This window comes from Engystomops pustulosus, chromosome 1 (genome assembly GCF_040894005.1).
Source record: "Engystomops pustulosus chromosome 1, aEngPut4.maternal, whole genome shotgun sequence".
NCBI lineage: Eukaryota > Metazoa > Chordata > Amphibia > Anura > Leptodactylidae > Engystomops > Engystomops pustulosus.
In genome coordinates, this window is record NC_092411.1 from 281,904,568 (window position 1) to 282,048,746 (window position 144,179).

General features: G+C 47.8%; 1 protein-coding gene across 1 annotated transcript; it reads right to left on the minus strand.

Moving 5' to 3' along the window:
- Positions 1–19,127: 19,127 nt before the first annotated feature.
- ATRN (attractin) lies at positions 19,128–101,107 on the minus strand. The gene is made up of 29 exons (XM_072126344.1): positions 100,818–101,107; positions 79,435–79,518; positions 75,919–76,032; positions 65,180–65,308; positions 64,637–64,839; positions 63,443–63,611; positions 62,870–62,960; positions 62,548–62,791; positions 61,540–61,723; positions 61,268–61,422; positions 60,124–60,208; positions 59,759–59,979; positions 59,566–59,684; positions 59,344–59,482; positions 58,457–58,641; positions 58,126–58,345; positions 57,018–57,203; positions 56,640–56,873; positions 55,458–55,595; positions 55,278–55,371; positions 55,110–55,162; positions 53,074–53,168; positions 52,041–52,119; positions 51,706–51,863; positions 43,758–43,819; positions 43,253–43,331; positions 27,512–27,619; positions 21,769–21,883; positions 19,128–20,437 (listed from the first exon to the last, which is right to left on the minus strand). The coding sequence occupies exons 1-29, from the start codon at positions 100,991–100,993 to the stop codon at positions 20,313–20,315; spliced, it is 4,044 nt and encodes a 1,347-aa protein (XP_071982445.1). The 5' UTR covers positions 100,994–101,107; the 3' UTR covers positions 19,128–20,312.
- Positions 101,108–144,179: the final 43,072 nt, after the last annotated feature.

Sequence of the window (144,179 nt, forward strand, 5' to 3'; positions counted from 1 at the left end):
CTGTGACAACTTTACCATTCACTGACATCTTGCAGTTTCTGTAAGGGTCGGGCGAGCGGTATTTCCCGTAATCCCTCTCAAAAACCAAAGATGCGTGTCTATCGTACTGACACCTCTTCAGCAAGGACTTCACTCTGGAGATGTCCTCACGACTACCTCCAGTCGAGACGAGATGCTCGAGTTTCCTCCTCAGGCCCTGATACAGGCGGTACCTGTCCAGGCTCCTGAGGCTCGAGAGCTGGCGGAAGAATCTCACCACCCTTTTCTTGAGCATCTCCCACCACTCTGACTTACTGCTACAAAGGCCCAGCAATGGTACCTGGCTCTGAAGAAAGTCCTCAAAGGATTGTCTGATCTCCGCTTCTTCCAGGAGAGACGAATTGAGCTTCCAGTAGCCTCTTCCCATCCGGGGGGTCTCTGTAACATTCAGAGAAAACAAAATTAGACAGTGGTCGGAGAACTCCACCTCAACAACGGACACTGCTGAAGAAATGGCTTCCTCCTTTAAATAAAACCTGTCTATTCTAGACCTACAGCTACCCCTATAATAGGTGAACCCCGCGTGGCCTGGGGTGTGCCGGATGTGGACATCCACCAGGCGAGCCTCACTGGCTATGCTATTAAGAGCGACGCTATCATAAGTCAGCTTGTCTCTGGAACCTCCCCTATCCTGGGACCTCGTGACAGCATTGAAGTCCCCTCCAAAGACCACCTGCCGACTAGTAAAAAGGTAGGGCTTGATCCTCATAAAGAGACACTTCCTGTCCCACTTGGACTGGGGACCATAGATATTAATTAGGCGAAGTTCTTGTCCCTTCATGAGGACATCCAGGATCAGGCACCTCCCCATTTCTAACTCAATAACTCGTCGGCATTCTACCGGTGCGGTAAAGAGGACCGCCACTCCGCTATACGGCTCGGCCGCAAGAGACCAATAGGAAGGCCCGTGTCTCCATTCCCTCTTAGCTTTAAACACGGCCGCCAAATCTGGCAACCTGGTCTCCTGCAAAAATAAAATGTCGGCTTCAACACGGCCGAGAAAATCAAAGGCTGCAAATCTAGCCGCATCAGACTTAATGCTGGCGACATTAATGGACGCCAGCGTCAACGGAGTGGGTGCCGCCATCATGAGTGATTGAGTTAAACGGCTTTTTTCTTATTGCTTCCCCTCCCCCGACTCTCCTCTGACGATGATCCCCTTTCTTTTTTCCCATCAGATTTAGGGCAACTTCTTTTTAATGAAATTGTGGTGTCCATGTTATTATTGGACCCCAAGGACCCACCCGGACCACCCTCTCCTTCGTCCTTGTCTCCTGACTCTGAGTCAGTCTCCCACTCTGAGGACCCAGCTTCCCCAGAGGATAGAGACTCGGCGCCCCCTACAGGCTGCTCCGCCGCCACCTCCAGAACCCCACCCTCAGCCTCTCCTTCCGAGGAGGCGATCTCATCGAGGGTGAGGAACCGGTTGGAAAGCTCAACCAGAGGGGAGGAAGTTTTCCCTTCCTTAGGTACCTTAGATGCGCCGCGCTTTTTCTTTTTCTGCTTGCGCTTATTTTCTAGCCAAATCCTGTTATCCTCATCCATACTTTCATAATGGGAGGACGTGGAGGACATGGCACCTTTCTCGCGCTCCATCCTCCTGACCTCCTCATCCAACTCATCATCCCTCAGGGCCTCAGTAGCAAGACCAGCCTCTGAGGAAGGACCCAGGGTCACCCCAGCAACCTGAGGCTTCCCCAGTTCTCTCCCTTTTTGTCTGGCTTCAAGCCGCCTCAACTGAGAAGGTGACTTATTCTTGCTTTTCTTCACAGGCCCCTCAGCTCCTCCACCTCTGCTGGTACCTTCCCCAGCAGAAGCAACCTCATGGCTCTCCTCCACTGGGGTCACAACCGCATTGGCAAAGGAGCGAGGACAACGGCTGAAAGGGTGACCGAGCTCACCACACAGGTTACACCTAATGTCCTTACAGGATGCAGCGAGATGACCTAGCCCACCACACAAAGCGCACTTCTGCACTTGGCAGCTGGCGCTAAAGTGTGTGGGGTCACCGCACCTGTGACAGACCTTCGGCTGCCCCTGGTAGAAAATCAGGATTCTGTCCGTCCAAGAAAGGCTGAAGAAGGAATGTGGGCGACTGTGCCGCCTGAACACTTCAACTTCATCATGAAGGTCCAGGCTCCAGACCAAATGCCAAATTCATCGCGGTTTTTCTGAGGTACCTGTACAACCTCACCATAACGACTGAGCCAAGTCATGATGTCCATGCAAGAAAGTGACTCGTTACGGGTCAAAACGGTCACCTTCTTGACTGCGTTTTGGCGAGACACTGCTTGCACAGCAAAGTCTCGCCATGCGGGCTCGTTCTTTGCCAGCTCATAATTTGACCAGAAGAGCTCTAAGCCCTCCGGCCGAACAAAGCTGACATCGAACTCCGGAGTACCATAAGGATGTATCAGGGCAAAGATGTCACTAGCCCTGAAGTTCATCTTCAGGAGGAGCTCCACCACCCTTGACCTGGGTGGGCATGCGTCACTGCCCCTCCAGCGAAGACGAACCACATTCCTACGGGAAGCTCCGGGCCCAGTTGTGGGTAAAGACCATACAGTCTCTCCCCCCCTTTTCTCTTGGAAGGCTGCCAGGCCATGCCTGTCTGTCCAGAAGGACAGATCAACATCTCTCCCCTCTACAGTGATTGACTTTTCCCCTCTCCTGAGAGCCTCCAGAAGACGCCTTTGCAAAACGCTGTTCCCAGAGCCAGGAGACAAGGAGTTAACCCCACTTGCCCCAGCAGTGACACTCGCATAGCTCCTTATGGGAGCGGCCACCACTGGGGGTGCAGAAGGTCCAGCACGCACAACAGGATCACCCCCCTCAGCACCATTCACCACTCCCACATTCACCACACTATGTGCATTACTGCCTCGCTTCCTTGCATCACTCACACCAGCTGGGCCAGGAGGACCTGGGGTTGCCTCGGCGTCACTGGGCACTGGGGGTAGAGCCACCTCCATAGCTGATACAGCCTGAGAAGAGGCAGCTCCAACCCCGATCTTAAAGGTGCCCTCTGCCTCATTGGCATTAACCCCTTGTTGTCCAGTAGTTTTTTTAATATTTCTGCTCTGCTGCTCGCTGGATGCAAGAGGCCACTTGCCCTTGCAGACTCCGGACAGTCTTTTTGTGCCCTCTCCAGGGTCTGATGATCCAATGCAAAACAACACTTTTCCTGCGCCTTTCTCTGCAGGCTGTTCGGGATGCTTGGGAGGCGCCGCACCACAAGCCCCAGCAGCCCCATCACACTGCCGCTGCTCACCGGAGCTAGATGCAGCCACAGTGCTAGGGGCCACAGGAGCCACCGCCACTGCCCCTGGCACTGGGCCACCCCCCCCTCCCACTGGGGGGCAGCGCACAGTACCAGGACCTGCTGGATCGCCCTTACTGTCCGGCCTTTCGGTCGATGCCTTCCCTGCACCATCCTTGCTACTGCAAACAAGGCTGGTGCTCTGCGCCATGATGGAACGTGGCTTTGCACTCTCCCCGCACCCTGGCACCGAGTCCACTGCAGGATTCGTGCTGGGCTGGGTTACGGGGCCTACACGACAGGCTGACACTGCTGCCCGCCCGGAGGAAACAGGGAGGGGACGAAACACCAGATTCACCTCCTGAGACGCCTTGGTCTTCTTGGGTCTCGTCTTCTTCCTCTTTTGGTCGTCACTCGGGATATCATCACCAAAGGAAAAGTTCTGGAGGTGAACTGGAGACTCAAGCTGACGTATCTGAGCCATTAGCGCCCCCCCCCTGGCCGCTGTCATCACTTTCCTCCTCCAGGTTGGCAGAGCCGCAGCCTGATGGTAATGGCGCTTGCTCCGCAGGCAGCCTGTCGTGCGAGGCCTGCTGGTGTTGGTGCAGGCCACCAGACGGACACGGCAGGTCTTCCTCATCCTCCTCATCATCGCCATCATCCGCCTGGATCTGAAGCCCCTTCAGTTTTCTTAACTGCTCCTGGCGCATGTCATCAAACCGGGCATCATTCTCCAACTTTTCACGGAACGGACCGCTGTGCTCGCGGATAAGATGTCGCTTCTCCTGCAGAGCGGTGACCTCGGCTTTTAGTCTGTCTATGGTGGTAAGTAGATCAGACTTTTTCTTTCTCTGCGTAGCCACCCCCGCTAGGGCCAAGGTCTCCCTTATCTCCTCCTGGAGCCTCCTCAGCGCTTTTCCAGCTTCCTCGTACTCACGGAGGTGCTCAGCAATCCGGGAGCCATAGATGGTAGCAGACTCCCGGGCCTTAAGATCACCCCATGCTTTTTGCACACCTCCGTGAGCACCCAGCTTTCCAGCTGAACCACCCAGCTTTCCCGCACATACATCCAGCTTTCCAGGAGGAGCACTCAGGCTGATGTCACTTGCCTTGATCTTCTGTGTTCCGGAGACCTTGCGGCTTCCCTGGGTCTTGGGGGTGGCAGCCGAGGTCACATCGCTGCGTCCTTGGCTCCGGGCAGATCTTCTTACACCCTCCGATTTGGCCGGTAACTGGCTTCTCCTGCCCCCCGCCGGCCTGGTCCGGGAGACAGGAGCCTGGGATTTTCCTGCAGGATTCATCCCACAGAACCCACTCCCTCCCTGGGGAGGAGAGAGCAGGCCTGGGTGGATTGGTCTTCCACCAGGTGGTGCAGGAGCTCAGCAGCACACAGCCACACCCTTCAGTAGCACACAGCAGAATGAGATTGCACGCACTATTCTGCTGGTGGTGCAGTCACTGTGTACATACATGACATTACTTATCCTGTACTGATCCTGAGTTACATCCTGTATTATACCCCAGAGCTGCAGTCACTATTCTGCTGCTGGTGCAGTCACTGTGTACATACATGACATTACTTATCCTGTACTGATCCTGAGTTACATCCTGTATTATACTCCAGAGCTGCAGTCACTATTCTGCTGCTGGTGCAGTCACTGTGTACATACATGACATTACTTATCCTGTACTGATCCTGAGTAACATCCTTCCCCGGCGTCTACAAGATTTTTGTCTAATCTCAGACAAACCCTTAAAATATGGTACAGAAAAACTGCAGAGCGCTCTGCGCTGGTACAAATATTCAGTATTATCTAAGATGAGTATTTCTATTCAGTCCCATGAATGGAGCCGGCACATTTAATTACTCAGCGTTTTTTTTTTTCTTCTTGTAGCAGGAATCTAAGAGAAAAATATCTTGGGGCAGAGGAAAGTTTTATTATTTATGATGGCGCAGAGGGAAACTTGGAGACGATTACAACTGATAGCAGTGTTCATAGAGCCTCCTATGGAGATACTGCCCCTGCAGGAGGGGGGAGGCATCACAGATAATATACATAACATCACTTTGTATCAAAGAAGAGCGGTAACTATCGGGAGGGGGTCGTGGAGCACAGCTGGGGGTACAACGCATTGTATTCTACCCCTCACTGCAGTCTAATATTTGGCCTTGCAACTGGACTTAAACCTTAACATTTCAGTTTCAGTATTTTATCCAAAAATTGGCCATGCTGGAAGCATCTGGGGTGGTCAATGGGATGCAGGCTCCTATCATACCATGGTGATCTGTATCTATGCAGGCTTGCAATAGCTTTAGCCTTTGGTTGATTGGACAGGGCTGTGCCCTTTTTATGACTAACTATATAGGGTCTATGTAATACCGTAGCCAAGAAGATTGCACATTCAATGGACCAAGGGAATTGTAGTAGCTCCTGGTGCTCAGATCTCGAAAGGCCAAGGGGCCCTCTACAGGAGTGATGTGTCCTGTGTTTCTGCATTGTCTCATAGCGGAAATAAGACTGTGGGTTACAAAGTCCATTGTGGATTTATAGGAAGATTTCACTTTGCCGCATGAAGAATTGGCAGATGTTCCACCAACCTTGACAATCGATGAGTCAAGACAACATCTCCAAGACTCCAGCACATCGACTATACCGCTAAATGTTTAGAGCCCATATTCTTTTTAAAAATAAAAGGAGGTCACGATCTTCTCCCCTTTAAACTTTTTGTTGCCCATAAGGTCCCATAATCGATCTTCCAGAATGACCACACAGAAAGACAACCTCCCTAACCTCATCGCTGTGTGCGATCTCTCGGCTGCCGACGCCGAGCTGGAGAGAAGGGAGAGCGAGGAGGATGAATCCACCTGGGCCTCTGAAAGAACTCGAAATAAAAGCAGATGTCTAATCCAATTGAAACGGGATGAAAGGGAAATTTGGTTTCCTGAGAGACGTTGAATTGATGCTCTTGAAGCCAGACGGGAGCATTTGCTGAGCTTAGACAAACTGTGCACATCTGGAATTGTAGTGTTTGTGAAGAGGAGGAAGACAGATGCCTGAGAAGGGCTTTCTTCTCCAGCATATCAGTCGTTACTTTGTGTTCTGAGCTCGTAACACAAGGTACAATATATCAGTGAAAGCAGAACATAGCAGCTTCAGAAAGAAACCTTCCCAGTGGGACGTCAGCAAGGAAGAGAAAGATGGAAGGAAGTCATAGCGACATGTTCCACTACAATCATTTCCTTCAATGGGAACGGAGGCGAGCGGCTGGGGAGGAACCCTACATCTGCTCTTCTGTGTAAAGGGATCAATGGTGTCTCGATTAGATCTTGTTTTTCTGAGAACCATACTGAAAACTTCTGTCCCTCTTCAGACGCCGTTGGCATCAGCAACACATTGGAGGATCCAAAAAATTACTTAGGTCTCATGTGCACAATCGCGAATAGACCTATTGTATAATGCTCAGTATCAAAATGTATACAGTGCCAGCTGCAAAGTTCTACGCAGGGTGCACTAGCTGAAAGTATCGCAAACTTAGTAGGGCTTTCCAGAAACCCTGGATAGCTTTCTGGATAACCCTGACGGGGCTGAACTATGAGTGTCAAAAAAAAAAAAAAAAAAAAAAAAAGAGTACATAGGACTGAAGTTCCATAAAGGGGATCATGGGAACTGCTTTGGGCAATAAATGGCCTCCTTGTATTATAGGCCCGACTCCCATGAGGTTTTCCACCCAGTAACAAATCAGGTTGATTTAAGAGGGGTAAACAAGGCAACACCTAGCCAACCCCATGGAGCATACCGCTGGTACATGAGGACTGAAGAGGAGGTAGAATCTGATCAATGAGACCTTCACAGTATCCATGTAATCACAACTGGATAAAGAACTCCTTAAATCCTATTGGCTGCCTGTTGGGAAGTTTAGATATGGGGTCTTCAAGGTCAGACCATGCCCCATTGAGAGCACCATCAGAGTAACGCTTATACCCTACTTTTTCGACAGAGTGCTCCATATTTATAGTCTATAAATGCTCATTTAGAATTTAGAGATCTAGTGGTGTCTGCTGGTAGGCTTGAGGTTTACTTGCTTGCTGGAAGCCCAAAAGATGCCTCCACAGCTGAGGAAACTTTGCGTCTTCTGAGGACTTGTTGCCCCATCCCTAAGGTTCAGCACCAGGGCCCATGTCCAGCATGTCCTACCAGCTGAAGCCCGGCCAAGGTCAGGAGATAAAGCATTCATGTCACAAGTAAGAAGATATATTTCTCAGTCTTGACAGATTTTCCTTTAGGTTTTTTTCTTACCGGCTGCATCTATAACTTGTTCCATTTTCGAGGACGACGCAGAAGCTATCATTCCCAGGCCGTGTTTTTAATTCTGTCCCACCGGACACACAACCCGAAATTACAATTTTCTGTCACAGTAAATGAAACATTTCAAGACAGGAAGGCGACACTTATTTCTCTGAAGAAAGCCTCTTATTGCTTTTTGGTGGCCTGTAAATGATAGCAGCCTGGGACACGGCGGCAGAGGTCACCTCCTGTTTTGGTTTTTGTTCAGGATTCACATCTCGCCATACATTTATCTTGTCTGGAGACTCGGGAACATGTCACGCTGCTCGTGTAAAAGCGCCACTTCTCCTTTCCTGTCATTCTCGCTTCAGCCTGGTGAGAAAGAAGCTAAGTGTAGCTAAGTAAACACTCATTAAGGCGGCTTCGTAAGGATATACATGGAAATGAATTCCGAGTTAATGCAGCGTATTATCTCCTCTAACAGGGGTGAAGCTTATAGGCGAGACTGCGTGAGAACAGAGCAAACATGAGGCGTGCAAGAAGCCGGCGCACAGGAGACAGGACCGCCACCAGATGACTGCTCCTGACCCATTACCTATGGGGTAATTCGGAAACAGTGGGAGCCGGAGAAAAATTCTGGAATCAGTGTAGCAAAGACAATGGGGCTGATATACTAAGGGTCCGTTGGACGCATTTTCGTCGGGTTTTCCGACGATTCCCGCGATCAGATTTTGGCCCATCGGCGCCGGCTTGCACACGTCAGAAATCGAGGGTCGGGACGTCCGACAACCCGACGGATCCGGAAGAACCAAGGAATTTAAAAAAGGATCTGTGTTGCAAGATCAAGCACTCACATGCACCAGGAAGAAGAAGGTGAACTCCGGCGGACCTCGGCGCAGCAGCGACACGTGCAGGATCTTAGTGAATCACACCGGACTCGAATCCTCGTCAGACAACGCACCGCAGGATCGCGACAGGACTGGGTAAGTAAATCTGCCCCATTAAGTGAGAGGAGATGATGAAAGGTTCTCTTTATGAACATTGGTGAAAGAGGTAAAGGATTCTGTCTTTGGCTGAGAGGTGGCTCACTGGAACAGAAACCTTCCCCATTTCAATGAAGTAAAGAGGACCTGTCACCAATCCAAACTGTTGGCCAATCCTTTGACATTGACCTAGGTAGGGGCAATTAGACAAACCATCCCCTACAATCTTCAGGGTAGGATCCACCATTTTGACCATTTCACAAGAGCAAACACAAGGGTGAGATGTACCGTGCACTGAGCCAGCCCATCAGTATGACCCAGTAATAAACCAGGTTGATATAGGAGGGGTAGCAAAACGCCACCACCCAAATAAGTGTCCATGTACTTCAGAGAAGGTAGTACCTAAAAAGAAAGCTCCAACAATGACCATCCGATCACAACTGGCCCAAGAATGCCTCGGATCTACGAAAGAGTGCTAGATATGAGGTCTGTAAGGCCATATCATGTCCCACGTAAGGGCACCACCACAGTAACCCATATACCCAATTCTGCAAGCAGACTGGTTTATATTGACAATGCCAGTGTAGAGCCAGTACATTACCCTAAAATGTTAAGATTTGGTGGTGTCAGTGGTGCCAGGCAGTAACTCAATACAGGCTAGCAGAAGAAAATCACGTTAGGGCGAGTAGAGATTTGTGGGCGATAACGATGGAACACAAGGAACCTCAGTCCGAAACTGCTCCCGTCTGACAGAGAACCAAATTGGCAGAGTTTCAGTACCCAAAATGATAATTTAGTTCTCTGTCAGATGGGAGGTGCTAGTTTAAAGCTTGGATCCACCCATCTGACAGTAAAGACTCAGACTTGGGAACTAGAAGCTAGAGAAGAACTTCCAACTACATCAGAATTAGTGGGGCACCACTTAAAGGATGTAACGAGTTGAAGTTGATGGAAGTGGCATCGTTAATGATGTCTCACATCCTAGAAGGTGGTAATTAAGCAAAAGCTTGAGGTCATATCCGTTCTATTCGGGATTGTTTTTCCATAGGGAATAAAGGAATTCCTGCCTTTTGATTTTGTTCCTTGTTGGATTGTACAGACATTGTTTGATGGTTGGGTCTCGATGTTTCATGTGAGGGATCAGTGGCTTCATACTTCATCTGATGAGTCAGCACTAGAGCGAGCGGCATTATGCAGAGTCGTTAGAATGTAATGCAAATTAATAAGTTCATTACAAACAAATCATGTAAAATTTACTAAAAATACAAGAAGAAATATTGGGCCGGTAATAAACAAAAGAAAGCGGGTGCATCGGCGTGCACAGTAAATAAAGGCGCAGTATGTTATCTGATCAGAGCTTTCATCTGCCGCCTTTCATTATTTCTTTACTCTGTAATTAACATTAAATCTCATTGGAACATTACAGAAGATCTATAAGAAGAGCAGAGATTTCACAGCATTATCATTACCATTCACTATACAAAGGCTGCAGCGACTTCCCCCGACTAAGAAACTGCAGATCCATATCCAAGAGTAGAAAGTCAAAGTGGAAGCAATTTACTTGATCTGGAGGTTATTTTTGTTAAAAAAAGAAAAAAAAGAAAAAAACTGTATTTTTCTGTAGTAATTTCTTTATGTACAAAAGGATTCACCGTCGCTGCTGCATAGTGTGGTATATTAGGGGGCATGGACTCTCCTGAGTAGCATGGTATACAGAGGAGGCATAGTCTCTCCTGCAAAGCATAGTATACGGAGTGTGTGTATACTCTCCTGTGCAGGGTGGTATACGGAGTGTGCATTGTCTCCTGTGAGGCGTGGTATACAGAGTGTGCGGCGTCTCTCCCGAAAGGCGTGGTATACAGAGTGTGCGGCGTCTCTCCCGAAAGGCAGGGTATGTGGAGTGTGCGCCGTCTCTCCTGAGAGTCGTGGTATGAGGATGTGGTATATGGAGGTTGTGTCATCTCTCCTGCACAGCATAGTAGATGGAGTTTGCTGCGGCACTTCTGTGCAGAGTAGTATCCAGAGGTTGTGCCAACTCTCCTGTGCGGCATAGTATACAGAGATTGCATTGTATGTGCTCTATAGTATGTTGGTCCCAAAAACTCAATTTCTAGAGGTTTTGACTGCTCTAAATGGAATCACTAATGAAATGAATATACATTGTGATTTGTGAAGTTTCTCACCTCCCAGGTATCAGCAGACTGGAGACTGCACTGAATACATTCTGGAGGGGAGCATTTACTATTCCCAAAATTTTGACATACTGTAAATAGGTTAAAAGGTAACAAAAAGTTACGAGTTACCAGCAAGACTTCAACACGTCTTACGTGCATCGAGCAGTAGCCACCCTCAGGAGGGGGAGAGGATTGGCCACTTTTAGTGGTTGCTTTTCCATTGTGCAGTATTGGGTCAGTTCAGTTTCAGAACTATTCCGATCACGTAAGATGTGGCTCCTTTTCCACTGTAGAAAGTACTTATCTCTCCACCAGAGGACACACACTGGTGAGGACCAATTAAGAGATGAGCAGTTTCACCATGTAATACGGAAGTACCACTAGCCTAAAGTACCACCAGAAACAGAGGCCTCTGGATGTATGATGATACACGCTGGTGCCATATTATACACCCTTGGAGGGAGATTTATTGTGCGTCGGCGTATGATTAAATCCCTGCCCCTCTGGCACTGACGGATGCCTCAAGAGGCTTCTGCCTCTCAATGTATCTGGGGTGCGGGCAGCTAAAGGTCATCAGATGCTTCCACCAAGGTCAACCAAGTTATAATCAAAACGGAAACTCTTCCTTATTCCCTGGCACTGACTTCGAGAAGAAATCCAAGTTCCTTGGGCGAGCTCAGTGGTAAATACTCAGCAGTTATCATATGATACTTGGCACATCTTAATTACAGTGCACAGAGGGGTGCGCTGCCGGGGCTCTTGGTTTTAAGCATGAGAAGACACTAGAAGAGCGAGAGGTCGGGGAAGAGGCTGGACCTCATTCTTCAGCTCAGTAATGTGGAAGGGGATTGTAATCCCCCGACCTCTGGTGTCACAATATCATGGCTGGAGATTGGCGGTTGTCAGGCCGATGATACAAAGGGACAGGAAGACGCATGGCGTGGAAGCCACAATGTGACAAACAAGTCTCGTCTTCTTGGTTTTAATCATAGGACGGTTTATAAAAGCAAATGGCAAATCATAAATCATGTGCAAATCTTGACATATAAAGCGGCTCCCGGGGAAAGGCGGCCGAGGAATTAAATAGAAAAGTCCCTGGCATTCGGAAAGGCTTTCCAGACGTGGAGCTATGATTAGAGGCGCTCCAGTGGGGAAGGGGGAGGGGGCAAGATATACACTCGACGGAGGAAAACTTTCTAGAAGTTCATTGGCCGTGTCAGGATGGGAGCAGGCGCTTCAAACACAAATAAGACATTTACAGATAACTACACGGAGAAAGTGCGGAGAGAATTCAGGACAGAAGACAGAGGAACGTGAGTAGGCGGCCATTGTGTAGTAGACCCTGGATGAACGACGAAGACGTAAGAATCAGCCCATGTTAATTTGCCCTATTAGGAACCACCCTTGACTTTCGACAGATCATCTCTCAAAATGTCCTACCAGTTTGCCTCTGCAGGAAGGTGATACTTTACAGGGGTAAATGTATGAATCTGGCCACAATACCCAAGCACCTGGAAGAGGCAGATACACGATCTTCCATCTGTGTGTTTGAGGATCATCCTCCATTTTCAGGAAAAGCCACATTGCAGACCCATGTGTGATATTGTTGGTCATACAAATAGGAAGAGGCTGCGGCGGCACTTTCTACACAAGGTTACTAATAGAGAGCCGAAAGGCAGGATGGCTGTATACCAGTCTTGTGGTGGACAGTCTCTATAGAGTAGGGCAGTCTATAGGGTAACATATCGTAGAAAGAAACATGGTACTTACCCATATGAAGACTTCACAAACCTTTGTTGGTGCACAGAGGGTGGGTAACAGGACGCTGGGCATGTCACAGAGGGATGAGCCGTTTCGTAGAGCCTGTGATCACTTGTTGGTCGTACAATTGAAACAAGTAGTGTAAATACACTATATTTATCTGATATAAAATGTGGGTAACAAATTGATTTATATTTGCCAAATTCCGGGTGTTAAGGTGTTTTAATGACAAGTCAAAAGTTTACATGCACTAAGAATACTATGCCTTTACACAATTTGGATAGGCTCATATGATGATGTCATGTCTTTGGAAGCTTCTGATGTGTTTATTGGCAACATCTGAGTTAATAAGAGACACACACAATGGATGTATTTGAAGGCACCCCTGAAACGCACTGGTGCTTTGTGTAGTCGTAGGAAAGATTAAAGTAAAAGGAGAAAAGATATCAGGAAAAGAATATTGGTCTTGCACAAATCTGGTTTATCCTTGGGTGCAATTTCCAAAAACCCAAAGGTGTTTTGTTCATCTGTACAAACAATTATATACAACTGCAAACAGGATGGGAAACAGAATAGATGCAAATGGATCTTCCAATGGACCCGAAGCTACAAAAAAACAAAGTCAAACTTTTTGATTGTCCATCATAAAGTCCTGATCTCAGTCCTAGTTAGAATTCATGGGCAAAGATGAAAAGGCGAGTGCCGGCAGGACAGCTACAAACAAGGCACAGATACACCAATTCTATCAGAGGAAGGGGCCCAAATTCTTAGCAACTATTGTGAGAAGCTTCTGCAAGGAGTCATAAAGTGTAACGATACCAAATACTAATGCAATGTATGGAAACCTACGACTGCACAAAGTAATAAAAATGCCTCATGAAATTCTCTCTCTCATTATTCTGGAATTTGGCAAATATAAATATCTTTGGTTCTTATTATCCTAAAACGGGAAAAATTTATTCTGATTTCATGTCAAATAGTGAGAAAAACATCATGCGTGTTATTTTATATAGTGTATAGAAACTACTGGTTTCAACTGTACATACAATTCCAGAATACAGTAGATATAAAGGGGATTCATTCCTCTTCTTTAGACCTAGTAGGGTGTATTCCCGTACCCCAGGGCGGGATGATAGTACAGTCATGGTGTCAGTGATGTCTCCAGTAACACAGGTGCGGGTGCTGATGAGGACAGGACTGGAGATCAATCTGTCATGATTAAGTAAGAATCACACCACTGGACACTTTACAAGGAGGCTGGTGCTTGGCATCATTGTTTCTCTTCTGTTAACCATGGTTATCTCTAAAGAAACATGTGCAGTCATCATTGCACTGCACAAAACTGGCCAGGGAAGAGTATCGCAGCTAGAAAGATGGCACCTCAGTCACCAATCTATCGCATCATCAAGGAATTCAAGGAGAGAGGTTCCATTGCTGCCAAAAAGGCTCCAGGGCTCCCAAGAAGGACCAGAAAGTGCCAGGACCATCTCTTAAAAGTGTTTCAGCTTCGGGATTGGGCTACCAGCAGTGCAGAGCTTGCTCAGGAATGGCAGCAGGCAGGTGTGAGGCATCTGCACGCACTGTGACACTGCGGAGACTCCTGGAGCAAGGCCTGGTGTCCAGGAGGGCAGCACAGAAGCCGCTTCTCTCCAGAAAACCATCAGGGACAGACTGATATTCTGCAGAAGGTACAGGGAGTGGACTGCTGAGGACTGGGGGAAAGTCATTCTATCTGATGAATCCCCTTTCCGATTGTTGGGAGAAGACAAGATGAGAGATACCACCAGTCTTGTCTCCTGCACCTGTAAAGCCTCCTGCAGCAATTCATGTGTGGGGGGCGGCTTCTCAGCCAAGGGAATCGGCCTAAAAACACCTCCATGAATAAAGAATGGGACCAGAATGTCCTCCAAGAACAACTTCTCCCAACCCTCCAGGAGCAGATGGTGATGAGCAATGCCTTCTCCAGCATGATGGAGCACCTGCCATAAAGCAAAGGTGATAACTAAATGGCTCAGGGAACAAAACATAGAGATTTTGGGTCCATGGTATGGAAACTCCCCAGATCTTAATCCCATTGAGAACTTGTGGTCAATCATCAAGAGACGGGTGGACAAACAAAAACCAACAAATTGTGACACAATGCAGCAGTGATTGTGCAGGAATGGACGGCGATCAGTCAGGATTAGCTCCAGAAGGTGAGTGAGAGCTGCCAGGGAGCATTGCAGAGGTCCTGAAGAAGAAGGAGAGGTCCTGCAGATACTGACTCGCTGCAGTAACTCCTCCTCACTGCCAATAAAAGCTTCTGTTCCCCATAATATGATTGCACTTGTATTTCTGTATGTGATAAAAACATCTGACAAACCAGAGGGCAAGAGATCACGTGAAGATATAATATTTGTGTCATTCTCAAAACTTATGGCCATGACTGTAGGTGTTTTCTCGTACCCCGGGGGCGGAGTTATAGTAGGTGTATTCTCCTATCCCAGGGTGGGATTATAGTAGGTGTATTCTCATGCCCAGGGGGCGGGTTTATAGTAGGTTTTTTCTCCTATCCTGGGGAGGGGTTATAGTAGTTATAATTTTGTACCCCGGGGGCGGGATTATAGTAGGTGTATTCTTGTTCCCTTGGGGGCGGGATTATAGTAGATGTATTCTTGTTCCCTTGGGGGCGGGATTATAGTAGATGTATTCTTGTTCCCTTGGGGGCGGGATTATAGTAGATGTATTCTTGTACCCAGGGGGCAGTATTATAATAATCACACTGAATAGGATTACAATAACCAGTAAGGACGCATCTTCCATAGTAAACATTCAGAGTACAGTACTGTAAATAAGAAGTATCAGTCTATACATAATACTTCGGTATTGTATGTCAGACAATTAGCGAATCCATCAGCTGATAAGGAACTAAAAGTCTCAGCATTCGCCATCTTCTAGGATGAAACAGTCTTGCCTATTTCTTTAATGTGTTCTGGAGGAAGAGACAGAACTGGCAGCTAAGAGAAAAAAAACTACACAAAGAAACTGAACTCAAATACAAGGAAAATGCTAAAACCTTCCCATTTACACTTCAAAACTCCCCGTGTGAGAAGTCACAGCGGGATGGATGTGGCGGCTGAAACCTGCGGCTAAGCGGCCGCGCTGCCTCCGCTCAGGACGTGAAGTTCACCAGAGGGAAAGGCACTTACAGAATTAGAAGTCATAAAGTGGACGGAACAGAAGAGCAAAAATTGTTAGAAGTTATTTGAAGATAACGTACGGGGGGGAGACGGGTTCTCATAGAGGGGACACAGAGGCTTATTATACAGGAAATAATCCATAGGAAATATGGAAATTATCTGTCCTCTAGTACATGGGTCTCTCTATCAAAGAGTACGTTTTGGGGTTCATGGCCCATATCAGTCCAGATAGGACTTAATAATCCTTGGCCAGTTTTAGCTGTGCAGTATAACACTCACATGTATAAATAGTATATGATCAGTCATGGATGGATGGATTAGATTACCAGACTATAAGACGCACTAAAAATCCTTTGATTTTCTCAGAAATCAAAAGGTGCGCCTTATAGTCCAGTGCGCCTTATATATGAACTATACTTACAGACAACAGCTGCCTTGCACTGTGCACAGGTCTGCCACCTGCTGGTCATTCATCCTTATAATCTGGTGCGCCTTATATATAAACCTAGATGTTTTAGCCGGCATTTATTGATGGTGCGCCTTATACTCCTGTGCACCTTATAGTCCGAAAAATACTGTACACCACCGCACCATGCCCACATGTAAGTATAACTACCATAGGTTTACCTTACAGTTGTTGGGCCCAATGTAAAATCCATATCACCAAACCCCCTAATCAATGCTTAAAAAAACCTGTTAAATTTGGTGACTTTCTCCGATTGATTTACCGTAATTTTCCCTTTATCTTCCATCTGGCCCAGACCACAATGGCAGCTTCTTCCAGCCAGAACACTTCCCATATAAAATATCTAAAGTATCTACTCCCCTAACGCTTCCTATTAACAATCTCTTCCATCCTAATTTATCAAGATCTGCTTACAAACTCTGTGTCTTCTGCTACTCCCCATAGTGCTGTGCACGGCTGCTGCAGCAGATTCTCCTGTAGCAATCTCTACAGTAGACCGAAAACATTGGTTCAACCCCCTGTGGTGAAAGAAGAATGTTATGGATGCAATTTAAAAAAACAGATTGCATTATTACTTATCTGTGAGTATGACAGATAACCGACAACGTTAACACCATGTTAATTAATCTTGTAGGGTCAACTATAACCAATTGTAGAAGGTCTTGGAAAGCTGGGTGTCCAGAGTGGTGCTTAGTAGGTGTAAAAGGGGCAAACATGACAAGATTCAGTATATCAGTGAATTTCGGTTAAAGGCCAGGACAATGCACTTCGACATCAGAACGAGCTCTTCTTCAGATCAGGAGGGTAAATCGTATAACGAAGACTGGATAGTTGTTCTTCGTCAACCAGGAGAAGGTCCATCAGCTCATAATCAAATCTGGAAAGATGTTCTTCAAAAAGGAAAAGTTCCTGGCTCTTCACAAGGTTATTTGAAGTTTCAAGGACAAATGTGTTGTCTCAATCTTTTCACAACTAATCGTTCCGTAACCGGACTATTCCACCAAGCAGCATCACTATGAACATTCAGCTTTACCAGATCTCCGATAATTGACCGTGATGACCAATATAAGAAGGGATCACAATGTAGATTGTGAGTGAGTGATCAATATTTACAGTGGCAGCACCTTATCTGCAGGGGATTCCTGTATACTGCAGACATTGTCAACTTTTAGGCCTAGAAATAATCGGATATCTTTGTTGCAGATCCCTCACGTAATGTCACAGAAGGTCGAGATATGATGCTACTTGTATCTCAGTTACCACAAACAGCTAGACGCAAAAACACACAGGGAGCGCGGGCCGGGGGGCGAGAGCAACCAGAGGTGCGCGGGCCGGGGGGGCGAGAGCAACCAGAGGAGCACGGGCCGGGGGGGGCGAGAGCAACCAGAGGAGCACGGGCCGGGGGGGGCGAGAGCAACCAGAGGAGCACGGGCCGGGGGGGCGAGAGCAACCAGAGGAGCACGGGCCGGGGGGGCGAGAGCAACCAGAGGAGCACGGGCCGGGGGGGCGAGAGCAACCAGAGGAGCACGGGCCGGGGGGCGAGAGCAACCAGAGGAGCACGGGCCGGGGGGGCGAGAGCAACCAGAGGGGCGCGGGCCGGGGGGGCGAGAGCAACCAGAGGGGCGCGGGCCGGGGGGGCGAGAGCAACCAGAGGGGCGCGGGCCGGGGGGGCGAGAGCAACCAGAGGAGCGCGGGCCAGGGGGGGCGAGAGCAACCAGGGGAGCGCGGGCCGGGGGGGGCGAGAGCAACCAGAGGAGCACGGGCCGGGGGGGCGAGAGCAACCAGAGGAGCACGGGCCGGGGGGGGCGAGAGCAACCAGAGGAGCACGGGCCGGGGGGGCGAGAGCAACCAGAGGAGCACGGGCCGGGGGGGCGAGAGCAACCAGAGGAGCACGGGCCGGAGGGCGAGAGCAACCAGAGGAGCACGGGCCGGGTGGGCGAGAGCAACCAGAGGAGCACGGGCCGGGGGGGGCGAGAGCAACCAGAGGAGCACGGGCCGGGGGGGCGAGAACAACCAGAGGAGCACGGGCCGGGGGGGGCGAGAGCAACCAGAGGAGCACGGGCCGGGGGGGGCGAGAGCAACCAGAGGAGCACGGGCCGGGTGGGCGAGAGCAACCAGAGGAGCACGGGCCGGGGGGGCGAGAGCAACCAGAGGAGCACGGGCCGGGTGGGCGAGAGCAACCAGAGGAGCACGGGCCGGGTGGGCGAGAGCAACCAGAGGAGCACGGGCCGGGTGGGCGAGAGCAACCAGAGGAGCACGGGCCGGGGGGGGGCGAGAGCAACCAGAGGAGCACGGGCCGGGGGGGCCAGAGCAACCAGAGGAGCACGGGCCGGGGGGGCGAGAGCAACCAGAGGAGCACGGGCCGGGGGGGCGAGAGCAACCAGAGGAGCACGGGCCGGGGGGGGCGAGAGCAACCAGAGGAGCACGGGCCGGGGGGGGCGAGAGCAACCAGAGGAGCACGGGCCGGGTGGGCGAGAGCAACCAGAGGAGCACGGGCCGGGGGGCGAGAGCAACCAGAGGAGCACGGGCCGGGGGGGCGAGAGCAACCAGAGGAGCACGGGCCGGGGGGGCGAGAGCAACCAGAGGAGCACGGGCCGGGGGGGCGAGAGCAACCAGAGGAGCACGGGCCGGGTGGGCGAGAGCAACCAGAGGAGCACGGGCCGGGGGGGCGAGAGCAACCAGAGGAGCACGGGCCGGGGGGGCGAGAGCAACCAGAGGAGCACGGGCCGGGGGGCGAGAGCAACCAGAGGAGCACGGGCCGGGGGGCGAGAGCAACCAGAGGAGCGCGGGCCGGGGGGGCGAGAGCAACCAGAGGAGCACGGGCCGGGGGGGCGAGAGCAACCAGAGGAGCACGGCCCTTCTCACCCCATTATAACTTCACAAGACTTTGTAACATTCGGACACTCTCATCACGTATCAAGTAGTAATTTTGTCTTTGAGGCGATAAAACATGTACAAAATAATTAATTTTAATGACTACGTGCGATACAACGGTGACATTTTTAAAAGGATTTGGACATGTTATTTAGAAGCTTTTGTTTTCCAGCCTAAAAGGGGAATTTTTTTTTTTTTTAAATGCATCAAAACACAGTCCCCGCCTCCTCCTGAGCCCCTGATCTCAAAACCAGACCAGGGAGGGGGGGGGGGGTGGCGGTGCGGCTTTACCGATTCAGACAAGCACAAAAATAAATATATTTGAGGGAAAGCAAAGTGTCTTTGAAGTTAGCACCTTGTCATCAACACCCTTAATTTCTTGTGTTTTCCTTTGTACAGATATACAGGTATCCTCTGGGGGGAGCTATTGCTTTCGGTAGCATGTCCATTATTGGTAGGTTGTGTACAAGTATGAAATGAAGGTGCGGCTGTAACCATTACAAAGTTCCCAGTGAATACTAGCTCCGCCTCCATCATCGCGCACCAACAAGTTCCCCGGGGTTGGCGGAAATCCCTTGTCCCCGGGAGGAAGAACGTGTGCTTGTAAGTCCGTCCATGTTGACCTGCACATCCAAAACGTGGAGGGGTCACAAACATCTCCTACGCAGTCACATCCTCTCTGTCAAGAATTCCCACAAATCCGGCACGTAAAAAAAGTCTTATTAAATAAATCAAAATTCCAAGCCACGCCCAGAGACTGAAGGAACCTATGAGTCTTCTGAGACCTAGACCACCACTGATCGGTGTCTGTAGACCATAGATGGACCTCTGAAGGTCCTCAACATGTTGGCTCCACGTGAAACACTTGTGTCTGGAGTCCCCCCCCCCCCCCCCCTACATTTTTATGGGAATGTCTCTGTAAAAGTTGCTGGGAGTCACAAAACGTTTCCTCCAAAGTCGGTAAATAAAACCTTAAAAAAAAAAAAAAAATTACAAAATATGGAGAAGAAACTTGTGGAAATGATGGACCAGGACCCTGAGCGCAGGCAGCAACTAGTCTCATGTGTGAAAATAAGTTAAGGTTTTGTCTTCCAGTCCTCAGGATGAAAAATAAAATTAAAAAAAAAAAAAAATCCTCCATGAAAAGTGAACAGAACCCATGCACATGTGGGGAGAGGAGGCGAGATCCCCAGGGAACCGGCAAAACCCCTGACGAGTCTCTCCATGGTAGAAGCCGCCATTCCTCCAGCATTATTAGTGTTCACATCTCCTAAACTGGGCGAGTCCAACGTCAAATACAAGTACCGGGCTGTGCGGGGGGCTGGTGCTTCCGGTTTCGCACTTGTCCAGATTTCTCTTTATATGCTAATGGAAACTGTTGTGAGATGTCCACCAAAGCGCTGGCCACCGCTAGACCTACACAAGAGACAGGAAGCAGAATAGTGAGTGCAGCTCTGAGGTATAATACAGGATGTAACTCAGATTAAGTACAGGATAAGTAATGTCATGTATGTACACAGTGACTGCACCAGCAGCAGAATAGTGAGTGCAGCTCTGGAGTATAATACAGGATGTAACTCAGGATCAGTACAGGATAAGTAATGTCATGTATGTACACAGTGACTGCACCAGCAGCAGAATAGTGAGTGCAGCTCTGGGGTATAATACAGGATGTAACTCAGGATCAGTACAGGATAAGTAATGTCATGTATGTACACAGTGACTGCACCAGCAGCAGAATAGTGAGTGCAGCTCTGGGGTATAATACAGGATGTAACTCAGGATCAGTACAGGATAAGTAATGTCATGTATGTACACAGTGACTGCACCAGCAGCAGAATAGTGAGTGCAGCTCTGGGGTATAATACAGGATGTAACTCAGGATCAGTACAGGATAAGTAATGTCATGTATGTACACAGTGACTGCACCAGCAGCAGAATAGTGAGTGCAGCTCTGGGGTATAATACAGGATGTAACTCAGGATCAGTACAGGATAAGTAATGTCATGCATGTACACAGTGACTGCACCAGCAGCAGAATAGTGAGTGCAGCTCTGGAGTATAATACAGGATGTAACTCAGGATCAGTACAGGATAAGTAATGTCATGTATGTGCAGAGTGACTGCACCAGCAGCAGAATAGTGAGTGCAGCTCTGGGATATAATACAGGATGTAACTCAGGATCAGTACAGTATAAGTAATGTCATGTATGTACACAGTGACTGCACCAGCAGCAGAATAGTGAGTGCAGCTCTGGTGTATAATACAGGATGTAACTCAGGATCAGTACAGGATAAGTAATGTCATGTATGTACACAGTGACTGCACCAGCAGCAGAATAGTGAGTGCAGCTCTGGAGTATAATACAGGATGTAACTCAGGATCAGTACAGGATAAGTAATGTCATGTATGTACACAGTGACTGCACCAGCAGCAGAATAGTGAGTGCAGCTCTGGGATATAATACAGGATGTAACTCAGGATCAGTACAGGATAAGTAATGTCATGTATGTACACAGTGACTGCACCAGCAGCAGAATAGTGAGTGCAGCTCTGGGGTATAATACATGATGTAACTCAGGATCAGTACAGGATAAGTAATGTCATGTATGTACACAGTGACTGCACCAGCAGCAGAATAGTGAGTGCAGCTCTGGGATATAATACAGGATGTAACTCAGGATCAGTACAGGATAAGTAATATATAATATATGGAGCAGGGGGAACACTACAACCTACCACTTACCAGATTGTCCTGGAGGTGGGATCCCTCCTAAACCACGTGGCAGTCGCACAAATATGGAGAGCACGGCTGCTTTGTTACCACAACACGGCTCCAGGGCGATCGGCTTGGGAACAGTCTAAAGAGAAACAGGGGAAAAGAAGAAGAGTCTAGATAATTGGAACTAATAAAATCTTTACACTTCTCTCCAGACTTCTGCTTGCTGTCAGTGACTAGGGAATATTCTGGTTTACAGTCGGGGTGCACTGAGTGGATGGAAGCCATGAAGCCTACGGTAACTGATCCATAAAGACTGAATCAATACAAACCTGGTTTGCTACAATGTATCAGCGCAGGTGAAGTAAAATCAGTCACAATTGTGACCAACATTCCGATGGAGAAATTCCAAATGTTATTGTAGACCCCCCCTGGATTATTCCTGGATACAATGTATCAGTATTTACATGGTAGTGTTGGACAGGAGACCCGGTGGTAATTAATAGCGGATAAATAGCGTCCCCGGCGTGTGGGGGCGGATCCTACAGGCGCCATTATACGATTTAAAGTCTTAATGGAAAAAGCAAATGTCAGTGGGATAAATCACGGGCGGCGCTATTTATGTCCTCCATTACTCCGCCATCGCTCTATTAATGAATTAACATCCAGCGTCATGCAAATTAGTGTTTTATGACCCAGCGGCATAAAAAAGGAGTCTGCACCCCCCCCCCCCCCCTCCGCCCGGTTTTATTTTCAATAACAGCGATCACATTGCGGCTAATTTGTCTCCAGTTTTTTTTTATTTTTTATAACACAGCAGAAGCTTCGTTACTGTGACGGCTTTATAGGGCTCTCAATCTTCCCCCATCGTATAGATTTACACGTTACGGGCCGCCATTCCCCGCGCTTATGGCACAGATGTGCCGTCATTCGTCAGCGTTTGCCTTTTAAAGGGACGCGAAACCCAGAAGTGAATTAAGGGGGGGGGGGGGGGGGACAATTTTTACAAAATTTTTCTTTTTCCATGTTCTCAAAAGTAATTGCCATATATACTCGAGTATAAGCCTAGTTTTTCAGCACAAAAAAATGTGCCGAAAACACAAACTCGGCTTATACTCGAGTTAAAAAATATAGATTTTTACAGGTTTTGGGGGTAAGATTAGGGGTCTCGGCTTATACTCGAGTATATACGGTAATATGGAGATCGATCTATAAATGTATCTATTATAGAGGTCCGTCACCCATGTCTCCAGTAGGCCGGGTGACGTTGTGGATTGTTATGCAGAAAAATCTGCATGAAATTCTGCACCCAGTGCAAGGAGACACCTGCCGAATTTGTGTTGCGTTACTTTCATGCAGATTTTCACATCTGGTGAATCCCGCAGATTTTACGCGTGGAAATCCGTAGGGTAATACTGCAACATTAAAGTGAATGCGATTTGGAAAAAAAAAAGTCATGTAGACTAAGCATTTTTTTTTTCCCTATGTGGAATTTGTTGCTCGGAATATAAAATTACGATCATGTTCCTTATATTGTGCAATCTCTCAGGTTTTTCATAGGTGGCTCAGAGGTTTGAACTACAGTCTTGCAGCGCTGGGGACCTGGGTTTAAGTCCCAAGGTCAACATCTGCAAAGAGTTTGTATATTCTCTCCGTGTTTGCGTGGGTTTCCTCCAGGTCCTCCGGTTTCCTCCCTCGCTCCAAAAACATACCGGTAGGGTGAATAGATTGTGAGCCCCATTGGGGACAGGGACTGATTTGGCAAGTTCTGTGCAGCGCTGCGTAAAAGGCAAAACAAGATCAGTAGCTACAACCCATTTAAAGGGGCTTTCCAGAACTAGGATCTTCATGACCAATCCTCAGAATAGATAGGAGTCTGGTGGGAGTCCGACATCTGTTATCCCCACCAAGGCTGCAGTGTCTGGACAGTCTTTTAAATACATGCCAAGCATAGTGCCCTGCACTGTACAGTGGTAGCGCTCGGTATTGCAGCCCAGCTCTGTAAAGGACTGGAGCTGTAAACGAAACATGTGACCGAAGAACAGCCACAGGTCCAGGACGCTCACTGCATCCCAATAATTATTGGTGAGGCTTCCAGGTATTAGGAGAAGTTATCATTGTTAGATCTATACATCAATAGTGAAAGAAAACTCCCTTTAACTTGTTGTGCAGGAGTTGAAACTTTTAACAAAAACTTTTTAAACTCTTGTGCCCCTATTTGGCCCCTTTGACCAGTAATTGGCCACGGTACTGCTGATATTGCCCCTTCATGCAGCACAGCTCCACACATCCTGTAGTGGTTGTGAAGGGTATTGCAGGTCAGTCTCAATCACTGGAATGGGACAAAAGTAGCAGATCGAATAAACTATAAAGTTGCCACCTACATAACCTCCACTAATGATAGCAAATCATTGCTTTCCAAGTAGAGGACTCCTTAAAGGGGTTGTCCGGGGAGATAAAGAGAATAATATCCTCATGTTCCTCCTGTCACCGCTGATGTCTGTTTGCAGGATGGATGGGAATGATCGGCTATATTCTTATATTCCTATAGGTTCATTTGTACCTGCACAATTCATCCCGGACAACCCCTTTAAAGATATTTTACGAATTATCCTTAACAGGTTTTCCTTCTGCCCCTTAAGAATGAACAAAAGAACAATAAAATAAACTATAAAAAGTGGGGGGAAAAAACCTGAATCAGAAGACAAAACCGCATGGAGCGAGTCGCCTGGAGAGGCCCCGCTCTGAGGAGGTGAGGATATAGATTGTATATAAATTGCTTTATGGCAGGAGAGAGGTTTTTGCTGCTGCGGGTTTTGTTGATGGGGCAGAATTCTGTATTTGATTATCAGCCAATCAGACGGCTCCGCAGCAGCGATATTAGAGGAGCGCAGCCTACAATTCAGAGTCTCGGCCTTAATGACAAATATGAGAGGTAGGAAGGAAGAAAACAAGGTAGAGGGGAGAACATTTTTCTTTTTCAGCTGTTTTTTCGCTTTTCCCGGAGATTGAACCGGAGTCAGCAAATTTATAAGAAGCGGCAGAGAAATTGTGAGGAGCGCGGCCGGCGACAGAGAGGCCTCCGCACGTACACAACGCCAACAACTGCGCCAATTATTATACATATACTGGAGGACACCGCTCAGGACTGCAGAACTATGGACCCTCCTGCTACCCGTACTGGGCAATGGCAGGGGGGAGGAGAGGGGGGAGGAGAGGGGGCAATGTCAGGGGAGAGGAGAGGGGGGAGGAGAGGGGGCAATGTCGGGGGAGAGGAGAGGGGGAGGGAGAGGGGGCAATGTCAGGGGAGGAGAGGGGGGAGGAGAGGGGGCAATGTCAGGGGAGAGGAGAGGGGGGAGGAGAGGGGGCAATGTCGGGGGAGAGGAGAGGGGGCAATGTCAGGGGAGGAGAGGGGGCAATGTCAGGGGAGGAGAGGGGGCAATGTCAGGGGAGGAGAGGGGGCAATGTCAGGGGAGGAGAGGGGGAGGGAGAGGGCAATGTCGGGAGGAGAGGGGGCAATGTCAGGGGAGGAGAGGGGGAGGAGAGGGGGAGGGAGAGGGCAATGTCAGGGGAGGAGAGGGCAATGTCAGGGGAGGAGAGGGGGAGGGAGAGGGCAATGTCAGGGGAGGAGAGGGCAATGTCAGGGGAGGAGAGGGGGAGGGAGAGGGCAATGTCAGGGGAGGAGAGGGGGAGGAGAGGGGGAGGGAGAGGGCAATGTCAGGGGAGGAGAGGGCAATGTCAGGGGAGGAGAGGGGGAGGGAGAGGGCAATGTCAGGGGAGGAGAGGGGGAGGGAGAGGGCAATGTCAGGGGAGGAGAGGGGGAGGAGAGGGGGAGGGAGAGGGCAATGTCAGGGGAGGAGAGGGGGAGGAGAGGGCAATGTCAGGGGAGGAGAGGGCAATGTCAGGGGAGGAGAGGGCAATGTCAGGGGAGGAGAGGGGGAGGGAGAGGGCAATGTCGGGAGGAGAGGGGGCAATGTCAGGGGAGGAGAGGGGGAGGAGAGGGGGAGGAGAGGGGGAGGGAGAGGGGGAGGGAGAGGGCAATGTCAGGGGAGGAGAGGGCAATGTCAGGGGAGGAGAGGGGGAGGAGAGGGGGAGGGAGAGGGCAATGTCAGGGGAGGAGAGGGCAATGTCAGGGGAGGAGAGGGGGAGGGAGAGGGCAATGTCAGGGGAGGAGAGGGGGAGGGAGAGGGCAATGTCAGGGGAGGAGAGGGGGAGGGAGAGGGCAATGTCAGGGGAGGAGAGGGGGAGGGAGAGGGCAATGTCAGGGGAGGAGAGGGCAATGTCAGGGGAGAAGAGGGGGAGGGAGAGGGCAATGTCAGGGGAGAAGAGGGGGAGGGAGAGGGCAATGTCAGGGGAGGAGAGGGGGCAATGTCAGGGGAGGAGAGGGGGAGGGAGAGGGCAATGTCAGGGGAGGAGAGGGCAATGTCAGGGGAGGAGAGGGGGAGGGAGAGGGCAATGTCAGGGGAGGAGAGGGCAATGTCGGGGGAGGAGAGGGCAATGTCAGGGGAGGAGAGGGGGAGGGAGAGGGCAATGTCAGGGGAGGAGAGGGCAATGTCGGGGGAGGAGAGGGCAATGTCGGGGGAGGAGAGGGCAATGTCGGGGGAGGAGAGGGCAATGTCGGGGGAGGAGAGGGCAATGTCGGGGGAGGAGAGGGCAATGTCGGGGGAGGAGAGGGCAATGTCGGGGGAGGAGAGGGCAATGTCAGGGGAGGAGAGGGGGAGGAGAGGGCAATGTCAGGGGAGGAGAGGGCAATGTCAGGGGAGGAGAGGGCAATGTCAGGGGAGGAGAGGCCAATGTCAGGGGAGGAGAGGGCAATGTCAGGGGAGGAGAGGCCAATGTCAGGGGAGGAGAGGGCAATGTCAGGGGAGGAGAGGGCAATGTCAGGGGAGGAGAGGGCAATGTCAGGGGAGGAGAGGGCAATGTCAGGGGAGGAGAGGGCAATGTCAGGGGAGGAGAGGGCAATGTCAGGGGAGGAGAGGGCAATGTCAGGGGAGGAGAGGGCAATGTCAGGGGAGGAGAGGGCAATGTCAGGGGAGGAGAGGGCAATGTGGAGGGAGGGGTCGGTCAGTAGAGGAGAGATGGGAGAAGTGACTGTAGACACAGTGGTCCTGCTCCTGTCTAATGATAATGGCAGGAAGGCGTCTGACTCCTCTCACCATTACTCAGGACGTGCTGCAGAAGAGGTGATGTAAGCAGGAAGAGCAGGTAAGTGGCAGCGGACACCACAGAATATATTTGAAAAACTCATAATTGTAATTCAGTCCAGAAGAGAAGGAACTTTATAAGATTCCTGAAGACTAGATAGCCCGAGGACCACCACATGAAGCCCCTATATAGGCAGCGGCACCAGGGCATATATAACGGTGGACTATGAGGTGGATTGGCCTGTAGACCCCCAGCGCGGGTGCAGTGGCAGGTACACAGCATAATGGGCACATGGTGAGCTCCTCTCGCATAGTGCAGGTGCTGTAAGGTTTGCTGTATGATGCTGCCCCCCTGAGGCCGCACCACAATGATGAGGCACAGGATTCATCCTCTGATATCCATTACAGGACTGGTCCCGCTGCAGATTATCCTGCTGCGGGGATCTCTGGTCCTGCCGCTGAGCAGTGTTGAAGTAAATGCTGTAATACCGCACACAGCCTCTACACAGTGGTGGCGCTGTCACTTTCCCCCACAATCCTGAGCTCCAGGGGTCCATCTAGTGTCCGTGTGTTGGGAAGAGGTATTGATGAGGTGTCTGATTTCCATGAAAAAGCACAGCGCTCACCTTTACGCTCCCACCGATCAGATCCGGCGGCTCCTCGTCTGTTTCCAAGGCGACATTGACAGAAGCGAAGGGTCGGCTCGCCATCTGCTGCATCTCCCGGATCAGTTGCTGATGAATAAACAAGACACAGGTTACACAGCGCCAGCAGCATCCTGAAACACTCTGTGCTGCTGCTAGATACATTCCTATGGGAAACCTGCAGGATGATACAAACACTAGAAATAAATCATTCAGGATTGGCGCAGGAGGCGGCGGCCATGACACTATACAGGGCATCCTCTCTATATGGGGCCCCATATATCGCCTCCCGTACCCCAATACATCCCATGTACCTAGAACCCGTCCTTTAACCCCTGCACGCCAGGGCAGGACACATCCGCCACACAATTCACAGGGGATTGAAGCGTCACATTGGATAAGAGCCTGGCTGGCGCCCCGATACATTGTATCCGGCCAGAGAATCATCACAAAGAATTGTTTGGTCTTGGGATAAATGTTCATCCTGATCCCCCTGATGCACAGCAGATAGTGGGGACTGCGCCAGTTCTTTTATCAGTCTACACTACAGTCCCGGTGTTCTGTTCATGCTTACAACCTCCTGGAAACTAATGCAAGAGTAACAAAGCCTCAGCTCTGAGAAGAAACCCTGTGACATTCATGGTACGATACTGCCATCTGGTGGCCGGCAGGGGAATCGCAGCTCGTTTTTTTCTGTACAGGTTAGACTAAAGTTATTTCAATGCGACTTCTAAAACAATGACACACTGTACAGGAAACTCTGCTGTGTAGTAGACAGAGCAGCTGAAGCACATCACAATGAAGCTATCAATGTAGTTGTTGAGACATTTCTGACTGCTGGAGACATGAGCAGGCACTGCAGCTGGTGTCGTATCCATGAGCTGCTGGGACTTGTAGTTCTCCCTTCTGGCAGCAGGAGGTGAAGGAAGGGACAGACGATTAACCCCCGATGTCCCAGCAGACGTGGGAGAAGCTTCTTGAGGACGTGACGCCGCTGCTCTCCGTGTGCCGGGGGAGACAGAGCACAAGTGACATTTTACTTGTAACTTGCTAAATGTCTTGACTTTGCTGCAGGCAACATGTGGCATTTGTGCTCCATCACAGGGGTCAGGATCCGCCCTGCGGGAAGATTCTGGGGAACGTGAACTGATTATCCACATGAGGTGCTGGGAGAAGAGCGGGAGGAGAGGAGGGGGCACAGCTCTGGAGTCATCCCCAGATCTAGTACTGCCAGGTATCTGATCACACACTGTGCAAGGGAGATGGTGACCTGCACACACTGCCACCACCGGAGGGAGCCCCACTATGCACACTGCCACCAACGGGGGGAGCCCCAGTGAGCGCACACTACTTTCACAGTGGCGTGCCATGTATATTGCCACCATTAGGGGGCACCACATCACTCATAATACCAGCGCAGCGTGCATTCTCGCTGCTCCGTGACATCACTGTGTGCGTTATCCCTGTACTGTGACATCACTGTGTGCGTTATCCCTGTACTGTGACATCACTGTGTGCGTTATCCCTGTACTGTGACATCACTGTGTGCGTTATCCCTGTACTGTGACATCGCTGTTTGCCTTATCCCTGTACTGTGACATCACTGTGTGTATTATCCCTGTACTGTGACATCGCTGTGTGTATTATCCCTGTACTGTGACATCACTGTGTGTATTATCTCTGTACTGTGACATCACTGTGTGTATTATCCCTGTACTGTGACATCGCTGTTTGCCTTATCCCTGTACTGTGACATCACTGTGTGTATTATCTCTGTACTGTGACATCACTGTGTGTATTATCCCTGTACTGTGACATCACTGTGTGTATTATCCCTGTGCTGTGACATCACTGTGTGTATTATCCCAGTACTGTGACATCACTGTGTGTATTATCCCTGTGCTGTGACATCGCTGTGTGTATTATCCCTGTACTGTGACATCACTGTGTGTATTATCCCTGTACTGTGACCTCACTGTGTGTATTATCCTGTACTGTGACATCACTGTGTGTATTATCCCTGCACTGTGACATCACTGTGTGTATTATCCCTGCACTGTGACATCACTGTGTGTATTATCCCTGCACTGTGACATCACTGTGTGCATTATCCCTGCACTGTGACATCACTGTGTGTATTATCCCTGTACTGTGACATCACTGTGTGTATTATCCCTGCACTGTGACATCACTGTGTGTATTATCCTGTACTGTGACATCACTGTGTGTATTATCCCTGCACTGTGACATCACTGTGTGTATTATCCCTGCACTGTGACATCACTGTGTGTATTATCCCTGCACTTTGACATCACTGTGTGTATTATCCCTGTACTGTGACATCACTGTGTGTATTATCCCTGCACTGTGACATCTCTGTGTGTATTATCTCTGTACTGTGACATCCCTGTGTGTATTATCCCTGCACTGTGACATCACTGTGTGTATTATCCCGTACTGTGACATCACTGTGTGTATTATCCCTGTACTGTGACATCACTGTGTGTGTTATCCCTGTACTGTGACATCACTGTGTGCGTTATCCCTGTACTGTGACATCACTGTGTGTATTATCTCTGTACTGTGACATCGCTGTGTGTATTATCCCTGTACTGTGACACCGCTGTGTGTATTATCCCTGTACTGTGACATCACTGTGTATTATCCCTGTACTGTGACATCACTGTGTGTATTATCTCTGTACTGTGACATCACTGTGTGTATTATCCCCTGTACTGTGACATCGCTGTGTGTATTATCCCTGTACTGTGACATCACTGTGTGTATTATCCCTGTACTGTGACATCACTGTGTGTATTATCTCTGTACTGTGACATCACTGTGTGTATTATCTCTGTACTGTGACATCACTGTGTGTATTATCCCTGTACTGTGACATCACTGTGTGTATTATCCCTGTACTGTGACATCACTGTGTGTATTATCCCTGTACTGTGACATCACTGTGTGTATTATCCCTGTACTGTGACATCACTGTGTGTATTATCCCTGTACTGTGACATCACTGTGTGTATTATCCCTGTACTGTGACATCACTGTGTGTATTATCCCCTGTACTGTGACATCACTGTGTGTATTATCCCCTGTACTGTGACATCACTGTGTGTATTATCCCCTGTACTGTGACATCACTGTGTGTATTATCCCTGTACTGTGACATCACTGTGTGTATTATCCCTATACTGTGACATCGCTGTGTGTATTATCCCTGTACTGTGACATCACTGTGTGTATTATCCCTGTACTGTGACATCACTGTGTGTATTATCCCTGTACTGTGACATCACTGTGTGTATTATCCCCTGTACTGTGACATCACTGTGTGTATTATCCCCTGTACTGTGACATCACTGTGTGTATTATCCCTGTACTGTGACATCACTGTGTGTATTATCCCTATACTGTGACATCGCTGTGTGTATTATCCCTGTACTGTGACATCACTGTGTGTATTATCCCTGTACTGTGACATCACTGTGTGTATTATCCCTGTACTGTGACATCACTGTGTGTATTATCCCTGTACTGTGACATCACTGTGTGTATTATCCCTGTACTGTGACATCACTGTGTGTATTATCCCTGTACTGTGACATCACTGTGTGTATTATCCCTGTACTGTGACATCACTGTGTGTATTATCCCCTGTACTGTGACATCACTGTGTGTATTATCCCCTGTACTGTGACATCACTGTGTGTATTATCCCCTGTACTGTGACATCACTGTGTGTATTATCCCTGTACTGTGACATCACTGTGTGTATTATCCCTATACTGTGACATCGCTGTGTGTATTATCCCTGTACTGTGACATCACTGTGTGTATTATCCCTGTACTGTGACATCACTGTGTGTATTATCCCTGTACTGTGACATCACTGTGTGTATTATCCCTGTACTGTGACATCACTGTGTGTATTATCCCTGTACTGTGACATCACTGTGTGTATTATCCCTGTACTGTGACATCACTGTGTGTATTATCCCTGTACTGTGACATCACTGTGTGTATTATCCCTGTACTGTGACATCACTGTGTGTATTATCCCCTGTACTGTGACATCACTGTGTGTATTATCTCTGTACTGTGACATCACTGTGTGTATTATCCCTGTACTGTGACATCACTGTGTGTATTATCTCTGTACTGTGACATCACTGTGTGTATTATCCCTGTACCGTGACATCACTGTGTGTATTATCCCTGTACCGTGACATCACTGTGTGTATTATCCCTGTACCGTGACATCGCTGTGTGTATTACCTCTGTACTGTGACATCACTGTGTGTATTATCCCGTACTGTGACATCACTGTGTGTATTATCCCCTGTACTGTGACATCGCTGTGTGTATTATCCCTGTACTGTGACATCTCTGTGTGTATTATCCCTGTACTGTGACATCACTGTGTGTATTATCCCTGTACTCTGACATCACAGTGTGTATTATCCCTGTACTCTGACATCACTGTGTGTATTATCCCTGTACTCTGACATCACAGTGTGTATTATCCCTGTACTGTGACATCTCTGTGTGTATTATCCCTGTACTGTGACATCACTGTGTGTATTATCCCTGTACTGTGACATCACTGTGTGTATTATCCCTGTACTCTGACATCACAGTGTGTATTATCCCTGTACTGTGACATCACTGTGTGTATTATCCCTGTGCTGTGACATCGCTGTGTGTATTATCCCTGTGCTGTGACATCGCTGTGTGTATTATCCCTGTACTGTGACATCACTGTGTGTATTATCCCTGTACTGTGACATCACTGTGTGTATTATCCCTGTACTGTGACATCACTGTGTGTATTATCCCTGTACTGTGACATCACTGTGTGTATTATCCCTGTACTCTGACATCACAGTGTGTATTATCCCTGTACTGTGACATCACAGTGTGTATTATCCCTGTACTGTGACATCTCTGTGTGTATTATCCCTGTACTGTGGCATCACTGTGTGTATTATCCCTGTACTGTGACATCACTGTGTGTATTCTCTCTGTTCTGTGACATCACTGTGTGTAGTATCCCTGTACTGTGACATCAATGTGTATATTATCCCTGTACTGTGACATCACTGTGTGTATTATCCCTGTACTGTGACATCACTGTGTGTATTATCCCTGTACTCTGACATCACAGTGTGTATTATCCCTGTACTCTGACATCACTGTGTGTATTCTCTCTGTTCTGTGACATCACTGTGTGTAGTATCCCTGTACTGTGACATCAATGTGTATATTATCCCTGTACTGTGACATCACTGTGTGTATTATCCCTGTACTGTGACATCACTGTGTGTATGATCTCTGTACTGTGACATCACTGTGTGTATTATCCCTGTACTGTGACATCTCTGTGTGTATTATCCCTGTACTGTGACATCACTGTGTGTATTCTCTCTGTTCTGTGACATCACTGTGTGTAGTATCCCTGTACTGTGACATCACTGTGTGTATTATCCCTGTACTGTGACATCACTGTGTGTATTATCCCTGTACTGTGACATCACTGTGTGTATTATCCCTGTACTCTGACATCACAGTGTGTATTATCCCTGTACTGTGACATCACAGTGTGTATTATCCCTGTACTGTGACATCACTGTGTGTATTATCCCTGTACAGTGACATCATTGTGTGTATTATCTCTGTACTGTGACATCACTGTGTGTAGTATCCCTGTACTGTGACATCACTGTGTGTATTATCCCTGTACAGTGACATCATTGTGTGTATTATCTCTGTACTGTGACATCACTGTGTGTATTATCCCTGTACTGTGACATCAATGTGTATATTATCCCTGTACTGTGACATCACTGTGTGTATTATCCCTGTACTGTGACATCACTGTGTGTATGATCTCTGTACTGTGACATCACTGTGTGTATTATCCCTGTACTGTGACATCACTGTGTGTATTCTCTCTGTACTGTAACATCACTGTGTGTATTATCCCTGTACTGTGACATCACTGTGTGTATTATCCCTGTACTGTGACATCACTGTGTGTATTCTCTCTGTTCTGTGACATCACTGTGTGTATTCTCTCTGTTCTGTGACATCACTGTGTGCATTCTCCCTGTACTGTGACAGTAACCCCTTGTAGCCAGTCAGTGACAGGTTATTAGGAGGAGTATTGACCGGTCTCTGTGTATAATTCATGGCGTCTCTGTAACCCGGTGCCGGCCGCTCTCACCCAGAGGAACATCCTGAATTATTTATTGATAATTAAGTCGGCAAAACATTTGTAAGTCGTTAAGAGACGCAATTAAGTGGCTTCTGGTTACGTTGAGTTATAGGAAAGGAAATGGGGAAACTTTATTAAATGCGGCTCTTAATGCGACCGTCATAAAAGCTGCAGAATGGGAAAAGTAACTTCCCATAAATCTGCAGGAGAGGCAGAGACCGGGGCGAAGGAGAAACGGCAGTAACCGGGCCGGCCCAACAACGTATGAGGTCATCCAACAGAACTCGCCTTATTGTAAGCCACCACCAGGGGGAGCTGCGTGTAGACTGGTTTCTTATTAAAACCAATGAGTGTCCAGACCACATTGCAAAACCCTGTGATGTCACACAGTGATAGGAGGGGATATCTGGGGAGGGGGCGGTGATGTCACACAGTGATAGGAGGGGATATCTGGGGAGAGGGCGGTGATGTCACACAGTGATAGGAGGAGATATCTGGGGAGGGGGCGGTGATGTCACACAGTGATAGGAGGAGATATCTGGGGAGAGGGCGGTGATGTCACACAGTGATAGGAGGAGATATCTGGGGAGGGGGCGGTGATGTCACACAGTGATAGGAGGGGTTATCTGGGGAGGGGGCGGTGATGTCACACAGTGATAGGAGGAGATATCTGGGGAGGGGGCGGTGATGTCACACAGTGATAGGAGGGGATATCTGGGGAGGGGGCAGTGATGTCACACAGTGATAGGAGGGGATATCTGGGGAGGGGGCGGTGATGTCACACAGTGATAGGAGGAGATATCTGGGGAGGGGCGGTGATGTCACACAGTGATAGGAGGGGATATCTGGGGAGGGGGCAGTGATGTCACACAGTGATAGGAGGGGATATCTGGGGAGGGGGCGGTGATGTCACACAGTGATAGGAGGAGATATCTAGGGAGGGGGCGGTGATGTCACACAGTGATAGGAGGGGTTATCTGGGGAGGGGGCGGTGATGTCACACAGTGATAGGAGGGGATATCTGGGGAGGGGGCAGTGATGTCACACAGTGATAGGAGGGGATATCTGGGGAGAGGGCGGTGATGTCACACAGTGATAGGAGGGGATATCTGGGGAGGGGGCGGTGATGTCACACAGTGATAGGAGGAGATATCTGGGGAGAGGGCGGTGATGTCACACAGTGATAGGAGGGGTTATCTGGGGAGGGGGCGGTGATGTCACACAGTGATAGGAGGGGATATCTGGGGAGGGGGCAGTGATGTCACACAGTGATAGGAGGGGATATCTGGGGAGGGGGCGGTGATGTCACACAGTGATAGGAGGAGATATCTAGGGAGGGGGCGGTGATGTCACACAGTGATAGGAGGAGATATCTGGGGAGGGGCGGTGATGTCACACAGTGATAGGAGGAGATATCTGGGGAGGGGGCGGTGATGTCACACAGTGATAGGAGAGGATATCTGGGGAGGGGCGGTGATGTCACACAGTGATAGGAGGGGATATCTGGGGAGGGGCGGTGATGTCACACAGTGATAGGAGAGGATATCTGGGGAGGGGCGGTGATGTCACACAGTGATAGGAGGGGCTATCTGGGGAGGGGGCGGTGATGTCACACAGTGATAGGAGGAGATATCTGGGGAGGGGCGGTGATGTCACACAGTGATAGGAGGAGATATCTGGGGAGGGGGCGGTGATGTCACACAGTGATAGGAGGGGTTATCTGGGGAAAGGGCGGTGATGTCACAGTGATAGGAGGAGATATCTGGGGAGGGACGGTAATGTCACACAGTGATAGGAGGGGATATCTGGGGAGGGGCGGTGATGTCACACAGTGATAGGAGGGGTGATGTGGGGAGGGGGCGGTGATGTCACACAGTGATAGGAGGGGTTATCTGGGGAGGGGGGGGTGATGTCACACAGTGATAGGAGGGGATATCTGGGGAGGGGGCGGTGATGTCACACAGTGATAGGAGGGGTTATCTGGGGAGGGGGAGGTGATGTCACACAGTGATAGGAGGGGATATCTGGGGAGGGGGCGGTGATGTCACACAGTGATAGGAGGGGATATCTGGGGAGGGGGCGGTGATGTCACACAGTGATAGGAGGGAATATCTGGGGAGGGGAGCGGTGATGTCACACAGTGATAGGAGGGGATATCTGGGGAGGGGGCGGTGATGTCACACAGTGATAGGAGGAGATATCTGGGGAGAGGGCGGTGATGTCACACAGTGATAGGAGGGGTTATCTGGGGAGGGGGAGGTGATGTCACACAGTGATAGGAGGAGATATCTGGGGAGGGGGCGGTGATGTCACACAGTGATAGGAGGGGATATCTGGGGAGGGGGCGGTGATGTCACACAGTGATAGGAGGAGATATCTGGGGAGGGGGCGGTGATGTCACACAGTGATAGGAGGAGATATCTGGGGAGAGGGCGGTGATGTCACACAGCGATAGGAGGAGATATCTGGGGGGGGGCGGTGATGTCACACAGCGATAGGAGGAGATATCTAGGGAGGGGGCGGTGATGTCACACAGTGATAGGAGGAGATATCTGGGGAGGGGGCGGTGATGTCACACAGTGATAGGAGGAGATATCTGGGGAGGGGCGGTGATGTCACACAGTGATAGGAGGAGATATCTGGGGAGGGGCGGTGATGTCACACAGTGATAGGAGGGGATATCTGGGGAGAGGGCGGTGATGTCACACAGTGATAGGAGGGGATATCTGGGGAGGGGCGGTGATGTCACACAGTGATAGGAGGGGTTATCTGGGGAGGGGCGGTGATGTCACACAGTGATAGGAGGGGATATCTGGGGAGGGGGCGGTGATGTCACACACTGATAGGAGGGGTTATCTGGGGAGGGGGGGTGATGTCACACAGTGATAGGAGGGGTTATCTGGGGAGGGGGCGGTGATGTCACACAGTGATAGTAGGGGTTATCTGGGGAGGGGGCGGTGATGTCACACAGTGATAGGAGGGGTTATCTGGGGAGGGGGCGGTGATGTCACACAGTGATAGGAGGGGATATCTGGGGAGGGGGCGGTGATGTCACACAGTGATAGGAGGGGTTATCTGGGGAGGGGGCGGTGATGTCACACAGTGATAGGAGGGGATATCTGGGAAGAGGGCGGTGATGTCACACACTGATAGGAGGGGTTATCTGGGGAGGGGGCGGTGATGTCACACAGTGATAGGAGGGGATATCTGGGGAGGGGGCGGTGATGTCACACAGTGATAGGAGGGGTTATCTGGGGAGGGGGCGGTGATGTCACACACTGATAGGAGGAGATATCTGGGGAGGGGGCGGTGATGTCACACAGTGATAGGAGGGGTTATCTGGGGAGGGGGCGGTGATGTCACACACTGATAGGAGGAGATATCTGGGGAGAGGGCGGTGATGTCACACACTGATAGGAGGAGTTATCTGGGGAGAGGGCGGTGATGTCACACAGTGATAGGAGGAGATATCTGGGGAGGGGGCGGTGATGTCACACAGTGATAGGAGGAGATATCTGGGGAGGGGGCGGTGATGTCACACAGTGATAGGAAGGGATATCTGGGGAGGGGGCGGTGATGTCACACAGTGATAGGAGGGAATATCTGGGGAGGGGGCGGTGATGTCACACAGTGATAGGAGGAGATATCTGGGGAGGGGGCGGTGATGTCACACAGTGATAGGAGAGGATATCTGGGGAGGGGGCGGTGATGTCACACAGTGATAGGAGGGGATATCTGGGGAGGGGGCGGTGATGTCACACAGTGATAGGAGGGGATATCTGGGGAGGGGGCGGTGATGTCACACAGTGATAGGAGGGGATATCTGGGGAAAGGGCGGTGATGTCACACAGTGATAGGAGGGGTTATCTGGGGAAAGGGCGGTGATGTCACACAGTGATAGGAGGGGATATCTGGGGAGGGGGCGGTGATGTCACACAGTGATAGGAGGGGATATCTGGGGAGGGGGCGGTGATGTCACACAGTGATAGGAGGAGATATCTGGGGAGGGGGCGGTGATGTCACACAGTGATAGGAGGGGATATCTGGGGAAAGGGCGGTGATGTCACACAGTGATAGGAGGGGTTATCTGGGGAAAGGGCGGTGATGTCACACAGTGATAGGAGGGGATATCTGGGGAGGGGGCGGTGATGTCACACAGTGATAGGAGGAGATATCTGGGGAGGGGCGGTAATGTCACACAGTGATAGGAGGGGATATCTGGGGAGGGGGCGGTGATGTCACACAGTGATAGGAGGGGATATCTAGGGAGGGGGCGGTGATGTCCCACAGTGATAGAAGGAGATATCTGGGGAGGGGCGGTGATGTCACACAGTGATAGGAGGGGATATCTGGGGAAAGGGCGGTGATGTCACACAGTGATAGGAGGGGTTATCTGGGGAAAGGGCGGTGATGTCACACAGTGATAGGAGGGGATATCTGGGGAGGGGGCGGTGATGTCACACAGTGATAGGAGGAGATATCTGGGGAGGGGCGGTAATGTCACACAGTGATAGGAGGGGATATCTGGGGAGGGGGCGGTGATGTCACACAGTGATAGGAGGGGATATCTAGGGAGGGGGCGGTGATGTCCCACAGTGATAGAAGGAGATATCTGGGGAGGGGCGGTGATGTCACACAGTGATAGGAGGGGATATCTAGGGAGGGGGCGGTGATGTCACACAGTGATAGGAGGGGATATCTAGGGAGGGGGCGGTGATGTCACACAGTGAAAGGAGGGGATATCTGGGGAGGAGGAGGTGATGTCACACAGTGATAGGAGGGGATATCTAGGGAGGAGGCGGTGATGTCACACAGTGATAGGAGGAGATATCTGGGGAGGGGGCGGTGATGTCACACAGTGATAGGAGGGGATATCTGGGGAGAGGGCGGTGATGTCACACAGTGATAGGAGGGGATATCTGGGGAGGGGGCGGTGATGTCACACAGTGATAGGAGGGGTTATCTGGGGAGGGGGCGGTGATGTCACACACTGATAGGAGGAGATATCTGGGGAGGGGGCGGTGATGTCACACAGTGATAGGAGGGGTTATCTGGGGAGGGGGCGGTGATGTCACACACTGATAGGAGGAGATATCTGGGGAGAGGGCGGTGATGTCACACAGTGATAGGAAGGGATATCTGGGGAGGGGGCGGTGATGTCACACAGTGATAGGAGGGAATATCTGGGGAGGGGGCGGTGATGTCACACAGTGATAGGAGGGGATATCTGGGGAAAGGGCGGTGATGTCACACAGTGATAGGAGGGGTTATCTGGGGAAAGGGCGGTGATGTCACACAGTGATAGGAGGGGATATCTGGGGAGGGGGCGGTGATGTCACACAGTGATAGGAGGAGATATCTGGGGAGGGGGCGGTGATGTCACACAGTGATAGGAGGGGATATCTAGGGAGGGGGCGGTGATGTCACACAGTGATAGGAGGGGATATCTGGGGAGGGGGCGGTGATGTCACACAGTGATAGGAGGGGATATCTAGGGAGGGGGCGGTGATGTCACACAGTGATAGGAGGAGATATCTGGGGAGGGGCGGTGATGTCACACAGTGATAGGAGGGGATATCTAGGGAGGGGGCGGTGATGTCACACAGTGATAGGAGGAGATATCTGGGGAGGGGGCGGTGATGTCACACAGTGATAGGAGGGGATATCTGGGGAGGGGGCGGTGATGTCACACACTGATAGGAGGGGATATCTAGGGAGGGGGCGGTGATGTCACACAGTGATAGGAGGAGATATCTGGGGAGGGGCGGTGATGTCACACAGTGATAGGAGGGGATATCTGGGGAGGGGCGGTGATGTCACACAGTGATAGGAGGGGATATCTGGGGAGGGGGCGGTGATGTCACACAGTGATAGGAGGGGATATCTGGGGAGGGGGCGGTGATGTCACACAGTGATAGGAGGAGATATCTGGGGAGGGGGCGGTGATGTCACACAGTGATAGGAGGGGTTATCTGGGGAGGGGGAGGTGATGTCACACAGTGATAGGAGGAGATATCTGGGGAGGGGGCGGTGATGTCACACAGTGATAGGAGGAGATATCTGGGGAGGGGGCGGTGATGTCACACAGTGATAGGAGGGGATATCTGGGGAAAGGGCGGTGATGTCACACAGTGATAGGAGGGGTTATCTGGGGAAAGGGCGGTGATGTCACACAGTGATAGGAGGGGATATCTGGGGAGGGGGCGGTGATGTCACACAGTGATAGGAGGGGATATCTAGGGAGGGGGCGGTGATGTCACACAGTGATAGGAGGGGATATCTGGGGAGGGGGCGGTGATGTCACACAGTGATAGGAGGGGATATCTGGGGAAAGGGTGGTGATGTCACACAGTGATAGGAGGGGTTATCTGGGGAAAGGGCGGTGATGTCACACAGTGATAGGAGGGGATATCTGGGGAGGGGGCGGTGATGTCACACAGTGATAGGAGGGGATATCTGGGGAGGGGGCGGTGATGTCACACAGTGATAGGAGGAGATATCTGGGGAGGGGCGGTGATGTCACACACTGATAGGAGGGGATATCTGGGGAGGGGGCGGTGATGTCACACAGTGATAGGAGGGGATATCTAGGGAGGGGGCGGTGATGTCACACAGTGATAGGAGGAGATATCTGGGGAGGGGCGGTGATGTCACACAGTGATAGGAGGGGATATCTAGGGAGGGGGCGGTGATGTCACACAGTGATAGGAGGGGATATCTAGGGAGGGGGCGGTGATGTCACACAGTGATAGGAGGGGATATCTGGGGAGGGGGAGGTGATGTCACACAGTGATAGGAGGGGATATCTAGGGAGGGGGCGGTGATGTCACACAGTGATAGGAGGGGATATCTGGGGAGAGGGCGGTGATGTCACACACTGATAGGAGGGGTTATCTGGGGAGGGGGCGGTGATGTCACACAGTGATAGGAGGGGATATCTGGGGAGGGGGCGGTGATGTCACACACTGATAGGAGGAGATATCTGGGGAGGGGGCGGTGATGTCACACAGTGATAGGAGGGGTTATCTGGGGAGGGGGCGGTGATGTCACACACTGATAGGAGGAGATATCTGGGGAGGGGGCGGTGATGTCACACAGTGATAGGAGGGGATATCTGGGGAGGGGGCGGTGATGTCACACAGTGATAGGAGGGGTTATCTGGGGAGGGGGCGGTGATGTCACACACTGATAGGAGGAGATATCTGGGGAGAGGGCGGTGATGTCACACAGTGATAGGAAGGGATATCTGGGGAGGGGGCGGTGATGTCACACAGTGATAGGAGGGAATATCTGGGGAGGGGGCGGTGATGTCACACAGTGATAGGAGGGGATATCTGGGGAAAGGGCGGTGATGTCACACAGTGATAGGAGGGGATATCTGGGGAGGGGGCGGTGATGTCACACAGTGATAGGAGGGGTTATCTGGGGAAAGGGCGGTGATGTCACACAGTGATAGGAGGGGATATCTGGGGAGGGGGCAGTGATGTCACACAGTGATAGGAGGAGATATCTGGGGAGGGGCGGTGATGTCACACAGTGATAGGAGGAGATATCTGGGGAAAGGGCGGTGATGTCACACAGTGATAGGAGGGGTTATCTGGGGAAAGGGCGGTGATGTCACACAGTGATAGGAGGGGATATCTGGGGAGGGGGCGGTGATGTCACACAGTGATAGGAGGAGATATCTGGGGAGGGGCGGTGATGTCACACAGTGATAGGAGGGGATATCTATGGAGGGGGCGGTGATGTCACACAGTGATAGGAGGGGATATCTAGGGAGGGGGCGGTGATGTCACACAGTGATAGGAGGGGATATCTAGGGAGGGGGCGGTGATGTCACACAGTGATAGGAGGAGATATCTGGGGAGGGGGCGGTGATGTCACACAGTGATAGGAGGGGATATCTAGGGAGGGGCGGTGATGTCACACAGTGATAGGAGGGGATATCTGGGGAGGGGGCGGTGATGTCACACAGTGATAGGAGGGGATATCTAGGGAGGGGGCGGTGATGTCACACAGTGATAGGAGGGGATATCTGGGGAGGGGGCGGTGATGTCACACAGTGATAGGAGGGGATATCTAGGGAGGGGGCGGTGATGTCACACAGTGATAGGAGGGGATATCTGGGGAGGGGGCGGTGATGTCACACAGTGATAGGAGGAGATATCTGGGGAGGGGCGGTGATGTCACACAGTGATAGGAGGAGATATCTGGGGAGGGGCGGTGATGTCACACAGTGATAGGAGGAGATATCTGGGGAGGGGGCGGTGATGTCACACAGTGATAGGAGGGGATATCTAGGGAGGGGGCGGTGATGTCACACAGTGATAGGAGGGGATATCTGGGGAGGGGGCGGTGATGTCACACAGTGATAGGAGGGGATATCTGGGGAGGGGGAGGTGATGTCACACAGTGATAGGAGGGGATATCTAGGGAGGGGGCGGTGATGTCACACAGTGATAGGAGGGGATATCTAGGGAGGGGGCGGTGATGTCACACAGTGATAGGAGGAGATATATGGGGAGGGGCGGTGATGTCACACAGTGATAGGAGGGGATATCTAGGGAGGGGGCGGTGATGTCACACAGTGATAGGAGGGGATATCTGGGGAGGGGCGGTGATGTCACACAGTGATAGGAGGAGATATCTGGGGAGGGGCGGTGATGTCACACAGTGATAGGAGAGGATATCTGGGGAGAGGGCGGTGATGTCACACAGTGATAGGAGGAGATATCTGGGGAGGGGGCGGTGATGTCACACAGTGATAGGAGAGGATATCTGGGGAGAGGGCGGTGATGTCACACAGTGATAGGAGGAGATATCTGGGGAGGGGGCGGTGATGTCACACAGTGATAGGAGGGGATATCTGGGGAGGGGGCGGTGATGTCACACAGTGATAGGAGGAGATATCTGGGGAGAGGGCGGTGATGTCACACAGTGATAGGAGGAGATATCTGGGGAGGGGCGGTGATGTCACACAGTGATAGGAGGGGATATCTGGGGAGGGGGCGGTGATGTCACACAGTGATAGGAGGAGATATCTGGGGAGGGGGCGGTGATGTCACACAGTGATAGGAGGGGATATCTGGGGAGAGGGCGGTGATGTCACACAGTGATAAGAGGGGTTATCTGGGGAGGGGGCGGTGATGTCACACAGTGATAGGAGGGGTTATCTGGGGAGAGGGCGGTGATGTCACACAGTGATAGGAGGGGTTATCTGGGGAGGGGCGGTGATGTCACACAGTGATAGGAGGGGTTATCTGGGGAGGTGCGGTGATGTCACACAGTGATAGGAGGGGTTATCTGGGGAGGTGCGGTGATGTCACATTGAACATCTGGACCAGAAGAGACTTATTCTCCAATTCCAAGAAAAGTCCAAACTCCATGTAATCAGGAGAACAGCCCCAAAATTCTAGTAACCCTATATGATCAAGCTGCTTATTACATGACTATTATCAGGGAGCAGGGGAAGGTACGAGGAGGATGAAGTCACTTACCTCTCGTCTCCTTGAAGCCCAACAACTCTGCTTAATCTTCCAGACTACAGCGGCCACCAGCAACAAGGAGAGGAAACAGCTGCGAGAAGGAAGGAAGACGAGGGATGAAGAACAGGATCCGATCAGCAGTGTAACATCATTATACACCACTAGGTGGCAGCAAATCACCAACAAACTTTTTTCCATGTTTGCGGTAAAGTTTCCTGTTACACTTTTCAGGAAACTCCGATATGTGCCGGTCCGTCTGGTCTAGAACCGGGTCACTGCGACTTAGGCCTGGTACCAGCTCCAGGGGGACCTACATGTAACCAATCTAAGCAAATTCTGATACCAGATGACCACAGAAGTCTCAGAATATACTCAAAAAAGGCATCACTACGCAGGAGTCACACACAAGTATATAGACCCTGGCATTAGTGTAGGGCGCCCCCTAGCTGTAAAGGTCCTTACTGAACCCAGACGTGACAAAACATAACACATAGACTGACACCTGGGAACGACCTACCTGAAAAACGTGACAAAGAACTGTACCAAGTCCATAAAGTTACTGTGCTGGGAGAAGGCGATCTGCAAGAGAGGAGAGACATGATGTCAGCCAAGGACACAGACGCTGATCCTCACACTGCTGTGCTCTGTGCTCTCTGTATTGAGCAGCTGCGGAGATAAGACCGCCCCTAGTATAGTGTCTCCTCTGTCACCCCTGCTATACCCCAGCTGACCTGGTGCAGGTTGGGGGCATCGCTCCGGCTCCTCTCAGTGGTTGGCAGGTGCATTCTCGGAGGACGCGGCTGATGTGAGTGTATGAGATGTTTATGTAGTAGTAGTATGTAAGGATAAGGGAGGCCCGGCCCTCGTGTGACGCTCATCACATTATTCTCATAGTCATCACATAAAACCTCATTCACATTCCATCATGTAGCATCACTATCACATCAAGCGTCTAACACAGCGCCCCCTGTGGAGACTATGCATCACTGCACCACAGTCCCCAGGGATCAGTCATCCTCCAAGTCCTGGCTGCTCCTGTGTGATAGTAACACTGATAACCAGGGGCTACACTAAGTATTCACACCCCTTACATCTTACACTTTGTTTCATTGCAGCCAATTAGTAAGATTGTAGAATGTTATTCCTCATAGTCCGGGATCCTGCATGTGGCTTTCATACGTCTTGTACTGAGAAGAAGAGTCTGCAGACTCTAGTGTCCATCAACAATATGCACCGATATGTCCAATCCCTCATTTCCATGCAGCTCTGGATGTGACTAGAGCTTAAACCCCTACAATAAGGACGCAATAGCGACACACAACCTGCTGTGATATCTATGATAGGAGAGGTCATCCAGCTTTTCCAGAATCCGGAACAGAAAGTTTGAAAGTAGCGATAATTGCTGGCGATTCTTCCAGGAGGACTGGCAGCCATACTGGACGGCACCCAGCTTTCCCAGACACTTGGACGGGCAGACACCACAGCTCAGTATGGAGGGGGAGTGCAGCCTGAGTTGCCAGGGGATCACTAATCCCTGTACCAGCAATGGTTCCTGGTGCTGCCAGCACCACAAAGACCCTTTTGTGCCTCTCCGAGACGAGGGTGCGGGCCGGCTGGCATACTAATGGCTGGCATCACCTCTGCTTACTGCCCAGGAGGGGAGTCTGTGTATAATGTATTATAATGGTAGGAAATACAATGATGTGTGTGATAGCGCCATCCCCTGCCTGTCCCAGGTATTACAGGAAGGGCATGCTGTATACATATACTGCACATCCCACCGCTGCTGTGATATTCACCAGCTTCTTACACTTTCTAATGTACGTCATTATCCACAGCTCTGCTTGCTGTCAGTAAAATGGAACACCATCTATAATATGTTACATTCATCCTGATCTGATACTTCTCAGAGGTTTTCTACAAACATCTCCAGGCAGAAAGGATTGTAGCTGGACTTAGAGCAAGGGGGAATGTCTTCAGCACCACTGTCCCACCCCTTCTGCTGTTATATCTAACCAGAAGGGAGGCAGGGCCTGTGCTATGCTCAGTGCAGAGATTTACCTCACCAGTGCACATGGAGAAGCTACAAGCATGGAATATAAGATACATGTTTCACAGTCCTGCTGCTACATTCCCTTTCGAGGGGTTGTACAAATATTATGGATATTCCCTGTGCACAGAAGATGCCAAAAAGGGGAAAAAGCATTGTCAGAAGAGCCCGGCAGCATTTACATATAAATGGGGCAACATGTGATGTTACCGGACACAGATATACCGCAATTACATCACTGGGCCAGTACCTTCAAATAATCCTAAATCCCTTTGTACCTGCTCTCAATAAATAAAAGCCCCAGACGTCCCCCCACCCGAAACACCTAGCGGCACCCAATGCACCAGGGTCGGGAACCTAGCGGCACCCGATGCACCAGGGTCGGGAACCTAGAGGCACCCGATGCACCAGGGTCGGGAACCTAGCGGCACCCGATGCACCAGGGTCGGGAACCTAGAGGCACCCGATGCACCAGGGTCGGGAACCTAGCGGCACCCGATGCACCAGGGTCGGGAACCTAGCGGCACGCGATGCACCAGAGGCGGGAAACTAGCGGCACCCGATGCACCAGAGGCGGGAACCTAGCGGCACCCGATGCACCAGAGGCGGGAACCTAGCGGCACCCGATGCACCAGAGGCGGGAACCTAGCGGCACCCGATGCACCAGAGGCGGGAACCTAGCGGCACCCGATGCACCAGAGGCGGGAACCTAGCGGCACCCGATGCACCAGAGGCGGGAACCTAGCGGCACCCGATGCACCAGAGGCGGGAACCTAGCGGCACCCGATGCACCAGAGGCGGGAACCTAGCGGCACCCGATGCACCAGAGGCGGGAACCTAGCGGCACCCGATGCACCAGAGCCGTGAATCTAGCGGCACCTGATACACCAGGGGCGGGAACCTAGCGGCACCCGATGCACCAGAGTCCAGAATCTACCGGCACCTGATACAAAACATAAACAAGAACCAGGAATGCCCCTGCAACCGATATATCAGAATCAGGGACTTCCCTGCACCCCATACAGCAGAATCAGGGATGCCATAAGGCACATACCATGTCACTAATTGCTCCTGTACCTCTGCATTTCTCACCAACAATGCACATGCGAATAAATTGACACCTCCGAGTCCTGAGACCTGCGAATCCTCTAACACTTCAGGAACATTTTGTAAGAAGTTCTTCCCCTTTGTGCGAAGAGATAAACCCCACTGCATACAGAGAGGAAAGCTCCTGAGGATATGGGGACTGTACCAGACGAGGATACAGCAAACATGATTACGCAGACCACATAACACTGCTGCCATAAGTGCCAAAACACCAATGTAAGCATAAAACACATCACAAGTGGAAAATAATACAAAAAACTTCCTCTAACTCTGGAAGGTGATGGATTAAAAAGTTTAGCTTAAAAGTTCTCCGATTCATAGATGTGGTGATAGGACAGGACACCTCTGGGGGTGCAGCAGGTCCTTTGTGCACCGTCCTCCCGCTCCTCTCCTGCTCCAGAGTTGAGCAGAACACAAAAAAAGTTATAAACCAGGGAGAGGCGTCGGTGAGAAGAAAGGAAGGAATAAAGAAAAAAAAACCTGCGTATTCCTTGTTACCTCGAGTGAGAAATCCCAGCGCCCGACTCCTGCAAAACCGATGAAGATGACACGAGAAAAAAAAATTCTTCTCAAGTCACGGGCGTCCGGGACGGAGCTTTCCAAATCCCCAACATTGTGAGAGCAGGAAACACTTTAGAAAAAAAATAAAAAAAACCTCCCTGCTCCCTGCCAGAAGTCAGTCAGGAATAGCTGGAGAGGAAGCATCTGCTTGAGAGCCTCCCCTCCTCCTCCTCCCTCCTGCGCCGCCCGTCCTGGAAAGCCGCCTCCTCGTGTAATTGCACAAATCTGGGAGTAATTATTTACACTAATAAACGTCACTGATTGAAAACAAATCCGCTCCCTGCGATTCTTTATGCGCAGAGCGACGGCTCCTGCCAACCCGGTAGACCTCAGCGCGCCAAGATTCGTCTTTTTGGTGATTATTTCACCCCCCACCAAGCACAATGTGTTTTCCAGTGTTGCATCCGATTTGTCTTTGGAATCCAGGTGTGAAGGTTTCAAAAAGTAGCAAATTTTTGCACCAAAAACTATAAGAACGGGGTTGCGCAACAAATAAGCGTGCGACTTTTAAAAACCCAACGGAATCAGCAAAACCTAAAGTTCCTATGAATAAAAGTTTGGAAAAATATACAAGATCTCTGTTTGCTGCTGGTGAATGCATCTCGTATAGACCTTATTATTCTCACAGCTGGGGGTCACCAACAGCGGAGAACTGACTGCAAAATACAATAGCAGTCAGTCTAAATCATCCAGAATTTTGTCTTAAAGGGGATGTCCAAGGTTTCCGATGCGATGACAACGTCCTCTCCCGTCTTTAATCCCTTCCCCATGCTCTTCACCTTCTAACCCAGAGGTGCCGATCACTTACCTGGAGAGAGCAATCATTCAGTGACTGGAGATAATGAACCAGGAGATCCAGTAGGGTGAGATGATGGCTTATGGGTCACGTAGGTTGGAGTCATCCACACGTGAGGTCACAGCTCTAGTAAAACCTATTAGTGAGGTGTGGACCTTCATCTAGGGAGCAGCTAACAAAGAGCGCCTCTAGAGGGCGTATGAGGAATTACACGGACAGAGCACTTTTTTCTTTAGATTGTAATACCTCGTTTACCCTCTGGGAGCGCTGTGGGAGGATTAAACACTTGATACAGAAGGACAAACCCAATGAAATACGTTGGATAAGTTGTCTTCTTATTGATGTCACATCAGAGGCCGGGGGTGGCGGTTGACCTAGGTGGTGGCATCATAATACAACCCCCTGAGCACAGACGTGCCGCTCATACAGCGCTCTTTGCAGCACTGGAACCTGATGTTCTACTTCTCTTGGCGGCTTTTTGTTACAGAAAGGCAATATTGTATTTGCCTAAACGTCACAAAAAGATTTCTTCTCACTTGAAGGGCGTCTAGATTTGCTTTTATTATAACACTCCATCCAAAGCAGTGATTGGCTCTGCCAGGGTCAGGACACGCCCATGAGGAGCAGTCCAGCCAGGATAGGAAGTAGCTTTAGATATCCTGTTACTGGCCCTCTGTAGGACACCCCCTTTAAGTCTGGGGCACAATCTGACAACCTTGTGACTTGCGTGACAGTTGTGACCCCCACAATCAGACATGGTTGCCCCCCCCAATCTATCAGTGCACCCCCACAGAGCAAGTTATGTGCGGGGTCCCTCGGGGAGGCAGGGTTGGCGGCTGTTTGTATTGATGTTTGGTCAGGATATAGCAGCGGGTGTGTGTGAGCAGAGACACATCATAAACAAGGTATTTACTCCGCTCCGTCCCTCAAAGTATGCGGTCGAGCACAGAGACCCCATTCACCGGCGCACAGGACCCTCTGTGTGGACGCCTTGGAAGTAGGAATTTGTGGGAGCAGAAAAAACATCCTAAAGCGACAGGCGGCCTCAGACCACTTCACGGATATTTATAGAGGTGCAAAAACATGGGAAGCTGCAAGGCCCTGAACTCCCAGACAGGAGCCCATTCATAGGGCAGCACAAGGAGGCACAGAGCCGCACCTCACATCACAGACGTGTAGCAGAGCCAGCGCCTCATCTGGGACAGCTTACTGCATACACTAGGACCTCATGCTGTCCCACTGGAGGGTACAGGAGAAGATTGGTGTAAAACCGGGCGCAGACCCCTAAGAGATGACCCCAACAGCTCAGAATCTAGGACAGATTTTTCATGACAAACTCAGCTCTGCTACATGTATATTCACTATAACATGGAAACCTTAACTTATTAAAGGAACTAAAGTTTTCTCCACAGTTTAAGGTTGGGACACACGGGGGATGCTCTCCACTCTTCTGGCCGGGACCCCACTGACTGACCGAAACTGGGGAGTGATGGGAGGGCAACTCCTCCCTGCACAGCGCCGCAGCCGCTTCTCTCCTCCCTGCACAGCGCCGCAGCTGCTTCTCTCCTCCCTGCACAGCGCCGCAGCTGCTTCTCTCCTCCCTGCACAGCGCCGCAGCTGCTTCTCTCCTCCCTGCACAGCGCCGCAGCTGCTTCTCTCCTCCCTGCACAGCGCCGCCGCCTCTTCTCTCCTCCCTGCACAGCGCCGCAGCTGCTTCTCTCCTCCCTGCACAGCGCCGCCGCTGCTTCTCTCCTCCCTGCACAGCGCCGCCGCCTCTTCTCTCCTCCCTGCACAGCGCCGCCGCCGCTTCTCTCCTCCCTGCACAGCGCCGCAGCTGCTTCTCTCCTCCCTGCACAGCGCCGCCGCTGCTTCTCTCCTCCCTGCACAGCGCCGCCGCCGCTTCTCTCCTCCCTGCACAGCGCCGCAGCTGCTTCTCTCCTCCCTGCACAGCGCCGCAGCTGCTTCTCTCCTCCCTGCACAGCGCCGCAGCTGCTTCTCTCCTCCCTGCACAGCGCCGCAGCTGCTTCTCTCCTCCCTGCACAGCGCCGCAGCTGCTTCTCTCCTCCCTGCACAGCGCCGCAGCTGCTTCTCTCCTCCCTGCACAGCGCCGCAGCTGCTTCTCTCCTCCCTGCACAGCGCCGCAGCTGCTTCTCTCCTCCCTGCACAGCGCCGCAGCTTCTTCTCTCCTCCCTGCACAGCGCCGCAGCTTCTTCTCTCCTCCCTGCACAGCGCCGCAGCTTCTTCTCTCCTCCCTGCACAGCGCCGCAGCTTCTTCTCTCCTCTCTGCACAGCGCCGCAGCTTCTTCTCTCCTTCCTGCACAGCGCCGCAGCTTCTTCTCTCCTCCCTGCACAGCGCCGCAGCTTCTTCTATCCTCTCTGCACAGCGCCGCAGCTTCTTATCTCCTTCCTGCATATCGCCGCAGCTTCTTCTCTCCTCCCTGCACAGCGGCGCAGCTTCTTCTCTCCTCCCTGCACAGCGGCGCAGCTTCTTCTGACCTTAATGTCTGGTTGTATGTGGCGGCATCAGAATCCGGAGCAGAACTGCACAATTACTTACCACTCCTAGGTCCTGTCCTGCGGGCACAAAGCAGAGCATCAGGAGAGGAACCGGGGGAAAACTTCCCAGCTGCACTCACGGCTCACGCCTCCTGCACCAATGACCGCTCCCATCAGTTATGTTACTTCAGTTATGGAGGTCCTCATTGGATCTGATAGTCAGTGGGGTGCGGACTGCACTACTACTATTACTGCACTACTTGCAGAGTGTCCTATGCAATCTATAAAACAAAGAAACTAAAAAGTAGCAAAATGCATTGTAAAAAAACAATTATAAAACACAATGTCCATGAGACTGAACAATCTCTGCTGCCTCTCTATGTGTAGATTACCAGAGCGCTGCAGGACGTATGACTGAGATCATGTTTCTAAAAACAGAGTCTTACAACAGCGAGAACCCACGTCAGGCTGTGCAGCCACAGAAAAGGTGCAATGCCGAGGAGCGCCACGTCCAGGAGACGCCGAGGAGCGCCACGTCCAGGAGACGCCGAGGAGCGCCACGTCCAGGAGACGCCGAGGAGCGCCACGTCCAGGAGACGCCGAGGACCGCCACGTCCTTGTCAAGGGAAGGAGGGATACAGGGGGCCACCATGTAAGGGGTATGGGGAATACTGGGGGCTTCCATGTCAGGGGATGCAGGTATGTGACAAAAGGAGAAGTCTAAAGTTTCCTTCAACCACATAAAGTCTGAGTAAGACTATGACAGCACGCCATGGCAGGACACAAGAAAATAACTGCCTGGAGAGGTTGTTGCCCATTTTACAGCGTTAATAGATTATAAAGTTGTCACGACTCCACCTACATCATAATAACAACAACACAGTCTGAAACCCAAAAATAAATGAAACATTTCGGGACTTTTTGATCAGGCCTTGGTCTGTGCACAACTAACTTCTATAGGACCTCTAAGACTAACCTCTACGTCCTTAGTAAATATAATACAGCTAAGGAGAACAGGTAACCCCCCTGTTCGGCAGGTGGGGGAGTCCCCTGTGCTCACACTCCCAACAAAACTTGTGTATAAAGAATTAATGCCTGTAATAAGAAAACCCTTTTAGGGCGCATTCACACTGTACCGTACCGTAGCATGCTGCTCACCCCCGCCCCTCTCCACAGGGATATATGGCGCATCTGCTGACATGTCCTATCTATTCACGACTACGGAACGGTACGGTACCGCTCCCATACAGCGCCACACACCCATTACCAGCCTATGAGGGACGTATACGTGACGTATATAGGTCACTGTATATACATCCCCTGAGCGGCCGCGTGAATTCAGCCTTGAATGATTACTACAACTTTACCTTCCATAGGGATGGAGAGCCTCACCCTACAAAGTGACTACACGGTGGGGAGCGAGGAGCGAGGAGCTGGGGGTCCGGGGACACCTACCTGTATCTTTATGGGCCAGGTGAAGTTACTGACGTAGACGAAGAAGGTGATGTTGGGGTTATTGTGGAAGTCAAACTTCTCATTGGAGAAGGTGTCTTTACATTCCTTGATGTTGGTCCTGGAGATGATGGGGATCTCTTCTCCGGCCTGGGTGCCCGCTGTAAGAAGAGCACAAACCTTCAACACCAGAACAATCCTGACCCTGTAACATCCCACATACACAGAGTGGATAATATCTGCATGTTGGGTGGATTATGCAGCAGGACTTGTATGTACGGTAGAATATAAGTGACCTGAGCTCAGCACGATGTAGCAGAGTCCTATCTGTTATTTACCTGCAAAGCTGGGGGCCCACGTGATGTTCAGGTTGAAGTTCTTGGATGCGTTGATGAACATGTCCAGGTCTCTGTTTTGCTGCAAGAAGATAAAATACATGAAGAGTTCAGCTATAAAACCTCCTGAGTTATGCTGGGGGTTGTAGTGCCAGACCAGGGGCCGCATACATGGTGAGGTGGTCCTATATAGCTACACGACGCTTCCTCCATATATGTAAAACCCTCTCCTTCCTACACTCAGAGAGACAATACAGCAGGCGGGGAAAGGGGAGCACATAAAGTTGTGCTTTGAAAACTTTGGTGTAACGTCCCTTTAAGAGGGTCCTGACCATAAAAGTGCAGGTGACACCCTCTACCTCTTGTTTGTAGCTTTGGGGGTCACTATTATGTGATTGTACACAGTAGAAGACGACTCCACATCAGCAGAATCTGCACTTTAAGATTTCGGGGCTCTGATCCGCCTCACATAATGACCTCATGAGAACGGAGGACACCGCTATCCCTTAATGATGAGGGCTTTTTGCTGAAGTCCTCTGCACTGCTGTGGCTGGCAGAATGATGGCCGTATCTGTCACACCAGACTGTGATTTGTATCAGATCTCTTCTATCTAGCGGAGCGTCTTCAAGATTTATTTCTGGCACAGACAGTGGAAGATATTTTAAGCCTCAGATTTAGATGTGTAAATTTAGAAGGAGAGGGAAGAAAGGAAGAAGGAGATACAGAGAAAACAGAGACGTGTCAGACGGCTCTCAGCTACAGGACGAGTCTGGTGATACAGGGGTCCTGGACCCATCTACCACCTGCTATTTATAGAGTAGGGGCTTTATGTGGCAGAGAAGATTTGGGATCCCTCAAGCACCTTGCCCCGGGTTGTGCCTCTACCATTATAGATGTAACACTGACTCCTCTCTGACCAGTTGTGGACCCTACAGGCCCAGGTAATGGGACCCCTGCATGAGATAGACAATATCCAGTCTCTACAACAACCATCTATAGTTAACAAGACCCAAAACCTAGCAAAGAGTCACTCACCTCCTCTGGAGTGGCCACAAAGTTGATGGCGGTGTAGTATCTGTCGTCCTCCTGGGACAGGCTGAAGGTGAACTGGTAGTCTATGAGCAGGGTGTCTGCGGGGAACAAGACGTGTACAGGGTGAGACTCCCGCACCTCCTAATACAGCAATCGCTACTTCATGTATCAAGCAGAATGTGACACATAGAATAGAAACATAATATTGTATATGTGTAGAGTGTAAGCTCTTATGACCAGGGCCCTCACTCCTATTGTTTCGTCTGACAATGTTATTGTGCTTTTGTATTTTTATTGTATCCCCCACCCCCCATCATCTGCACAGCGCTGTGGAATATAATGGCGACATAGAAAGATTTATTTACCGCTCGTGTTCAACCTATCAATCACATTTCTTAGTATCGTTTTCACCCTTAGGCCTGTAGGTGGCGCTGTGCACCCAGCAAGGAACATACAACTAAAAACATCAGATTATACAGCCTGCCCCCTCCTACAGTGCACCCCCACATCATACAGCCCGCCCCCTCCTACAGTGCACCCCCACATCATACAGCCCGCCCCCTCCTACAGTGTCCCCCCACATCATACAGCCCGCCCCCTCCTACAGTGCACCCCCACATCATACAGCCCGCCCCCTCCTACAGTGTACCCCACATCATACAGCCCGCCCCCTCCTACAGTGTACCCCACATCATACAGCCCGCCCCCTCCTACAGTGTACCCCACATCATACAGCCCACCCCTCCTACAGTGCACCCCCACATCATACAGCCCGCCCCCTCCCACAGTGCACCCCCACATCATACAGCCCGCCCCCTCCTACAGTGCACCCCCACATCATACAGCCCGCCCCCTCCTACAGTGTACCCCCACATCATACAGCCCGCCCCCTCCTACAGTGTACCCCCACATCATACAGCCCGCCCCCTCCTACAGTGTACCCCCACATCATACAGCCCGCCCCCTCCTACAGTGTACCCCCACATCATACAGCCTGCCCCCTCCTACAGTGCACCCCCACATCATACAGCCCGCCCCCTCCTACAGTGTACCCCACATCATACAGCCTGCCCCCTCCTACAGTGTACCCCACATCATACAGCCCGCCCTCTCCTACAGTGTCCCCCCACATCATACAGCCTGCCCCCTCCTGCAGTGTACCCCCACATCATACTACCTATCCCTTCCTACAGTGTACCCCCACATCATACAGCCTGCCCCCTCCTACAGTGCACCCCCACATCATACAGCCCGCCCCCTCCTACAGTGCACCCCACATCATACAGCCTGCCCCCTCCTACAGTGTACCCCACATCATACAGCCCGCCCTCTCCTACAGTGCACCCCCACATCATACAGCCTGCCCCCTCCTATGTACTGTACCCACACATCATACAGCCTGCCCCCTCCTACAGTGTACTCCCACATCACACAGCCTGCCCCCTCTTTCAGCAGTGTACTCCCACATCACACAGCCTGTCCCCTCCTATGTACTGTACCCCCAAGATCATACTGCCTATCCCCTCCTACAGTGTACTCCCACATCATACAGCCCGCCCCCTTCTACAGTGTACCCCGACATCATACAGCCCGCCCCCTTCTACAGTGTACCCCGACATCATACAGCCTGCCCCCTTCTACAGTGTACCCCGACATCATACAGCCTGCCCCCTTCTACAGTGTACCCCCACATCATACAGCCCGCCCCCTTCTACAGTGTACCCCCACATCATACAGCCCGCCCCCTCCTACAGTGTACCCCCACATGATACAGTCTGCCCCCTCCTATGTACTGTACCCCCACATCACACACCCTGCCCCCTATGTACTGTACCCCCACATCACACAGCCCGCCCCCTCCTATGTACTGTACCCCCACATCATACAGCCTGTCCCCTCCTATGTACTGTACCCCCACATCACACAGCCCGCCCCCTCCTATGTACTGTACCCCCACATCATACAGCCTGCCCCCTCCTATGTACTGTACCCCCACATCTATCCCTTTCTATGTATTACTCAGGATTTGCAGTACTTACAGTAACACGTTCCTTTCAGGGGGTTCCCTTGATATCGATTTTCGACTTCACACCTACAGATAACAAGATATAAGTTATTGTTGTCCTGGGATATCCAGGTCTTCTCCTCCGGCAGGACTGAGCATTGCTATCAGTGTCACTAGCTCTGCTTGCTGTCCTGGTACTTACAGCTGGCACTCCTCGCCCTTGATCCCCTTGGTGGTACAGAAGCACTTGCCGCTGTTGGTGTTGCACATGGACGCGTGGCCGTTACATTTGCAGGCTGTAGATAAACATCACATATTGTTAGGAATCCTCCTGTATAAGAAGGACAGCGCCCCCAGCAGGACAGTATGAGGTAGTACATACGCTGGCAGGACCCCCCGTTGGTGGGGTCCCCGTAGTAGCCGGAGATACAGGTGTCACAGTTCTTGCCGGTGGTCAGGTCCTGACACTTCTCGCAGATACTTTCATTGATGCATTTGCTGTGTCCGTTGCACTGGCAGGCTACAAACAATGACAAGGGCATGATGGGAGTTGTAGTACTGGGGGAACTTGGAGGGTCACAGGTTAGGGGGACAATGCTTTTGACCACAACATGACCAACAACTACTATGAAACCAATAGCACTGGAGCTTTACGAAGTGTGTTGGAAGGAGTCCTCACACAGCTGTGATCTGAGCGCTCTGCATTGTGTGCTCTACAGTCACTCCCCTTTGCTCAAAGTAAAAGCTGCAGCAAGCTTCTGGTGGGACACTACATCCTTAAGCGCGTAAAGAAAAATTCAAAGCAGAGAGCAAAGAGCACAGCAGTGTGAGGACACAACCCATGCATATACATCCTTAAAGGGAACCTGTCACCATAAATTACCAATTAAACTACTAACTCTCTACCTGGGGAAGGAGATGAAATGTCCTTTCTATAATTCCCTCTTTTTTACCTGTAAGTATCCTCCCCGGCCATGTGAAACTGAACAGGGAAGAGTCAGATTTTTTCCCTGGGATGAGTCAAACTTCAGATGCCGGTTTAGTAGCACCTAGATGCTTACGGTTTAGTAGCACCTAGATGCTTACGGTTTAGTAGCACCTAGATGCTTTTTGTGTCATATTAAAGAGAAGAATCTCATCCTCCAGATCACACGAGGCTTGTGGTTGTGTGATGTACAGAACTGGAGATACAGACATTAAGGCCTCATGCACACTACCCAGCCATGCTCACCCAGACGCCATAGACCTCTATTGTGGCGTTTGTGGCTGCGATTTTTTTTTATCTCTTCTTCTGTAGCTCACACAACCACAATCCTGCTGTTATTGAAAAGATGAAATTCTTATCTTTAATATGACACCAGCAACATTTTTCTAGGTGATATAGAACAGAGGATAGGGCAATCTTATATGACTATCCCCCTGCTGCCTCTTAACTTGACTCTTAACTTACCTTACATTATCAACAATTATTACAATTTATTTGTAGAAGGTCAAACCTGCTGACAGGTTCCCTTTAAGTGCAAGTAGTGTCGGAGGTAGGTGAGGGGTTAGTCTCCTTCTGTACCTGGGCACTGGATGAAGGACCAGCTGTAGTTGTTATTGGCATTGCACAGGGTAGGATCCAGGACCGGCTCCGAATTATCCTTTGCAATTGCGGAAATGTTGGGCAGTTTCATGGGTCCCCGGAAAGAAGCCTCTATGCACTGCCCCTTCCCGGTGTTACTGGGGTCAGTACACCACCCGCACCCCGGCTGGTCCAGGCACTGGCCACACGTACGGTATCCAGAGCAGTTCTCAGCTGTGAGCGACAAATACAAAAATTAGAAAGTGAAGCATAACCCCCCCCCCCCCCTGTGTATGTATAGTATAGGTGTATAGGCGTGCTAACACCAGAGACACCCAGCCACCCCCATCATATAGACAATCAGCGTGGCGTACGTACGTGGACAGTTGCTCATGGTGTACCACTCCATACACTGCCCGTATGGGAAGGAGGCCACGTAGGCGTTGGAGTCCACGCACTGCTTCATGTTGCTGCACCACATGCACTCGGAGCTGGCGCTGGTGCACTCCGAACACTGCGCCCGTGAGGCACACGGGGTGCGGCACTGCTTGGCGCTGTGATTGGCTGTGATCGAGAGACAAGTAATAGCACAATAAATGGAAAAAAGCCAAAAAACGTATGAGATGTACACAAACCTCCAAATCCCTGCTATTATGTACCCTGTACCATGGAAATAATGTGATGCTGCTTCCTGCTCACTGTGGAGGGAGGAGGGGGGAGGTTGTGTCATGCTGCTTTCTGCTCACTCTGCAGGGAGGAGGAGGAGGGGGGGGTTGTGTCATGCTGCTTCCTGCTCACTCTGCAGGGAGGAGGGGGGAGGTTGTGTCATGCTGCTTCCTGCTCACTCTGCAGGGGGAAGGTTGTGTCATGCTGCTTCCTGCTCACCCTGGAGGAAGGAGGGGAAGGTCATGTGATGCTGCTTCCTGCTCGCTCACTCTGCATGGAGGAGGGGGGAGGTTGTGTCATGCTGCTTTCTCCTCACTCTGGAGGGAGGAGGGGGAGGTCATGTTATGCCGCTTCCTGCTCACTATGGAGGTAGGAGAAGGTCATGTGATGCTGCTTCCTGCTCACTCTGGAGAGAGGAGGTAATCTGATGCTGCTTCCTACTCTGGAGGAAGAAGTGTGAGGTCATGTGATGCTCACTATAGAGGGAGAAGGGGGAGATCATGTGATGTTTCTTCTCACTCTGGAGGGAGGAGGGGGAGGACATGTGATACTAGGGAAGTTAGGGCAGCTCATCATTTTCTCAGCCTTAGGGCAAAGACAGGAAGAGATCAGTCTCCTGCTACTTCACCGCTGCGGAGGATCATTCCTGACAAGTAGCTTCAGAACTGAGAAATTTTTGGAAAAACTTTGTAAAGAAAAGGGGCGAGCAGCACAATATGGGGTTCATTCTGTCTGTTTTGTAAGGAGGAATCACACACATTTCTGTAAAAATTATTTTGGAATTGGAGTTACACTTTAAGTCATTAAAGCAGGGGCTCACCAGGTCTTTCACAGATGCTGCCATTTATCTGGTTGATGCAGGTTGCCGCTTTTAAACCAGAGGTAGAAGGTTCGGCCAGATATCCGCAGAATCCGGCACCGCTGGGCTCCCCCGGCTGCCACTGCAGGGTGGTGTTAGTGAAGGGCGACATGTCTTCCCAACACCAGTAGGATACATTGATCTTCCGGAGGCCAACCCAAGGGGTGAGTTCACTCTTTGCCTTTAAGAAAATATGTTAATTAAAAGGGTTTTCAGGAAAATGCAGAACATTCTCATTATGAATAATTCCGCTTGCTGTCACTGAATGCAAACAGTGAAGCAGTCCCCTTACCTGCATGTTCTGCAGCTGCTTCAACACAAACTCCACCTTCTTGGGGGTGGTGAGAGATGCTAGCATTGCGTTGTGCTGGTGACACGACAGCTTCGAGTTGTCATAATTATCATAATTATCCTTGTTGTTCATGATTTTCAGGCAGGAGCTTTCCACTAGTTGCCAGTTGGCTCCACAGATGTTTTCTGGGGGGAATTTTGGGGAATTGTAGGGTTATGCAAAGCAATGAAGACCTATACGCTTTTATATGTAAACCATCACAAACGGTTTGCCTAAATCACCAAAAATTGTCATCTGGGCACAGCCATTTAATTGAATTAATTTGCCAATATACATACACTTCTTCAATTGGATGTCATTAAAAAAAAATTTGTGTGTGTATTTATGTCCTTGGATACGACCACCACTGCTGGATTGCACATAGAAATAAATAGTTTTTGTATATGAAATGTCCGGAAGTTACTGCATGTCCCACAGCCGTCCTGTGGTAATGAACGCTGAAACACCTCAATAATGCATGCCTGGCCACTGCTCTAAGGGGGTAGGGGGGTCGTATCCAAGGACAGCTTTCTCATTTGTGTAAGACAATATGGCTATATTTAATGGAAATTATATTGACACAGGCATATTTTGTTAATATCATGCTATTGAACAAATGTGTGCATACAGCAGCAAAATTAAATGAAAAGTGAATGCCCAGATTAGAATACCCATTTAAGTTACCAAAAAACAAATTGTTTATGCATTTATGTTTAAAGACTACAGAGGAAACCCTGTGTAGTCTGATCCTACACATTCTTATCTCTCTTATTTCTACTTTTTGTAAGATGACTGAGGGATCCGACTTCACAGGGTTTATCTGTAGTCTGGTGCAGCTGATGCATTACCTGGCAGCCCAATGCACTCCTGGTTGCGAGGTTCCCACTGGCAGTTCTGGTCCATGGCACAGCTCTTACAGCTCGTCTTCTTGGTGCAGTAAAAGCCGTAGTTACTCTTGGGACATTGCTCATATAATAAGACCGCTCCCTGTAGATGGAACATGCATTCAGTACATAGAAGGTAACACTGCAGAGATACGGAAGGGAGTAGCGCCTCCGGTGGTCACTGACCTGGCTGCAGTTTTGGGTGAGGGACATGCACTGGTCGTTACACCAGCGACAACCGTTTGAGTTGACTGTGCAGCTGAAGCAGTCCGTGTACTGATCACAGCGGCTGTCGCTCTCCGAATCTGCGGGGGCACAATCACTCAATGTAACAAAGAATAATGACTGTAAGTGAGGAGGGAGGAGGTAAGTAACTTACATATGACTGCAGGACAGGAGAGGAGTGTCTCGTTTTGTAGCTTGGGGGAGGCCTGTTCCCAGGACAAGCACTGGGCGGCTGCGCTGTCCCAGACACATCGCACTCCGGGTCCTGCGGCCAGACAAGACGCGTTGGTGGTAAAAGCCTGACAGCTCTTGGAGGTGTACGTCAGGAGGTCGCCGAGCAGGAGGCTATTGAAACCCCCAAACACGAACATGGTGCTGGAAAAGAGGACAAAACACTATTACCAGATGTGACTGCTAATTCCCATGATATCTAGACTCCTATGACAGCTGTATGATATGATATCGAGGGGCGGGGCAGATAGAAGGGGACAGGTCCAATAAGGTTTCTATAGTTTTTACCCATTTTCCATGACAGCGGTGTGGCCGAAGCGATTGACGTCATGATCCAGCGTAGGATGCGGCAGAACGTGCCAGGTATCACAAGCTAAGACAGAATATGAAAAGGTTTAGTCATAGTGGAGGAAATGAGAGCCCCAAGCTTCTGAATACAGACCCAACGTGTCTAGCAGAACATATATATGATATGTTATCCAGGAGGATGTATCTAACTGGCAATATACATTCTAGGGACTGAGCGCTCCGGATGATAGGTCCTTGTAGGTGACATCATAAGCATGTCTTTCTACAAGTGCACTATGGGAGTGGCCACAAGGTCCAGTGCACCCCTCTGCCACTACCAGGGACTACCAGGGTCCACTAAAATTAGCACCAATGCTCCATTTGTATAGAGAATTTCAGGGGGACTTAGGAGTAGGACCCTCAGAGATCAGACACTTATCCTCTCTCTTTGATCACATGAAAAGAGGCAAAATCTGCACGGAATGATCTGCATATGAACAAGTGATATCTTGAATCCCATGAGAAGCCACCGGACCTCCCGGATGTGCTAAACTATGCAAAAACAAAAGAACGAAAGAGATGTGTATGAATGACAAGAAATAAACTTTATTATGTTTAACATAATAAAGTTTATTTCTTGTCATTCATACACATCTCTTTCGTTCTTTTGTTTTTGCATTATTATATCTATGGATGTGTGACTTAAATTCTTGATGAGATATATTTACCCCATCTTTTCCAATACACAAAGGATGTGCTAAACTATCCTTAGAAGAACTTTGTCCTGAAGCTTCACAATTACTGGTGAGCACTTTTAGGACACGTTAAAGGGGTGGGTCAGATAAAACATCCATATTCGTCCATGTAATCCTGCTCCTTGGTGCTTTGTGGGACTTTTAGTCCCTTATTACTTGATAATTACAGGGTCCGGTGGTTGGATGCTAACCCTCAGTTAAAGATACCTATTCATGGGGCAGAAAAGCAAGTACCCGCATGAGGTTTCCTGCCAGTCATCCTGGAAGTCCTATCAATGGAGCCGCAGATCAGACCCCCAGGAATGAAGTGAATATGTAAATGTCATTTGTTCTGTAAGATTGATGGCACAAAATTAAAAACAATGGGTTGGATTGTTCCGTGCACTCACCGATATCATACGCCATGAAGTCCTTGGAGAAACACTTAGCCCCGTAGCTCATGGACGTGTCGTTGTGGGTGTTCCCGCCAAACACCAGCATGGTGCCGCTGACTATCACCGCCGTGTGCAGATAGCGGAAGAACTTACTGTCTTTCAGGATCGTCCTGGAAACAATCGGACACAATCAGATTCTGCTGCACTACCCTCCTCCAGCCACTAGAGGGGGCCATCACACCAGCCAAATCCCACAGATCCATGGTGATAGACGCTGCAGGACTTACCACTTGCTCTTGTCCACCTCGTACTTGTACAGGTCATCGGCCAGGCGGTATTTGTTCGCAGTGAAGGCCTTGTATCCCCCGTGGATGTAGATGGATCGAGTGTTTTCATCATAGGCGCTGCTATGGCCGTATCCTCCCTGGACTAAAGCCCCAGAGGTCCCAGCGATGTCCCAAACATTGGTATCTAAACATACAAGTAGGAAAATAAATCAACAGGTTGTGACGGACACCCACACGCCATAAGTCCGGGATACGTCTGTTTAACCCTTTCTACACACTGCTGCTGACAATTTATTAGACGCAGAAAAAACTTTAAAAGGGAACCCGTCACCAGTACTGACCATACAAACTGCTTCCAGTGTTAAGTACTGTCTCTGCAGAGATGTGTCATCATATGTGTATGTTGTTAGTAGCTGGAGGACTGTGAACTATAGATTTAGATTCTGGGATTGTACTTTCACCTTTGTGTACTTACACTGCTGAGCACCTCATTCCCTGAATTTAAACTGCTCCAAAGCCCTATCATCCCCTTTGCTCTGAGTAAATGCTGCAGCAGACACCTTGGTGAATAGTACAGAAGTCACTTAGAGCAGATGGGAAGGGCTGTGCAGGGATTTCAATTCACAGTGCAAAGAGAACAGCGATGTAAGGACCCGCCACGGTGCAATTGGAGACACCAGAATCCTGGAAAATGAAACGATTTTCACAGTCCTGCTGCCACTAACATACACAAAGGTCTGATAAGGAAAATACCTAACACTGGTTGAAGCTCCACCAAGAACCTAAAAATGTCCCAAAAGGGGTTCAGTAGTGCTTCTGGGTTACATTTGCTAAAAAAATAATAATCTTTACATAGCATCCTGATCCATTAGCTTCCAAAGCATAATGAAGACTGCATACAACTGAAACAAACCCCCAGCTTTGAGCAGTATTGGGTCAGACATGTTTTTGAGCCCTGACTAGTAAACATTTGAGCATAGAGGGAAATAACGGAGGCTCCTTACTCACCCAGGTTATATGTCTGGATGCTGCTGATATAACCATAGAGGGGACAGTGCCCGAAAAACACCAGCATGACCGTACTGCCGTCCCTGAGGGTGACGATGTGTGCCGAGTGCCCCACCACCGCGTACTGCTCCTTGGCATTAGGAAAGAGCTGGGCCCACGACTGGTTCTGAACGTGGAACACCCACAGCTGGCTGGAGACGTTCCCCGTGGAGTCTATCTTACCGCCAAACATGTAAATCTTATCCTAAAGGGACGGGGAGAAAGTCGTACAACCTTCATGTGGTCACATAAGTGTGAGCGTAGCATGAGCACGAGAGGTTACCTTATACAGCGCCAGGGAGTGTCCATATCGCACGCTGACCGAGTTCACGGAGCTGGGCAGCTGGAGCCACTCGTGGGAGACCAGGTTATACCTGCACAAGACACGACCCAGTTACTGCAGAACCCCATAAATCATCCCCAATGAGCCCCCCCATGTCTCAAGTAAACTGTATCAAAACCAAAAAATGTTACATGAAAACTTCCGAAACTTTGTGCGAGTTAATTTGCTTTAGATTTCTAAGATCTTTGCTTGTGGCCGTTGATCACATTTCAGTCCACAACCCCGAAGCAGAGTCTGCTTAAAGGAACACCCCAGACAAAGCAAATTCATTGAATAACACATAGTGCAGGCTCTGAAGGGAGGAGCATGGACATCATTGAGTACTGCTCCTTCCTTCAGGCCACGAACCATGTATAATTCAGTGGATAAGATGTGACTGGAATGTTCCTTCAACAATGTAACAGCGCCGGGCCACAGCTTAACAATTCACATTCACTGACTGGCAACAGAGATCTTGAGAATCCGGTGGCCTCAAGGTACTGCACGAATAATGATAAAAACGGAGGTTCTCACGCTATAACCATCTCAGTATTGGAGCGGTTGAACATGTAGCCGCCAACGATCCACATGACGTCGTCCAGGACCAAAGCTTTGTGAGAGGCTCGGCCCAGGGAGGGGATGGAGAACTCCTCGCGGGTCCAGAATGACTGGTTGGCAGGGACTGGGATGGAACATCCAGGACCTGAAAATACAAAAAAAACTGAAAAGTAAGAAAAAAAACAAAGCTACATATACAAAAAGATATAATATTTCTACACTACAATGGAGCTACACAGCGATTATTCCCCACTTATCACAGCCACTTGCTGCTGCATGTTCCTGGGATGTACAGCGGAGGTCGCCCTATCTTTGACATCACTTCCTGCTGTGCAGCTATTGGCTGAGGATGTACCTCACACACTTCCTGCTCTGCAGCTATTGGCTGGGGATTTACCTCACACACTTCCTGCTCTGCAGCTATTGGCTGGGGATTTACCTCACACACTCCTTGCTCTGCAGCTATTGGCTGAGGATACCCCTCACACACTCCTTGCTCTGCAGCTATTGGCTGAGGATGTACCTCACACACTTCCTGCTCTGCAGCTATTGGCTGGGGATTTACCTCACACACTTCCTTGCTCTGCAGCTATTGGCTGAGGATTTACCTCACACACTCCTTGCTCTGCAGCTATTGGCTGAGGATACCCCTCACACACTTCCTGCTCTGCAGCTATTGGCTGAGGATACCCCTCACACACTTCCTGCTCTGCAGCTATTGGCTGAGGATACCCCTCACACACTCCCTGCTCTGCAGCTATTGGCTAAGGGCTTCCTGCTCTCCTGCCTGGCTATGACAACACTGGTAGAATAGGAGAGGCGCCTTGTTGGTTTCTGATAATCTGCCCTCCTACACCAGAACATCTGCTCAGTGTCCATCATCTGCGCGCAGTTATGTTCCCACACAGTTTTCCTTGTCCCACACTCCACGTGTGGCTTGTAATCTCTTAGCGGCAGATATTGGTGGCATCGTGCAGATAAGCCTCGCGCACAGATATCCAGCATCTGTGCGGCCAGATTTAATACCCCAGGGAAATGTGTGGCCAGACAGCGACCTGACGCTGACACCTCTAATCCTTAAACATAGTAATGTAACAAGAGATTATCCGCTCCTGGAAGTTCAGCTCGGATTACCTTGTGTGTGTGTAAATTATCCATGGCAGCACTCACCCTGCCAGCCGCCGTTACAGGTGCAGCTCTTGGTGCCGTTCACATTGCAGCTGCCGCGCTGGGGGAAGCCGCAGTTGTCCCTGCAGTAGGGGATGTCGCAGGACTCGCCCTTCCATTGCTCAAAGCAGTCGCAGTAGACGCCACCGTCCTCCGCCTGCACGCAGATCCCACGTCCTGAGCAGTTGTTAGGACACGTGTCTATGCTGTCATAGGAGAAAATAACGCAACGTTACACGGGACTCAACAGTGACCAAGCGATCCCTACACTACTGCGGCCGCAGTAATACTCCATACACAGGGCCACCCAGCAACCCTGGGGCCACTACAGACACTTTAAAAGGGTTAAACACATGAATTACGTTTCTATAAAAAATATATAAAGTTTTGCTCTGATTTGGCACAAGAGTCACATGACTCCATCTGTGACCCTACATTAAAGGGGTTGTTAAGAGGTTAAGAATTACTGCTTGTCAATCTCCTTCCCCCCCTGGCAGCTATAACAAATACAGTCCCCTGAGTTTCCTTAGTTTTCTCCCCCGTTACCTGTAGCTGATATTGAAGCCGGTCAGATTGTAGGCCGCATCACTAAAGAAGTGTAACAGGGCAAATCCAGATGTAACAGAGACCTCTGGGACCGTCTCATTGCCGTCTGCCTCCGGTACAATAAGACCACTGAAAGGAAACAAATCAATAATAGAAAATAGCAACAAAATTATCTTTGTACTGGGTGACAAATGTAACTGCAACGAAAACTCCGTGTGGAATGTTCTATGACTGCAGGATGTAACCACTACCACTACCACTACTACTACTGGGCAGAAGTACAATAACTAAATGCATATTTCCCAGAATCCCCCAGAGGAGCACCAATGGATGTAAGTTATCACACCCCTGCAAGGCCTTTATTGGCAAAGTCTCCATAAGTATAGATCTTATCTTAATCAACTGGATGCAAGATAGACAGGACTACAGGACACACCTGTCCTGTCCGGACCCCTACTGTCACTCAGGACCCCCAAAGCTAATCCAGGAGCTTCACAGTCACCCGGGACCCCAAGACCGTAAGCACAGAACCGCACAAGTCAGCCAGGACCTACACAGTCACTAAGAGAGAGAACGTGGACCTCTACAGCCACTCATGACCCCTGTGGCTCGGCCACGACCTTGGCAGTAAGTTAGGACCCCTAGTGGACAGCTGTTCCCAGACAGCCCAACCCCCACTATTGTTGAAATCCTAGAAGCGGCACTAATCCCTACTATTTATAGGACTGATAGGTAAGAGGACGGAGAGACAAAGTGCGTAAGATTGTTAGATCCGCTCTAGTGCAGAACAGACAACATCAATATATAAGACAGAGAACATAGGAATAAATGTATGTATGCCTGCCGCCGCTCAGCCATGTGCCCCTACCCCTGCCAGTCCTGTGCCACGCTGCAATACAGAGTATAAAGATTATTATTATAATACGTCCTGACCAAAGACCTAAGACCAGCAGAAAAATGTGCAAAAGTACCACAAAACAGAAAAATGTAGAAAATCCAGAAGAACGACATCACACAACAAGACAGAGGCTTTCTAACCCCAAATTATTACTCCCTTACATCAGGGCAACCGATAGACAGCACCTGTATGAAATACCCGATGTCTAGAGACCCCCAGTACTCCACATTATAGTCCAGAGACCCCGCACTGATCGTACAAGCCGAGGCCCCGCTATCCCCACATGTGTGTGACCCTACCCGCATCCATGTAATACAACCCGATTACTGACTAATGAGCCCTCAGAGACTGATGTGGCACCGAAAGCCTGGCGATGCTGGCACCTAGTGGGCGACATTACTATACCTGGCACCTGTCCAGTGCAAATGAGGAAACAACCACTTAGCTGCGTAAACACAGGTAGGTGACAGCCCAGGGTAACACACAAGTACAGAAGACACGAGCCAAGTACCACAAGAGACATGTTTACATACAGCATGGGAACATGCGTCACTACAAGCAGCCACATCATGCCCAGCTACTATAATACTGCCCCCTATACACAGGAATATATCTACTATAATACTGCCCCCTATGTACAGGAATATAACGACTATAATACTGCCCTCTATGTACAAGAATATAACTACTACAATACTGCCCCCTATGTACAAGAATATAACTACTATAATACTGTCCCCTATGTACAAGAATATAACTACTATAATACTGCCCCCTATGTACAGGAATATAACTACTATAATACTGCCCCCTATGTACAAGAATATAACTACTATAATACTGCCCCCTATGTACAAGAATATAACTACTATAATACTGCCCCCTATGTACAAGAATATAACTACTATAATACTGTCCCCTATGTACAAGAATATAACTACTATAATACTGCCCCTATGTACAGGAATATAACTACTATAATACTGCCCCTATGTACAAGAATATAACTACTATAATACTGCCCCATACGTACAGGAATATAACTACTATAATACTGCCCCCTATGTACAAGAATATAACTACTATAATACTGCCCCCTATGTACAGGAATATAACTACTATAATACTGCTCCCTATGTACAAGAATATAACTACTATAATACTGCTCCCTATGTACAAGAATATAACTACTATAATACTGCCCCCTATGTACAGGAATATAACTACTATAATACTGCCCCCTATGTACAAGAATATAACTACTATAATACTGCCCCCTAGGTGAAACTTTGTGAGTTCTTCGTCTGTGGTTACTCATGCGCCGGAAGCGGCTGCACGTCACTCTGCTCTGTCTCTGGTGCCGCAGTCCGGACGCTGTTGCTGCCCGGACGCTGCCCCCCCCTCCTCCCCCCCCGCTTCTCCTCCTTGCTCCCGGTGTGGTTGTCCTGCGGGGTGCCACGTGTGGTGCGGCCGGCGCGGTGCTCGTGCTCCGCGGTCTGTGAAGTTTGCTCGGGGCTGTTTGCGGCTGCGGTGTACGTGCTGCAGGTGCAGCGGCCCTGTCTCCGGCTGGGGAGTGAGGGGTTTTGTCTGCCAGTCCCCCTGTTTGCCTGTCTGTCCGTCCCCCTGTTTGCCGTTCCTGTCAATTGTCCTGTCCTGTACCTTGCTTGCGCACTTGGATCGCTGGAGATTCTTCTTTCACACCGATTGTATCGTGGACTGTTGGGGATCCAGGATCCTGTGTCGCCGCTGCCTGAGTCGGCTGGGGATCTTCGCTGTCTGGACTGCCTGGATTGCCAGGGTGCCTCCGTCCTCGCTGTTGTTGCCGGGATCTTCTGTGTCCGCTGCCATTGCCTGGGTGATTGGAGGTCCTCCGTGCCCACCGCTTTTTTGTCCGTGCCCCCACCCCCCCATCTGGACTATCTGGGATTGTCTGTGATCTTTCACCCCCCTCCCCTCCCTTCACAACCTGGGACTGCTTGACCCTATTTATTCTTGGACTACCTCCAAGAGCTGGACTACTTCGAGACCTGCTGTATCTCGTATTGGACTGATCCCGAGTGCAGACATCAGACATGAAATTGGACTGTGACCGCCAACGTCTAGACCTAAGGTATGGGGTACCGGGTGGGGGGAGGATGAGCCGATGCCTAGGGATGGGAGGAGAGGATCCCTGTGTCTTAGATTGTCTCCAATTGCGGCCAAACGAATTGGGGAGGGAAATCTCCCAGGTTGAATTGATAGTACCAATTGCTGGTGCAGTCAGCCCTGTAATGGGGTCCGGGGGCGTCCGGGAATATGAGGTCTGGCAGGCACTCAGAGTGTGGAGTCTTGTTCTGCCTCTGTATTTTGTACTGGGGGTGGGCGGAATCATCCCGCTCTGTCTGTGGTCTTTGCTACTGGACTCAGCCCGTGGTTGCCTAGGTCTACCTGGTGAGTTATCTCTGAAGGCTGTGGAGAGTCTGGGCTACCTCGATCAGAGGATGGGGGTCCTCTTGGGCTCCATCCATGGCGGGTGCTTGTTCTGCCCCCCTATGGCCCCGTACCGCGGTCTGAATCAGGAGGTCCAGGTGCAAACCAGCGCTGCAACTGCTGTTTATTGTCAGTCAAGGACTGGATCGGAAAATGCAGATATAGTTGTGACTAGTGGGGAGACCAACTTCCCCCCCCTTTGCCTGTATCCATTTACGGTTAATGGAAGTATGAAATCTGGAGGAGTGAATAAAAATATGGGCCTGAGATTAGGGAATCTCAACCCCGGGGTTTACAGTTATGGGGAGGAAAGGAAAAATGTGTATATGCAATCTATAGAGAACAGTAGAATTAGGTTTACGCGTTACGTGCTCTTAGAGATTAGGAAATCTATACCTAGGAGGAATATGAAGTGTAAAGATATACCAAAAGAAATTAGGAGACCGTTTCGGGGAACAAGGGCAGGCTTTAAGTGTAAACAGAAAAAGAGGGGGATGAGACCGTTTGTCCCGTCGGTGTTAACTGGAAATGTAAGATCTCTAAGTAACAAAATGGACGAGTTACATTCTATGGTCATGAATGATAATGAATTGCTGAAGTGCTGTATTATGTGTTTCACTGAGTCATGGCTGCACGATATGATCCCGGATAGCCTGATTAGTGTACCAGGTTTCTCCCAGATCAGGGGAGATAGGGATTGTAGAAGTAGTGGGAAGAAAAAAGGTGGAGGTATTATTATTTATGTAAATCAGGGATGGTGTCTAGCCGAACATATTACAGTGAGAACTAAACATTGCTGTGGAGATGTGGAGATCTTAGCACTGGTGATGAGGCCCTTCTATCTGCCGAGGGAGTTCTCGGCTGTAATTTTGGTTGGTATATATATTCCACCCTCAGCCAATTACGATGCGGCACTTACAGTAATTCAGGATGTGGTTGGTGAACTACAAGGTAGATACAGTGATACTTTATTGATCATAACTGGTGATTTCAACCACGTTAGGAAAGCGGGTGTATGGTCAAAGTTAACACAGTATGTGACTAGGCCGACTAGAGGAGAACATATACTTGATCTATTCTATGCGAACATTACTGATGCTTACAAATCTGTGACACTGTCACCCTTGGGAAATTCTGACCATAACTTGATCTTTCTTAAACCACGATATCGTCCGGTCCTAAAAAGACTCCCTTCTAAGGAGATAGTGGTACGTAAATGGTCGGGGTCAGTGGAAGAGGAATTGCAATGCTGCTTTGCAACTACGAACTGGGAGTTGCTATGTGGTGAAGCTCAGGGTGATGTAAATCTAAGCGTTACCCTGGTCACTGACTATATCAAGTTTTGCGTAGACAGTATAGTGCCAGTAAAAAGGGTCAAAATATTTGCAAATAACAAACCATGGATGACCGGAGAACTTAAGAAATTGTTGGGGTTGAAGAGGCGGGCATTCCTGGCTGGGGATGAGGACTCCTATAGAAGCCTATTGAAGGATGTTAAACAGAAAATCCGAGAGTGTAAAGCTGCATATAAAAAGAGATTAGAAAATAAGCTGTCTGAGCAGAAAACAAAGGAGGTCTGGAAGGGTTTAAAACTAATCACCGGTATACCAACACGAACTGAGGGGGCAGAAGGGGATATAGAGAAGGCCAACGAATTGAATAACTTCTTTAATCGTTTTGATGATATGAGTGATTCCATAGTGCTGGGAAGTAATGTAAGGGATGGTGTAAATTTAAATACGGTGGGGGAAGACTACGAGGAAGGAAAACAGGAGATGATGCCACCGATTAAAGTTGAGGATGTGGTACTGGAATTAGGACGGATAAAATCTAGTAAAGCTGGAGGCCCAGACATGTTGGATAATCGGGTTCTGAAATCGTGCTGTAGGGAGCTGGGGGAGGTTTTTACACATTTATTTAATATGAGCTTACAATGTGGAATAGTGCCGACCTTATGGAAAACTTCGGTCATAGTTCCTGTGAATAAAGTTCCTCGACCGAAAACATTAAACGATTATAGACCAATAGCGCTGACCCCGGTGGTCATGAAAATCTTAGAAAGACTGGTTATGCGGCATTTATCCAGTGTAGTGAAGGATTTTGTAGACCCACTACAATATGCATATCGGCGTGGGCTGGGAGTTGATGATGCATTAATTAATCTGTTACATAGAGTATGTGCTCATCTAGAATCCCCCAAAACAGAGGTACGTTTGACTTTTTTTGACTTTAGCAGTGCATTTAATACGATCATTCCAGCATTGCTAGAATCGAAGCTGCAGCTTATGCAGATAGAACCGACTATGATTAAATGGCTGATGAGTTATCTGCGCTGCAGACCACAGAGGGTTAGGTTGGGTGACACATGGTCTGATGAGGTGGTGTGCAGTACGGGGGCCCCCCAGGGTACTGTGTTAGCTCCCTTCTTGTTTATTCTATACACCTCTGATTTTAGGAAAAATGATCCGGCCTGTTTTCTACAGAAATACTCGGATGATTCGGTACTGGTGGGCTGTATCACAGAGGGGGATGATAGTGAATATCGAGAGTCAGTGAATACTTTTACTGAATGGTGCAGCTTAAATGGTCTCGTATTAAATGTAAATAAGACGAAAGAATTGGTTATAGATTTTTCAAGGAAAAGGGGCGTTATGCCCAAACCGCTCATTATAGCAGGGACAGAAGTGGAGCAGGTTGGTAGCTATAAATATTTGGGCGTAATCATTGATAATAAATTAAGTTGGCATGAGCATATTGATAAGGTCTCTAGACGTGCTAATAGTAATCTATTCTTTTTACGTAGACTAAGAGCATTTGACATCCAGAGGACTATGTTGGTCAGTTTTTATAATACGGTTATGGTGAGCGCATTTGCATTTGCCCTAGTGGCTTGGGGCAACTGCATTTCTAGTAGGGACTGTCAAAAGATGAATAAAATAATTAAGAAAGCCTCCTCGATAGTGGGTTTACAATTTGATCGATGGGAAAAACTCGTACAGTGCGGGATATTAAGGAAATTGGAAAAAATTAGAAATAATAGAGACCACCCAATGCATGGTGTGCTGCAGGCACAGGTCAGTGGTTTTAGCTCCCGTTTTATTCTCTTGCGCTGCAGGTCGGAGAGATTTAAAAAGTCGTTTATACCGGCCGCTCTCGAGCTATCAAATACCGCAATTAGGGGTAACATAGGAATGCTTTAGAAATTAAGATTATTGGAAATATGGGTTCCATTTTATTACTTTTATAATCTATTTAACTAATTATTTACCTTGTGTATTGGTGTTTTTACTCTGTCTTATTGTATATGTGTTCTTTTTATGTGAGTTTTTTTATATATGTGCTGTCTGTCAATTTTATGTATTGCTGAGGTGACACTTTAAATGCCCTTCTGGGATAATAAAGTATTATTATTATTATTATGTACAAGAATATAACTACTATAATACTGCCCCCTATGTACAAGAATATAACTACTATAATACTGCCCCCTATGTACAAGAATATAACTACTATAATACTGCCCCCTATGTACAAGAATATAACTACTATAATACTGCCCCGTATGTACAAGAATATAACTACAATAATACTGCCCCTATGTACAAGAATATAACTACTATAATACTGCCCCCTATATACAGGAATATAACTACTATAATACTGCCCCTATGTACAAGAATATAACTACTATAATACTGCCCCCTATATACAGGAATATAACTACTATAATACTGCGCCCTATGTACAAGAATATAACTACTATAATACTGCCCCCTATGTATAAGAATATAACTACTATAATACTGCCCTCTATGTACAAGAATATAACTACTATAATACTGCCCCTATGTACAAGAATATAACTACTATAATACTGCCCCCTATGTACAAGAATATAACTACTATAATACTGCCCCCTATGTACAAGAATATAACTACTATAATACTGCCCCTATGTACAAGAATATAACTACTATAATACTACCCCCTATGTACAGGAATATAACTACTATAATTCTGCCCCCTATGTACAAGAATATAACTACTATAATACTGCCTGCTATGTACAGGAATATAACTACTATAATACTGCCCCCTATGTATAAGAATATAACTACTATAATACTGCCCCCTATGTACAAGAATATATCTACTATAATACTGCCGCCTATGTACAGGGATATAACTACTATAATACTGCCCCCTATGTATAAGAATATAACTACTATAATACTGCCCCCTATGTACAAGAATATATCTACTATAATACTGCCGCCTATGTACAGGAATATAACTACTATTATACTGTCCCCCATGTACAAAAATATAACCACTATAATACTGCCCCCTATGTACAAGAATATAACTACTATAATACTGCCCCCTATGTACAGGAATATAACTACTATAATACTGCCCCCTATGTACAAGAATATAACTACTATAATACTGCCCCTATGTACAAGAATATAACTACTATAATACTGCCCCCTATGTACAAGAATATAACTACTATAATACTGCCCCTATGTACAAGAATATAACTACTATAATACTGCCCCCTATGTACAAGAATATATCTACTATATACTGCCCCTATGTACAAGAATATAACTACTATAATACTGCCCCCTATGTACAGGAATATAACTACTATAATTCTGCCCCCTATGTACAAGAATACAACTACTATAATACTGCCTGCTATGTACAGGAATATAACTACTATAATACTGCCCCCTATGTACAGGGATATAACTACTATAATACTGCCCCCTATGTATAAGAATATAACTACTATAATACTGCCCCCTATGTACAAGAATATATCTACTATAATACTGCCCCCTATGTACAAGAATATATCTACTATAATACTGCCCCCTATGTACAAGAATATAACTACTATAATACTGCCCCCTATGTACAAGTATATAACTACTATAATACTGCCCCCTATGTACAAGAATATAACTACTATAATACTGCCCCCTATGTACAAGAATATATCTACTATAATACTGCCCCCTATGTACAAGAATATAACTACTATAATACTGCCCCCTATGTACAGGAATATAACTACTATAATACTGCCCCCTATGTACAAGAATATATCTACTATAATACTGCCCCCTATGTACAAGTATATAACTACTATAATACTGCCCCCTATGTACAAGTATATAACTACTATAATACTGCCCCCTATGTACAAGAATATAACTACTATAATACTGCCCCCTATGTACAAGAATTTAACTACTATAATACTGCCCCCTATGTACAAGTATATAAGTACTATAATACTGCCCCCTATGTACAAGAATATAACTACTATAATACTGCCCCCTATGTACAAGAATATAACTACTATAATACTGCCCCCTATGTACAAGAATATAACTACTATAATACTGCCCCCTATGTACAAGAATATAACTACTATAATACTATCCCCCTATGTACAAGAATATAACTACTATAATACCGCCCCCTATGTACAGGAATATAACTACTATAATACTGCCCCCTATGTACAAGAATATTTCTACTATAATACTGCCCCCTATGTACAAGAATATAACTACTATAATACTGCCCCCTATGTACAAGAATATAACTACTATAATACTGCCCCCTATGTACAAGAATATAACTACTATAATACTATCCCCCTATGTACAAGAATATAACTACTATAATACCGCCCCCTATGTACAGGAATATAACTACTATAATATTGCCCCCTATGTACAAGAATATATCTACTATAATACTGCCCCCTATGTACAACTACTATAATACTGCCCCCTATGTACAAGAATATAACTACTATAATATTGCCCCCTATGTACAAGAATATAACTACAGGCGGTCCCCTACTTAAGGACACCCGACTTACAGACAACCCATAGTTACAGACGGACCCCTCTGCCCACTGTGACCTCTGGTGAAGCTCTCTGGATACTTTAAAATAGTCCCAGATTGCAATAATCAGCTTAAAATTGTCTGCAATGAAGCTTTATTGATAATTCTTGGTCCTATTACAGCAAAAAAATTTGAAACTCCAATTGTCACTGGGGCAAAAAAAAAAATTGTCGGGAACTACAATGATAAAATATACAGTTTCGACTTACATACAAATTCAACTTAAGAACAAACCTACAGTCCCTATCTTGTATGTAACCCGGGGACTGCCTGTACTATAATACTGTCCCCTATGTACAGGAATATAACTACTATAATACTGCTCCCTATGTACAAGAATATAACTACTATAATACTGCCCCCTATGTACAAGAATATAACTACTATAATACTGCCCTCTATGTACAAGAATATAACTACTATAATACTGACCCCTATGTACAAGAATATAACTACTATAATACTGCCCTCTATGTACAAGAATATAACTACTATAATACTGACCCCTATGTACAAGAATATAACTACTATAATACTGCCCTCTATGTACAAGAATATAACTACTATAATACTGCCCTATGTACAGGAATATAACTACTATAATACTGCCCTCTATGTACAAGAATATAACTACTATAATACTGCCCTCTATGTACAAGAATATAACTACTATAATACTGCCCCCTATGTACAAGAATATAACTACTATAATATTGCCCCCTATGTACAAGAATATAACTACTATAATACTGCTCCCTATGTACAAGAATATAACTACTATAATACTGCCCTCTATGTACAAGAATGTAACTACTATAATACTGCCCTATGTACAGGAATATAACTACTATAATACTGCCCTCTATGTACAAGAATATAACTACTATAATACTGCCCTCTATGTACAAGAATATAACTACTATAATACTGCCCCCTATGTACAAGAATATAACTACTATAATATTGCCCCCTATGTACAAGAATATAACTACAATAATACTGCTCCCTATGTACAAGAATATAACTACTATAATACTGCCCTCTATGTACAAGAATATAACTACTATAATACTGCCCCCTATGTACAAGAATATAACTACTATAATACTGCCCCCTATGTACAAGAATATAACTACTATAATACTGCCTCCTATGTACAAGAATATAACTACTATAGTACTGCCCCCTATGTACAGGAATATAACTACTATAATACTGCCCCCTATATAAAGGAATATAACTACTATAATACTGCCCCCTATGTACAAGAATATAACTACTATAATACTGCCCCCTCCCATTGTGTAGGTCTTGTGTGATGCCAGTGATGGTGAGTATAATGCTCCTTCTGTCCTATAGAAGTGAATGAAGTGATGGTCACACGTGCTGTATTACTTCACACACATAGGGGGCAGTATAGTATATACGCAGCTTTACCTACCTGAATGCAGCAACCAGTGGGGCGTATATGGAGTCTCCATCATACACGTAGAGATGATCCCAGCTGCACTCTGTGGCGAAGTGATCAAAGCGCAGACGTAGCACAGTGTTGGGTCTGGAGAGTGAAGAAGAATAATAATACCGCCATTACTACACACATCACTTGTATACATTATGCTCTAATACTCACTTCTCATCTGACAGCTCCCTTTAAACTTTGATATTTACCAGCACTTTATGAGAGAATAATACAGGGAAGATCTCCCGCAGCAGGTGTTTTTCCTCTAACTTATCTCAGAGGCAGCTATAGCTCTATAGTAAGTTTTCTATCTCGCCCCAAATGCTTTATTCAGACCAGTAGAAAACATTACTCTTCTATATTGCCCTATATGATCCTGCTGAAGTCTTTGTGTGAGGCTAGACACAGGTATAGCCAGAGACTGCTGGAGAGAATAGTAAGTTTTCTATCTCACCCCAAAAGCCTTAACCACATCAGTACAGGCAAGTTTTTCTCAACTTATCTGTGTTCATGTTTCTGTGTGAATATCATGGCAGAGACCAGTGGGAATTACAGAAGCCTGCAGAGGGGAAAACTGATAAACACTGCAGAACAGACATGTAATGGCCAGAAATGGTGCAACTCCTCATGTGTATATAGGGTTACTCAAGTCCTAAAGGGAACCGGCCACCTTTAGGACTTTCTAGAATTCTCACCTTTTTACAGACATTAAATCTCCTCCAAATACATGTGACAATGAGCTGAGAAGAGTCATATTTTGAGAGGAGTCAGCCTGAGAGGCTGCAGGGGAAGCATTGCTTTAGAGGACTGTATCTTGGGTTCTATATCAGTTAGAACCAAAGTTCTGGCATCATATTCAAGAAGAGAATTTTATCTTCCAACCCACAACAGAATAGCGTGTCCGGACGCTTCAGAGCAAGGAAATATGAATGTTAAGATTCTTTTCTTAAATCCAATCCTAGTACCAGGGTGCTAGCTGCTACAGTACACAAGATATAGGCGTCCAAAGTGACCCTCCCTTTCAGCCTCTCAGCCTGACTCTTCTCAAGCAAAATATGGCTCTTCTCTGCTCATTTTCACATGACTTTGGAGGAGAGGTGATTTATAGGCAGATGACACCAAACTGTGTAGTGTAATACAGTCTATGGAGGATGGGGGGAGTAGTACAAGCTGTGTAGTGTAATACAGTCTATGGAGGATGTTCATAGGCTGCAGGGTGACTTGGACACACTGAATGTTTGGTCATCCACTTGGCAAATGAGGTTTAATGTGGATAAATGTAAGGTTATGCACCTGGGGGCCAATAATCCAAAGGCAAAATATGTCCTTGGGGGAGTAAATCTGGGAGAGTCCCTTGTTGAGAAGGACCTGGGGGTACTAGTAGATCATAAATTGAATAACAGCATGCAATGTCAATCAGCTGCCTCTAAAGCCAGTAGGATCTTGTCATGTATCAAAAGTGGTCTGGACTCTCGTGATAGGGATGTAATATTACCACTATACAAGGCATTGGTTCGGCCTCACCTGGAATATGCTGTCCAGTTCTGGGCACCGGTCCATAAAAAGGATGCCCTGGAGCTGGAAAGGGTTCAACGTAGAGCCACAAAAATGATAAGGGGTATGGAGGGTCTTAGTTATGAGGAAAGATTAAAACAACTAGATTTATTTAGTCTGGAAAAGAGACGACTACGAGGAGACATGATTAATTTATTTAAATATATGAATGGTCCATACAAAAAATATGGTGGTAAGTTGTTTCAGATTAGATCAAATCAAAAGACGAGGGGGCACTGTCTCCGTTTGGAGAAAACAAGGTTTAATCACCGGAGGCGACAGGGCTTTTTTACTATGAGAACGGTCAATCTGTGGAATAGCCTGCCTCAGGCGCTGGTCACAGCAGGGACAGCGGATAGCTTCAAGAAGGGTCTAGATGCCTTTTTACACCTAAATAACATTGGTGGTTATGTTATATAGAATTGTTTCCCCTAAATCCCTTCCTCATCCAATCCCTTCCCTTCCTTGGTTGAACTTGATGGACAAGTGTCTTTTTTCAACCGTAGAAACTATGAAACTATAGGCAGACAAGAGATTTCACATAAAAGATAAATTCTGGAAAGGACATTTCATCCCTGACCTGAGCGGGCTGGTAGTATAATGAAGTAAAAGCTGGTGACAGGTTCCCTTTAAGCAACGAACTGGAGACAAATAGATCTGAGATCACAACCCAAAAGTTTTCTTTACATAATAATGAGGTGGAGAACGTCTATACATATAATGCAGTGGGCGATGTGACTAATTATACACAGCTCTGTCCCTTACTTAGGGACTAAGGGAATCCCCGGAGGGGGGCGGTGAACCTGTGGGGCTGCCGGGGATTCCCTATGCAGGAAAAGCCAAGGAAAGCCTCAGAGGGATTCCCATCATTTCATCATACAAGGTAAATACCCATCTTGTGTCTGGGGCATATTTAACGCCTGATGGGATTTAATCCACTCCTGGAGTCCATCGGAGGTAAGAACCTCCCCAGCGAGACACAGACTCATCCGCTCTTCTCTATGGGAGAATCTCCTATAACTAAATGCTCCTGTCGTGTTCTGCAAACACAATGGACCACGTTTACTTAACCGGTCCTGTCGCGATCCCACGGCGCTTTGTCCGACGATGATTTGGGTCCGTCGCGATTCACGAGGATCGTGTGCCAGAGTTCCTGCATTCGCCGCTTCTGCGCCGAGGTTCGCCGGAGTTCACCTGCTTCTTCCCAGTGCATGTAAATCTTCAGTCCCGCACGTTGTCCAACCGCCGCCCCCCCCCCCCCCCGGATTTCTGTCGCGTGCAAGCCAGCGCCGATGCACCAAAATCTGATCAGGTGCGCCAAAATCCCGGAGCAGTTTGGCGCAAACCGAAAATTGTTGGGAAAATCCGACAAAAATGCATCCGACGGACCCTTAGTAAATGAGCCCCAATGTGTTTCTATATACAGACGTATCTATATATTCTGTACCATTATGAGTATTGCTGCAGAAATCCGAATTCTGGTATTGAAACATCTGTAATGCATTGAAAAGTAACGACGGGTGAGAGTGATACATATTGTATACAGAGTTCTAAATCCATAACTTGTGAGGGGATGGGCAGCCCATGTAATATGTATTCCAGTGCCTATGCCAGGAGGCGCTATTCTGGATTTCATCATGTCCGATCCTGTGTTATCAAAGTTAATGAGTTGCTGATTGAGGCCATAACTTGCATCCTCCTTGTAAGACGCGGTGTCCCGTGCACCCCCTGCCGCTCCTCTGCTCTTCACCTTTAGACTTTGGGTGACGCTCATAATTGTTATTTCCTTGTGAATCCAAACATATCCCAGAGCCTGACACGCAGGACCCTCGGGCCTCAGGGACAGGGCCATCATATTACTGATAACGTGGCGGTATAGGATGTATAGCGCTAACATATACCACAGCGCAATGTGATGGCACACTATAGGGGCCGGAGACTTACCCTGCGTCTATCAGCCAGGTGCATTTAGTCTTATACTTGTAATTCCCGGGGCCGTCCGTCACCGTTCCATTTGGACCCGTTAACCTACAAATACACAGAAAAGAAATATTATAAACCTGAAGACGGGAGAAACAAACAAGTGATGATCAGTCCAACCCCAGCGCTATAATATCTGACTGCCAGGGGGGAGGCACGCCGGGGGCAGGGAGCAGACACTCCTGCACCGGAGACCTTGGCAGGGGGTTACAATGTAATAATGTTATTGGCTGAGGTCACATGTGCCCCCGGGCTGGGAACCTGGCAGAGCGGCAAAAAGCAACAACTCAAGAGGAGAAGAGAAAAACCAAGAGCCAAAACACCGAAACATAGAGGAGGAATGTCATTATGGAGCTTGTCAGGCTGCGTATTACATGTGTGAGAGGCCGACTGCCAGAAGAGCAGGAGGAGAGGGAGAAGCATAGTATCGCCACCCACAGGGGAGGAGAGACCTCGCTATCACCACCCACAGGGGAGGAGAGGCCTCGCTATCACCACCCACAGGGGAGGAGAGGCCTCGCTATCACCACCCACAGGGGAGGAGAGGCCTCGCTATCACCACCCACAGGGGAGGAGAGGCCTCGCTATCACCACCCACAGGGGAGGAGAGGCCTCGCTATCACCACCCACAGGGGAGGAGAGGCCTCGCTATCACCACCCACAGGGGAGGAGAGGCCTCGCTATCACCACCCACAGGGGAGGAGAGGCCTCGCTATCACCACCCACAGGGGAGGAGAGGCCTCGCTATCACCACCCACAGGGGAGGAGAGGCCTCGCTATCACCACCCACAGGGGAGGAGAGGCCTCGCTATCACCACCCACAGGGGAGGAGAGGCCTCGCTATCACCACCCACAGGGGAGGAGAGGCCTCGCTATCACCACCCACAGGGGAGGAGAGGCCTCGCTATCACCACCCACAGGGGAGGAGAGGCCTCGCTATCACCACCCACAGGGGAGGAGAGGCCTCGCTATCACCACCCACAGGGGAGGAGAGGCCTCGCTATCACCACCCACAGGGGAGGAGAGGCCTCGCTATCACCACCCACAGGGGAGGAGAGGCCTCGCTATCACCACCCACAGGGGAGGAGAGGCCTCGCTATCACCACCCACAGGGGAGGAGAGGCCTCGCTATCACCACCCATAGGGGAGGAGAGGCCTCGATATCACCACCCACAGGGGAGGAGAGACCTCTCTATCACCACCCACAGGGGAGGAGAGGCCTCGCTATCACCACCCACAGGGGAGGAGAGGCCTCGCTATCACCACCCACAGGGGAGGAGAGGCCTCGCTATCGCCACCCACAGGGGAGGAGAGCCATCAGATGGATCGGGGGATCTCTAGTGGACTGTGACCCTGATGTTCCCGGCTCAGTAACTACATAATAGATGACTTATTGATGTGGCCGGCGCTGTCCATAGCCCCAGGTAACAACTCACGTCTGATAACCTGTGAGGCCGGTGAGTGACCGCACAGCACTCCTACAGGGAACCACCTCTTTACAGGGATATTATATTCACAGAGATCGAGCTTCCAAATTGAGCAAAGGATTCTCCAAAGTGTTATCAGATGTTGCTCTGACCAAACACTGAGCGTCTTTATACACTGATCCCCGAGCAAGGAAATGTAAAGAAAACATCAAGACAAACGGCAAATTACCCTCCAACAATGGACACCATTCAGCGGCGGTGCAGCCCGTATAGCGCAGACTCAGAGGCAAACACTGACTACGGGGGGTCTGACTAAATTATTCTTTTATTTACCCCTAGTGTAACAGCACCACACGTGGCCGTGTCTGGTATTACAGCTAACAATACCTGAACTGCAAAGCTGCGGAGAGAGGAGCTGAGGAGTTATGACAGCTCAACTCATGAATACATTGGACTCAAAGGAATTCCTCCGGAATCAGTTACAATCTGCAGGTCAGTAGGGAGCAGCAGTGTGTATATAGCACAGCACTCCCTACTGGGGGGGAGGAAGCTGCTCTACCCAGATCACTCCCTATTATACAACCAAGGTTATGAAAAGCCGGACTTTGGCTCCTTGGTATCGCTGGGTGTGATCACTTCCTCCTGCTATAAAGGTCATCGTATCACACGGTGCAAAGGCCAGAACAGACTTTTACATTTATTGGAAGTAATAACAATAACAGTGAGAGTCGTGGCCATAGTGACACGTAACTGCAGAGCATCGCCCCTGGGCAGTCACCTGCAGACGTGCCATCCGTGGAATTAGGTTTCTGAGAAGTTCTGACTTCTCTGTCCCTACAGGATGATCAGACAACATGAGGCCGATGATGAAATCTGCCCAAAATGTCCCAGATGACCTCAACAAGACGAGTATCTGCAGCCGCATCACCGCATGCATCCAGTTATCTGTGACAGCACTCAGAGATTTACAGGGGAACATCACCCAAAGCTTGTACAACCACCAATCTACCTGGCCCAAAACACTATTACATTGTCCAAACAGAAAGTGAAAGTTTGATGTACTCCTATTTGAGAGGTGGGGGAGGGGAGCGCCGGTATTCACATCATATTTACATTCCTATTACCCAATATCTAATGGAAAAAACCTCTAGTGACAACAAGTAACTACTATAATACTGCCCCCTATGTACAAGAATATAACTACTATAATACTGCCCCTTATGTACAGGAATATAACTACTCTAATACTGTCCCCTATGTACAAGAATATAACTACTATAATACTGTCCCCTATGTACAAGAATATAACTACTATAATACTGTCCCCTATGTACAAGAATATAACTACTATAATACTGCCCCCTATGTACAAGAATATAATTACTATAATACTACCCCCTATGTACAGGAATATAACTACTATAATACTGTCCCCTATGTACAAGAATATAACTACTATAATACTGCCCCCTATGTACAGGAATATAACTACTATAATACTGCCCCCTATGTACAAGAATATAACTACTATAATACTGCTCCCTATGTACAAGAATATAACTACTATAATACTGCCCCTATGTACAAGAATATAACTACTATAATACTGTCCCCTATGTACAAGAATATAACTACTATAATACTGCCCCCTATGTACAAGAATATAACTACTATAATACTGCCCCCTATGCACAAGAATATAACTACTATAATACTGCCCCCTATGTACAGGAATATAACTACTATAATACTACCCCTATGTACAAGAATATAACTACTATAATACTGCCCCCTATGTACAAGAATATAACTACTATAATACTGTACCCTATGTACAAGAATATAACTACAATAATACTGCCCCCTATGTACAAGAATATAACTACTATAATACTGCCCCCTATGTACAAGAATATAACTACTATAATACTGCCCCCTATGTACAGGAATATAACTACTATAATACTGTACCCTATGTACAAGAATATAACAACTATAACACTGCCCCCTATGTACAAGAATATAACTACTATAATACTGCCCCCTATGTACAAGAGTATAACTACTATAATACTGCCTCCTATGTACAAGAATATAACTACTATAATACTGCCCCCTATGTACAAGAATATAACTACTATAATACTGCCCCCTATGTACAAGAATATAACTACTATAATACTGCCCCCTATGTACAGGAATATAACTACTATGATACTGCCCCTATGTACAAGAATATAACTACTATAATACTGCCCCCTATGTACAGGAATATAACTACTATAATACTGCCCCCTATGTACAAGAATATAACTACTATAATACTGCCCCTATGTACAGGAATATAACTACTATAATACTGCCCCCTATGTACAGGAATATAACTACTATAATACTGTCCCTATGTACAGGAATATAACTACTATAATACTGCCCCCTATGTACAAGAATATAACTACTATAATACTGCCCCTATGTACAGGAATATAACTACTATAATACTGCCCCCTATGTACAGGAATATAACTACTATAATACTGTCCCTATGTACAGGAATATAACTACTATAATAATGCCCCCTATGTACAAGAATATAACTACTATAATACTGCCCCCTATGTACAAGAATATAAGTACTATAATACTGCGCCCTATGTACAGGAATATAACTACTATAATACTGCCCCCTATGTACAAGAATATAACTACTATAATACTGCTCCCTATGTACAAGAATATAACTACTATAATACTGCCCCCTATGTACAGGAATATAAGTACTATAATACTGCCCCCTATGTACAAGAATATAGCTACTATAATACTGCCCCCTATGCACAAGAATATAACTACTATAATACTGTCCCCTATGCACAAGAATATAACTACTATAATACTGCCCCCTATGTACAAGACTATAACTACTATAATACTGCCCCCCTATGTACAAGAATATAACTACTATAATACTGCCCCCTATGTACAAGAATATAACTACTATAATACTGCCCCTATGTACAAGAATATAACTACTATAATACTGCTCCCTATGTACAAGAATATAACTACTATAATCCTGCCTCCTAGAGGTGAGGTTGTGCGTGGTTTGAGCTCCTGAGACCTCTGCATGTCTGGAGATAGCCCAGGGCGGGGCCACCCTGGGTGGGGAAGCTCCCCAAGCAAGGCCCAGGCTCCAAGGCCTAATCTGGCAAACAGCAACCAGCCAGCTAAAGAAAGGGATGTAAATCCTAAAGTCTTTATGGAAGGAAGCAGCAGTGGCAGCAGTGCAAGTTCCAGTAATGGAAGGACAGTCGGTGTGGAAGTAGGAACATGTAAGAACCTGGTGAAGCTAGGTATGACTGAAAGTAAAAGTAAGCTGTTGGAAAGTCCAAGAGCAAGAAACATGCAGAGTGTGCAGCAGCCTCCATCCCAGGCCTCAGGTGGACAATCCACCTCCACCCCGGGCAGGCAGAGAAGGACATCGCTGGAGAGACAGACCATCCAGGAGAACCTGCAGCAGCGAGTTATGTTACCAGCGGAGCGCACAAGGTCTGGGGGCCTGCAAGCTGGAAAGGAGACCAAAGGCGGCCAGGAAGGAACATCTAGAGGTACCACTAATGTTGTGTCTGCAAAACATCCGGGGCTCAATCGCCCATTAGCAGTTTGTGACCCCAGTGCAGTTACAGCGACCGCAAAACACCAGAAGTCCCAGGACTCTGTGCCAAAATCTCAGGGGCCAGGAAAGAGCGGTGGTAGTGTGGCTACAGGATCCAGGCCTGCAAGCAAACAGCACCCTAGCAGCAAACTGCAGCCCCCATCACCTGAGCTCCAGCTGGCCAGACAGATCCCAGGACTGGTGAGGAAGATGGAGACACTCAAAATCCAGAAACTTCACCTGCAGAAACAGATAGACTGCACTTACAAACTGAGGGCAGCAAACCCAGGGAAGCAGGTCCTGCTAGACAAGAAGCTGGACTCACTGGCCAAACAACTGGCTGACGTTGTGCAGGAGATGGAGGCCACCATTGAGCAGATGGGACCAGTGGGAGAGACATACAGGAACCAACAAAGGTTTGAGAGAGACCAGGCCTCATCATCCAGGTGTGAGACCCCGCAGCCCCATGTGAGACCCATACTGCAACCAGCTACTCTGCCTTTTGAGGAGGGAGTCGTGTATAAGAAAAGACAGCAACAGCCAAGTCCTGCAACAGCTCCCAGTGATGCACCACACATCCCAGCAACCCATGGTGATGCACCACAAGTCCCAGCAACCACTGGTGATGCACCACACGTCCCAGCAACCGCTGGTGATGCACCACACGTCCCAGCAACCGCTGGTGATGCACCACACGTCCCAGCAACCGCTGGTGATGCACCACACGTCCCAGCAACCGCTGGTGAGGCACCACATGTCCCAGCAACCGCTGGTGATGCACCACACGTCCCAGCAACCGCTGGTGAGGCACCACAAGTCCCAGCAACCACTGGTGAGGTACCACAAGTCCCAGCAACCTCTGGAGAGGCACTGCAAGTTCCAGCTGTCCGTGGACTATTACCTGATAACAGCAGTGAAGTGGAGGAGGCACCACAAGTCCCAGGTGGCAGTGCACTTCAGGAGGACTCTGGACTCCCGCCAGAAGGTAACTCTGTAGCACCTCAGGGTGTATCTACACAGAACTGTGTGGTGAGGCGTGTATGTGAGCAGGACATTCAGGACTGTGATCTGCAGGAGCTTAATGCTCTTAATAGTGTTGCTGATATGTCTGAAATTGCTGATATTTCTGTTACTGAAGTGTCTGAAATTGCTGATGTCTCTGTGGATAATGTCCTAGCTGAGCAGGCATCTCAGGTGCAGTATATGGAAACTGGAGACACAGAGGGCCCTGATGTTGTTGCGGAGGGAGCGGGTCAATCTACGGCTGAAGAGTTCCCCCCCTTAGTTACACCACAGACAGCAGAGCCCCATGGTCCGGGTGGTCAGCAGCCCCCTACTACTGATGGTCCCCGGCCCACACATCCCCTACAGCAGGACAGGGGTCAGTCATCAGGGAATGCATGGAGTCGGGGTTCCCCATTTTTCTCCTCTAGCACCCATTACACCGGCCAGGCTTTCAAGAGGAGGAACGTTGTCAGGTTTAGGCATAGAGGGGCTAAGGAGGATCTGCCTGACAGGAGGCACGTGGTGAGGGATATGTTATGCACCCAGATGGGTTTCCAGCCAGCCGACATCCTGGCCGTAATAAATCTGCCTGACAGACAGGGGTATGACATTAGCTTCAAGCTGATGTCTAATCTGGACCGTTTCTGGGCTCAACAACCCCGTTATAGAGATACTGAGGGGTGGAACAAGTTTAGTTTCATTCCCATCTCCAAACTAGATACAGCGATTGTCACCATAATGTTCTGGAACGAGTCTGTCCCCCCTCAAGATATCATCATATGGCTCAAGAGACATTGCACCCTCATGTCAGACATGACCAAGACCAGGGATGAGGATGGGATCTGGACCGGGGGGTGGAGGGTCCTGGTTAAATTACATCAGAACCAGAACATCACCCATCACCTCCCCAACTCCTTCTTTATTGGCAGAGAGAAGGGTGTGTGTTTCTATGTCGGTCAGCCCAGGCTATGCTTTAGGTGTGGGAGATCAGGTCACGTGGCAAGTAACTGCACCACAGTGAAGTGCACCCTGTGCGGGGACCTCGGCCATGTGAGCGCCAACTGCCAGACCATCAGATGCAACCTTTGTGGTCAAATCGGTCACCCCCACAGAGACTGTCCTGAAGCCTGGCACAACATCTGTAGGGACCTCCCCGATGAAGACCTAATGGAAGGGGCAGATGTACCAGAAGAGGAGCAGGAGGAGGAGGCCCTATTGTCAGGGTCAGTGTGTACTGTGCCAGAGACCCCAGATATTAGTGGTGCTACCCCGGACCATCCAGGGACAGGTAACACAGAGGGAGACATGGAGGTAGTGGAGCAGCCTATAGAGCAGCCAGTGCCTGTCCCTTCCCCCGAACTGACACCGACCACTGGGGGAAATCATAGTGTTAAAAAGAGGAAGAAGGATAAGAGCACCAGAAAACCCGAGAGTGCGTGGACCACCGTCCAAAAACCCTCTAAAATGAAAATGCAGAGTCAGGCTGATGTTACTGTAACCACAAATAGGTACAGCGTACTGTCCGAGTCAGATGGAGAGGAGGAAATAGAGAGAGAACTGAAGCGCATGATGGAGGAGTATGATGATGATCCAGGGGGGGATCCTCCCACAAAAAGGAAACCCCTTCATGCCGAGTCTCAGTCAGTATGGGATATGGAAACCGGTAGTCAGGAAGATAACTCTGACTCTGACTTATGATGATGGGGATGGTCTTTCTTCTTCTTTTTCTAATGGCAGACTTCCATCTTACTGTGATCACCAGTAATGTAAACAGTATTAGGGCTAGAAGGACCAGACATGTTGTGTATGATCATCTAAGATATCTCAATGCCGATGTGTTTTTCTTACAGGAGACCCGTTTAAACACCTTGGGTCTCATGCGAGAGGCGGAGAGAGATTGGCAGTCTGGTCCTTCCTTTTGGTCGCTGGCTGTGGAGCCTTATGCCGGGGTCTCCATCTTGTTTAACACCCATGATGTCACCGTCCACAGACTCACTGAGATATCGATGGGACGGTGCCTGCTGCTAGAGGTCACCATCAGAGGCAGAAGACTCCGGCTCATTAACATCTATGGCCCACAGACAGTGACCGAAAGGACTCAGCTTTTTAACGATGTAAAGCCTTATCTGTTCACATCAATTCCTGTCATCATGGCTGGGGACTTTAATGCCACCACTACCACCAGGGACAGGAACAGTAGGCCTCTTACCAGAGACTGTAAGGTCCTTAACAGTATTATTCAGCAGGCTGGCCTGTCTGATGTTTTTGTACAGGGTGGTAGGAGTCCAAAGTTCACCTACACCTGTGCAGGACGCAGCAGCAGGATAGATCTCGCTCTGGTAAGTCCTACTGAAGCCATCAGTGAGAGAATGGAAAGGAATGTCCCATATTCGGATCACTTTGCCTTATATTTTTGTTTGGGTTCCTCTAAGTATCCTGATGTTGGAAGAGGACTATGGAGACTAAATTCTAGTCTGTTAGATGATATTTCTGTCCAGGAATACATTTCATCTTTTTTGCTGCACCAACTGGACAGAGTGGATTTTTATGACAACATGGCTGACTGGTGGGAGGACGTCAAGGAGGAGATCCGGTCCCTCTTACAGAAACTGTCAATTAAGAAGGGGAGAAGTAAGTACAGCCAGTATCTGAGACTGCGTAAAGAATTGGAGTCACTCTATTCGGCGGGTGGGGATGACCAACAAAGGATTGACCGGCTGAAATCTGAGATAAGACAGTATCAGTACAGTAGGTACACCTCCCTGGTAGTGGAAAGGGACTATGGAACCCGAGGGGCACCGGATCCATTTGAGAATTGCCGGGAGCGTGTAGAGAAGAAACTGATCGCAGGTCTCACTGACTCCCAGGGTGTTTTACAAGAGTCTCGGGAGGGTATCCTGGGAGTGGTGAGATCGTACTATACTGACTTGTTTCAGAAGAAGGCTTTGGATAATGAAAAAGTGACCCAATTCTTGGAGGCAACTCCAGGCCCTGATACTAGAGAATTGGACTTTTCTCCTTTGACAGCAGAAATAACAGTGGAGGAGATAAAAGAGGCCATTGATAAGTTACATCTGAAGAAGGCACCAGGTCCAGATGGTATTACAGCAGAATTTTATAAGAAGTTCAGAGACCTCTTGGCTCCAATCCTTGTGGATGTTTACAGAAATTGTCTAGAAAATCACCTGATGCCTCCATCCATGAGGGTCTCATCGCTAATTCTGCTGTCCAAAGGGAAAGAGCCAAGTGACATCAAGAACTGGAGGCCCATCGCCCTCTTGAATGTTGATAGGAAAATTCTGGCAAAAATCCTCTTTTCTAGATTAGTCTGTTTGTCCCCGGCACTGTTGGCAGGCTCTCAGTACGGGACAGTAAGAGGGCGGAACATCTCTGGAGCAGTCCTCTCGATAAGGGAGATGTTTGAGAGATGTAAAGCTCTGAGGTGTGGGAGATATGTTGTAGGTCTGGACCAGGCTAAAGCCTTTGACAGGGTTGACCACGATTATCTATGGGCAACTTTATCAAAGTACGGTATTCCGGGAGAATTTGTGGATTGGCTGAGAACTTTATATAGAGAGGCGAAGAGCTTTCCTCTGATCAATGGTTGGCAGGGTGACACTTTCAGGGTAGAGGCGGGGGTGAGGCAGGGCTGCCCCCTGAGTCCACTGCTGTATGTGTTTGCTATAGATCCATTCCTGAGATCACTGCAGCGGTGTGATTTTCAGGGGGTGCAGGTCCCCCATTGCTTGCCCCTGGATGTTGTTGCCTACGCGGATGATGTGACTGTGGTGATATCTGAACCTCGTGAGGTGGAGATGTTGTCTGCAGCCATCAGAAGTTACTCAGAGGCCTCCGGGTCTCTGGTCAATCTTGAGAAGAGTCAAGCTTTCTGGACATTGGATACTGCTCCTGGCTTTGATCTGCCACAGTTTGTAAAGGCCTCCACCCATATTAAAATCCTTGGGGTTAAATTCGGGAGGGAAGATAATTCTGCACTAAATTGGGGGGAGAAGTTGGAAGCCGGAAATGTAAAGGTTCAGCGATGGAAGAACTGGAGGCTGACCTATAGAGAAAGGGTTGCTCTGCTGAAGACTTACCTGGTCCCTGTCTTCCTCTACGTCTCTGTTGTCTTTCCTTTGCCAGAATCTTCCTCCGCTAGGCTCTTTAGCCTGTTCTTCCAACTTTTATGGGGGAACAGGTTGAACCCAGTAAAAAGAGGGATCACCTACCTGCAGAGGAGAGAGGGTGGGCTGGATATGTTAAATCCAAGGGTCTTCTTTGACTCAGTGTTTCTGAAAGTTAATTTCGGTAGCCTGGACTCAAATAATGGTCTCCTGTGGGTAAGTAGTGTCAGGGACTGGATATTGCCTTTTGCAGAGTCTTGGGTGCGAGGCGGCAGTCTCAAGAGGGGCCGATGGACTCCTGGCTTCCTCCCCCAGTATCTGGAGTATGGTCTCAGGTGTTTACGGAAATGGGGGATAGATAAGTCTTTTATTGAAAGTAATACCAGGAGAGATCTGTACTCCAGAGTCTGTAGGACCTTCTATTCTCTGCAGCTGGCACTTCCAGACTGTCCAACCACCACCCTAAAGGACAGCCTGAGGTTTCTGAATGGTCGGAGGCTGCCCCATAAGTTTCGTGACATCGCCTGGCTCTCATTACAGGGGAAACTGTTTGTCAGGGGGAATCTTAAGTTCCTCAGTATGGTAGATCGTATGTGTCCCCTCGGGTGTCAGACAGAGGAGACTATGGTCCATTTTATATCAGAGTGCTGGGGTGGACGGAATATCTGGCGTGACATATCCACCAAGCTAAGACTAACATCACTGCAGTCCCTCAGGTACCCAGAGATCCTCTATGGTGTGACACATACTGTAAGTAACACCAACCAGGAGACCATGTATATAGTGATCCAGGTCATCAAGTACTACCACTGGCACATGAGAACCAGAGTGTCCATCCATAGCGAGGACTTCCACCATCATAAGGCCATAAGTCTCATCATGTCCGAGCTCAGGTGGATCCGGTCATTAGAGGTCAGGAAAAAGGGGGAGAATATAAGACTTTGGAGGAACATTCATCTGGAGTGAAATATGTCTGATTATATAATGTGGAAGCATTTGTTTTTTTTCTGTTTTTTTTGTTTCCCTTTCAGCTAAAATGGACTCTTAAGTTACATTTAATATACATTTTATTTTTTATGAACATGTATGATTTATACTGAATGATCTATGATTTATTTTGATGGAAAAGTATTTCTGTATTTATGTTTGTTTTTTACTAATAAAAATTGCCCCCTATGTACAAGAATATAACTACTATAATACTGCCCCCTATGTACAGGAATATAACTACTATAATACTGCCCTCTATGTACAGGAATATAACTACTATAATACTACCCCCTATGTACAAGAATATAACTACTATAATACTGCCCCCTATGTACAGGAATATAACTACTATAATACTACCCCCTATGTACAAGAATATAACTACTATAATACTGCCCTCTATGTACAGGAATATAACTACTATAATACTGCCCCCTATGTACAAGAATATAACTACTATAACACTGCCCCCTATGTACAAGAACATAAACAATAACAAGAATATACTAAGTTTAGAAGGTCTCCCGGCCCTCTCCTTAGATGACGTCATGTTTCCTAATTCAGTCCTATAATAAGTAGGACATTGTGACGCAGCGAGTTGTGACACCCGGTTATTAGGCTCCAGTAATCCAGCGAGGACGACCATAAAAGATTTTACAGTGAGATAAAACAGTCAGCACTCGCATCACAGGGCATAAAGCAAAAGTTTACAGAGACTGATATAACAGGGCAATATAACAGATGATATATAAACTCATAATACTGCACGATATAGGACAGCAGGTAATACCCAGCCCCAGCCGGGGGAAGCTGCAGCTGTATCAGGCGCTGGGACAGGGGACGGGTGGGGGTGAGGTTTTTAGAGCTGAGGTGCTGTGTCCCTGTAAACAAACAGGAGCCCAGCACCGAGGGACGACGGCGCGGGACACAGAGCGAAGGATAAAGTATGTTTTTTTTTTAACTACAATATTTGGTTTTTATACTGTTACATAAAAACCAATCTAAGCCGCCCATCAGCGCAGTCTGTAGTAACATAATACAATTGTAAAAGTCAAAGCGAGTAAAAACCGGCTCCTGTTACAGAATGGTTTCTCATTGTAACAGTTGGTTCCCCACTCGCCACCACCTCCGCCCCAGGCGCGCCGCCCCAACCGTGTCCACATAAGGAGCCATGACCCATGATGCCAGGACCCGAGGCAACATAGAAATCCCTACTTCTGCTGAAGGGTTTTTTTCATGCAATTTAGAGGATCCTTAGGACATGAGGGGGCAGAAACCCGAAACGGGAGGACATGAGGGGGCAGAAACCCGAAACGGGAGGACATGAGGGGGCAGAAACCCGAAACGGGAGGACATGAGGGGGCAGAAACCCGAAACGGGAGGACATGAGGGGGCAGAAACCCGAAACGGGAGGACATGAGGGGGCAGAAACCCGAAACGGGAGGACATGAGGGGGCAGATACCCGAAACGGGAGGACATGAGGGGGCAGATACCCGAAACGGGAGGACATGAGGGGGCAGATACCCGAAACGGGAGGACATGAGGGGGCAGATACCCGAAACGGGAGGACATGAGGGGGCAGATACCCGAAACGGGAGGACATGAGGGGGCAGATACCCGAAACGGGAGGACATGAGGGGGCAGATACCCGAAACGGGAGGACATGAGGGGGCAGATACCCGAAACGGGAGGACATGAGGGGGCAGATACCCGAAACGGGAGGACATGAGGGGGCAGATACCCGAAACGGGAGGACATGAGGGGGCAGATACCCGAAACGGGAGGACATGAGGGGGAAGATACCCGAAACGGGAGGACATGAGGGGGCAGATACCCGAAACGGGAGGACATGAGGGGGCAGATACCCGAAACGGGAGGACATGAGGGGGCAGATACCCGAAACGGGAGGACATCTATGGAAAGGAAAACCCCTATAAACGCCACCTGTGGGGCTCCTTACATCATATCCTGTGCAGAAAATGCTCTGTGAGCTCCACCACCTGCATTCCAGTTTGATACATCACCCAGGCTGGACTGCATGTGATTGTAGCAAACCCTCAGCTGTGAAAAGTTTAAGGTCAATAGAGGATTATTGCCTCATTAGTGAAGATCTTGTAAATCAGAGGCGGTGCGTGACTGGAGGTTCTGCAGCAGCTCCAGTTTCCTCTATGGTGCGCTGGTTCTGTATAATGGACACGTGTAGTGCTGCGGGGAGATGGGATTATACAATCATGTGATCCGCAGCGCCGCCCGTATCTTATATCATCACAGATTACATGCAATCTAATCAGCGCCAGGCAAGATGCCGCCCGTCAGGCTGGAAACTACCAGTCATTCTATGCCGGCATTCACACCTCCAGGTCCCCATCCAGTGTAAGGAGGTTTCCTGGCATCGCAACGTGTCCCAACGATTGCTCATACAGTGAGGTGCCTCTTCCAGTCCTCGTAAAGAAGAAGTTCACATCTGTAGCAACCAGTGATTGGCTTCTACCAACACGCAGACTGTCTCCCCAGTGACTTAACCTAATCAGTGAAGAAACAATCAGCGGAGGCCGGGGATGGATACCATACAGTGACATCCGTCCCCTATGTGCTCTGCTGGCCTCCGCTGAGCGTATACTGCTCTCTACAGTAGGAAGATAAAGTGTGGCAGGATGTGTAGCGCGGTATAGAAGCACAGTACGGCAGGTTGTATAGCGCAGTATAGAAGCACAGTACGGCAGGTTGTATAGCGCAGTATAGAAGCACAGTACGGCAGGATGTGTAGCGCAGTATAGAAGCACGGTACGGCAGGTTGTATAGCAGAGTATAGAAGCACAGTACGGCAGGATGTATAGCGCAGTATAGAAGCACGGTACGGCAGGATGTATAGCGCAGTATAGAAGCACAGTACGGCAGGTTGTGTAGCGCAGTATAGAAGCACGGTACGGCAGGATGTATAGCGCGGTATAGAAGCACAGTACGGCAGGATGTATAGCGCGGTATAGAAGCACAGTACGGCAGGATGTGTAGCGCGGTATAGAAGCACAGTACGGCAGGATGTATAGCGCAGTATAGAAGCACAGTACGGCAGGATGTATAGCGCAGTATAGAAGCACAGTACGGCAGGATGTGTAGCGCAGTATAGAGGCACAGTACGGCAGGTTGTGTAGCGCAGTATAGAAGCACAGTACGGCAGGTTGTGTAGCGCAGTATAGAAGCACAGTACGGCAGGATGTATAGCGCAGTATAGAAGCACAGTACGGCAGGATGTATAGCGCAGTATAGAAGCACAGTACGGCAGGTTGTGTAGCGCAGTATAGAAGCACAGTACGGCAGGATGTATAGCGCAGTATAGAAGCACAGTACGGCAGGATGTATAGCGCAGTATAGAAGCACAGTACGGCAGGTTGTGTAGCGCAGTATAGAAGCACAGTACGGCAGGTTGTGTAGCGCAGTATAGAAGCACAGTACGGCAGGATGTGTAGCGCGGTATAGAAGCACGGTACGGCAGGTTGTGTAGCGCGGTATAGAAGCACGGTACGGCAGGTTGTGTAGCGCGGTATAGAAGCACAGTACGGCTGGTTGTGTAGCGCAGTATAGAAGCACAGTACGGCAGGTTGTGTAGCGCAGTATAGAAGCGCAGTACGGCAGGATGTATAGCGCAGTATAGAAGCACAGTACGGCAGGATGTGTAGCGCGGTATAGAAGCACAGTACGGCAGGTTGTGTAGCGCAGTATAGAAGCACAGTACGGCAGGTTGTGTAGCGCAGTATAGAAGCACAGTACGGCAGGATGTATAGCGCGGTATAGAAGCACGGTACGGCAGGTTGTGTAGCGCGGTATAGAAGCACGGTACGGCAGGTTGTGTAGCGCAGTATAGAAGCACAGTACGGTAGGTTGTGTAGCGCAGTATAGAAGCACAGTACGGCAGGATGTGTAGCGCAGTATAGAAGCACAGTACGGCAGGATGTATAGCAGAGTATAAAAGCACAGTACGGCAGGATGTATAGCGCAGTATAGAAGCACAGTACGGCAGGATGTGTAGCGCAGTATAGAAGCACAGTACGGCAGGTTGTGTAGCGCAGTATAGAAGCACGGTACGACAGGTTGTATAGAGCAGTATAGAAGCACAGTACGGCAGGTTGTGTAGCGCAGTATAGAAGCACAGTACGGTAGGTTGTGTAGCGCAGTATAGAAGCACAGTACGGCAGGATGTGTAGCGCAGTATAGAAGCACAGTACGGCAGGATGTATAGCAGAGTATAAAAGCACAGTACGGCAGGATGTGTAGCGCAGTATAGAAGCACAGTACGGCAGGTTGTGTAGCGCAGTATAGAAGCACGGTACGACAGGTTGTATAGAGCAGTATAGAAGCACGGTACGGCAGGTTGTGTAGCGCGGTATAGAAGCACAGTACGGCAGGTTGTGTAGCGCGGTATAGAAGCACGGTACGGCAGGATGTGTAGCGCAGTATAGAAGCACGGTACGGCAGGATGTGTAGCGCGGTATAGAAGCACGGTACGGCAGGTTGTGTAGCGCAGTATAGAAGCACGGTACGGCAGGATGTATAGCGCAGTATAGAAGCACAGTACGGCAGGATGTATAGCGCAGTATAGAAGCACGGTACGGCAGGTTGTGTAGCGCAGTATAGAAGCACAGTACGGCAGGTTGTGTAGCGCGGTATAGAAGCACAGTACGGCAGGTTGTGTAGCGCGGTATAGAAGCACAGTACGGCAGGTTGTGTAGCGCAGTATAGAAGCACGGTACGGCAGGATGTGTAGCGCGGTATAGAAGCGCAGTACGGCAGGTTGTGTAGCGCGGTATAGAAGCACAGTACGGCAGGTTGTGTAGCGCGGTATAGAAGCACTGTACGGCAGGTTGTATAGAGCAGTATAGAAGCACGGTACGGCAGGATGTGTAGCGCAGTATAGAAGCACGGTACGGCAGGTTGTATAGAGCAGTATAGAAGCACGGTACGGCAGGTTGTGTAGCGCGGTATAGAAGCGCGGTACGGCAGGATGTGTAGCGCGGTATAGAAGCACGGTACGGCAGGATGTATAGCGCGGTATAGAAGCACAGTACGGCAGGTTGTGTAGCGCAGAATAGAAGCACGGTACGGCAGGATGTATAGCGCAGTATAGAAGCACGGTACGGCAGGTTGTGTAGCACAGTATAGAAGCACAGTACGGCAGGATGTGTAGCGCAGTATAGAAGCACAGTACGGCATGATGTATAGCAGAGTATAGAAGCGCGGTACGGCAGGATGTGTAGCCCATTATAGAAGCACGGTACGGCAGGATGTGTAGCGCGGTATAGAAGCACGGTACGGCAGGATGTATAGCGCAGTATAGAAGCACAGTACGGCAGGTTGTGTAGCGCAGTATAGAAGCACGGTACGGCAGGTTGTGTAGCGCAGTATAGAAGCACAGTACGGCAGGTTGTGTAGCGCAGTATAGAAGCACGGTACGGCAGGTTGTATAGCAGAGTATAGAAGCACAGTACGGCAGGATGTATAGCGCAATATAGAAGCACAGTACGGCAGGATGTGTAGCCCATTATAGAAGCACGGTACGGCAGGATGTATAGCGCAGTATAGAAGCACAGTACGGCAGGTTGTGTAGCGCAGTATAGAAGCACAGTACGGCAGGTTGTGTAGCGCAGTATAGAAGCACAGTACGGCAGGATGTGTAGCGCAGTATAGAAGCGCAGTACGGCAGGATGTATAGCGCAGTATAGAAGCACAGTACGGCAGGTTGTGTAGCGCGGTATAGAAGCACAGTACGGCAGGTTGTGTAGCGCGGTATAGAAGCACAGTACGGCAGGATGTATAGCGCAGTATAGAAGCACAGTACGGCAGGTTGTGTAGCGCGGTATAGAAGCACAGTACGGCAGGTTGTGTAGCGCAGTATAGAAGCACAGTACGGCAGGATGTGTAGCGCAGTATAGAAGCACAGTACGGCAGGATGTATAGCACGGTATAGAAGCACTGTACGGCAGGATGTATAGCACGGTATAGAAGCACGGTACGGCAGGTTGTGTAGCGCGGTATAGAAGTACAGTACGGCAGGTTGTGTAGCGCAGTATAGAAGCACAGTACGGCAGGTTGTGTAGCGCAGTATAGAAGCACAGTACGGCAGGATGTGTAGCGCAGTATAGAAGCACAGTACGGCAGGATGTATAGCAGAGTATAAAAGCACAGTACGGCAGGATGTATAGCGCAGTATAGAAGCACAGTACGGCAGGATGTGTAGCGCAGTATAGAAGTACGGTACGGCAGGTTGTGTAGCGCGGTATAGAAGCACAGTACGGCAGGATGTATAGCAGAGTATAAAAGCACAGTACGGCAGGATGTATAGCGCAGTATAGAAGCACAGTACGGCAGGATGTGTAGCGCAGTATAGAAGCACGGTACGGCAGGTTGTATAGAGCAGTATAGAAGCACGGTACGGCAGGTTGTGTAGCGCGGTATAGAAGCACGGTACGGCAGGTTGTGTAGCGCGGTATAGAAGCACAGTACGGCAGGTTGTGTAGCGCGGTATAGAAGCACGGTACGGCAGGATGTGTAGCGCAGTATAGAAGCACGGTACGGCAGGATGTGTAGCGCGGTATAGAAGCACGGTACGGCAGGTTGTGTAGCGCAGTATAGAAGCACGGTACGGCAGGATGTATAGCGCAGTATAGAAGCACGATACGGCAGGTTGTGTAGCGCAGTATAGAAGCACGGTACGGCAGGATGTGTAGCGCGGTATAGAAGCACGGTACGGCAGGATGTATAGCACGGTATAGAAGCACTGTACGGCAGGTTGTGTAGCGCGGTATAGAAGCACGGTACGGCAGGTTGTGTAGCGCGGTATAGAAGCACGGTACGGCAGGATGTATAGCACGGTATAGAAGCACTGTACGGCAGGTTGTATAGAGCAGTATAGAAGCACGGTACGGCAGGATGTGTAGCGCAGTATAGAAGCACGGTACGGCAGGTTGTGTAGCGCAGTATAGAAGCACGGTACGGCAGGTTGTATAGCGCAGTATAGAAGCACAATACGGCAGGTTGTATAGCGCGGTATAGAAGCACTTTTGCTAGAGCCTGCGCCAGAAACAACAAGTGATGAGACATTTACTAGGATGACACAGACACTCAGTAAATTCACTGTGTCATGTGCCGGTGGGGCAAAGGATACACGCACTGCACACACAATACATACACACGGCACAACACACTATGTAACCACGACCCATACACTGCACACACACACACAGCGCATACACTGCACACACACAGCGCATACACTGTACACACACGCACACACACAGCGCATACACTGTACACACACGCACACACACAGCGCATACACTGTACGCACACACACAGCGCATACACTGTACACACACGCACACACACACAGCGCATACACTGTACACACACACACACACACAGCGCATACACTGTACACACACACACACACACAGCGCATACACTGTACACACACACACACAGCGCATACACTGTACACACACACACACAGCGCATACACTGTACACACACACACACAGCGCATACACTGTACACACACACACACAGCGCATACACTGTACACACACACACACAGCGCATACACTGTACACACACACACACAGCGCATACACTGTACACACACACACACAGCGCATACACTGTACACACACACACACAGCGCATACACTGTACACACACAGCACAGCGCATACACTGTACACACACAGCACAGCGCATACACTGTACACACACGCACAGCGCATACACTGTACACACACACAGCGCATACACTGTACACACACACAGCGCATACACTGTACACACACACAGCGCATACACTGTACACACAGCGCATACACTGTACACACACACACAGCGCATACACTGTACACACACAGCGCATACACTGTACACACACAGCGCATACACTGTACACACACAGCGCATACACTGTACACACACAGCGCATACACTGTACACACACAGCGCATACACTGTACACACACAGCGCATACACTGTACACACACAGCGCATACACTGTACACACACAGCGCATACACTGTACACACACAGCGCATACACTGTACACACACAGCGCATACACTGTACACACACAGCGCATACACTGTACACACACAGCGCATACACTGTACACACACACACACAGCGCATACACTGTACACACACACACACAGCGCATACACTGTACACACACACACACAGCGCATACACTGTACACACACACAGCGCATACACTGTACACACACACAGCACATACACTGTACACACACACAGCACATACACTGTACACACACACACAGCACATACACTGTACACACACACACAGCACATACACTGTACACACACACACACAGCACATACACTGTACACACACACACACAGCACATACACTGTACACACACACAGCACATACACTGTACACACACACACACAGCACATACACTGTACACACACACACAGCACATACACTGTACACACACACACAGCACATACACTGTACACACACACACAGCACATACACTGTACACACACACACAGCACATACACTGTACACACACACAGCACATACACTGTACACACACACACAGCACATACACTGTACACACACACACAGCACATACACTGTACACACACACACAGCACATACACTGTACACACACACAGCACATACACTGTACACACACACAGCACATACACTGTACACACACACACAGCACATACACTGTACACACACACAGCACATACACTGTACACACACACAGCACATACACTGTACACACACACACAGCACATACACTGTACACACACACAGCACATACACTGTACACACACACAGCACATACACTGTACACACACACAGCACATACACTGTACACACACACACAGCACATACACTGTACACACACACAGCACATACACTGTACACACACACAGCACATACACTGTACACACACACAGCACATACACAGCACATACACTGTACACACACACACAGCACATACACAGTACACACACATACAGCACATACACTGTACACACACACACAGCACATACACTGTACACACACAGCACATACACTGTACACACACACAGCACATACACTGTACACACACACAGCACATACACTGTACACACACACACAGCACATACACTGTACACACACACACAGCACATACACTGTACACACACACACAGCACATACACTGTACACACACACAGCACATACACTGTACACACACACACAGCACATACACTGTACACACACACACAGCACATACACTGTACACACACACACAGCACATACACTGTACACACACACACAGCACATACACTGTACACACACACACAGCACATACACTGTACACACACACACAGCACATACACTGTACACACACACACAGCACATACACTGTACACACACACACAGCACATACACTGTACACACACACACAGCACATACACTGTACACACACACACAGCACATACACTGTACACACACACACAGCACATACACTGTACACACACACACAGCACATACACTGTACACACACACACAGCACATACACTGTACACACACACACAGCACATACACTGTACACACACACACAGCACATACACTGTACACACACACACAGCGCATACACTGTACACACACACACAGCACATACACTGTACACACACACACAGCACATACACTGTACACACACACAGCACATACACTGTACACACACACACACACAGCACATACACAGTACACACACATACAGCACATACACTGTACACACACAGCACATACACTGTACACACACACACAGCACATACACTGTACACACACACACAGCACATACACTGTACACACACACACACACAGCACATACACAGTACACACACATACAGCACATACACAGTACACACACACACAGCGCATACACTGAACACACACACAGCGCATACACTGTACACACACACACACAGCGCATACACTGTACACACACACACAGCACATACACTGTACACACACACAGCACATACACACACGCTGTGCACATACACACACGCTGTACACACACACACACTGTACACACACTATATACACTGTATACAGAGTGCAGTGTGAGCTCGCACTCACCTGAAGCGGCCCCCGCAGTGTTGGCACTGCTCTCCGGTCCAGCCGGGATCGCACAGGCACTGCCCGCTGCTGCTCTGGCACACGCCGTTCACACAGGGCTTGTCACAGTCCTTGGCGTGCAGCGCGGGCACGGAGAGCTGGAGCAGGACGAGGAGCAGCAGCCCCGCAGTCCGCATGTCTCCCCCGGGGCCGGCGCTCTCGCTCCGGGTCTCTCCTGCGCTCACACGGATGTCGTCACCGGGCTGCCAGGCCTGACCCGGGGGCGGGGCTCCGCGCTGTCACGTGACGCTGCGCTCCACGCCAGAAGCGACCATTCTGAGGGACTGCAGGGGTGCGTCAGCTGTCGCCCTGCTGAGCCACAGTGGACTGCTCCGGAGGACGTCCCCATCACCTGTGCGGAGGATAGACTGTATAATAATCACCTGAGAGGGGGATAGACTGTATAATAATCACCTGTGAGGAGGATAGACTGTATAATAATCACCTGTGAGGAGGATAGGCTGTATAATAATCACCTGTGAGGAGGAGACTGTATAATAATCACCTGTGAGGGGGATAGACTGTATAATAATCACCTGTGAGGAGGATAGACTGTATAATAATCACCTGTGAGGAGGATAGACTGTATAATAATCACCTGAGAGGGGGATAGACTGTATAATAATCACCTGTGAGGGGGATAGACTGTATAATAATCACCTGTGAGGAGGAGACTGTATAATAATCACCTGTGAGGGGGATAGACTGTATAATAATCACCTGTGAGGGGGATAGACTGTATAATAATCACCTGTGAGGGGGATAGACTGTATAATAATCACCTGTGAGGAGGAGACTGTATAATAATCACCTGTGAGGGGGATAGACTGTATAATAATCATCTGTGAGGAGGATAGACTGTATAATAATCACCTGTGAGGAGGATAGACTGTATAATAATCACCTGTGAGGGGGAAGGACTGTATAATAATCACCTGTGAGGAGGATAGACTGTATAATAATCACCTGTGAGGGGGATAGACTGTATAATAATCACCTGTGAGGGGGATAGACTGTATAATAATCACCTGTGAGGAGGATAGACTGTATAATAATCACCTGTGAGGAGGATAGACTGTATAATAATCACCTGTGAGGGGGATAGACTGTATAATAATCACCTGTGAGGGGGAAGGACTGTATAATAATCACCTGTGAGGAGGATAGACTGTATAATAATCACCTGTGAGGGGGATAGACTGTATAATAATCACCTGTGAGGGGGATAGACTGTATAATAATCACCTGTGAGGAGGATAGACTGTATAATAATCACCTGTGAGGAGGATAGACTGTATAATAATCACCTGTGAGGGGGATAGACTGTATAATAATCACCTGTGAGGGGGATAGACTGTATAATAATCACCTGTGAGGGGGATAGACTGTATAATAATCACCTGTGAGGAGGATAGACTGTATAATAATCACCTGTGAGGAGGATAGACTGTATAATAATCACCTGTGAGGGGGATAGACTGTATAATAATCACCTGTGAGGAGGATAGACTGTATAATAATCACCTGTGAGGGGGATAGACTGTATAATAATCACCTGTGAGGAGGATAGACTGTATAATAATCACCTGTGAGGAGGATAGACTGTATAATAATCACCTGTGAGGAGGATAGACTGTATAATAATCACCTGTGAGGAGGATAGACTGTATAATAATCACCTGTGAGGAGGATAGACTGTATAATAATTACCTGTGAGGAGGATAGACTGTATAATAATCACCTGTGAGGGGGATAGACTGTATAATAATCACCTGTGAGGAGGATAGACTGTATAATAATCACCTGTGAGGGGGAAGGACTGTATAATAATCACCTGTGAGGAGGATAGACTGTATAATAATCACCTGTGAGGGGGATAGACTGTATAATAATCACCTGTGAGGAGGATAGACTGTATAATAATCACCTGTGAGGGGGATAGACTGTATAATAATCACCTGTGAGGGGGATAGACTGTATAATAATCACCTGTGAGGAGGATAGACTGTATAATAATCACCTGTGAGGAGGATAGACTGTATAATAATCACCTGTGAGGGGGATAGACTGTATAATAATCACCTGTGAGGAGGATAGACTGTATAATAATCACCTGTGAGGGGGATAGACTGTATAATAATCACCTGTGAGGAGGATAGACTGTATAATAATCACCTGTGAGGAGGATAGGCTGTATAATAATCACCTGTGAGGGGGATAGACTGTATAATAATCACCTGTGAGGAGGATAGACTGTATAATAATCACCTGTGAGGAGGATAGACTGTATAATAATCACCTGTGAGGAGGATAGACTGTATAATAATCACCTGTGAGGGGGATAGACTGTATAATAATCACCTGTGAGGAGGATAGACTGTATAATAATCACCTGTGAGGAGGATAGACTGTATAATAATCACCTGTGAGGAGGATAGACTGTATAATAATCACCTGTGAGGGGGATAGACTGTATAATAATCACCTGTGAGGAGGATAGACTGTATAATAATCACCTGTGAGGGGGATAGACTGTATAATAATCACCTGTGAGGGGGATAGACTGTATAATAATCACCTGTGAGGAGGATAGACTGTATAATAATCACCTGTGAGGAGGATAGACTGTATAATAATCACCTGTGAGGGGGATAGACTGTATAATAATCACCTGTGAGGGGGATAGACTGTATAATAATCACCTGTGAGGAGGATAGACTGTATAATAATCACCTGTGAGGAGGATAGACTGTATAATAATCACCTGTGAGGAGGATAGACTGTATAATAATCACCTGTGAGGAGGATAGGCTGTATAATAATCACCTGTGAGGGGGATAGACTGTATAATAATCAGTTATGAGTGGGATAGCCTCTACAATGGTCGGCTATAGAGAATACTGTATAATAGCTTTGGGGAGAGCAGCCTCTATAATCACCAGGTATGATGCTGCATTATGCGCAGGTCATGTCACACATGCGCCCAGCACTTCTATCACAGTTAGGATTCAGGGGCTTTTGGACCTCCCATCATCCCATTGAGTTTCTTGCTGCTTCTGCCCAGCACTGAGGTCCTCCCGCTGTGTCACTACTCTCCTACATCAGACTAATCGGATCAGGGAAAGATTTGTGCTCCTGTACTTAGGTAGGATTACTCAGATTGGATGTAATTGTAGCAAACCCTCAGATATGAGACATTATGTAGGTTTCAGATTCAGTATGTAAACAATGATGGGTTTATATTCACTGACGGCCAGCAGAGATCTTAGTTACAGATTTGGTCATTATACAAGGAATGTGCTTTAGGTATGTGTACACCTCCCAACTGCTATCGAACCGACAGTCTCTAATTTTGGACCTTTTGTGGTAGGCATATCCCACATTATAAGGCGGAAGAGGAGGGGCCACATTATAAGCAGGAAGAGGAGGGGCCACATTATAAGCAGGAAGAGGAGGGTCCGCATTATAAGGCAGAAGAGGAGGGGCCACATAGGCAGGAAGAGGAGGAGCCATGTTATAAGCAGGAAGAGGAGGGGCCACATTATAAGCAGGAAGAGGAGAGGCCACATTATAAGCAGGAAGAGGAGGGGCCACATTATAAGGCAGAAGAGGAGGGGCCACATAGGCAGGAAGAGGAGGGGCCATGTTATAAGCAGGAAGAGGAGGGGCCACATTATAAGCAGGAAGAGGAGAGGCCACATTATAAGCAGGAAGAGGAGGGGCCGCATTATAAGGCAGAAGAGGAGGGGCCACATTATAGGCAGAAAGAGGAGAGGCCACATTATAAGCAGGAAGAGGAGAGGCCACATTATAAGCAGGAAGAGGAGGGGCCACATTATAAGCAGGAAGAGGAGAGGCCACATTATAAGCAGGAAGAGGAGAGGCCACATTATAAGCAGGAAGAGGAGAGGCCACATTATAAGCAGGAAGAGGAGAGGCCACATTATAAGCAGGAAGAGGAGAGGCCACATTATAAGCAGGAAGAGGAGAGGCCACATTATAAGCAGGAAGAGGAGGGGCCACATTATAAGCAGGAAGAGGAGAGGCCACATTATAAGCAGGAAGAGGAGGGGCCACATTATAAGCAGGAAGAGGAGGGGCCACATTATAAGCAGGAAGAGGAGGGGCCACATTATAAGCAGGAAGAGGAGGGGCCACATTATAAGGAGGAAGAGGAGGGGCCACATTATAAGGAGGAAGAGGAGGGGCCACGTTATAAGGAGGAAGAGGAGGGGCCACGTTATAAGCAGGGAGAGGAGGGGCCACGTTATAAGCAGGGAGAGGAGGGGCCACGTTATAAGCAGGGAGAGGAGGGGCCACGTTATAAGCAGGGAGAGGAGGGGCCACGTTATAAGCAGGGAGAGGAGGGGCCACATTATAAGCAGGGAGAGGAGGGGCCACAGAAGGAGGACGAGGAGGAGCCACATTATAAGGAGGAAGAGGAGGGGCCACATTATAAGGAGGAAGAGGAGGGGCCACATTATAAGGAGGAAGATCCACATTATAAACAGGGAGAGGAGTGGCCACATTATAAGGCGGAAGAGGAGGGGCCACATAAGGCGGAAGAGTTGGGACCACATTATAAGGCGGAAGAGTTGGGACCACATTATAAGGTGAAAGAGGAGGGACCACATTATAAGCAGGAACAGGAGGGGGTCACATTATAATACTGAAGAGGAGGGGTCACATTATAAGCAGGAAGAGGAGGGGGGTCACATCATAAGGCGGAAGAGGAGGGGGTCACATTATAATACTGAAGAGGAAGGACCACATTATAAGCAGAAAGAGGAGGAGTCACATAACTAGGAAGAGTAGGTGTCATATTATAAGGTGGAAGAGGAGGGGCCACATAAGCAGGAAGAGGAGGAGCCACATTGTAAGGCGGAAGAGGAGAGACCACATCATGAGCAGAAAGAGGAGAGGCCACATAAGGCAGAAGAAGAGGGGCCACATTATAAGCAGGAAAAGGAGGGGTCACATTATAAGGCGGAAGACATGTCCTATCTTTTCCCGTGTCACGGCGCCGTGGCCCATATCTTCCTATGGAGAGGGGCGGGGGTGAGTGGCGCTCACCTCCTCCTCCTCTCCCGGCGCTGCCGTGTGCCCGCCGTGCTACGGTGCGGCGGGCACAGGGCAGTGTGCATGTAGCCTCATACTGTACTCATACTGTATATTATACCACCTATACTGTATATTATACCACTCATAATGTATATTATACTACCATACTGTACTCATACTGTCTATTATATCGCTCATACTATACTCATACTGTATATTATACCACCTATACTGTATATTATACCACTCATAATGTATATTATACTACCATACTGTACTCATACTGTCTATTATATCGCTCATACTATACTCATACTGTATATTATACCACTCATAATGTATATTATACTACCATACTGTACTCATACTGTCTATTATATCGCTCATACTATACTCATACTGTATATTATGCCACTCATACTGTACTCACACTGTATATTATACCGCCCATACTGTACTCATACTGTATATTATACCACTCATACTGTACTCATACTGTATATTATACCACTCATACTGTACTCACACTGTATATTATACCGCCCATACTGTACTCATACTGTATATTATACTACTCATACTGTATATTATACCACTCATACTGTACTCATACTGTATATTATACCGCCCATACTGTACTCATACTGTATATTATACCACTCATACTGTACTCATACTGTATATTATACCACTCATACTGTACTCATACTGTATATTATACCGCCCATACTGTACTCATACTGTATATTATACCGCTCATACTGTACTCATACTGTATATTATACCGCCCATACTGTACTCACACTGTATATTATATCACCCATACTGTACTCATACTGTATATTATACCACTCATACTGTACTCATACTGTATATTATACTACTCATACTGTACTCACACTGTATATTATACTACCATACTGTATATTTAATCACCCATACTGTATATTATACCACTCATAATGTATATTATACTACCATACTGTACTCATACTGTATATTATATCCCCCTTACTGTATATTATACCACTCATAATGTATACTATACTACCATACTGTACTCACACTGTATATTATATCACCCATACTGTATATTATACCACTCATACTGTACTCATACTGTATATTATATCACCCATACTGTACTCACACTGTATATTATACCACCATACTGTACTCATACTGTATATTATACCACTCATAATGTATACTATACTACCATACTGTACTCACACTGTATATTATATCCCCCTTACTGTATATTATACCACTCATAATGTATATTATACCACCATACTGTACTCATACTGTATATTATACCACCATACTGTACTCACACTGTATATTATACCACCATACTGTACTCATACTGTATATTATACCACCCATACTGTACTCACACTGTATATTATACCGCCATACTGTACTCATACTGTATATTATATCACCCATACTGTACTCACACTGTATATTATATCACCCACACTGTACTCACACTGTATATTATACCGCCATACTGTACTCATACTGTATATTATACCACCCATACTGTATATTATACCACCCATACTGTACTCACACTGTATATTATACCACCATACTGTACTCACACTGTATATTATATCACCCACACTGTACTCACACTGTATATTATACCGCCATACTGTACTCATACTGTATATTATACCACCCATACTGTATATTATACCACCCATACTGTACTCACACTGTATATTATACCACCATACTGTACTCACACTGTATATTATACCGCCACACTGTACTCACACTGTATATTATACCACCACACTGTACTCACACTGTATATTATACCACCCATACTGTACTCACACTGTATATTATACCACCACACTGTACTCACACTGTATATTATACCACCCATACTGTACTCACACTGTATATTATACCACCCATACTGTACTCACACTGTATATTATACCACTCATACTGTATATCAGGCGTCCCCAAACTTTTTACATAGGGGGCCGCTCACTGTCCCCCTCAGACCGTTGGAGGGCCGGACTTAAGTCTAAAAATAAATAGCGGTACATGTGACCGCATCCATAATACACTGGCACCCCCCTCAATTAATTATTTAATATACCGGTACTGCACCCCCTTGTGAACTATTTTATATATTGGCCCAATTAATTAACTAATATACTGGGACCTCCCTCTCTCCATTAATTATTGAATATGCCTCCCCCCCCATTAATTACTAAACTGCTTCTCATAATTAATTATTCCTATACTGCGCCTCATAATTAATTATTCCCTATTCTACCCCTCATAACTAACTATACTAGTCCCCAGTCGCCACAATCTTTTTACTGCCCTTTAAAGGAAACCTACCACTTGTAGTGGCAGGTTTCCGATGGAAACACCGAGCACCAGCTCAGGGTGAGCTCAGGGTGAGCTGGTGCCGGAGCTTATTTTTGTTAGTGTTTTAAACCGCGGTATCGCGGTTTAAAACACTTTTTAAACTTTATAGCCGGCGCAGGCAGGTACGCGCTCAGTGCTTACCGTGCGCGCGGCTCTCCTTCACTTCCTATGTAGCCGCGCGCATGGTAAGCACCGAGCGCGTACCTCCCTGCGCCGGCTATAACGTTTAAAAAGTGTTTTAAACCGCGATACCGCGGTTTAAAACACTAAAGAAAATAAGCTCCGGCACCAGCTCACCCTGAGCTCACCCTGAGCTGGTGCTCGGTGTTTTCTTCTGAAACCTGACACTTCAAGTGGTAGGTTTCCTTTAATAAAAAAAATAAAAACCCAGTACTCACCTAAGTCTTCTATCTTGTTGCCGCGTCCGGGCAGGAAGGGGTGCGCGGCCGCGCAGCCTAGTTCATGGAGCGATGTGCGCCGGGGTTGTATTCCGGCCACATCGCTCCAGTAATAGGGCTCGAGCGGCCGCTTCTGGCCGCACCGAGCACTATACAGTGACGGGCAGGAGCTTCCTGTCCGGATGGACTGAGGCTCCTGCCCGACTGTTGCAGGCCGCGAGGGCCCGGCGCTGGCACGCAAAGTGTCGGGGGCCGGATCGAAACGGTCCGCGGGCTGCATGTGGCCCGCGGGCCGTAGTTTGGGGAACCCTGCTGTATATTATACCACTCATAATGTATATTATACTACCATACTGTACTCATAATGTATATTATACTACCATACTGTACTCATAATGTATATTATACCACTCATAATGTATATTATACTACCATACTGTACTCTTACTGTATATTATACCACTCATACTGTATATTATACCACTCATACTGTACTCATACTGTATATTATATCACTCATAATGTATATTATACCACCCATACTGTATATTATATCACCCATACTGTATATTATATCACTCATACTGTATACTATACTACCATACTGTACTCATACTGTATATTATATCACCCATACTGTACTCATACTGTATATTATATCACCCATACTGTACTCATACTGTATATTATACCACCATACTGTACTCATACTGTATATTATACCACCCATACTGTATATTATATCACCCATACTGTATATTATACCACTCATAATGTATATTATACCACCATACTGTACTCATACTGTATATTATACCACCCATACTGTATATTATATCACCCATACTGTATATTATACCACTCATAATGTATATTATACTACCATACTGTACCCATACTGTATATTATATCACCCATACTGTATATTATACCACTCATAATGTATATTATACTACCATACTGTACTCATACTGTCTATTATATCACCCATACTGTATATTATACCACTCATACTGTATATTATATCACCCATACTGTATATTATACCACTCATAATGTATATTATACTACCATACTGTACTCATACTGTCTATTATATCACCCATACTGTATATTATACCACCCATACTGTATATTATATCACCCATACTGTATATTATACCACTCATAATGTATATTATACTACCATACTGTACTCATACTGTCTATTATATCACCCATACTGTACTCATACTGTATATTATACCACCCATACTGTATATTATACCACCCATACTGTATATTATATCACCCATACTGTATATTATACCACTCATAATGTATATTATACTACCATACTGTACTCATACTGTCTATTATATCACCCATACTGTACTCATACTGTATATTATACCACCCATACTGTATATTATACCACCCATACTGTATATTATATCGCCCTTACTTATATTTTCAAAGAATGTCATCTGTCTGGTTATTTCCCATAACAAGCCTCCAGTCACTTATAACCTTCCCTTTGATGATGTAAAGTTTTTAGAGCATGACAAAGATCATTTCTAGTCAGGGAGTATAGGAGGAAGTAGAAGGCTGGATATTATGTGTGAAATAGAAGAGAAGCTGGTACTTACCTCTTCTGGGTTCTCCTTGGTTCCTGCCTGCAGCTCTTAGACCTGACATCACACATGGACCCGCAGGACTGGAGAGAAGAAGCAGGAGCCATAGAGACCCCATAGAAGGGGGTAACAGGGTCCATCTATCCATTCACCAATGTCTATTCATATATTATACCGCCCGTACTGTACTGGATCATAGGAGCTGTGTGAGGGCTGGTTTTTTATAGGACAGGTGTTAGTTTTACCATCTCAGGGCACATAAAATATTTCTGTGCCCTATTTATTATATTGTTCTACGATTATATGTATTCATTGTACAGGATAAATCAGGGGATTTCTGGATGTATCAATAGTGTTTATATTATTAGTGTTTCTTTTGTAACTGTTGTTTTTTTTCTTTTATTTTTCCGTAGTCTTTGTGTCCCCGGGAGGCTTGAGGATAAGTTTAGCAGCTGCTATTACGTCTTCTTGCCTCACATTCCTGGCATATTTACCCCGTGTACATATCTGGTTATGGAGACTGTTATGGTGGCGTCGCCTTATCTGACGCCGCTCCTATAGCTCCCAGCACTCCGTGTCTGTATATATCATTATGCTGCATACAGGAGGCTGCAAAACTATTCCAACACTTACAACTTTTCATTTTTTACAGCCCCATGACAGAGAAACACAATGGGGGTCATTTACTAAGGGCCCGATTCGCGTTTTCCCGACGGGTTACCCGAATATTTCTGATTGCGATTTTCCCTGTATTGCCCTGGGATTTTGGCACACGCAATCGGATTGTGGCGCATCGGCGCCGGCATGCACGCGAAAGAAATCGGGGGGCGTGGCCGAACGAAAACCCGACGTATTCGGAAAAACCGCCGCATTTTTAAAAAAAAATTGTCGCGGAGCTTGCACTTACCTTCACCAGGAATAGGCCGGTGAACTTGAGTGCGTTCCGATGCTCTTCAGTGCAGCAGCGCCACCCGGTGGACGTCGGAGGAACTGCCTTAATGAATCCCGGCCGGACCCCAATCCACCGCAGAGAACGCGCCGCTGGATCGAGAATGGACCGGGTAAGTAAATCTGCCCCAATAAGGCAAATTTACTTACCCGGTCCCTCGGGGATCCCGAAAGTATATTGTCCGTCCGGAGTGCACTGTGCTGCGATTCACTAAGATCGTGTGCCGATATCCTGCATGTGTCACTTCCCCGCTCAGGTCCGCAGGAGTTCACCTTCTTCTTCCTGGTGCATGTAAGTGCATTGTCTTGCGACACAATTTCAAAGTTAAATCCTGCGCTCAGTCCGAATCAGTCGGATCGTTCAACGGCACACCCACGATTTCTGTCGCATGATTTCTGCGCCAAAATCCAATCACGTGCGATACAATCCACGTCTAAATGCCTGTCCAAGCGGTGCAAATCCGAAAACGTCGGAATATCAGACTAAAGTGCGTTCCGAGGGACCCTTAGTAAATAAGCCCCAATGTATCAAGTGTTTGTGATGTGTAAAGTAAGTGAGTTACATGTTAATGCAAAAAAAGGTGTATGTATGTATGTATCCTGAGTCACCACTTTGGAAGCCATCTTTATCTGGGAACAGATTGAACCCAGTAAAAATAGGGATCACCTACCTGCAGAGGAGAGAGGGTGGGCTGGATATGTTTAATTCTGGGATAAGGAATGTGAGCAGATGACTGTTACTTCTTTCAACATTTTAACTTTTTTATTGGGTCTTCCCCAAGGAGCATTAATATCAGAATACCTCAATTTAGAGTAAAATTCTCATGATCCCTTCCAACGTAATTATGGAGTCTGAGGACACGTTGGACATCTGCATCTACAAGCTCAGGATTACTGGATAGAGGTGATGCCCCCGCTGTGTGAAGAGAAGCAGAATCTCTGTTTCTATAGCAACTACAGTCGGGAAAAAAAAGTATTTAGTCAGCCACCAAGTTCTTCCACTTAAAAAGATGAGAGAGAGAGGCCTGTAAGTGTCATCATAGGTAGAACCTAAACTATGAGAGACAAAAGAAGAAAAAAAATCCAGAAAATCACGTTGTCTGATTTTTAAAGAATTTATCAGAAAATTATGGTAGAAAATAAGTATTTGGTTAATAACAAAAGTTCATCCCAATGCTTAGTTATATCATTTGTTGGCAATGACAATGGTCAAATGTTTTCTGTATGTCTGCACAAGGTAGGTACACACTGTTGCTGCTACGTTGGCCCCTCCTCCATGCGGATCTCCTCTAGAGCAGTAATGTTTTGGGGGTCTTGCTGGGCAACACGGACTTTCAATTCTAAACTAAAATACCTGGTATGGGGACCGGAGGGCTTACAGCCTGGCAGGTCTCCAGTAGGTGGTGTGTGCAAGAAATATGGAGAGAGAGGCTGATGTATCGATTTCTCCCTGGGGCAACCCCTGAGGTGTCTGTAGGATGAGTCCCTGGGTAATGGATGGGGAAGCCCGTGGTGGTAGACAGCCGTATCCAGGGATCAGACGGAGGCAACATTGTGCAAATCAGCTTACAGTTCTTTATTGAACAGCAGGCAATGGCCAAACACGATAACACAGCAGATTCTCGGATGCTGGAATGGTCATGGAGAGTTGGTCCGCAGGAAAGGTGCATTCAGCCTGATAACAGATGCAGGCTGGGATGGTTCAGTGAGAAAGGTCTCCCGGTGGGATCTCTGAAGTGCCTGTTTGGAGAAAATCACTCTATCGCCGTCATTGTCTTCGGAGTCAGGCACTGAAGCTGAAGATACAGGTGCCTTGGGTGCAATGGCGGCAACAGGCTCGGAAGCAGGATCATACTCCAAGGGCAAGAGTATCAGGGACTGCTGCAGGGATGGTGGCCTCTCCGGAGTAGATCTTACTGGGGTAGAGACAATCACAAAAAACTGAGGTACAGTCACAAGGTCAACAAAAGTGGGGGTTGGTGAACACAAAGGGTCTCGTGGACTGGGTCCTGCGATCAGAGGTCTTAACACAGGGGTGAAGGATTTCTTCAACCAGTTACTGTGTACCCGGAGTATAGGACGGTCTCATCTTGAAATCACGTAGACTTCCCTAACTAGGTATGGCTCATGCTCCCTTCGCCCATCTAACTTACTGGTGGGATGGTTATTCCACAGCTACACTTGTTCCCCGGGGGCAAGAGGCTCCACACAGGTATGGCGGTCAAACTCTCTCTTATGTTTATCTCAGGCTTCCTCTACCCATAGATCAACAATTTCTCTGGCATCTGCAAGGTGCCTGTGGTGTTCATGGACCCAATCAGTCTGGGGGAGCAGAGATTGGGAGTCAGGGGCTTCCATGTCCAAGGCCATATGTGCGGGGAGATGGCCATCTCTCCTGAACATGAGATAGTAGGGAGTGTATCCGGTGGAGCAATGTGTGGTGTTGTTGTATATATATCAGCTAAGGTAGGAGCTTCGGCCAGTAAGCCCTTTTTGCAGGGGCAGAGTCCTCAGCATGTTGATGAGGGTCTGGTTCATTTTCTCACAAAGTCCGTTTCCCTGCGGGTGATATGCCGTAGTCCTCAACTTCTTACATCCATAGAGTACACAGCTCTTGCAACACTTGAGATTCGAATGTCGTCCCTTGGTCCGTTAGGATTCTATCCGGGCAGCCGTAGGGGAGGATGAAGCTCTTATACAGGGCCGATGCAGTAGTTCTGGCGGACAGATCTCTGACTGGCACTGCCACTACAAACTTGGTATAATGATCGATGATAGTCATCGCATGTACATGACCGGATCTGCTGGGCTCCAACTTCACGTGGTCTAGGGCCACAATCTCCAGAGGGCTCTGACTCACGATGGGGTGTAGAGGGTCCCTTTGATTATGTCGCTCTCCCCGAGCAATGGCACAGGCTGGGAACTCCCAACATTAGGCATCGATGTCAGGTTTCATGTGTACCCAGTAGAACCGCTTCCGGAGGGTACCTTCAGTCATCTGAGCGCCAAAGTGTCCGGACTGGTCGTGGTAAATATCCAGCATTATCTTGGTATCCCTCTTAAGAATCATGATCTAATACAATCGGTCATAGGTGATGGGATCCAGAGTTCTCCTCTTTAGCATGCCCTGATGAATACTTAAAGTTTCTCTCTCTGGCGCCACAGTTGGGACAATTCTGCCCAGTTCATGGTCACTCGGGACCATTGGCCGTCTTTAGGAAGACCCCTTAGGAGTTCTTACAGGGGTGCCGCCAGCTGGGCAAACTTTCGGATAAACCGCCAGTAGTAGCTGTGTCGTGGACAGCTGGGACCTTCTCCAGGTCTGGCTCAATTCCAGCAGCGCTGACCACGAGTTCTAGGTATTTTACACTAGGCTGTAACAGATGGCACTTGGATGGCTAAATCTTCAGCCCATGCTTGGTCAGGATTTGGAAGACTTCAGCCAGATGTTGGAGGTGATCCTCATAGGTCTTGGAGTAGATGATAATATCGTCCAAGTATAGTAGGACAATCTCGAAGTTTTGATGTCCCAAACATCTCTCCATTAACTGCTAAAACGTGCCTGGGGCATTGCGTAGGCTGAAGGGCATGTTGTTGAACTTGAACAGGCCCATTGGGGTGGTGAAGGCCGTCTTCTCCTTATCTTCAGGCGCCATGACAATTTGCCAGTAGCCACTGGTCAGATTAAGGGTGCAGAAGAAGGCAGCCGACCCTAAGGCTACAAGGGATTCCTCGATCTGGACTCTTCAAATTTCTCCGGGGCCAGCAAACTTCTGTTGCACCGCCAGGACTTGCATGGTCACTTAAATCACCTTCCTAGAACCGCTGGGCATTGTTGGTAGGGAGTTCTGGAGAGCCTTCAGCTCTTCAGGGTAGCAGTGGCGGAAGACATTGGTACCCAGCACCAGGGAGAAGTTACCGTCTTCAGGCACTTGAGTTACCACCACGCCTTGTCTGGATAATTCGGTATCTCAGATGATTAGTGTGAGCTCCCAGTAACCGCGGATGGGTACAGTTTTCCCATTAGTAGCAATTGTGTTCAAATAGGCCTTCGGAGGCTGTAACAGGAATGCTCCTCTGCAACATTTCTCAAATGCAGCACTGCAGATGGTGGTCACTTGAGAGACGGTATCGATTAAGGCTGGTAGGGTTACTTCATTGATGGTCACAGGACCCATGGGCCCCACAAACGTTGGCATCCCGGTGGAATCTTGGTGACTTTGAGGTTCTTCCCTTGAAGGTCGTCCCGTAGCTTCAAGGGTTTGTCATTTAACTGACGGCACTCGTTGTCCATATCTGCGGTAGCATCATGATGTACTAAGATGAGCAGGGTTCCACTACAGCACAGAGTATTTCAGGAAATGAGTGCTTTGATTTGTCTGGGGGTAGTGAGCATATACTTTCAGTACATGTCACTTGTTACCAGATGCAGCAGCTGAGGCGTCTTGATGCCTGGAGATCTCTCCTGCCAGGAGTCTCGGAGAAGGTATTGTGCTGCGAACAATGAGTTCTCAGCTGGGATATCCTCCTGTTGCTGACATTTCCTATAGCGCCGCTGTGTTATGTTTATGTCAGGAGTTCATGAGATTATTACTGGCTTTATGTCTCACTTCTGACCCTCGGTTACACTTGGGGCTGCTGTCCTTGTCCTCGTGTCCATCACAGAGTGACGCTGAGGATCAATAATCCGGAAGGAATTTCTCGTCAATTTATTCTTCTGTTTGAGTTTTTACAATCTATAGTCTTCACATAGGGAGATACTAGAATAGCAGAGTACCCCTATAGTACTTTCCTCCTCATCCGCAGGTAAGTAATGGGTGATGCATTGACTCCAGACACCTCCATGTCGAGCTCTGGTTCCACCAAGCAAGTTGAGTGGGAACATTGTTGCTTAATTCCCTCACTGTGGTTTTAAGCTCGGTTCCATTCAAGTGAAGTGGTCTGAGCTGCAATACCAATTGCAGCCACTATATCGCGTACTGTAAACAAGCCGCTGAGCTCGTCTGAATGCTGCAGTCTTGTATAAAATCTGAATGGTAAGTCTGCTGTCAGATAAGCAGCAATCTCATATTTACAATGAAGGAAAATTCTTGCACGACATTACGTTCAACCCTCTGGCCCTGGCATTGCCCAGGATAGTAAATAACTGCTATCAGCTATAACAAAATATAATGGGTTAGCAAAAAATACTTTATCTGTATCTATCTCTCTCTGACTGTTTCTCTCTCTCAGACCATTTTGTCTCTGAGTGTCTCTATCTTTTTCTGACTGTCCCCGATTTTTTCTGTCACCGAATATATTTGTCTCAGAAACGGTCAGAGACAGCAGAGAGACGGTCAGTCTTTGAGTGTCTCTGACTGTGTCTGTCTCTGACCGTTTCTGTCTCTGAGTGTCTCTCACCGTATCTGTCTCTGACTGTTTCCGTCTCTGATTGTTTCTGACCGCTTCTGTCTCTGAGTGTCTCGGAATATCTTCATCTCTGGCTGTCTCTGACCATCTCTAAATTTGTCTTTGACTGTGCAGGGCACTCCTGTCCCCACGGCAGTGCACTCACCACAGCTTTCGGCTGTTCACACATGAAAATTCACTAAAATAAGACACAATGCAGCCACTCCCCAGATACATCAAGAAGCCTAAGCCTCCTGATGATGGCCCCCGTTGCACCGGAGGGGCGGCGGGGCTATCATACCCAAGCACATGAGCACTAACGTATGATAATAACCCTCATAGAACTGTCTCAAGGAATCGTCCTAATGATAAATAACCCCCTACATCTCCCGGCCTCTGCACTGCAGGAGGAAATATACATTTTATATTTATATTTTTAAAATGTATTCCTATACAGCGATACAGCCACCAGACCACCACTTCTTCAGTTAAGTGAGAATATGTAATACGTTTTTATAGCAAAATATAAAAAAATACAAATATTTACATTATCAACTTCCATAACGAAAGAGAAGTCAGCTTTGTAAACTATGTATCTCCTTCTGCTGCTTTTGAGTATTCATTGACACTTATTTCCATGTTTTAAGCCTCCTTTTTACTGATTGTAATTGTGTTTATGAATTGACATAACCGCGGCCGCTTCCTGTGTGTTTTATAATGCCTCTTTACCTTATAAAATATTCATGTATTAACATATGAAGGGGATTGTCCACCCCTGAAACGCGTTGGTTGTGCTGATCCCTGATGGACTGTAGATTCCATGAGGAGTGCGGGATTTCCTCCCTGCCAGCACTGTAACCCTTGAGTATTGGGCATCTCGGGCTGATGAGATGTGTCGGTGCCCTGCTAGGTTTGTGACATTGACACCAGGCGGTGTGTGTGCCCGCAGATCCGCGCCGGCCCGGTCACAGGGCGTTCTTGTGCTCTGCTTCTCATTATCTCTGCTCAGTCAAGGGCAACAAAGGAGAGCTCAGGCCGGCTTTCAAAAAATGAGATTTCCTAAGCAGATTATTCCTGTGACTGTGCGGCCCGGTACGCAATGTCTATGAATTAATAACGCTGCGAAAACTCATCTGCAGTGAAGTTTATTTTCTATCGTGGAGCCATGGGAAGTCTCGTGTAAGGACTGGGGCGAGCTGTAATATCACGCGCATGATACGCTGCTGAGCTCTGACCGATTGATTATCACGGCTTTACTGAAAAAGGCTTCTTATTAGCGACGAGCAAAGCAGATGCCACCTGTAACCCTGTGCGTGCCGGAGCAGAGCGTGCGGTAATAACATGTATGTAATGTACGGGGTCACATGGGGACATCAGTGTGCGTTCAAGAAATGCGTTCATCATCTTGTATAATATATTTGATAATTTGAGGAGTCCTCCAGGATTTAATTAGCTTGTTTCAAAACACAGCGCCACTCTTCTCCGCAGGTGATGTTTGGTATTGCAGCTCGGTCTTATTTTATATAATCTGACCGAACTGTAAAACCACAAATACGACTCACATGAGCATGAGCATGATGCACCATTTACGTATAAATGAGATATTTCTGCATTCGGGACACAGACTTCTTATAACGCTGGGCACTTCACCGTATGTGACCTAAGAGCTGATGATTCTCTGGTAGAACTGTTACCATTGCGCCATTTACCTCCGCGTGAGTAAAGCCTTGTTCACATTCTCGTGCTGTGACAAAAGTTTCCACAGGCTCCGAGGCAAACCCCCTTCAGATAACATGTTATGTAACCACGTGTATATAAATATCACCATTGCTGGGTTACTCCTGGTACTATATCACCAGATATTGCCCTCTGTGTCCGGAGCTCTCCATCACATAAAGGCTCCTTTAATGTCTATGAAGATCTCACACGTCCGGTTTGAAGTGGCTTCACGTCTGCGTTTGCCGACATTCAAAGCCTTAAGATGAAAAGCCACCGTTTATCCGCGCTCTTGAAGGGCTGGTGACACGCCGTTAACGTGGGATCCGGCCTGCGGGCTTCTTACATCCGCGAAGTCTTGTGAAGATTGTCATTGACTCAACTACAATGAGTGTGACACGAGCTCAGGGCGGAGAAGGGGAGGAAAGGAGACAACTGTGATGTGAGGGGACTTGGGTTTCCGAGCAATTACCCAAAAACAACATCACAAGACTATCAGTCCTTGACTCGTCCTCTGCTGTCAAGTTGGCAAAAATGTGATTTTTTTATATATATATTTTTGGGAATGTTGGAAAAGTGTCAGGGTTTATGCCAGAGCCCTGAAACACAATCCTAGTGGAAGGGTTTGTTCCAGAATATTTGCCTCCCGTAACCCACGTCACTCCGGTAGTTTCTGTTTTAATGGAATAAAGGGGTTTTTCCACAATTATGGAAAAAGAAAAAAGTAGCCTCCTCCAACCAGGGGACAACTGCGGAAGCCCGGAAGCAGAACACTGGATACAGGAACCAGAAGAAGGAGTGGGGTTTGTGTTCTTTTTACCACCCACAGGGAATTACATTTAAAGGGTTTTTCCAGGTAATCGTTATTGATGACCTTTTCTTATAATAGGTCATAAATCTCAGATCAGTGGTGTCCACTACATGAGCCCCAAATTACAGGTCATTTTAAGAGTTGCATTGCTTGTGGACACTTCTTCGAGACGATGATGTCACATTCTTCTGAAGCTCTTATTGGGGATGAACTGCTATATTATACATGGTGTTGGTGAAGAGGTTCATCACTGATCTTGACGATCTCCTGTATCTGATATGTGACGTCCTACAATGGAGTTTTGCTAGTTGCTTCTTGAGATGTAACATTTCAATCTCAGGTTCTACTTAGTCATAATTAGCCTCACATTCTGACCGGCGATGCAGATGGACACGATCCGGCTGAGGAGGTGTCAGGAAAGTTTATTATCTTCATACATCTAAGAATCTAGCTTCCTGTTTTCACATAACACATTAAAGGTTATTTCCACTGAAATACATGTTTTATGTCATTGCCCTAGGATTCAGTGTTATCATACTGACTGGTGGGGGTCTGACCGCTGGAACCTTTACTAATCACTATAATGGGTGGTTCTGTTCCCTTCTGCTGCTACATTCACTTCCTATAGACCTTCTGCAAATAGATGAGCAGAGATCAGTGTCATGGAGAGTAACTGGAGCGATGCTCCACCTGGTGCCACATTCATTAGGGGGAACAGAACCCCTGGACTCCTGATTAGAGATGAGCGGACAAGATCTTTCAGATCGGTAACGGGCTTCGGGTCCGTCCCAAAGCACATATTGGCGGATTGGTGGCCGTGCAGCTAATTTGGCAAATTGACCATTTTAACCAAGGCTGTAATTGGCTAGCCAGACAACCCTGGCCAGTCATAGCCATGGCTAGTAGCTAGGGTCATACATTTTCTGCATGGCCGCCATTGTGGGTGATATCTGAGCCCTGCACCCAAACTGAAGGTTCACAGGGTTGGACAAAATGGGGGAAATTTTTTAGCCCACTTGCACAACATCTATCAAGGCTTTTAGACTATTTTTGGCACCTTTCGGACTTGTCAGACTAAAGGGATGTAAGCTTCTGAAAATGGGCGTAGCTTAACTGGAAAGGGAAAATAGTCCATGCACCAAATATTCCGCCGCACATTTTAGCCCATCTAAAACTAGGGGGCACTAAGTGAGCCCAGAGCTGTAATGCGCAGTATCGGCACTTCTATGTCAGGTCTGATCTGATGTAAAATTGTGCACCAGATAATAGGCAGCGCATAGGAACGGCCCGCACTGGACCACTCTGCAAACCATCACACCACTCCATGCCAATGTGGCGAAATGGGGGAAATAGGCCACGCGCCAGGAACTGCTCATATTTCAGTGGTGGGGCCCACATTTCAGGCATACAAGCCTTTATAAATTAGGTCCTAGGTCTAAAGTCGGAACCAACAGCCTTAAAGTGCACCAGAACAAATCAGGCACAGCAATAGACTAATCCTTTCAAGCTAGAGACTGGTGGAAACTGAGACAAATTGTTAAATTCCCACCAATGAATCTTTAAATTCCCTTAAGTTTTTTAAAGGGAACCTGTCACCAGGAGTCCCATTTTTAGCACTCCCCCAGTCCCCACAGAGCATAGTACATACACTGCCAAAGTGTTTTTGTATTAAAAATAGGTTTTACAGAAAAAAAGATCTGTTATATTGTACCTTTCATTAGCATGTGCTGTGTGACTAGGCAGTTGCCTTTTGGGAGGGTCTGGAAAGTAGCAGTCCCCCCCACCCTCGGGAAACAGCTCCTCCATGTGACCTTTTCAAATATATGAAAACACCCATCACTGGGCTTAGCGACGCCCCCTGCTCCTCTACAGCCAATCCCGAGTGTGGGGTGTTATTCATATATATGAAAAGGTCACATGTTTCCCAAGGGTGGGGGGGAACTGCTCCTTTCCAGCCCCTCCCATTTGGCAACTGCCTAGTCACACAGCAGATGCTAATGAAAGGTACAATATAATGTCTCTTTTTTTCTGTAAAACCTATTTTTAATACAAAAACACTTTGGCAGTGTATGTGCTATGCCAGTGGTGGCGAACCTATGGCACGCGTGCCAGAGAGGGCACGCCGAGCCCTCTCTGTGGGCACGCGGACCATCTCCCCTGCTGTCCATATATAAATCATTAGAACTCCCGGCAGGCAGGAAAAGCTGCCGATCGCCGAGAGCTCCAGTGATCTCTTTCACTGACGGCTGCGTCTGACCTGCTCTGTGCTCATTAATGCTGCCTAGAGACACAGCAGCAGGTCTGTGCCCGCCCCTCCACCCCCTCCCCCTTCAGCCCGGGAACATGATGAGAAGAGAGAGAACTGCCGGAGCTTACAGCAGCCGGTGCACAGTGAGTACAGAGGAGTGCAGCAGGAGGGCAGGAGCTGCTCTGTGTGTATTACACAGGCAGCTTTGGGACACTGAACAACTGTAGGTGCTTATTGTTTAGTGTCCCAAACTGCCCTGTATGACACATGTCTGTGGCCACATGTATACTGCCCCTGGTCCAGTGCTCCTGTCACTGTGCCATGCTGCCAGTGACCCTGGGGTGCACTACACTGCCCTCACTGACAGCATGGCACAGGTGCCCAGAGCTCCAGACCAAGAGCAGTATATATATGTATATATGTATATATGTGTGTGTGTGTGTGGCCACAGACATGTGTCATGTGGTGATTTGATGGTAAATTCACCTGCCTGATTCCATGTAGATTTGCTGTTCAGTGCACCCACCCTCCACCCTACAACATACACATTACCCTACACACCCCCTCCCGAATTCAAAAATCCTTCATATTGCCCCTGGATGGGGGTAGTGATCCTCTCTGGATGGGGGTAGTGTTCCTCACTGGATGGGGGTAGTGCTCCTCACTGGATGGGGGTAGTGCTCCTCACTGGATGGGGGTAGTGTCCCTCACTGGATGGGGGTAGTGTCCCTCACTGGATGGGGGTAGTGTCCCTCACTGGATGGGGGTAGTGTTCCTCTCTGGATGGGGGTAGTGTTCCCCGCTGGATGGGGGTAGTGTTCCTCACTGGATGGGGGTAGTGCTCCTCACTGGATGGGGGTAGTGCTCCTCACTGGATGGGGGTAGTGCTCCTCACTGGATGGGGGTAGTGCTTCTCACTGGATGGGGGTAGTGCTCCTCACTGGATGGGGGTAGTGTTTCTCACTGGATGGGGGTAGTGTTTCTCACTGGATGGGGGTAGTGTTCCTCACTGGATGGGGGTAGTGTTCCTCACTGGATGGGGGTAGTGTTCCTCACTGGATGGGGGTAGTGTTCCTCACTGGATGGGGGTAGTGTTCCTCACTGGATGGGGGTAGTGTTCCTCACTGGATGGGGGTAGTGTTCCTCACTGGATGGGGGTAGTGTTTCTCTCTGGATGGGGGTAGTGTTCCTCTCTGGATGGGGGTAGTGTTCTTCTCTGGATGGGGGTAGTGTTCCTCTCTGGATGGGGGTAGTGTTCCTCTCTGGATGGGGGTAGTGTTCCTCTCTGGATGGGGGTAGTGTTCCTCTCTGGATGGGGGTAGTGTTCTTCTCTGGATGGGGGTAGTGTTCCTCTCTGGATGGGGGTAGTGTTCCTCTCTGGATGGGGGTAGTGTTCCTCTCTGGATGGGGGTAGTGTTCCTCACTGGATGGGGGTAGTGTTCCTCACTGGATGGGGGTAGTGTCCCTCACTGGATGGGGGTAGTGATCCTCACTGGACGGGGGTAGTGTTCCTCACTGGACGGGGGTAGTGTTCCTCACTGGACGGGGGTAGTGATCCTCACTGGATGGGGGTAGTGTTCCTCACTGGATGGGGGTAGTGTTCCTCACTGGATGGGGGTAGTGTCCCTCACTGGATGGGGGTAGTGCTCCTCAGTGGATGGGGGTAGTGATCCTCACTGGATGGGGGTAGTGATCCTCACTGGATGGAGGTAGTGATCCTCACTGGATGGAGGTAGTGATCCTCACTGGATGGGGGTAGTGATCCTCACTGGATGGAGGTAGTGATCCTCACTGGATGGGGGTAGTGTCCCTCACTGGATGGGGGTAGTGATCCTCACTGGATGGAGGTAGTGATCCTCACTGGATGGAGGTAGTGATCCTCACTGGATGGGGGTAGTGTTCCTCGCTGGATGGGGGTAGTGTTCCCCGCTGTATTTGCTCCTGCTTTGTGATATAATTGGTGATGTTGGTCTTTCTATGGTGGTCTGTTTATTATCAGTATGGTGGTATTTATCTTGTTGTACTGGTAATGGTCATCATGTAGCAGTATTATATGTCCCTTATAGAGTGGTATTGTGTGATTTTAGGCTAAATAGACGTGTTGGCACTTTGCGATGATTACATGGACTTTGGTTTGGAGTTTGGGCACTCGGTCTCTAAAAGGTTCGCCATCACTGTGCTATGCTCTGTGGGGACTGGGGGAGTGCTAAAAATGGGTCTCCTGGTGACAGGTTCCCTTTAATCTAAGAACATACCAACCTTACAGATATATCGCTTTGCATTCATCCACTCACCATTACTGGGAATACACTGTATATACACAGTGTGACGCTGACCCGCAGATCCTATAGTTACGCGCAGTGCTATAAGATCTTTAGGGTCAGAGAACATGTACTGCTGCCACCTAGTGCCTGGTTGTATACCGCTATATGTATAACTGGTACAGCAACTACTGTATTGTAGAGGGTATGAAACATACATGTCCTCCGCATCCTGCCCCCTGTTCTCCTTGTCCCATAATACTCCCCTTGTAGAGTCGGGAGGTATATAAACATGATTATCGCTGGATATTATTATATCAGTTACAATGAAATCATACAGGGAGCACAAGTACTTGCATTGTCCTGACTTAATGTCATGTCTGATCCCATTCACCAGTCCCTGGAGTCGGAGATCAGATAAGGAGACTTTATCATCACCTAGACATAGCCCCACACACACACCCGCTATGATCTGCCCTGTTTTTGTGGGATTCCCTTTTGCTCCGCCACAGAACACATGATTCCTGGAAGATAATAGGACGATTGTCCAGGAGGATGGGAAATGAACGATGTGACGCGATGGAGATGATGGGTGTGATGTCCTGAGAGGATAGATGCAGCAAGAAAGCTTATGGAAAGCGTGGATGTGCTTTATTCTGTTGGAAAACTATAACCCGGAACATCGGTTCCGACCTTGATCTCATGCATAACAGCATGTGCTGCAGATTTTAGTTAAAAAAAAACTTAAATTTGATGGGTTCACGTGTAACTGTTGGTGTCTTTAATCTTGTCTCTTACTATACCTGACCCAGTACCTGTTAGGTCTTAACTATAAAATTCTATATTCTGCTGCCACCACTAGAGGGAGCTCAGGAGATTATTTTTGACTGCAAAATGGCTAGAAAATCCTGCAGGACACGCACGCTTCTACTGCTTGCACCAGCACATGTCCAGACAAGTTCAACACTGAACATCTGAATGATCCAGAAGAGATATGGGAGAAGGTTATGTGGTCACATGAGACCAAAATGTATCTCCACATGTTTGGAGGAGGGGGACGATGAATACAACCCCAAGAAGTCCTAACTCAGAGGCATTGGGGTACTTTGGGGGTTGCTTTTCTGCAATGGAGACAGGGTGATTGCACCAGATTGGAGGGAGGATGGATGGGGCCGTGTATCGTGAGATTTTGGCCATCAGCCTCCTTCCCTCAGTAAGAGCATTGAAGATGGGTCTCATGGCAGTGAACGAGTCCTCAATCAATTAGGGATCAAGATTCATTCTAGAGGAGTGACAGGTCATTTTGGCTGAAGATAAATGCATTGTGGAGGACAGAAGGATCGATGGAGGCTCACGGGACGCCAAGGTTTTTGAGAACGTCGTTAAGTGAACGTTGAGATTAAAGGGTTGTCTGGATTGTAAAAAAAATTCTTATTAATTGGCCTGAAATGTAATAAAAGTGCAAGTATCTGTTATCCTGGCTGCAGAAGGTGGTATACTTATTATATAAACGTGACCATCTTTTCCCAAATCAGGGCGAAAAATAAAACAAACCACGTACAGTATATATTTGTATTTCCAAACTGACTGATTATACACTCACCGGCCACTTTATTAGGTACACCTGTCCAACTGCTCGTTAACACTTAATTTCTAATCAGCCAATCACAAGGCGGCAACTCAGTGCATTTAGGCATGTAGACATGGTCAAGACAATCTCCTGCAGTTCAAACCGAGCATCAGTATGGGGAAGAAAGGTGATTTGAGGCCTTTGAACGTGGCATGGTTGTTGGTGCCAGAAGGGCTGGTCTGAGTATTTCAGAAACTGCTGATCTACTGGGATTTTCACGCACAACCATCTCTAGGGTTTACAGAGAATGGTCCGAAAAAGAAAAAACATCCAGTGAGCGGCAGTTCTGTGGGCGGAAATGCCTTGTTGATGCCAGAGGTCAGAGGAGAATGGGCAGACTGGTTCGAGCTGATAGAAAGGCAACAGTGACTCAAATCGCCACCCGTTACAACCAAGGTAGGCAGAAGAGCATCTCTGAACGCACAGTACGTCGAACTTTGAGGCAGATGGGCTACAGCAGCAGAAGACCACACCGGGTGCCACTCCTTTCAGCTAAGAACAGGAAACTGAGGCTACAATTTGCACAAGCTCATCGAAATTGGACAGTAGAAGATTGGAAAAACGTTGCCTGGTCTGATGAGTCTCGATTTCTGCTGCGACATTCGGATGGTAGGGTCAGAATTTGGCGTCAACAACATGAAAGCATGGATCCATCCTGCCTTGTATCAGTGGGTCAGGCTGGTGGTGGTGGTGTCATGGATCCATCCTGCCTTGTATCAGCGGTTCAGGCTGGTGGTGGTGGTGTCATGGTGTGGGGAATATTTTCTTGGCACTCTTTGGGCCCCTTGGTACAACGCCACAGCCTACCTGAGTATTGTTGCTGACCATGTCCATCCCTTTATGAGCACAATGTACCCTGTAACATCTGATGGCTACTTTCAGCAGGATAATGCGCCATGTCATAAAGCTGGAATCATCTCAGACTGGTTTCTTGAACATGACAATGAGGTCACTGGACACAAATGGCCTCCACAGTCACCAGATCTCAATCCAATAGAGCATCTTTGGGATGTGGTGGAACGGGAGATTCGCATCATGGATGTGCAGCCGACAAATCTGCGGCAACTGTGTGATGCCATCATGTCAATATGGACCAAAATCTCTGAGGAGCTTCCAGCACCTTGTTGAATCTATGCCACGAAGAATTGAGTCAGTTCTGAAGGCAAAAGGGGGTCCAACCCGTTACTAGCATGGTGTACCTAATAAAGTGGCCAGTGAGTGTATGTGCTGTGGGTAACACTGACATGCATTCCCTAAAAGGGAACATATCAGATTTTACCCCTTTAAGCTAGCAGTGCCCTTAGGTCGGGTATGAAATGTCCTTTCTAGAATTCCCTCTTTTATGTGATGGGGCAGAGCTGGGAGGCTACAGACTGGGCTCCCTGCACTCCTGCACCATTCAGCCTGGAACGTGATGTGAATGTAACAGGCAGCAAAATAGACTTTCCTATTGATCATTAATTGCATGAAGGTGCGAGGAGGGGGGTGGAAAATGCTGAGGTTTATAAGAAAGTTTCCAAACAAACGAGACAAAGTCACAGCCAAGCATCATTAGGGGCGATGTGTGACCTACGCAGGACTCCTGGACTATTAAAAGCAGCCATGCATTCAGAGGCTGAGAGCGCTGGGATCCTGTGCTCCGCATTGTCTGGCTGCATCATGAATATTCATAGCGAGGGCTGCTAATGTACAGTACAGGTTATAGGACGGCTCTCTGCTGCATGAGCTGTTATATTATAGACACAGGGCTGCTGTAGGTGCTGCCTCATGAAGCACTTAGGACCTCAGTGAGCTATGGCTGGGGACCTCCTGCAGGCCCTGTCTAATGATTGTAATCAGGACCTGTAGTTCTGTGTGTCTTATCACCACCTTGCTAGTATTTATTAGTGTACATATAAACCTCCGGGGTCTTAGGCAGTTGTAGAAAAAACACCCTACACCTCTGTATCAGGTCTTCTGCAGCCTCTACCAGGTTGTCCCCCAGGATTGTCTCCATACATCTTCCTCCGTGTGGCCCGCTGCTCCCGCTCACCTTGCCGGGTTCCAGTGGCCTCTCCCGAGGCGTAGGAGGTGGGGACGTGTGCGGCGGCTCTGTTAAATTTAAAGGGCCAGCACACTGTTAATTGGCGCTTGCCAGCCCCTACCTGTGTTCCCTACCGGATCTTTGTGCCTCACAGCTTTAGAAAAAGCTTGTCCCCATGTCCTGCTGCTTGCCTTGACCTGTTGCTACGTCCCCGACTACGATCCCGCGCTGCCCGTCCTGACCTCCTGCATGTCCCCGACTACGATTCTGCCTAACGTCTGTTTACCTCGCCTTGGCTGCCACCGTGGACAAAGTCGCACCTGTGGAAAGACCTGGTGGTACCACGCCGCAGCAAGTCCAACCCGCTTTGCGGCAGGCTCTGGTGAAAACTGGGTACCACTTAGACTCGGGTCCCAGGTGTCGGCTTATGTCATCGTCCGCGCTGGTCCAGTGGGTCCACTACCCCTGGAGCCTGACAGTAAGATCTGGCCATGGAGCCCACCTTGGTTCTGCTTCCAGAATTGGCTGATCTTACCACCATCGTGGTCCAGAAATCTCAACGCATTGCCGCACAAGGACAGCAACTTGGACAAGTCACCGCCACCCTGCAACAACTGTTGGCTACTCAACACCAGCGTCCAGAACCTCTGCTACCACCTGTTACTACGGCTGCATTGTCTCCTGCTGAACCCAAGCTGCGTCCATGCCCTCCAAATAAGACGGTGAGGACAAGTTATGCAGTGGCTTCATTACTCAGTGCTCCCTCCATATTAAACTGATGCCACAGTTTGCCACAGAGCGGGCTAAGGTGCCTTCTGTTATCAGCCTTATTTCCAGAAAGCCCTGGCATGGGCTACTCCCCTCTGGGACAGGAACGATCTGGTCTCAGCTACTCTCACCGCGTTCCTCGCTGAATTCCGGTCCGTCTTTGAGGAACCTGCCCAGGCATTTTCAAATGAGGCCGAACTGCTGAACCTGCATCAAAGGGACTCATCCGTTGGTGACTACGTGGTTCAGTTCCGTATTCTGGCCTCTGAGCTAGCTCGGAACGAATCAGCCCTGATTGCGACCTTTAAAGACATGCTGTCTGCACGTGACCTGCCGTCTACTTTGAGTGGTCTCATTTCTCTGGCCACTTTGATTGATATCCAGTTTGCTGAGCATTCTAAAGAGCAACATCTGGAACAACTGCAAACCAGGATCTGACATTTGCCCCGTCTGGCTCCTGTCTTCCAAAGACCATGTCTGCCACCTGCAGTGTCTGCTACAGAGGAACCAATGCAGGTAGATAGAGCTCGTCTGACCCTCCAGGAATGTTCCAGGAGAACCTCTGCCTTTATTGTGTCAGACCAAAGCACTTTGAGACTTGTCCTGTCCGTCCACAGCTTCCGGGAAATGCCCGCACCTAGGATTCTTGGGAGAAGCGTCCCTAGGTGAGAGCATAGCTTCTCCTCATCCAAATGCTCCTATTCTTCTCAATTTTGGAACAGGCAACCCAGTTCAACTTTCTGCCTTCCTGGACTCTGGCTTTGCAGGGAATTTCGTGGATGCTGCCTTGGTCTCCCAGCATAATTTTCCCGTTGTTCACCTATAGAAGCCGCTGGTTATCTCTTCCGTCAGTGGACAGATTCACCATGACCCATTCCAGTATCGTACGAAGCCTCTGGCTCTGCAAATTGGGGATTTGCACAAGGAGAGACTATGATTTTATGTGCTCCTCCAGTCTACGTCCTCAGTGCCTTTGGGCTTCTCATGGTTGCAGAAACACGCTAAAGTGCTCGATTGGCAGACTGGTGAAATCCTTTGATGGGGACTGGAGTGCCATTCTCTCTGTCTCATGGCTCTCGATCCGGTGTCTGCCATGTCTTCTCCGGACTCCTCCAAGCAGCTGACGGGTTTTCCTGCTTCTTATAAGGACTATGCAGATGTTTTCTGTGAGAAGCAAGTGGAGATTCTGCCACGGCACCGTCCCTACGATTGCCCCATTGACCTGCTGCCAGGTACATCTCCTCCACGAGGTCGGGTATAACCTTTATCTGTGCCTAAAAACCGCAGCTATGTCCGCCTACATTGTGAAGAACTTGCAGAAGGGATTCATCCGCAAGTGGTCTTCCCCTGCCGGTGCTGGATTCTTCTTTGTGGCCAAGAAGGATGGTTCCCTCAATAGGTGCATCGACTACCACGGTCTCAATAAAGTCACAGTGAAAAAACACTACTCTTTGCCTGTCATCACTGAACTTTTTGATCGAATACGTGGTGCCACGGTTTTCACCAAGCTTGATCTGCGAGGGGCATGTAACCTCATCTGCATACGTGAAGGCGATGAATGGAAGACAGCCTTCAATACTCGTGATGGACATTTTGAGTAACTTGTAATTCCCTGTGGACTCAGCAATGCCCCAGCAGTGTTCCATATCAACCATATCTTCCGATACTTGCTGTACACTTGTGTCTTTGTCCAGTTGGATGATATTCTGGTGTTTTCTCCTGACCTGCAGTCTTATCAGGTCCACGTCCGGCAAGTTCTCAGGCGCATAAGGGCCATTCGCTTGTATGCTAAGCTTGAGAAATGCCCGTTTCATCAGAGTAGCCTTCCATTTCTGGGATACATTATTTCTGACAAAGGACTACAGATGGATCCTTCAAAGCTGTCTGCTGTACTTCAGTGGCCTCGCCCAGTGAGACTATGTGCCATACAGAGATTTCTGGGCTTCACCAATTATTACCGGAAATTTATGCCACATTTTTCCTCTTGTATGTCCTATTGTGACGCTGACCAAGAAGAAGGCCAATCCTAGACTCTGGCGGCTGAAGAAGCTTTCACTAAGCTGAATCTGCCTTTGCCTCTGCTCCAGTTCTCACACGGCCTGATACTGAGAAACCGTTCCTGCTAGAGGTCGATGCCTCATCCGTTGGGGCTGGAGCCATTCTCATCCAGAAAGGGCCCAAGGGTCAAACCCTCACCTGCGGCTTCTTCTCTAAGACCTTCTCAGCCACAGAGAGGAATTATTACATTGGTGATCAGGAACTTCTGGCCATAAAGCTAGCTTTGGAGGAATGACGCTATCTTCTGGAAGGAGCTCTTCATCTGGTCTATATCTACACTGACTACAGCAGCTTCCTCCTGGCAAGATCTATGTCTATGGTATGGAAGAGGATAATAACTTGGGGACACTGCTCTTGTGTGGCTGGGCACCCTGGGGTGCAGGGATCTATCGCTCTCATATCTCGTTACTACTGGTGGCCAGATGTGGTCAAGGACATTTGGGACTTTGTGAGTTCCAATGCTACCTGTACCCGTAACAAGTCGTCACATTCCAAGCCAGCAGGTCTGTTCCTGCCGTTGCCAATACCCAGTTGCCCGTGGACTCACAAAGCCATGGATCTTATTAAGGATCTCCCATCTTCCGGTAATGCAGTTATCTGGGTAGTAACGGATGGGTTCTCCAAGATGTTCCACTTTGTGCCTCTGCCAGGTCTGCCGCCGGCTCCACGTCTTGCCAGCTTTTTCTTTCTTCACATCTTTCGTCTTCATGGATCGAGGAGTCCAGTTTGTTTCCAGGTTCTGTTTTTTATTGTGCAGCCAACTGCAAGCCAAGCTGGACTTCTCTGCTGGCTATCATTCGCAAACTAACAGACAAGTGGAGAGGGTCAACCAGACTCTAGGCTGCTGTCTACGGCACTTTGTCTCTGCTCATCAGGATGATTGGTCTACCCTCTTACATTGGGCAGAATTATCATATAATTATCTGGACTCTGAATCTGCTTGTGCCACTCCCTTCTTTGTTGTCTGTGGACGACATCCCCGGCCACCTCTTCCTCTGTCAGTGCCTTCTGATGTTCCTGCCATGGAGGAATTAGTTTCAAGATCTCAGATCCATCTGGGAACAAACACGGCAATCTCTACTTCGGGCGTCAGCCCGCACCAAAACCAAGGCCGACAAAATATGCAGGTCTTCTCCCCGGATGATAAAGTGTGGCCGTCTTCAAGATATGTCCAGCTGAAGATTCCAAGCTACAAGCTTGGTCCCCGCTATCTGGGTCCATTTGAGGTGCTGAGACGCATTAACCCCGTGGCCTATAAGGTGCCTTCGTCCCACCATGCACATCCCAAACACCTTCCATGTCTCACTTTTGAAGTCTGTCGTCCTGAACCTCTTCTACCGGCAAGTACCACCTCCAACTCCTGAGGCGGACTGTCTATGAGGTTAAAGAGGTCCTGGATTTGAAGTCAGAGGGAAGCGGTTCTTTCTTGTTGACTGGAAGGGGTTCGGCCCGGAGGAGAAGTCTTGGGAGCCAGAAGACAAAATTCAGGATCATAGTGTTCTTCAGAGGTTACTTCAAGCCAAGAAGAGGGGGGGGGGGGGGGGGGCACTGTCACGAGTGACATTTTTGAATACTGCTCCAGGAGATTTTCAGAGCTTCATTGCTTTTACAAGACCTATCCCTGCAATGTAAAAACTGTTCCTTTCTTTTACTGATGCTGTTTCTTCACTAATGTTCTCTAACAAACCTCTGAGGCCTTCACCAAAAATCTGTAGTTATACTGAGAGTAAAATATAAACAGATGCTCTCAAATTAATGATAAGGTAACTTATAAAGACATTTGAATACTATAACAGTACAGGCAGTTCCCAGGTAACACACATGACAATGGGATTTTTCATTCTTTATTACAGCTTCATATTTAAATCACAGGCCTATAAAGTAGACAAAGCAGATATAACCGACCAATGGGTTTCAACTTTTTGCTGCAGTATTATAGTAGTTATATTCCTGTACATAGGGGGCAGTATTATAGTAGTTATATTCTTGTACATAGGGGGCAGTATTATAGTAGCTATATTCTTGTACATAGGGGGCAGTATTATAGTAGTTATATTCCTGTACATAGGGGGCAGTATTATAGTAGTTATATTCTTGTACATAGGGGGCAGTATTATAGTAGCTATATTCTTGTACATAGGGGGCAGTATTATAGTAGTTATATTCCTGTACATAGGGGGCAGTATTATAGTAGTTATATTCTTGTACATAGGGGGCAGTATTATAGTAGCTATATTCTTGTACATAGGGGGCAGTATTATAGTAGTTATATTCCTGTACATAGGGGGCAGTGTTATAGTAGTTATATTCCTGTACATAGGGGGCAGTATTATAGTAGTTATATTCTTGTACATAGGGGGCAGTATTATAGTAGTTATATTCTTGTACATAGGGAGCAGTATTATAGGAGTTATATTCTTGTACATAGGGGGCAGTATTATAGTAGTTATATTCCTGTACATAGGGGGCAGTATTATAGTAGTTATATTCCTGTACATAGGGGGCAGTATTATAGTAGTTATAATCTTGTACATAGGGGCAGTATTATAGTAGTTATATTCTTGTACATAGGAGGCAGTATTATAGTAGTTATATTCTTGTACATAGGGGGCAGTATTATAGTAGTTATATTCCTGTACATAGGGGGCAGTATTATAGTAGTTATATTCTTGTACATAGGGGGCAGTATTATAGTAGTTATATTCTTGTACATAGGGGCAGTATTATAGTAGTTATATTCTTGTACATAGGGGGCAGTATTATAGTAGTTATATTCTTGTACATAGGGGGCAGTATTATAGTAGTTATATTCTTGTACATAGGGGGCAGTATTATAGTAGTTATATTCTTGTACATAGGGGGCAGTATTATAGTAGTTATATTCCTGTACATAGGGGGGAGTATTATAGTAGTTATATTCTTGTACATAGGGAGCAGTATTATAGTAGTTATATTCCTGTACATAGGGGGCAGTATTATAGTAGTTATATTCCTGTACATAGGGGGGAGTATTATAGTAGTTATATTCTTGTACATAGGGAGCAGTATTATAGTAGTTATATTCTTGTACATAGGGGGCAGTATTATAGTAGTTATATTCCTGTACATAGGGGCAGTATTATAGTAGTTATATTCTTGTACATAGGGGCAGTATTATAGTAGTTATAATCTTGTACATAGGGGGCAGTATTATAGTAGTTATATTCTTGTACATAGGGGGCAGTATTATAGTAGTTATATTCTTGTACATAGGAGGCAGTATTATAGTAGTTATATTCTTGTACATAGGGGGCAGTATTATAGTAGTTATATTCTTGTACATAGGGGGCAGTATTATAGTAGTTATATTCTTGTACATAGGGGGCAGTATTATAGTAGTTATATTCTTGTACATAGGGGGCAGTATTATAGTAGTTATATTCTTGTACATAGGGGGCAGTATTATAGTAGTTATATTCTTGTACATAGGGGGCAGTATTATAGTAGTTATATTCTTGTACATAGGGGGCAGTATTATAGTAGTTATATTCCTGTACATAGGGGGCAGTATTATAGTAGTTATATTCTTGTACATAGGGGGCAGTATTATAGTAGTTATATTCTTGTACATAGGGGGCAGTATTATAGTAGTTATATTCTTGTACATAGGGGGCAATTTTTATTGTAAAAAAACCAACAAAAATACAATTAAGCAAAATACAAAATCATAAATACATTCTTCTGTATACACAATTAGGAATCAAACAAATATAAACTTAAAGTAAATGTAACTTAGAGTCCATAGCTGCTGCTGCTGCTGAAAAGGAAAAGGAAAAAGAAAAATGCAAAATCAATATATATAGAAATTAAACACCAGATATATTCCTCCATAATTTCCTATTTCTCTGGTCTTTTCTGACTTCCAGTGTTTTTATCCACCTTAGCTCAGACAATATTTGGGATACCACAGCCGTGTAGTTATAGTCCTCTCTGTGCAGGGACACCCGGGTTCTGGCATGCCATTGGTAATACTTTATCACAGTTATTATGAGATACATGGTTCCCGGATCTATAATACCATCTGGAGATGGGACGCCATAGATGACGTCCGGGTACTGGAGGAATTGCAGCCTCGGGATGTTCAGCAGGTCAGATACTTCCTTCCAGATTTTCCTCCCTCCCCAGCACTCAGAGATGAAATGCTCCATCGTCTCCTCCTGCTGACACCCCAGAGGACACTTCCTATCTGCCACACTCACAAACTTTAGGTTCCCTCTCACAAATAACCTCCCATGTAGTGACAACCAAGCGATATCAAACAACTTGGGGGGAAGTCGCTTCCCATTGAGGAACCTGAGACTCTCCTGTAAGGTGGTGGTCACACAGTCTCTGAGAGCAAGTGGGGAGTGGTAGAAAGCCCGACATATCCTAGTATAGAGGTCTCTCCTGGTGTTACTGACAATGTAGGACTTCTCCAGCTTCCACATCCTGACACACTTCAGACCATACACCAGATACTGGGGGAGGAAGCCAGGAGTCCATCGGCCCCTCTTGAGACTGCCGCCTCGCACCCAAGACTCTGCAAAAGGCAATATCCAGTCCCTGACACTACTTACCCACAGGAGACCATTATTTGAGTCCAGGCAACCGAAATTGACTTTCAGAAACATGGAGTCAAAGAAAACCCTTGGATTTAACATATCCAGTCCACCCTCTCTCCTCCGTAGGTAGGTGATCCCTCTTTTTACTGGGTTCAACCTGTTCCCCCATAAAAGCTGGAAGAACAGGCTAAAGAGCCTAGCGGAGAAGGATTCTGGCAAAGGAAAGACGACAGAGACGTAGAGGAAGACAGGGACCAGGTAAGTCTTCATCAGAGTAACCCTTTCTCTATAGGTCAGCCTCCAGTTCTTCCATCGCTGAACCTTTACATTTCCGGTTTCCAACTTCTCCTCCCAATTTAGTGCAGAATTATCTTCCCTCCCGAATTTAACCCCAAGGATCTTAATATGGGTGGAGGCCTTGGCGAACTGTGGCAGATCAAAGCCAGGAGCAGTATCCAATGTCCAGAAAGCCTGACTCTTCTCAAGGTTGACCAGAGACCCGGAGGCCTCTGAGTAACTTCTGATGGCTGTGGATAACATCTCCACCTCACGAGGTTCAGATATCACCACAGTCACATCATCCGCGTAGGCGACTACCTTCAAAGGCAAGCAATGGGGGACCGGCACCCCCCGAAAATCACACCGCTGCAGTGATCGCAGAAACAAGTCTATGGCAAACACATACAGCAGTGGACTCAGGGGGCAGCCCTGTCGCACCCCGGCCTCTACTCCGAAAGTGTCCCCCTGCCAACCATTGATCAGAGGAAAGCTCTTCGCCTCTCTGTACAAAGTTCTCAGCCAATCTATAAATTGTCCCGGAATACCGTACTTTGACAAAGTGGCCCATAGATAATCGTGATCAACCCTGTCAAAGGCTTTAGCCTGGTCCAGACCTACAACATATCTCCCACACCTCAGAGCTTTACATCTCTCAAACATCTCCCTTATCGAGATGACTGCTCCAGAGATGTTCCGCCCTCTTACTGTGCCGTACTGAGAGCCTGCCAACAGTGCCGGGGACAAACAGACTAACCTAGAGAATAGAATTTTTGCCAGAATTTTCCTGTCGACATTCAAGAGGGCGATCGGCCTCCAGTTCTTGATGTCACTCGGCTCCTTACCTTTGGACAGCAGAATAAGGGAGGACACTCTCATGGATGGAGGCATCAGGTGATTTTCTAGACAATTAGTAAATACATCCACAAGGATTGGGGCTAAGAGGTCTCTGAACTTCTTATAAAATTCTGCTGTAATACCATCAGGACCTGGTGCCTTCTTCAGATGTAACTTATCAATGGCCTCTTTAACCTCCTCCTCTGTTATTCCTGCTGTCAAAGGAGAAAAATCCAAATCTTTAGTGTCAGGACCTGGAGTTGCCTCCAAGAATTGAGCCATTTTTCCTCTATCCAAAACCTTCTTCTGAAATAACTCAGCATAGTAGGATCTCACCACCCCCAGGATACCCTCCCGAGATTCCTGTAAAACTCCCTGGGAGTCAGTGAGACCTGTGATTGATTTCTTGGCCACACGTTCCCGGCAACTCTCATATGGATCTGGCGTGACTACGTTTCCATAGTCACGCTCCACAACCAGGGACGTGTAGCGGCTGTACTGATACTGCTTTATTTCAGATTTCAGTCGGTCGATTTTTTGTTTTTCATCCCCACCCGCCGAATAGAGTGACTCCAATTCTTTCCGCAGCTTGAGATACTGGCTGTACTTACTCTTCCCCTTCTTCACTGACAGTCTCTTTAAAAGGGACCGGATCTCCTCCTTGACGTCCTCCCACCAGCCAGATATGTGGTTATAGAAATCCACTCTCTCCATTTCACCCTGTAGAAGAGAATGGACTTGTTCCTGGACAAAACCTTCTTCCAAGAGACTAGAGTTAAGTCTCCATAAACCTCTTCCCATATCAGGCTGCTCACTAGCACCTAAGCAAAAAAATAAGGCAAGGTGATCTGAATAGGGAACACACTTTTCGTTCCTCTCTCCTATGACCTCCATAGGACTCACCAGCGCCAAGTCTATCCGGCTAGTTCTTCCAGCACAGGAGTAGGTAAATTTGGGTTTCCTACCACCCTGCACAAACACATCAGATAGACCTGACTGCGAGATTATAGCATTCAAGACCTTGGAGTCCCTGGTGAGAGGTCTACCACTGGATCGATCACTAGATGCTCTGGTGGCGTTAAAGTCACCCGTCATGATTATGGGCACAGATGTAAAGAGATAGGGTTTTACCTCATTAAACAGATTTACCCTTTCAGTCACTGTCTGTGGACCATAGATATTAATAAGTCGGAGCCTCCTACCTCGGATGGTAACCTCCAGCACCAGACATCTTCCCATCAATACCTCGGTAAGTCTATGTATGGTGACATCGTGTGTATTAAATAGTATAGAGACCCCGGCACATGGCTCCACAGACAGCGACCAGAAGGATGGACCTGAGCGCCATTCCCTCTCTGCTTCTCGTAAGAGACCAAGACTATTGAGATGAGTCTCCTGTAAGAAAAAAACATCGGCGTCCAGATATTGGAGATGTTCATACACCGCATGTCTTTTCTTCCTTGCCCTAATGCTATTTACATTAGTCGAGATGACTTTAAGGTGAAAATCCGCCATTAGAGCCATAAGAAGAAGCAGAGAGAGTAACCCCATCATCATAAGTCTGAGTCCGAGCCCTCCTGCTGACCACCCGTCTCCATATCGGATTCAGATTCTGGCCCTACTGCCTGAGGTCTCCGTTTGGAAGGGGGATCTGGCTCATCCTCATATTCTGCCACCATTTTCTCAAGTTCCCTCTCTAGTTCTTCCTCTACATCTGACTCTGACAACACACTAAACCTGTTGACAGTCATTGTCACATCTGCAGTTCTATCCACCCTCATCCTAGATGATTTTTGGACAGTGGTCCACTCACCCTCTGGCTTACGGGTGGATGTATCTTTCTTCCTTCTCTTTGTAGAAGTTGGTGCTGGAGAAGGAATGGGCACTGAGGGTGGTACAACCTGATGGACAATCTGCTTGTTCCCCTCAATGCTTTGTGGTCGGGAATGGTCTTGTACTGGTATGGTTTTAATCTGAGGCTGGTCTGGTACCGGCGTTGTGTTTATTTGAGGCTGCTCTAGTACTAGTATGGTGTCACTTTCCATCCGCTGAGGTTCTGGCCCAGCTTGAGCTGACCCTGACAACAAAGCCTCCTCCTCCCCAAGGTCATCTGCCCCTGTCAGTATATCTTCATCAGGGAAGGTCTTACAGATGTTATGCCATGCATTAGGACAATCCCTGTGGGCATGCCCCATCTCTCCACACAGATTACACCGGATGTTCTGGCAGTCCGCACTCACATGGCCAATATCCCCACACAGGCTGCACTTTATCATGGTGCAATTACTGGCCACGTGACCGACTCTACCACACTTGAAACATCTGCGGGGCTGACCTGGATAGAAACATACCCCCTTCTCACGGCCTATGAAGAAAGAATTGGGCAGATGTTGGGTTATGTTATGAAACTGGCGTAACCTCACCAGGACCTTCCACCCTCCTGTCCAGATCCCGTCTTCATCCCGGGTCTTAGTGAGCTCTGACATAAGGTCACAATGTCTCCTGAGCCAGAGCACAATATCCTGCGGGGGCACAGACTCATTCCAGAAGATAATGGTGACAGTAACCTGACCAAGCTTAGAGATGGGGATGAAGCTGAATTTATTCCACCCCTCAGCATCCCTATACCTGGAGAAATTTGCCCAAAACCGGTCCAGGTTGCACATCAACTTAAAACTGACATCATATCCCTGGCGATCGGGGAGGTTTATCACTGCCAGGATGTCACTTGGCGAGAAACCCATCTGGTCACATAGCAGAGATCTCACAACAAATCTCCGGTCAGGTAGGTCTTCCTTGGCCCCTCTGTGCTTAAATCTCACCACATTCCTCCTCTTAAACGCCTGACCGGTGTAATGTGAGCCGGACGTAAAGGATGGTGCACCCCGGCTCCAGGCATTGCCAGAGGAGGTCTGGTCAGAACCTGTACCACGGTGTGACTGGGGGCGCTGTGGAGGCTGCTGAGCACCTGAACTAGGAGGGTCCACACTAACATCAGGGACTAAAGGGGGGAAGTCCTGAGCATTGGACTGCGCTAACTCCTCCTCACCATTAGCCTCTATGACTCCAGGCTCCATACACTGCTCTGACTGCTCTACAACAGCATCCCAGACAGATGGTGAAGCCCCTTCTGCTGGAAAATTATTACACACTGAAATATCAACATTAGAATCAGCAATAACCACAGACATAGCAGTATCAGAGACATATATATCAGCAGTATCAGTCACAGAGATATCAGCAGAGTCCTGATTGTTCTGCTCAGGCGTCACCTGGGAGCTCTGCTGTGCTGCTGCAGTGTTACCTCCTGGATTGTATCCACAGTCCTTCTGCAAGGAGATGTCATCTGCACCACTAACATCAGGCAAGTGTCCTTGTCCTTGTTGCATGCTGTATGCTGGGACTTGTGGTGCCTGCACTGCACCATTACCATCAAGGAGATGTTCCTGTCCTTGCTGCATGCTGGGTGCTGGAACTTGTGGTGCCATGGATTCACCATTTACATCAACGGGATGGCTGCAATCGTTCTGCAGTTTGCAGGATGCTGGGACTTGTGGTGCTTCTGTAAGTGGCTGCTGATTCCTGGCAATGTCTTTCCTGTAGAGATCTCCTTCCTGATAGGGGAAAGTCGCCGGCTGCAGTACAGGTTTTGCATAGGACTGCTGGACGCCATTAGCGCAGGTCTCCGGTACAGGATATGATGATCCTCCATGATGTTTTTGAGCCTGAAATCGCTCCTGGTTCCTGTACGTCTCAGCGAGAGGTCCCATCTGCTCCAGTACGGCCTCCGTCTTGGCGATGTTGTCAGCAAGTTCTTTGGCCAATGAAGCCAGTTTTTTGTCAAGCAGCTCGTGTCTTTCGGGGTTCGCGGTCTTCATTTTATATGCACAGTCTATTTTTTTCTGTAGCAGCAGTTTCTGGTCTTTTAGCTTCTCCAGTGTTTTTACGAGTGCTGGGATCTGGTCAGCCAGCTGGAGCTCAGGTGCACGCTCAGCCGCAGGACTGGGAGAGGCTGCATGTTGTACTCTGCTGGGTCCGGGCCTCTGTGCCGCTGGTGGGCTCTGGCGCGCTGCGGCTGTCACTACTGGGGGGGTACAATGTCCATCATGGGGACTGGGTCCCACTTTCCTGCCAGTGACAGCGCTGGTAGCAGCTTGAGGCCTCCCTGCTGGTCTCACCTCGGCCTCCACAGATCTTACAGTCCTGTTTCCTCCACTCCCAGACCTGGTTCTCTCAGTCCGGATCAGGACAGGCTTCTGCAGGTTCTCCAGGATAGTCTGGCGCTCTAGAGATGTTCTCCTGTGCCTGGATGATGGAGGTGTAGAGGGCACAGCTGAGGCCTGTAATGGAGGCTGCCTCTGCTCCTGCACACCTTTCCCCAGCGGATTTCCCAACACTCTGCTCTCACTCACAGGTTCCTGCTTCACACTCACACTGGCAGATGGATTCACCATAGAGGTACTTACTGCTACTGCTACTGCTTTCTTCACCGCATTCATATTCTTCTCTTCACAAACTCTGACAACACCGGTACTGCTGACACTCTGCACAGAACTCACTGCACTGCTCACTTTAGGATTTTCATCCATGGGATTTGGTGGCTGAGAATTATTTCCCAGAGAAGGCCTGGAAGCCTGGGCCTTGCATGGGGAACTTCCCCACCCAGGGTGGCCCCGCCCTGGGCTAACTCCAGACATGAGGAGACCTCAGGAGCTCACACTGCACACAACCTCTCAGCAAGGGGGCAGTATTATAGTAGTTATATTCTTGTACATAGGGGGCAGTAATATAGTAGTTATATTCTTGTACATAGGGGGCAGTATTATAGTAGTTATATTCCTGTACATAGAGGGCAGTATTATAGTAGTTATATTCTTGTACATAGGGGGCAGTATTATAGTAGTTATATTCCTGTACATAGGGGGCAGTATTATAGTAGTTATATTCTTGTACATAGGGGGCAGTATTATAGTAGTTATATTCTTGTACATACGGGGCAGTATTATAGTAGTTATATTCTTGTACATAGGGGGCAGTATTATAGTAGTTATATTCTTGTACATAGGGGGCAGTATTATAGTAGTTATATTCTTGTACATAGGGGCAGTATTATAGTAGTTATATTCTTGTACATAGGGGCAGTATTATAGTAGTTATATTCTTGTACATAGGGGCAGTATTATAGTAGTTATATTCTTGTACATAGGGGCAGTATTATAGTAGTTATATTCTTGTACATAGGAGCAGTATTATAGTAGTTATATTCTTGTACATAGGGGGCAGTATTATAGTAGTTATATTCTTGTACATAGGGGCAGTATTATAGTAGTTATATTCTTGTACATAGGGAGCAGTATTATAGTAGTTATATCCCTGTACATAGGGAGCAGTATTATAGTAGTTATATCCCTGTACATAGGGAGCAGTATTATAGTAGTTATATTCCTGTACATAGGGAGCAGTATTATAGTAGTTATATCCCTGTACATAGGGAGCAGTATTATAGTAGTTATATTCCTGTACATAGGGGCAGTATTATAGTAGTTATATTCCTGTACATAGGGGCAGTATTATAGTAATAATAATAATAATAATTCCTTTATTTATATAGCGCACACAGATTACGCAGCGCTGCACAAAGCATGTCAAATTGGTCCCTGTCCCCATGGGGCTCACAATCTAAACAACCTAACAGCATGTTTTGAAGTGTGGGAGGAAACCGGAGTACCCGGAGGAAACCCACGCAAACACGGAGAGAACATACAAACTCTTTGCAGATGTTGACCTGGGTGGGATTCGAACCCAGGACCCCAGTGCTGCAAGGCAGAAGCGCTACTCACTCAGGGTTATATTCTTGTACATAGGGGGCAGTATTATAGTAGTTATATTCTTGTACATAGGAGGAAGTATTATAGTATTTATATTCTTGTACATAGGAGGCAGTATTATAGTATTTATATTCTTGTACATAGGGGGCAGTATTATAGTAGTTATATTCCTGTACATAGGGGGGAGTATTATAGTAGTTATATTCTTGTACATAGGGGGCAGTATTATAGTAGTTATATTCTTGTACATAGGGGGCAGTATTACAGTAGTTATATTCCTGTACATAGGGGGCAGTATTATAGTAGTTATATTCTTGTACATAGGGGGCAGTATTATAGTATTTATATTCTTGTACATAGGGGGCAGTATTATAATAGTTATATTCCTGTACATAGGGGGGAGTATTATAGTAGTTATATTCTTGTACATAGGGGGCAGTATTATAGTAGTTATATTCTTGTACATAGGGGGCAGTATTATAGTAGTTATATTCTTGTACATAGGGGGCAGTATTATAGTACTTATATTCTTGTACATAGGGGGCAGTATTATAGTAGTTATATTCTTGTACATAGGGGGCAGTATTATAGTAGTTATATTCTTGTACATAGGGGGCAGTATTATAGTAGTTATATTCTTGTACATAGGGGGCAGTATTATAGTAGTTATATTCCTGTACATAGGGGGCAGTATTATAGTAGTTATATTCTTGTACATAGGGGCAGTATTATAGTAGTTATATTCTTGTACATAGGGGGCAGTATTATAGTAGTTATATTCCTGTACATAGGGGGCAGTATTATAGTAGTTATATTCTTGTACATAGGGGGCAGCATTATAGTAATATTCTTGTACATAAGGGGCAGTATTATAGTAGTTATATTCTTGTACATAGGGGGCAGTATTATAGTAGTTATATTCTTGTACATAGGAGGCAGTATTATAGTAGTTATATTCCTGTACATAGGGGGCAGTATTATAGTAGTTATACTCTTGTACATAGGGGGCAGTATTATAGTAGTTATATTCTTGTACATAGGGGGCAGTATTATAGTAGTTATATTCTTGTACATAGAGGGCAGTATTATAGTAGTTATATTCTTGTACATAGGGGGCAGTATTATAGTAGTTATATTCTTGTACATAGGGGGCAGTATTATAGTAGTTATATTCTTGTACACAGAGGGCGGTATTATAGTAGTTATATTCTTGTACATAGGGGGCAGTATTATAGTAGTTATATTCTTGTACATAGGGGGCAGTATTATAGTAGTTATATTCCTGTACATAGGGGGCAGTATTATAGTAGTTATATTCTTGTACATAGGGGGCAGTATTATAGTAGTTATATTCCTGTACATAGGGGGCAGTATTATAGTAGTTATATTCTTGTACATAGGGGGCAGTATTATAGTAGTTATATTCCTGTACATAGGGGGCAGTATTATAGTAGTTATATTCTTGTACATAGGGGCAGTATTATAGTAGTTATATTCTTGTACATAGGGGGCAGTATTATAGTAGTTATATTCTTGTACATAGGGGTTAGTATTATAGTAGTTATATTCTTGTACATAAGGGGCAGTATTATAGTAGTTATATTCTTGTACATAGGGGCAGTATTATAGTAGTTATATTCTTGTACATAGGGGCAGTATTATAGTAGTTATATTCTTGTACATAGGGGGCAGTATTATAGTAGCTATATTCTTGTACATAGGGGGCAGTATTATAGTAGTTATATTCCTGTACATAGGGGGCAGTATTATAGTAGTTATATTCTTGTACATAGGGGGCAGTATTATAGTAGTTATATTCTTGTACATACGGGGCAGTATTATAGTAGTTATATTCTTGTACATAGGGGGCAGTATTATAGTAGTTATATTCTTGTACATAGGGGGCAGTATTATAGTAGTTATATTCTTGTACATAGGGGGCAGTATTATAGTAGTTATATTCTTGTACATAGGGGGCAGTATTATAGTAGTTATATTCCTGTACATAGGGAGCAGTATTATAGTAGTTATATTCTTGTAGATAGGGGGCAGTATTATAGTAGTTATATTCCTGTACATAGGGGGCAGTATTATAGTAGTTATATTCTTGTACATAGGGGGCAGTATTATAGTAGTTATATTCTTGTACATAGGAGGCAGTATTATAGTAGTTATATTCCTGTACATAGGGGGCAGTATTATAGTAGTTATATTCTTGTACATAGGGGGCAGTATTATAGTAGTTATATTCTTGTACATAGGGGGCAGTATTATAGTAGTTATATTCTTGTACATACGGGGCAGTATTATAGTAGTTATATTCTTGTACATAGGGGGCAGTATTATAGTAGTTATATTCCTGTACATAGGGAGCAGTATTATAGTAGTTATATTCTTGTACATAGGGGGCAGTATTATAGTAGTTATATTCCTGTACATAGGGGGCAGTATTATAGTAGTTATATTCTTGTACATA

Excerpts from the sequence above, each read along its gene's own strand:
- ATRN (XM_072126344.1), bottom strand. The coding sequence starts at position 100,993 with ATGCGGACTGCGGGGCTGCTGCTCCTCGTCCTGCTCCAGCTCTCCGTG. Across the intron at positions 65,309-75,918 it reads CCACTGGTTGCTGCATTCAG|TGGTCTTATTGTACCGGAGG; the intron begins GTAGGTAAAGCT and ends GTTTCCTTTCAG. Across the intron at positions 27,620-43,252 it reads GGGCTTCAAGGAGACGAGAG|CAACTGATCCGGGAGATGCA; the intron begins GTAAGTGACTTC and ends TTTATTCATCAG.